Genomic DNA, 144179 nt, shown 5'->3' on the forward strand with positions numbered 1-144179 from the left:
CAGAGGGAGGTAAACACCGGTTATAGGGTTTTCCCCAGAGCCAGGCTCTGCTTCCAAATTGAGGCTTCTAGTGTGGAAAGGGCTCTCCTTCCCTTGTCGGAGGCAGAAACTGGGGATTTTTCTTCTTCTTTTCCTCCTCTCCCCCCTCCTTTTTTTTTTTGGCTTCCTGCCAAATTTCGCCCCAGGGTTAATGACTAATCCAAATCGAGCGTTAGGTCATTTTGAAAATATGAATATTACATTATGGCAAAACACAGCTCGAAGAACTGCCATTCTGCTGTTATTACACTGAGAAGTCGATATACTGCAGCAACCCGGAGAGCAGTGGTACATCGCCACCTTTTTGCCCAAAGCACACGATTATGACTTAGTGTAGGAAATGTAAAATGAACTGGGCAAGATCTTCATTCGAAGCTTCTAAAACAAGAACATACACGTCTTACTTAAACAAACAACAAAGAACAGTTCATAGGATTCGGACTGTTCGGCTCCCACTAGGCTGGAACCTCTTCGGAGCTAACCGGCTAGACAGGGACTCGGGTAGCGACGACAGCCCGCCTTCTGAAAAGGAAAAGTAGAGCCCTGGAGAGCAGAGCTGAGCTTGCCGGAGAGAAAGTAACTACTAGAGACCGCGTCATCGCGACCCCGCCCCCTCCCACGTGTTGCTCCCACTCGGCCCCGCCCCCTCCCACGTGTTGCTCCCGCTCAGCCCCGCCCCTTCTTTTATTCCCCGGAGCTCGGCGCAGAGCTGAAACTTTGCAACTCGAGCGCGCACGCTCTGCGTTCTTCCCTGCCCGGGCGGCCTGCGACGGTGGCTCAGGAGGTGGGACCGGCTGGCGGGAAGGCTCGGGGCGCCGGCGCACGCGGAGTGGGGACCTCGGCGGGGACGGACGCCGCTCGCAGGAACCGCGGAGTGCCAGCCGACCTCGAAGTTCCTGACCAGCAGAGTTCCATGCCTGGACAGCCCCGGCCTGGAGTCTGAGGTCCCAGCGGTGCTCCCGCTGCTGCGGAGGTCTCCGAGGAGCAACTGTATCACTGAACGGCGTGTGGGAACTGCAGCTGGACGAGCAGCCGACACCGGACACAGCCGTCCAGTGAGCCGGGGCCCAGGACCGCGCTTTCCTGGCTGAGTCGCAGCGGGATGGCCCGCTAACCGCGGCCATGCAGGCTTGAGCGGACGTCCAGGGCGCGCAGGGGACAACCGCAGGCGCGGGCTGCTGCACTCCGCCGCTGACTTCCTAGCCCAGGGGGCAGTGAAGTCGCTTACCATGGAGCCCGTGACCAAGTGGAGCCCCAAACAAGTGGTGGACTGGACTAGAGGTGAGCGGGTCGTGGAGGACCCCCCCCCCCCCGCGTTCTGCAGCCCGGGAGATGGGGCGGCCAGGAGTCGGGCATTGGGGTTCTTGGCCCCTCCTGCGGGCGACAAAGCAAACTTCTGCCGAGCGGCCTGTGCGCCCCTATCTGGTGCGCCTGCTCCGAGCGGTTCATTTCGGTGGGGGTGCGCGTTGTGTGCCGCGGACGGGATACCCATATTTAAGCCAGGGAACAGTGGAATAGCCTTTCCGTGAAAGATGGGCTGGGTATGCGGGACCAGGGGATTTGGCGCCAGGGCACACTCTCTTTGCTCTGCTCGGGTACCGTGCCCGCGACTTGCTGCCTGTCGCCAAGCGCAGAGACACAGGCGTCTTTGTGTGGGTGATTGCCGATGGATCTAGTAAAGGCTGCGGGCCCGGAGCAGACCGCGGGCGTGACCAGGCGAGCAGTAGGGCAGGTAGACGGAGACTCCTGCGGCCAGTCTAGCCTGTCTGTTTGGGTTGGAGAGGGTGAACTGGCTTTCGTGCCTGAGAGAATCCCAGCGCCAGGACTCCCGCAGAGGCAGCGACTCAGCTCTGGAGGCGCCAAGACCCCCGGGGGCGCAGCATTTTGAGGCCAGTTAAACCCTGAGAGCAGAGCGTCTGGAACTACAGTTCTGTTCTGTACAGTGCTCGGAAAGAGGAAATCCAGTGGGTGCTGGGTGGGGCAGCAGCAGTGGAAGGGTCTCTGTTACTTTATCGTTTCTCTCATGACAGTTGCCAGAGGGGTTCGACTCTCCTTGGCCTCTTCCGGTAGAACAGAGTTCACTGAAATCCATAGTGTGTTCTCAGGGATGCCACCTCCTCACTTCAACATTCGTTTCAAGTTACTTTTCTTGCCGCCTTCTAGTTGGTCTTCCAGATGAGTGGCACCCTTTTTCAGTAGTAGTTACAGAGCTGTAGAGTTGTGCACACTCGGCTGAGTGCTCTGCCTTTGCTTTTGTTCATCCCGGTGGACATGAGTAGATGATGCGGATGTGTTCAGGTCATCTTTCAAATTCCCCTGCCCATGGCTGTGGTACAGTGGAAACTCCTCCTGCCGTTTCTCAAGCCAGTGTCTCAGAGAGGCCCCTGGAAGGGGATGTCCCGGTAGGGAAGTGTATGCAGTCCATGTGGTCACTCCTGTCTTCTCTGGGGAAGGTACCGTCTACTTTCTTAGGAAGTTGTTTTCCCAGTGGCCAGAATTTCCAGGACTCTCAAGTAAAGCTACTATGAGGAGAATGGATACACGGGCCTTGGCGACTGTGCCAGGGTGAACAGTAAACCACAGCAGTAACAGCAGTAGACTTAAAAGTTATTTTAAGCCCATTCCCTTAACACGAAGTGTAACTTGTGCTGAAGACAGTACCAGGCGCCTCAGCTAGCTTGCTGAGATGGAGCAGATGGCCTGCTCCACAGTACCGACTGATCTCAACTGCTGTGTGCTACGTATGCAACGCACCCGTGTTTGAAGACTTAGTGTGAAGAAGGAATAGAAATATTAACAACTTTCATGTTTATTACGTATCAACACGGTATTTTGAATAAAATTTGCTACTAAAATGGACTCCAGTCGTTTACTTTTTTTCTTAATTACAGCCTCTGTGATTTTGCAGTGACATGGCTCATGCCTGTGGCTCACAGTTGTTTTTGTTCTATGGTACTGTTCTAGTCTCATGAAGGGTAGATTTTCTGTGCCGCTGCCAGTCTACTTAATAATATACAACCAGAAAAATGGTATCAGGCAGACAGGAGGGTGATGAAGTGAGATCTTCACACCCTCAATATAGACAGATGATAGATAGATATATAGATGACAGGTAGATAGGTGATAGGTAGATAAATGATAGATATATAGGTAGATGATAGGTAGAAGATAGATAGATGATAGATATAGATAGATTCTAGATAAATAGATAGATGATAGATGATGGATAGATAGATGGATGATAGATGATAGACCTCTTTTTGTCCTTTTGTCCTTTCTTAGCATGGGGAGAAAATGTTAATTTGCATATGATTATTATTATCATTATTGATTTAAAAGGAAGGAAGTTTAAAGCATATTTTGGGGACTTTGGCCTTTGGCCTTACAGCTTGGTTGGGGTTACTTCCGTTTAGAGAAAGTTTTGAGCTGCCCTGAATGAGCAGCTGTGTTTAGGACCCTTGGTGCTCACTTCTCAGGTTACGGATCTGCGCTGGCACTTGGGAAGCGTCCTACAAATTCTGTGCCCTTTTGACCTCATAGAAAGACCTAGATACTTTCTGTGTTAGAATCTTAAACAACGATAAAAAGTGGAAATACTTTGCCTAACTCTTGTATGGCAAGAGGCCATTTCTCGCAGAGTGCATGGCGTGTTGAGGGAGGATTTCGCACTATAATGGCTCACAGGTATGACTTTTTCCCAAACAACTGACATAAGCCATTTGTTTTCTTGGGGCTGTTGTTAGCTGTCTTTGCTTGTCTCTCTGCCCAGCTCCCGCTTTATAAATACATCCTTGTGACAAGCAGCGTGTCGCGAAGATGTTCCCACTCTTGGTGTTGTGACTTTGAGTGTGGGAGTTACAGGGGCTGTGAAAAGCTCCATCTACACTCAGCCACATCTACCGCTTGGGCTTATGTCTATATCACAGACCCACGCTAAGAAAGAATGCAGTGTGCTGGGTAAACACGCCCATCTGGCTTTCATTATTAACTTTTGCCTTCACCATTAGCAGTTTCACCATGATATGAATAGATGCCTGGTAAATATTAACAGTCTCAGGCGCAGGGATAGATAGGTGTCGTACAAGTATCAACTTATTTTAACAAGCACAGCCGCCTTTGAGGCAGGAACTTTTATTCCGTTTTGCTCTTGAGGAAACCGAGGCACAGAGAAGCTAAATGTCTTTTTTTTTTTTTTTTTTTTTTTTGGTTTTTCGAGACAGGGTTTCTCTGTAGCTTTTTGATGCCTATCCTGGAACCAGCTCTTGTAGACCAGGCTGGCCTGGAACTCCCAGAGATCTGCCTGCCTCTGCCTCCTGAGTGCTGGGATTAAAGGCGTGCGCCACCACCGCCGGGCTTGAAGCTAAATATCTTGACTGGTGTCACCCACTGGTTGGTGCATAGTATTTGACCCAAGTGCCTAAATGCTGCCTGGTTCCCTTTTCTCAGGATTGTGCTCCCAGGGCAATGCAGAGAAAGCACCGAGACTCTAAGCATGCCTAGGAGTAGGCCCACTGCATTTTCATGACACAATGTATTAGTAGTGTGTGTCAGTGGCTGAGAGCCATCCAGCATGTATGTATTTTATCCTACATGGTCTCTCTGTGACAGAAAGTTGTGTATACATGAGATGGATTCTTAGTTCATGGCACCTGTCCAACCAAACAACATGGTTAAAGGCTTTTTGCAGAGTTTTACAGTGTGTCGAGGCAGCCACACAAAAGAAGAACCAATGCCCTAAGCAACCGTGAGTTCCAGTTTTCTCTCGTAGGAGAGTCTGAGGTTGGGCAGCCCAGAGGCTGCTGTCATCCTGGTCTCATGCAGGTGACTGGTCTGTCTCAGGTTCTGTTCCTATGGCCGGCAGGAAAAGGGAAACTTAGTATCAATGCCCACTGACAGTCAAGATTCCCCTTTAAAAAGTTCATATGGGCTCCACCTCAGTTGTCAGAGAGGCTGCACGACCACTTTAGACCGGAGAGAGCCCGTCACTGTAGATTTTTGTGTATGTCCGGTGCTGGGAATTGAACTGAGGGCCTCACACGTGATAGGCAAGCACTCTATCACTGTACTGCACTTTCAGCACCGAGTTGGGCACATTGTGACCTTAACACAGTTGGAATGAGTTAGGAAGGAAGAAAGCCTAGGTATTGCTAGGCAGCCCGAGTGTCTACCACATGGCATTGAACATAGAATGTAGGTCATACATGTACTTCAAGAGGGACCCAAACCCAGTTTCTTACTTACAGACCGCAGGCCTGCTCTGCTGTAGAAATACTGTCATTTTCATTTCTCTTGCGTAACCTCAGGTCAAAACCTTAAAATAGACGGGGTTTTTGTCCTTCAGCTTTCTTTAAATACTAGTTCTGGAATATGTCTCTGCTCCCAGTTGAGTTTCTGCTTTCACACTGTTGAGCCCTGTATTCAAGAAGGAAGACACTGCTTTGTCCAGTGTCCCTGTCCTTCTCTTGGCCATGATTGGTTAGAACTGGCAGCTCTCAGTCACTGTGATACTGAGCGAGCACATCTGGATAGCTCAGCTTTCCTGCCAGAAGCCTCTTGCTGGCCAGCGGACTGTCAGTCACTGTCTCCACCTCTGTCAGACAGTGGCAGGGACTTTCCCCTCCCAAGGCTGAGCAGGTGGCATTGGAAGCATCTGCCTGTCCTTCATTCTTTTCCCGAGTATATAATGTATCAGCTTCCTTCAAAGAGGTGCTCCCTGTGTGCTCGTGGAGGGGCTGGTGGGTTTCACAGTGTAGGTCAGCTGCCGTGTGCTCCCCTCACTGTTGAGCGCTGTCTTTCTTCCCTGCAGTATCTGGGGGTCAGGTTTGTGCAGTTCTGGGTCCGGTTCAGGATGTAACTTTCCTTTTGGCCTCTGTGGTCCCTGGAAACGGGGGGTCTCAGGAGCCATAGCCGTTTTACCGTAGTTCCAGAAACTCCTTCCCGCCGACTCCTTCTCTGGCTCTGTTCTGTTTCCTGGGCTTTAGCAATTAAGTTTTCTTAATCACTGTACTGGAAAAAACACAAAATGAAGCATTTATTATGTGGTAAATGCTGTTTCAAGAGCTTGCTTTAGACACAGTAACCTTTGAGTCCTCAGAAAAGTCCAAGCAGAGACGTAGGTACCATTGTTAGCCCATATTAAAGGGACGGAGGCAGGAAGGAGGGTTTGCTCAGGGTCATGGATTTACAAGCAGTGTGCGCTTTGAAGCTCTCCTGCATCTCTTCATCTCTGATGCCTCATGCCAGACAGGGGAGCTGAGTGGCTGGGAGCGTGGGCACCGCAGTCAGATCAGTTGGCATCCCGGTTTGCCTCTGACTGTGATCTTATATAAGTGCTCCATAAATTGCTATGCTGTGTTTTTTATTGCTTCCTTCCCTTTATCCTATAGCTTCAGGTCATGAACTGTTCTCCGAGCAGCGAGGTCTCCTAAGGTGGATTCTGACCATATGACCACCGATTGCCAACCAGCCAGAGAACTAGAGTGGCACATGTAGCCCATCAGGAAGGTTCTAGGTTGGCTGATGATGCGTACCTCTTGTTCATATGGGGCAAACAATGCACATTTCTCGTTTCCTCTGTGTGTATGTGTGTGCATGTTCATGTGTGTATCATCGGAAGTCAACCTCAGATGCCATTCCTCAGGTGCTGCCTATCTTGTGTTTTGAGACAAGTCTCTTGCTAGTGCTCGGGGCTCACATTAGCTCAGCTGGCGGGCCAGCAAGCTGTAGAGACCCTCCGGTCTCAGTTTCCCTACTTTAGCTTTACAAGTGCATGCTACTGTGCCTGACTTTTTAACTTGGGTTCTGGGGCTCAAGCTTAGATCATCACATTTGATTGGCAAGCACTTTCACCCACTGAGCCATGCCCCCAGGCCCCTTAGCTTCTGCTTTAAGAGGAATTCCACTTCCAGCTAACATGGCATTAAAATGACCCCTCCCGCCACCACCCATACCTACCTGGTCCATGACCTCCTCTGGCATTTTCAGGCCTGTCATGTCAGAATCTATTTTAACATGATCCCCTGGTCACCACACACCTTTTACGGTTGGAGAAGCCCTCTTGCAGCACACAGTCAAAACATATGTTTTCAAAGTTAGCTGGTAGGCCCTGCCACTCCCCTGTCACCGGGGCCGCTGATCTCCACACAGAGCTCAGTGCTTGAGTCCTGGAGTACTTGTCCTTAGGTTGAGGGTATTTGACTTGGCCACTCATTAAGACAGAAAAGGCGATCTTAAGGCTCGTGCTTCTGTTTATAGGCATCACCTAGCAACAATGCATGTAGTTCTTAGCAAAGTAAATGAGACATTGCCCATGTGAGTCTTTATCTGTCCTCTGGGATGTTTGGAAAGCTCATAACAAGTTTGGGTTTTATTATTTATTTATTTATTTATTTATTGTTTTACTCTTTAAGGTGAGCGATGGAGAGGTGTTGCAGGTCAGTGCTCACTGTGGCTGAAGCTTGCTTGTTTCACGTGTCTCAGCTGTACTTAGGATGACATGATGGGCCATTGGCCTGTAATGTCTTCTGGGCTGGGGTCATGTGGGGCTTACCACTCGTAGCTGATTTTGAGATTCCTGTGTGTATATTTCGCTTTTGGCGGACAGAGACAGTAGATGCCACCTCAGGAATAGATAGCCACAGCAGTTTTCAAAATTCAGAAGTTCGTGTCATTGCCAAACTTGGCCGTCCTGGGTCCTGTATCCTCGGAGATGGGAGGGCACCTCTTCCTGTCCAGCCTTGGCCATCAGAGGCTCAGTGTGCCGCTGCCTCTTCCTGTGGCCGTCGCAGCTAGCCATGCTTGGGAACATCTGTGGAATGATCTCACTTTCCTTTCTCTGTTTGGCTCCCATTTCTGCTTTCTCTGGAGTTTTATCCCTGGCTTAGCCATTTTCTGGGCTTGACATGAGCAAGTGAGGCTTTGCGAGTTAGATGAGTTGTCCCAGATCGGGAGGCCAGGAGCTGAGGCTGGCTTTGATTCACTTCCTCTAGTCCAGGTGGGTGGGGTATGAATGTTTGGTTCCTTCTAACCTACGCTTGTGGGAAGGTGTGATTTCAGAGGGCTGCCAATGTTGTTCTTGCTCTGGTTTCAGTTCCTGCAGAATTCTTGATATTAGGAACTTCTCTTTCTAGTTGGGATGTTAGCTCAGCAATGGAATAAAACATTTCTCCTCTGACTTTCTTAACCGTGTGTGTGTGTATGTGTGTGTGTGTATATACACACACTAATACTATTTTATTTTCTAGTGATGTGATCCAATCCTGAGCCTTGGGCATGCTGGACACTGAACCCCCAACCCAATTTTATTTTTACGTTGAGTGCAATGTTTTTTGTCTAAGTGGTCCAGTTAGCACATCTGGCTTGTAGACTCACACACGTATGTACACATGTGTCTGACTTTCTTAAACAACACTTGTAGTTGTTAAGGTCCTATGTGGTGCTCTTGAGATTCATCGGAGTGTACCCATTTAGTTATTTTTGACCAGAAGGCTGGGCAGGTTGAAGGACTGAAAACACCAGGACTTTGGAGGGAGACAGAACCTGACTCAAATCATGTGTCTGACACGCAGAGGTTGGAAAACTTTGCCATGTGACTTTGTCAAGCTCATCTTCACACGCATCTTATCATGGAAGAGGGACCCATGATAACGAACATAGAGGATTTTAGTTAGAGGGAGAACACTCGGTACAGTATATGGTGTATAAATATCCATACACTTAATTATTTGTTATTAGTTCATAACACTTCCAAGTGAACAAATGGGATATAATTGGATGATCTTTATTTAAATATTCGGCACCCTTGTGACTGGCTGTCACCTTTCTCATGTCACATAGTCATTTGTGACAGCAGGACCTCCTTTTTTTATTGGTAGACAGGCAAGTAAAGTGGGTTTATCAGCTGTTTTCTGCCCTGTGGATTTCCTGGCCACTTCCTTTCCTTTCTTGAGAGGACCCCCCCCATGTCTTCTGGGAAGATGGGGGTATCAAAAAGTTGGGTGGCTTCTCTTTTGAGAACCATTTAGTGTTGCTATGATGACACTGTGCTGTGGTAGGAAAGAGTGCTTCAGGTTAGGTTAACAAGCAGGATCCCTCTCTGTCTGCAGAGGTTTGACTTAGGACTCCTGGATATTAACGTGCTTGGATGTTAATTCCCTTATGGAAAAAAGCACAGTGTTTGCGTGGAGCCTACATATGTTCTCTCTTACGCTTCCAGTCTTGTTAGGTTATTTCTAATATAAAATGTAGGGGGATATACTAACCACTGTGAAACTATATTGCTTAGGCAATGAGAATAAGAATAATAGGTGTATACGTATTTGGCACAGACAAACTTTTCCTCCCTGATGTTTCATCTGTGGTTCCTTCAGTTTGCTGAGGGGAAGCCAGAAGGGAGCCCATGGCTCTGGAGGCTGATGGTGTTTCATGAGTGAGTGAGTACCTTGTTCAGGGTGATGCTCTAGGGACAGGCTTTCGGCTGCTCTTAGCCGGATAGATGTGGTGGGTATCAGTGAGCTGGGTGATGGACCAGCCCCTCTACATGGGCGAATGAGAAGATAACCTGTGTTCTTAAGTGTAAAGACGAAAACAGCAGAAATGTGGAGGAGAGCAAACTGGGCAACTGGCGAAGGGCTCCTTTGGATGGTGTGACCGGGGAAACCTTTCTGAGAAGATGGCGTATAGGTGTGAACACAGGAAGGAATTGGCTGTGGAAAATTAGGGCGAGGACCACCATGTGAGAGAGTGGTTGGTGCCAAGGCCCTGCGGAGTGCGTGAGGAAAGGAAGATGGTGGAGTGGAGAGCAAGGCTGGTGGGGTGGCAGCTGGAGCGGGAAAGGGGGCGGTTGGGCATGAGGGCTTGTGCGCCCGTGGACGAAAAGCAGGGCATGGCCTTGTCTGATCTGGCTTCTGTTTTCTCGTTTTGGTTTTTGGTACAGGGTTTCTCTGTGAAGCAGCTCTGACTGTTCTGGAACTTACTTTGTGGAACAGGCTGGCCTTGAACTCACAGCAATCCTCCTGCCTCTGCCTCCCAAGTTCTGGGATTAAAGGCGTGCGCCACCACCACCCAGCTCTGATCTGGCTTCTGTGGTAGCCCTGAATGTAGGGAATAGAGCTGCGGATGTTGCCTTATTCTGGAGATGATGCTTTAGACTGTGACGTTGCTCATGTTGGACTCTGAAGTCAAGTTTAGGACAATTCATCCATCTCTTTAAACCTCAGTACTTTGAACACAGCAGTTGAAATTGGGATGTCTGTCTGTCCCTTTTCTTCCTACCTGGGTTAGGTAAGTTCTCTGGCCTCCCCGCGTCCTAGATCCTGCCTTACCACGTGTGCTGGGCATCCAGCCTTTCTCTTGTTGCCTTCATGCATTCTGCTCACAGCAATGTTCTTTCCTGGCGTGTTCTGCTGGAGCTCCCGTGTCTGAAGTTGCTTATTCCTCTGTGAATAGGGTTTCTGTGAAAGCCGTCCTGGCCCAGTTTGTTTTCTCTGACATCAAATGGCCAATTGAACAGTTTTTAACCTGTGCCCAGGAGGTTCAGATGCAGATGTGTTTACTGGGACAGACAAAGCAGCTCTTTAAGTCACAGGCTTAAAATAGGTGGGAGACATTAGAATGCTTTGTGTTTGAAAACTTTGAAAGTGTTTGAGTACGGGAACTGGCAGATCTGACTGAAAATATTTTGCTCCGCCGATGGTCTGTCCTAATTTTTATTTTAGAAATCAGAGCCATTTTAGTTGAATAGATGGTATTCTGGGACATTCTCAGCAAGCAAGAGTTGAACACATTTTTGAAAACGCTCAGTGTCTCACTTCTCAATAGGAAGGGCAAGGAGGGAGGGAATGGAAGTGGGGGAATAATCGGCAAGTTCTGTCTTACTTACAGGCCCAGTTTCTTGACCGCCTGGAGGCAAGAAGACTGTCACTCTCCAGGAGGAAAACCCCTGCGCTATCTATCGGGAGGCAGCAGTCATCTGAGTCATGTTTTCCTGAGGGAAAGAGAAGTGAAAGGGAGAGATCCAGGGAGGGGAAAGGGGGAAAGTTAGTGCTTCCGAGAGAGAGAGAGAGAGAGAGAGAGAGAGAGAGAGAGAGATTCCAATATCTCTAATTGAACAATTTTACATGTTCTCAGAGGTGTGTGGGGGTGTGGGTTTGTGTGTTCAAGTATGCTCATGCACATGCGTGCTCCTGAGTGTGTGTGTGTATATAAGCCAGAAGAAAAGGGCAGGTGCTATTCCTCAGGTATTATCTACTTGTTGCTTCTTTCTTTCTTTGTTTGTTTATTTTAAGATAGAGTGTCCATGCTGACTGGCCAGGGAATCTGTGGATCTGCCTATCTCCCCAGTGCTGGAATTACACCCGCATGCCACTATGCCTTACTGTTTTTGTTTTTACTGTAGGTTGCAGGTCCTTTGCTTGCAAGGCAAGCGTCTTACTGACTGAGCCATCGCCCTAGCCCCTAGAAGTAACTCCAAACCACAGTGTCCGCAGGAAGGTCTAGTGAGACGCCTGTGGGAGCATGGTGTATGTGGCAGAGGAGCCCGCACATGCGAACGTGGTGTGCTGGGAGGGCCTGGCTCCCTAGCACCTGTTGTGGCTGTCAGCACCATCTTAACATGGATTCTGACAGGAGCCGTCACTAACTGGGAACAGATGACGCATCTGTGAGCAGCATTTGTGGAAGTTTCTCTGTCTACCCTGCAGCTTAGAAAATGCTTAATAAGGAGCATCAAAAAGATACCGACTCTCCACTAGTGAGGTGCCTGGTGACCGGGATAATGAGGCTCACCTGTGAGCACCTCAGCCAGCTTAATGCACCTTACACAAAGCCAGACCTCTCTGGGGAGAAAAAAGCCTCTGTGCTGGTTTGGATTCCGACAGGAACGGACTGGGTCCTGGGAACAGGGAAACCTGCTGGGTGCCAGAAATAGGCGATCATTGTCTTTGACCCCTGGTGCTTCTGATCGGGGTTTGAAGAGACCATTTTCCAGATGGGTGCCAGTGCTGCCTCCTGCTAACACAACATGGCTGCCCTGGAACTGGCTTGTTCAGTCTCAGCATACCTGGGAGCATCATCAGCACCACCTGGGGACATGGCTGTAGCGCATACAGGCTTCTGACACTCAGCATCTTCAGGTGATTCTGGTGCAGCCTGTAAATCCAGAAGCATTAGTCTGTCTCCTTTCAGAGGGACCAAACAGAAATCAGTGACAGCAGTCAGACCCACCCTACTGATAAGGTGGCTTTAGGTTGAAGCATGTTGAGTGGTTAAGAAGGGGAACTCTGATCGCAGGGATGGTTTTTGACATGATTAAGTATTTGGGTCACCGGACCTGGGTTCCTAAGTGCTCTTCTTACAGCGTGAATAGGGGCCAGTTAAGTTTGTTGTCTCAGTGGACTCCCAACTGGCAGCTCAGTCCCTCGTATGGTACATCCCTTGGTTGTGGTCTTCTGTGTTGCCACACCTGCAGAAACCTAGGACAAGTGGGTATTTCATGGGTCTGTTTCTTCCTTCACCAGGCTTAAGTTATTTGCTTATTTAGATTTGTTTTTAAATGGTGCTGGGGATGAAAGTGAGGACCTTGTGTATTCTAGGCAAGTACACTGCCTCTGATCTACAGCTCCAGCCTTGTTTAAAGTCACAGTATTGCATGTTGCTTGGACTGGCACTGAGCACTGATCTTCCAGTGAGTGTGCCACAGTGCTTGACCTGAGAAGTTCTTTTGTCTCAGTATGTGGACCCAGAATCAGTCAGATGCTATGGGAGTCAAGAGGGCCACCAGAAGCGAACACTGGAGATCAGAAAGGGTCATGAGCTTTGAACCATACAAAAGTCTCAAACTCAAATGTTGGAGGGCCAACTGCAGTGCTAGAAATGGAAGCTGAGGTCACACAGAAACTGTATTAATCAAAACACTGCTTGGCCCATTAGCTCTAGTTTCTTATTGGCTAACTCTTACATATTAATTTAACCCATTTCTGTTAACCTGTATATTGTCACATGGCAGTGGCTTACAGGCAAAGATTCGGCATGCCTGACCCTGGCAGCTCCATGGCGTCTCTCTGACTCTGCCCTTCTTTCTCCCAGAATACAATCCAGTCCTCCCTTCCTCCTTAAGTTCTGCCATATCAACAGGCCAAGGCAGTTTCTTTATTCCTTAGTGGTAATCACAGCACACAGAGGGGACTCCGCATCACTCCCACCCCACTCTCACACACTCCTTCTGTGTCTGCCAACTGTGGACCTGAACTTTCCAAGTCTTTGGACTTTTGCTTTATATTGTTTCAAAAGAAGCTGCATGTCTGTTTGTAGTTGATATTTCCCAATTTTAAGAAAACTGTTACACTGTTTGAAGGTCTTGCAGGCACCAAACAAAAACCTCCCTATGGGACAGTTTCTGATATGCCCTGTAGCCAACTTTTCCAGGTTTGTTGTTCTCATGAAAATGTACCTACAAGATGTGAGGGAATTGACTTCCTACATAGTAATTCTTCAGTTAAGTAGTGCCCCTCCTTTAAGCCTACAATTTTATCTTAGTTTACTTATTTTCATTACTTCTAAGATTACAACATTGTGTGCCAGTATTGTTAAGATGGATTACCCTTGCCTGGATGGACCTAGAAGACTCTGGGTGGCTATTTTTCAGTAAAGACACAGACTTTTGGGTCCTCCTGCCTCAGTTTACAGAGTACTGGCTGTGTAGTCTTGGCCCCCAGCTGGAGCTGTTTCTATCTGTATTATCAAATTTTACGTGCCACTTAAATTGTATTATGTTTCCAAATTTGAGGACAACTTAGTGGGGTCCTTATTAAATTATTAAATTACCAATTGTCTTAAAGTCCTTTTTATCCTCAGAATGCTCTGAATTGGCAATCAGAACTAAGATATACTGTTTATAGTACTTAAAAAAATTGGAGTATTACCTCCCCATGATAAAAATTGTGAAGTTTCTCTCTTAAAAATTATGGGTCATTTTAATCTTTCAGTTTGATCTGCAAGTATATAGATAATGCATAGACTTTAAGTATATGTGTGAATACAGGTGTATGCACACATTTATCTTTATGCACACATGCATGGATGGTTATAATAGATGACAGTTTGTTAAGTTTTCATTAGGTCTTAGCCAACTGTTAATTCCTTCCTAAAAGCTCAAAATAAAGAAAGATGTGTAGATGATCACTTTGTACCTGCAGCTCTGCCTCATGCCAGGCGCAGGATTGTAATGGAATAGAAGCCTGTCTGCAGGTTGCCTGCAGCTTCTCAGGGATATGGTGCTTATGGAGGCTTCCTGGAGCATGCCAGCCTCTTGTTAGGGTGTTCAGGCTTTGTCTCATTCTGTCTAGAGGGCTGCAGGTGGAGCATGTGGTGGGGTAAGCGCTTTTCAGTCTTTTGTGAACCCCTCGTGATCCACTATTGTTGAAGTTTGCTCTTGGGTCTTGGATAATGAGCCAGTAGCTCCGAGGTTGGGAAAGGTGTACTGACAAGGGCTGTGAAAGTAAGGAGGCCTCTGTGGAGAGGTAAAGGCTGAGAGACCCTCTGTGAACAGCGCAGAGTTGATTCTTGAGGAGATGCCACATCCCAGAGCACTCCATCACCTCTGTAGGTCTGGGTTTTGTGACCCAGCGTGGTTGTATCATTAAAGTGGTGTTTAGGGCAGTGGTTCTCAGCCTGTGGGTCTCGACCCTTGTAGTGGGTCAAACGACCCTTTCACAGGGTTGCCTAAGACCACCAGAAAACACAGAAATTTATATCACAATTCATAACCATAGCAAAATTACAGTTGTGAAGAAGCAGCGAGAATTATGATTGGGTGTCAACACAATATGAGGAACTATTTAAAGGGCATTAGCCTTAGGAAGGAGAACCACTGTATGAGAGTGACTAGGGGAGATAGGTCCGTCAAGTTTGCCCTACAAAAGATGAGGACCTGAGTTCAGATCCTCAACTCAAGGAAAAAGCTGGGATGGCGATTCTGTGCTTATAATCCTAGAGTTGGGGACACAGGGCCAGATGGTCAGACTTGTTGGCCAGCTGGTCTAGCCCTGGATCCCAGTTGAGAGACCTTATCTCAAAAATAACAAGACAAACAAAAATCCCGAGGGGGATTGCTTCTAAAGAATGACACCTAGTTTGACCTCTACTTTGCACACTCATGTGTGTTCACATTCACATGCACCCCCACCCCCATTACCAAAGATTCAGTTCTGGGGGCGTGCCCACCTGGGGCGCATTTTGTACGATGAAGCCATCCTGCAGGGTTCTGCGCTTTAGGATGATAGAATTCCTCCTCTCTTTGCAGTGGGCTGATTGTCTCATGTCTTAATGAATGCAAATCTCATGCTGCTTGGCACATGAGACGTGTTAAGACAGAGGAGTGTCAGCCGGAATTCAGGCCCTCGAAGTTGAGTGTGAAATGATGCAAATATACATGAACCTGACACCCCAGATTATTCCCATAGGTGCACCCTAAATTGTTAGCCGCAGACTGGAAGAACGCAGAACATCTCGGCTGGCCCCCGGCTGGCCCCCGGCTGGCATCTAAACAGGCACAAATGCGGTGCTGACTGATGAGCAGTGCCTCTTGTAAGAGTGAAGTCTTGCCCTTTGCTTGTGAGATAGTGACTCTGGCCGACACAGCCGGCTGCAGAGGCTCTGTGGACAGGAGAGCCGGTTCTCTGAGCTTCTAGGTTCTACCTGCTTAGGTTTGCCAGTGCAAGCCGTGAGTAGGAGAGCAGTGAGGATGGCCAAGGGTGAGGCTCTGGATGGTGTAGTATGCTGCAGGCATGACCTGGCTTGTCTTCTTACCACTAGCCTGTCCAGCTTTTCGAAACAGGTGCGGTTTTTCTCAAGTTAAAGTTAAAATCCCTTATCATTTAAGAGTATCTACTTTAAAATGAAAGTTTTTCTTTTTATTTATTTATTTGCATGTGACTGGTTTAATATCTATTAGAGCTTTCTGGTTTCTCAGCTCTGATAGGCTGGAAAATGAAGCTTTCACTTGAGTGCAGGACCTGTCGGGAGCTGTGCTTCTCTCTCCTACTCGCTGTCTGTGGGCTGAGCGTATTCCATTATTTCACCTATCAAGTCTGGCAATGGGCAGCGTCTGTTGTTAATGTTAGGGAGTCCTGCCTGCACACCAGGCAACATCCTAAGAGCTGAGGATACAGCAGGGAGTACAAAGTTACAACTCCTTTCTTTCTTTCTAGTGGGGGCCGGTAGCTGCTTGGTATAGTTAATTACGTACAGATGTGATACATGCTACATGGAAGGACCACAGATGGGGAATGAGGAGCAGGAGGGAATACAGTCTAACCAGGGTAACTGAGGACAGATCTCAGTGAGCATTGTGACCAACAGATGGGAGGGTATTCTTGGCAGAAGGATGAGCAAATACCAATGCCCTTAAATGGGCTGTGGCTGGTGTGTTGAAGAGGCTGCAGCAGAGAAGAGGATGGGAGAAGCTGTGTTGGAAGAGGAGAGGGGAGGCCAGATAGTGAGGTGCCTCTGAGATCACGAATTCTACTCAGCTTTACCTGAGTGCTTCAGGGAGCCCTTGTAGGGTTTTGAGCCAAGGGACAATATCAGATTTATGTTTTAAGGGTATAATGATGGCTATGCAAGGTGGAATTAGACTGAAGTTCAAACATTGTATTCATAGTCACGTGAAAGAGGATGCTTAATTTAGGTGGTAGCTGTGACCACACTGAGAGGGGTTTGTGTGTTGCGTGTGCTGGAAAGCCAGTAGGAGTTACTGAAGGGCTAGACCTAAAATGTTCACACACACACACACACACGCACACACGCATGCACCACCTCCAACATGCACACACACACACATAAACACATGAGATAATATCAAAGGAAGAAGTCCTAGACATGAAGAACTGAGCAAACAGCACACGTGCTCCCAGGATGTAGGAGGCCAGTGAGGAGCCTTTGCATCCCTAAAGGGGTTCCCTGGAAAGAGGGAGTGAGCAACTGCCCTAGCACTGCTGCTGGGATGAGACCTGATCATTGCTTTTGGCTCTGGGCATGATGGACTTGATAGGGTCGTTGGTGGGAGCTGCAGTTATCTCATTACATTGAAGTACAGATGGAGCTGGATGGAACCAGATGTGGCACTGCATGATTCTAAGTCTAGCTTTCAGAAGGCTGATCTAGCACGATTGCCTTGAATCACTACCAGCCAGGGCTGTGTAGAGAGATCCTATCTAAGAAACAAAAAAGCTAAACAAACAAACAAACAAACCAAAAGCACCTTCCTAAATAAAAACGACTCTGATGAATTCTCAACTTGTGTAATAGGTAGCTGGTTGAGAGAGAGCTGATGAAGTGGGAAGGATCTCAAACTCCCTGCACTGTGGACACCATAGTCCGACAAAGCCGTTCATCCAGTGAGCAATTCTGTACAAACCTCCTTAATGTCAGATCCAAAGCCTTGCAGGGAGTCCTCATTGCTGTTGATTGCCATTAATAATTTCTTATATGATTTATCTGGGGCATCCAGAATGCTATGAGATGATATGTAAATGTTTCTACACCTTGGGCTGGAAACTCTGTTAGAGGGAAACTGGTACAACTAAAGAGAACCAATCACTTTTGAATATAATCTGTGAAGTATTTATTTATTGAACATCTATCATTGGCAATGTCCGTGTTTGGGCACAAGGGACAGAAAGGGTTGCTGTTTCTTTGATACTTTCAGTCAAGCAGTGTGGAGCACAGATCACTCGCTCCACAAACAGTCAAGAGGAGAGAAGTGGCATCTCATTCAGGTGTGAGCAAGTGCTTCAGGGGATCTCTCCTGTAGGAAGAGACGTCCAGGTCAAAACCCCGGATGAGCAAGAGGCAGCGGGCTTACTGGAGGGGAATGCATGTTCTTGGCAGAAAACCAGAAGCGAAAAGACTGTAACATTGTGCAGGTTCTGTGGTGAGGTGCAGAGTGGAAAGAGGGGAGGCTAGAGAGGTGGGAAGGAGTGTGCTAGATCACCAGGGTCTTTTTTGTGCCGCTGAGGGGCTGGACCAGTGAAAGTCTTTGTATCTTGTGGTGATCCTCCTTTGTGAAGGATGTGTGTGTGTGTGTGTGTGTGTGTGTGTGTGTATGTGTGTGTGCATTGCACAAGTAATGAATATATATAACAGTATGTATATCTATAACTGCATATCTGTCACTGCATATACACACACAGAGTTGGATTTTTCAGACCCTTGTAAGTTACTCTCTGATTCAGAGTTTCATCAGGCAAGCCCTGGTTTATTGTTCATGTAGTGTATGATTATACTGACCTTTCAGACCCCCTACTGAACTTGTCACCCTGAATCTTGGGGAAATGTCACTTGAGGGCTCTGTGAGGATGGAACGTGACTCTATGTGTGTGTTATTTCCTTTGATCTGTGAAATGTAAAAGTGATCCTACGTGTAAAGACATAAAATCTTTGTCTAAAAGAAGGAGCTAGAAAGACTAATTGGAGCTGGAAAAAGAGAGAGGGGTGGGGTTGGACAAGGGCTGGGGAGAAAAGGGAAGCCAGCAGGATGCAGAGGGGAGTAAGGCCAGCTGGGGGTAGGAGAAAAACCTTGTTGTGGGGTGTGACCCGTGGACACACCTGAAGTCTAGGATGCTTGGATTCCATCACACGAGATCAGCTGTAGGTCTCAGATTCATGATCAATAATAATTTGGAGCTCAGAGTGTAGTTTTGTGTGTTCAGAGACGACTCCATGACATCAGCCAGAGCTTCACATTTATATGCTGCAGAAGTGAACAGCAATATGGAGGACCCTTGTCCCTGACCCCAAGGGCAAGGTGCTTGATTCAGATGAGCAGTAAAGTCTGGCATTTCCAGCTCTCCCTCCCTCCCCGCTTTGCCCTTGCTGTACCTTGTACCTGGTCTTCATGCTTACATACCTACGCACAGCTGGGTGACTTTAACCCGAGCGCCGAGGAGAGAGAATAGCTGCTGTGACCCTCTCACACCCTGACTCTGATGAGTCACCCAGTTGCCCCCAGCCACGTGGGTGTCCATGTCAGGGTTTCTGGACTCCTTAGGGCACACAGTTTGCACCTTACACTGTCGGATCCTGATTAAGGCTGGATATAAAGACAACTTGGGCGCTACCTCTGAGGGGTGTGGCTGCCTGCCTCTCACTGTGCTGTTTCCCAGCACATCTGACTTCTCTCCCAGGGCTAAGCACATCTCAGCTCTGGGAAAACATCCGTTCTCAACAGCCCAGAGTTATAATTCAGTGGAATGTGGTTTTGAAACAATTTCACAGAGTAGACTTTTAGTTTTTAGCAATTATTGTATTTTTAAAAAGTTCCCAAATTTCTGTTCCTGCCCACTCCTCCCCAACATGATTTCTGGCCACCCTTGGAGGACATGGATAGCTGCTTTAAATGTCAGTTTAATGCTTTTTTTTATCTGTTTGTTTTAGCAACATTTGATTCTGTTTTGTAAGTTCTTTTTGTATCAGTTTGCTCATGTTTACACTGAGAGTATTTTTTATTTCTCCCTTATGTTAAAAAAGTAAAATTCTTGCGAAAATATTTTAATTGTTTATCAAGTACAGGGACCTGAGTTCTGTTCCTAACATGTACACATACCTCATGCATCATGCACACACATGCACGTGTTTACATACATACACACACACCGCATGCGCACATGTATGGGAGGGGGCATGCCTATTGGTATTTTGAAATATTTTAAAAGTTTTCCTATTTTGAAATTAGGTTGAGATGATAGATAACATTCGGTCCTGTTGCCAGAAATTCTATTCTGTCTCTGAGAATTACCGTCATGTGAATCAAAGAAGAGAGGAACATTTTCTAAGCATCATAGCAGAGGAAGGAAACATGGAACCATGTCTAAGCAGCCTCAGGAAGTCACGGGGACTGTTCCGACTCGGCTGCTGTCTGAAAGCTGTAGTGGTAGATTTGTGGAAGTGGGAAGGGGTGGGATCAGACCTTCCTAATGACCTAATTGCCTTCAGAAGCTCTGCAGACGGTTTTGTGGCTGAGCTCAGATAATTAGCATCCTTGGTGGTAACTGTGTAGCTACAATGTTTTAGAAGCCCATAAGCCTATCTCAATTTCTTGTAACAACAGATTGCATTGTTTAGGGTTCCATCCTGGTCCTTCCTCAGACTGCTGAAGTTACAAAGTGGCACAGTGTAGCAGGGTCTCAGCTAGGCAGGTCCATATTCTACTTGATTAACGTTGTTGTTGTTGCTGTTACTGTTGTCCAGTGGAGATCACCATCACCTTTAATGCAATAGTATTGTCTTTGATTCTTGAGATGGTCAAGGACGGTCTCTGGTTATCAGATGAAGACCTGCCAGGTGAAGAAAGTCTTTGACCTACATGTGATCCAGGCTAAGGTAAACCCTCAAAGTTCCTGACAAAGTAGGTTTTAGCTTCTAAAGATCATGCTTGTCACAAGAATGTATCTGGGGTGCAGGAGCAGAGGCCTCTGGTTAATTACCTGCTAGAGCGGCATAGAGAACTCTCTTCTGGAGAGAAAATACATTACCTCATTCATCTGTGTCTCTACACCTGTCTGTCTCCTTCTCTCTTCCCCCAGTCTCTCTCCTCTTTCTCCCTCTTCCCCTCCCCTTCCCCCTTCTCTGTGGCTGCTACAGTATTACACAGTGGTTATGGACCAGTGGTAGGGTGACTCCAGACATCCATGTCCCTTACTGTCCCCACCCACATGTGCCATGCCATCACTGAACTTCCATGGCTCATGCTGGGAGTTGAGCGAGCTTTGATCCCAACATGCACAGTGCAGATGGCTTCTTAAAGGGAACGTAGGGCGTGCTTTTTAAGGTCTGCACATTGGCCCTGGCAGAGACAGTTCACGTCTCAGCAAGACAGTCTTGATGTCACAATTTAACACTGAACAAGGATGTAAGTTACATCTCAGAGAGCAATGGGGAGGAGAAAACCAGAGCGTATTGACCTTGTACACGCTGCTGAGGCACAGGGAGGCCAAGTCTGCCTCTTTGCTTCCTCGAAGTGGAGGCTATCTGTGAACGTCCCCTTAGTTCTTCCACTTCTGTCCCGAGACTTGACATCAGCAAGGGCCGAGGGAAAGGAAACATCCACAGCAGGTGCCCCGCAAGGCCGCATTTCTGGTTCTGTCAGGTCTGTACCAGAGCCTCACGCAGTTCCTGCTTCGCCAAGACTCTTGATGACTAGAGGGTGTGATAGTGACATTCGAGCGTGTTCACGGTGTAGTGTGCACACCACTGAGTAACCGCCCTGGCAGAGCAGCGCCACATGGAAGGTGCTCCGTCTCGCCAAGCTCAATTAAGGAAGCCAGCCAAGAAATCATTTCGTAAGATCAGCGCCGGTAAGCACTGTGGGAATCGCTGTCAGAAGGGAAAGGCAATGACAGCTGCACCTTAGGTACCTGTCCCAGCCCTCCATGTCTAAGCCACAGAGCGTTGCTAGCTTTGCAAAGGACTTAGGTGACTTGTGGACTTAGGTGACTTGTGCAAGGGGGGGGGGAGTGCTTTGTTCTTATGAACTATCCCTCGTGCTCTCAGAGAGCCACCTGGGCTGGGAACCCTGGTCAAGCGGAAAGTTGCTAGGCTAGGCTAGTGTTAAGAGCGATTGGGCACAGAACTGACAGAAAATAACCCGAGCTTGCAATAAGCAAAGCTCGGGCCTAATGTTTGCTTTGGGGGTCAGGAAGTTACATGAAAAGCTTATACGTTGACCTGGTTTGCCTGTCCACAGCTGAAGTGGGGGTTTTGGGAGGCATCTTTGATTGAAGTGGTTGCCTCCAGAACAGGACTTCAGCCATGATTCCTGTAGAATGGGAATAATCTCAACAGGCAAAGAAAAGGCTTTCTAGTCCTTGAGAGAGAGTCAGTATTAGGCAATGCTAGGATTTGAGTTTTTTGTAAGTCTGAACTGTAAGTCAGCCCACCTGTTAGGAAAACGGGGATTTTCCTTGACATTGGGGAATGTAAGAGAGGGCCCTTTTTCTATAGCTGGGAGTCCATCTCTGAAACTACCTCCCCACTATACTTTTGAGAGGTGATGAAGGTCTTAGACCATCCACCCCAAATGCTATTTTTCAGAGTTGAATACAGTGTGTCATTTTACAGTTTCATGGCAAGGTAGAGTGGCAAAACTGAGATTAGAGCGGAAAGTTCTAGACTCTACGTTGAAGATATTTCATCGGGCCATTTCCCCATACCCCGGTTGTGCTAGTTGCTCCCCGCTCCCTTGGCCTCAGCTCCTCTAACGTTCTCCCACCAGCAGTAATGTATAGTACTCACTCTCTTTCTCATCAGTGGCGCAGTGTCTGGTTTTGTGGGGTTCAGTGCCAAGGAGCATTCAGTTCTGTGGGGGAAGAGACTGCTGGTTATTATTACATTGTGTGCTGGTGACTCTGTAATGCAGTGAGCATGTGCACAGGGCAGGGACCGGTTTAGAGGAACACGCAGTGGAGGTGTTTGAGGAGGTAGAAGCAGGCCACAGAGCCTCCTTGGCAAAGAACCTTACAGTCTTAAGAGTCAGCAGGTCTGGGGGTGTTGCTGGGTAGTTGAGTACTTGCCTGGCATGCACAAGGCTCTGTCTGGTACTAGTCTTAAGCTCTGAAAAAAATGACACCAACAACCAACCAACCAACCAATTAGTCATCCAGCCAGGCAGCCAAATCAACCAACCAGCCTAACAGTAGGCAGCAGAAATCAGTAGTCTGTGGTCACATTGTTCACTGCTCCTGCGTGTTTTAGAGCAGATACAGAAGTTGAAGTTCGGAATAAGCCTTTGCCTAGAACTACAGGAGGCTCCATCCACTAAAGGTGATGACTGAACATGGTGGCTAGTGTCAACTGTGTTCATAGTCATATGTCAGCAGCTTGGTGGTGTGGGTGTGACCAGGGAGAAGGGTCGGGATGTTTTGATTTAGAAGCTGACCACAGTATTTATGTGGGAGGGACTTCCTGTCCCTCGGCCAAGAAGCCTAGGCAGTGAAGGTGTGGATGCAGCTTTGCATGTTTAGCTCCTGGAAGCAGAGGGAACCACCTCGAAGTTTCCATGGCCGTGGAGGAAACAGGATGGAGGATAGGAAACAGCTGCCAGGAGCAGGGTGGCAGAAATGCAGACTCACACAGTGTTCAGCAGCCACAGGGATGTCAACGGGAAAGCCTCTGATTATACATTGGGGAGCTGTGGAATGCGATTTGTTTTCAGACGTTGGCTCCTCCCCGCCTTTGTCCTTCAGTTGCCTGGAGATTTTATTTTTACTTATCAAATTATCAGAAGTGCTTTCTCTAAAAAATAAAAAAAAATGTGCGTGCATGTGTGCTTGTATGCACGTGCATGAGTTCATGCATACCATTGCATACATGTGGGGTCAGATGGTAGTTTTTCAGCATGAGTTGTTTGCTTTCATTGTGTGGGACCTGGGGATTAAATTCAAGTCCTCAAGTTTGGCAGGAACTGCTTTTGCCTGCTGAGCCATCTTGTACACCCAGGAGTGCTTTCTTGTAAGAAGTTAAACAACATTAACTCCAGATAGTTGGAAAAGACAGCCCATATCCCTCCCTGCTAATCCCTGTCTCAGAATAGGTGCCAGCATCCTCCAGAAGCCTGCTTAGACATTCCTGTACATGTTTATACTTACTGATGTATCATTGTTTTCTGTTGTAGAAATAGGCTGATACATTGTTTGAATTTGACCCTGTGATACTTTTATGGTGAGTTTTGTCTTAAAGCTTCCCCATCACTACATTTAAACAAACCCAAACCATTTTAGAAGTAATTTTTATGTCACCAAACCTAATTAACTTCATTTATAATTTGGATATCTGTGTGATCTCCATATCTCTTAGGAACAGGTGGGTCCTGAGGCCATGCGCTTTTTCTGGACAGGGGACTCTAGATGTTTGGTGACAGACAGGCATACTGACACCTGGTAGAATATCTTGGGTCCATTTGGCAAGGGGGAATTGATTATCTGCAAGAAGTTGTGACTCAGAGCAGTTCTGCTCAGAACAGCAAGTCATTCTTTATGCCAGGCTATTATGTGAGAGGTGACTTGATGGTCATCTTTGCGATCTCTGAGAGGAGGAATGAAGCATGCGGGGAACATTTTCCCAAAGATTGCATCATACTTTTGCAAAGCCTCCTTAAGGGAGATTGCTCAAGGGGCTTGCGAGATGGCTCAGTGGTGAAGAGCTTGTCTGGCAGGATTCAGCGCTGCTCCCCGGCACCCACATGCAAAACCGGCATGGCAGTGGATTCTTCTGAGCCCAGTACTAGGGAGGCAGAGACAAGAGGATCCCTGGGCCTTGGTGGACAGTCTAGCCAGTCGGTTAGCTACAGGTTCATTGACAGACCTTGTCTCAAAAGGTTAGGGTGAGAGTGCTGAGCGGGATCTCGACATGTACACACACACACACACACACACACACACACGTGTGTGGAGTGGAGGGCAAGGCAAACTTCTGTTTTGTTGTTGAGAAGGATCGGAAGGAGAAACAGTGTTGAGTATTGTGTCATTGCTGTCCTGGGCTAAGACGTTGTGGGAAGCCTCTGATGACGAATTGTTAAAACTGTCTTGTGTATTTAAGTTTGCCAAGCTCCAGCAGACCTGGACTTGACATTTCTGCCTGTGCCCTGACGTGCAACAGCAATTGTCCCTAGAGTAGCAGTTGCTGCTGGAATGCTGTCGTGACCTCGGTCCACGTCACGGAGACACAGAGGCGGCATGCCTTCTCGGCTTTATAGTTTGCAGGCCACCTGCCATCGCTCTTTTCCTTCCGTGCTCTGAAGGCACACAGAACCGTGGCCCTAGCCCCTTTCAGAATAGCAAAACGCAGACATGCGTGAAACCATCGAGTAACGATGATGTCATTATGAAGGAGATGCGGCAACCTGTGCCTAGTGGCCTAACCTTCTCTGCTCTTAAAGGCACAGGCCTTTCCATTGCCTTATTTCAGAATTACTGTTTCCATAAAGAGGGACATTTTGCAGGGAAGAAAGGCTTGCTTTTTGCTTTGCTTTTCTTCCTTCACGTGTTTTTTCACATAATATAGTTTATCATGTTTTTCCCCTCCCTCAACTCCTCCCAGTTTCTCCTTACCTCTAGCCACCTAACTTCACATTCTTTCTTTTTCAAGCAAAGTAAAACAAAACAAAAAAGAAAATAAAAACAAAAAAAAAAATAAGTAAAACCCCAAAAGTATGCCCAAACAAAACAAAAGGAAAAAAAAAGCCCACCAAAACAAACAAAAGAAAACATGAGTCTGTTTTGTGTTGGTGAACTACTCCTAGGCACCGGGCCTGCCCTGGGGTGTGGTTGATAAACCCGTGACACTCCTTTGGTTTTCCCTTTTCAGCAGGTATCAGTCTGGAATGGCTTCCTGGTTAAGTGAGACCTGGTGTTCACTTTCCCTTCTCAGATCTGGGATTTCGTCTGGTTTGAGCTCCTAGAGGTCTTGTTTGTGCTGCCACAGTCTCTGAGTTTGTGTGATGATGCTGTTTCCTTGGAGTCCTCCATGACCTCTGGCTCTTACGCTCTTTCTGACTCCTCTTCCGCAAAGATCCCTGAGCCCCGAGGGGAGGGGATTGATGAGAACATCCTCTGTAGGGCTGAGAGCTCCCCAGGTGAGGAAGAAAGACTTGTCATGAGTTACCGGGATGCTTTATTGGAGCGGCTTCTGTCAAGTGAGTTCAGAAATCCTTCAGAGTTCTTGGCTATGTCACTTTATAAAGTGGTTCTCATCACTGAATATGGTGACCCCTTACCATATTGACTCTTTCTATCAGGCATTCAAGGAAACTGGGGCTCATGGGAAAGGAGGAGGTTAAGAACGTGGAGCGTGATCATAGCGCAGTAATGCTAACTCCTCTGGCCGGACAGAGTGAGTGCTTTCACAGTGATTTCTTCAGATGCAGGTTTAAAGTCTACATCTGCTCACATGGAGAACAAACTGGAACGATAACTCTGTCTCCTCAGTGGGTAGTTACACTCTGAGACAGGAGCCGTGCACATGGAGAACAAACCGGAAGGATAACTCTGTCTCCTCAGTGGGTAGTTACACTCTGAGACAGGAGTTCCTGCCAAGTTGTCAGTGTTCTGCACTATAAAAAATGCTTGAGGTAAATAATGTTAAAAGGGGGAAGTGTTTACTCACATTCACCATTTTAGATGTTCCAGCCCATACTTGGTTGGCCCTGTTGGTTTGGGGCTGGGTGGTAACTCACTGGGAAGCATTGTGGTATTAGTGTGTCAGGAGTGCAGGGTACCATGGCGGAACCACTCGTGGGTGGTTGAGAGACAAGAGAGTGAAACAGGAGCTGGAATCTCATAGTCTTTTCCAAAGTCATGACCCCAGTGACCAAAACATCCCCCACTAGGCTCCAGTTCTTAAAGGAGCCACCATCTCCCAGCAGTGCCAATTGGAGTCTGGTTTGTGACAGCATTCACTAACAGAACTGTGATATCTGCTGTAAGGAGAAGGCAGACCTGGCCTGGGCAGATTGGACAGCCCCATCTAGAATCCTAACCCTCGTTAGCACCTTGGCTGCGAGCCTGCTTTCATGCCTGTAGGATGGGGGCAGTAATGCATATATGGAATGGGTGTCCAGAGTACATTTCAGAACATGAGTTCTGCTTCCACTCGTTCTAGTTTAGACCTGTCTTATGTATGTATGTATGTATGTATGTATGTATGTATGTATGTATGTATGTTTGTATGTATGTATGCATGCATGTATGTATTTATTTAATCTTTGGGGCATGGAATGGGATGACCTGCTGCTTAATTCTCAACTCTGCTCGCCACGGAGAACTCCCCGTTTCTGATCCACAACAGAGAGGAAACGTGTTTCCCTTTAGCTCACCCTTCTCGAATCACAGCCATCCTGCGATTTCTTCCTGTTCTCCCCCAACACAGAAACTGAGCTTCAGTAAATGCAGAATCTGTCCAGTCTCAGCATTACTCTCTCCCACAGTGAGGTGTCCGGGGAGCCGACAACACAGGTATAGTAAATTGCCAGTTCGAAATCTCACGTTACTTTGGCACAAGTTTTTAATTAGAAAGCCTCTTCCAGGTGCCTCCTCTTTAACAGCAGTGAAAAAAAAATTCCACGTGAAAACACGTTTTATGATTGTTAAAGAATCTGTTTTGAAATAAGTAAACAGAAGTGCTTCCTGGTTAGGACATCCATAGCCTTGGGTTCTTGTTGCATGCGCCTTCATTTTAAGAGGGGCCGGTAGTAATCATTGTCAGCCCTGGGTGACTCATGCATTCCGCTGCTCTGTGTTTATGTGGGATATGGAAACGATTGCCCCCTCTTTCTGCAGTGCTTGACTGAGTTAGCATTGAGCAGTTGAGTTCCTCACTTCGTTATTTTTAAGGGGCCCCTACTTTTGGGGCTCCAGCTGGGGCTTGAGGAGGGGCAGCTGGCAGTGTGGCTCAGGCTGTCTCTCTTGTGAGGTCAGGCTGACATTCCTGAAGTTATAGCCTTACTTGGGAACTGAACCCTATACCTCCCACAGAAATGTGAGCCCTGCATGTGTAGGTTCATCTGCCCAGTATGGACAGCCGGGCAACTGAGGGGACAGTAGAAGATCGGGAATGGAGGGGAAATTAATGTTTGTCGCCTTTATTGGGAGCCACATGTTTTATGTCCTGATATGTTTTCTTTCCCTCACTCCAGTTGTCCATCTGTTTGGGAGGTGTAGGGCTGGGTAAGGGTAGCTGAGTTTTGATAGCCTGCAGAGAAAGAAAAAAAAAGGGCAACCGCCCTTCTTTTATTATTTAATTTATTATTATTTTTGTGTGTGTGTGTGTTTAATGTGCACCTCTTGTGTGTAGGTGCAGAAAGCAGAGGGAGTTACAGGCAGTTGTGAGCTGCCTGATATGGGCACTGGAAACCCAAGCTGGTCCCTCTGAGGAGCAGCAAGCTTAACTGCTGAGCCACCTCTTCAGCCCCCTCCTGTAGAAACAGTGTGCTCTCTCTTGAAAAAGAAAGTTTTAACCTACAGGGCTGAGGAGTTGAGCTTGGCAAATGATCATAGGCTCAGAAGGTGAGGGGGAAGCTGCTTTCCCAATGTTCATGCGACATTCCCCTTCGGCCGGCCTTCCTGTGTCTTGGCAGATGGAATTTCTTCCTCTGGAGCCGAATGTTTTTCCAACTGCACAGTTATAGCTGCCTCATGCACCATGATGCATGGCTAGCTGTCAGGATCATTTATAGGGGGAGGAACCCTACATGACTCAAAACATCCAACTTCTAGCAGGAGAAAGAGCAAGTTATTTTTGCAGAAGTTTTCTGTAAAAGACTACTTGGAAGTTTCGGCTTTTTTCCCAGGCAGGTGTTTTTTTCTTAATTTTTTTTTTAATATTTGAGTCTGTGTTTTCCTGCCTGTAGTTCTGATGATTGAACCTAGGGCCTTGTGCGTTCTAGGGAAGCATTCTACCACCACACTCTTTCTTCAGCTCCGGTCTTAACTTTATAAAACAGGAAGCAGATGTTCCGTGCATTTGTGAGCTGAGCCGCAGCCACCTGAAGCACCTAGTGCTCTGGACACAGATGTGTGTCATGGCGCCAGCCCTGAAGCCGTTGACTTTATGAGGGAGCCGGGCAGATGAGTATACGATGCCAGGTCCCGGATGGCAGAGGACAGAGGCTGCTGGAGAGGGAGGGGGCAGATGTGGTGATGCGAAGAGAGGCCTCTGGAAACTCTGTGGAATGAGGAGGAGTTCTCGAGGTTCATGAGACCTGGCGGTGCGGCAGTGCAGTTCACGCCACTGGCAAACAGTAAGGTATTCTGGGAGAAAACTGGCATGCGGGATGGGGGAGGGGGAGAAGAGTTTGGCTGTCACCACGGGCCAGCTTTTTAAAGCCTGTGTGACTTGTTTAGTGCAGTTTCAACTTGTCGTTTGTATGGGAGCCTCAGGAGAGAGTGGGGCCCATCTCCAGTTATGGCTACCAGTATTTGCTGTTGGCTGTTAGGAGTTTGAACCCCACCCTTTGGGTGGTGGCGACCTACTGGAAGGAAGTGGAGGGAGGCACACTGGCATATCGGGGTCCTGCTAAGACCTAGAAATGCAGAGAGCTGGTCCTTCCATGGGACACTAGGTCTGTGCACATTGAGGGGAAGGAACCATGATGGCCTCCAGTCCTGTGCCCTGGGCTGCGTTTGGTGGTCCCAGGCTCGATGACCTGGTGAGTTGTCAGTAGCTGGTCTCACAGTCCTACCACTGAAGATGTTCTGAAGCCGTACTGAAAAATACAGAGGAATTTGCGTTATATATCTATATCTATGTAATTTTGCAAAGCCAATGATCACCGGTCAATATAACCCCAGTGGGAATCATGTTGTTTTAAAACTGCACTCACTCTTGATTGGTTAGTGATGGAAAAGTTTATTTATTTATTTATTTATTTGTTATGTATACAATATTCTGTCTGTGTGTATCTCTGCTGGCCAGAAGAGGGCACCAGACCTTATTACAGATGGTTGTGAGCCACCATGTGGTTGCTGGGAATTGAACTCAGGACCTTTTGAAGAGCAGACAATACTCTTAACCGCTGAGCCATCTCTCCAGCCCCTGGAAAAGTTTTAAGGGTGAATTTTTTTCCTTAGAATGCAGTGGATGTTTGGAAATAAAGTGGGTTCTTTATGTAAAATCAAGTTTTGCATCATTGTCAAGACGCTGGCCCTGTAGCTGCCAGAGGCTTGTGGCTGGGCTGTCTGCAGAGTTACAGTGGATAAGGGAGGGGTCTGTAGATCTTCAGGACTGTGAGGTGTGCCCGCCCCATTTGCCAGACTCTAGTGAAGGGGCTGTCCTTTTTATGTTTCCTATATGTGGATTTTCTGATACCAGAACCTCATCCTATTAAGACTGGTTATATTGTTGCTTTCCCCTCTGACTTTGGGTGGATGTCTTTCTGAGTGAGGCATTTCTTTTCTTATTTTGTGCTCCAGGCAGGTATTCAGATTATTCACGGGTTAATGATTTCTCCATTCCTTTCTTACGAAAGAAGAAAATATTCTCAGTGATTGTGGCAGGCATCCTGCTAACGACAGGGCCTGTTGAGACCTGTGTGTCTGTCATGCTGAGTGACCTCAGAATGCCATGATTGTGAAGTTGTCATCCTTAGTTTTTAAGGTGACTGATGGTCCTCTTCGTTTCGTTCTACTTAATCCTCGTGCAGGCAGAGGGTGTCAGCCAGTCTTGCAAAGGTTTCTGGGAAGTTACATTTGAAGACTCATGGATGCACTTTACGTGCCGATGAAGCATGCCACGCTTTTCAGGTTTATGTAACAGTGGCTACCCAGGTGGAGAAAGGAGTCTAATTGTCTGACTTCTGCAAAGGTAGTGGGGTTTGCCAAGCTCTACTACTGCAAGCCCAGACGTCTTCTGGCTCACCTTCTGAGTCCAGTGAGAGTGCTGGAAATATCTCTGATCATATTTTTTCTCCTGTTATCTACTGTTATATCATTGATGACTATATATATAATACACACACACATATATAATATTATTATATTTTTTGTTGGATATCCATTTTGTGTAAGGCACAATGTCATGAGGAAATATTTTCTTTCTAAAAAGTGCGGTTTGTGTCCGGAGGAGGAGGTGGCCGTAGGGATGACTGCAGAACACGGGTGCTGAAGAGTTGCTCAGCTGCAGTGACACTGTGCTGCCGAACGAGTGTCCTGTACTTTCAAGGTTGACGTTTGTTAGAGATGAGACTTCTGAGGTGACCTACATGGAGTACAGAGGACGGCAGATTAAGGGCACACTGCTCAGCGCTGTCTGTTGGGGGTGGTGTCCTAGTTCACTGCTCTGCTGCTGTAATGAAACCCGAGCCCAAACAAACGTGGGGAGGAAAGGGTTTCTTCTGTCTTTTAAATGACAGTCCTTCACTGAGGGAAACCAAGTCAGGAGACAGGGACAGCAGCAGAGACCACAGAGGAATGGTTCCTACTGGCTTGCTCCTTCTGGCTTGCTCAGTCACTCATAGCCCAGGCCCGCTTACCTAGGAAGGCAGCCACTCACAGTGGGCTGGACCCTTCTACATCAGTTAGCAATTTTTAAAAATACCCTTCAGACATGCTCAAAACCTAATCAGATGGAGGTAACTCTTCAGTCGAGGGTCCCTCTTCCCAGGTGTCTGGTTTGTGTCTCTGCAGGTCAGGACCAGCTCCACCACTTTCTGGCTAAGTCATATCAGCAGTTTTCTCAGTCCCTCTGCCTGCCTCAGTTTCCCCACAAGTCGAAGGGAGACACAGAACAATAGCTGGACTTCTGTTTCACCTTATTTTGTGAGCGCAGAGTGGCTCAGGCAGTGGTGACTTCCCAGGTCAGCTTTCCTTCAGTGCCCTGTCCCGGAGCTCCCACAGGCTCCCCCTGCTCTCTTACTGACAGCCACTGTGACCTCGGCAAGTGCAGGAGGCAACATCGCCTCATCTCTCCCCCCACTTCTCTCTCTCGTTCACGTCATCATTTTCTGTCTGGCGTAGACTCTGAACCTGGTCTGAACTCTTGGTATGGTATTTGATCCATTTCGCCTGTTGTTGCTGGTTCTAGTCTGTCATCTCGTCCTCCCTCCTCTTTCTATCATGAGATCACCATCTCCGCTGAGCTCACGTGCCTTCAAATACAGGTCACTGTGCAGCTTTCTGAGGCCATCTCTGATTGGACCAGCTCCTCTCATCGCATACATCCCTCATGAACCCCCAAACTCTGTCCTTTGTCTTTGGACACATCTTTCCTATTTAGCTTTTTTCCCCCCTCATTCGCTTCAAACACATTGCTTTTATGTCTTTGCGTTTGGTTTTGTGCCTAGGAATGTTTTAAGTTGTTACTGTGAGCCATTTCATTCATAATAGTACCAAGAAACGAGGTGGCACCACCACCACCATTGTTTGGAGGTGGAAACTGAGGCACAAAAATGCTTAGGGTTGTAGAGTTTGTCAGTGTCCAGGTGACCTGGCACCTCAGCTACCCTCTGGGGACCGGTTCTGTGTCACTGCTGTCTTCCCTACTGTATAGGTGTGAGGGAGCAGGGGCTGTGCCGCTGGTCTCTGCTCACATGGTCTGTGCTATCCTGGTGTATGATAGACGCTAACTGCCTCTTTCCTCCTCACCCTGATGTTCTCTCTCAGGTGGGAGGTGGCGGGAGGGAATGGGTACTTTGGATGTGAGCATGTATGATTAACTTTCTCATCTCTGTCACCAAATGCCTAATGAGAAGAATCACGGTGGCAGGCACGGTGGCAGGCGGCTTCATGCTGGCAGGAGCTTGGGGCTGAGAGCCTCCCCTCTCACATCTATGGAACAGAAATGAGGGCAGGGGAAGGAGAGGGGGGAGGAAGCTTGAGAACAAGAGCTGGCTGTCACCCCCAGAGCTTGCTTCTAGTGGCCCACATCCTCTGGCTGGTCTCCATATCCTGAGGTTCCCTAACCTCCCCAAACAGCACTGCCAGCTGGGGGACCAAGTGATCAGACATACAGGCATGTGGGGGCATCTCACATTGAAACTGTAGCGAGTTCTCTCACAAGCTACCACTTCCCATTCTGGACCACTGTTCTACCTCAGGAAGTGGCGATTTGATAGTGTCTACCTCATGCAGTCCAGGAAAACTAAAGGCATGAGTTGGATGCTTCTTTCTTATGCTTGGGGTGTGGAACCTGGTTAGTAAACACCAGCCCCTCTGAGTAGCTTTATTTTCCTGTCCATTCTTTCCAGTCTGCTTGTCTAGGGCGTGTGCTTGACTCACTTTCCCAGCCACATGGAGCTGGAGACCTGCTCTGTCCACCCGGGTATCAGGTCCATGTCTTGGTGCTGTAGACTAAATTTAACAGGTGTTGTCTGTACCCTGATGAGAACGCAGGGTTCTTGGTGGTTTAGATAAGGAATATATGGGGGTCATGGTTAGCTGTCAGTCAAGCTTGGTTTCCTTGCCTCTTCTTGTATTGCATCATCATCTTTGGCCAGCAGGGTCCCCCAGAAGAAAGCTTACTGAAAGACGCCGGCCTCTCATTTAGTTACTTGGAAGTTATACAGAATGAAGAGGAGGGACTCCCAGTCAGTTATTTGGAAGCTCTAGATTCATAACAGTAGCAAAAGAACAGTTATGGAGTAGTAAAGAAATAATTTTATGGTTGGTGGTTAGCACAACGTGATGAATTGTGTTACAGGGTCGCAGCATTAGGAAGGTTGAGATCCCTGACAGAAGGTTGTAGAATCTGAACTTCTTGTTGCAGTTCCGAATGTGACCAAGCTCCATACTGCCCCTTCTGTTGCTATAGGAGAGTGGTCCAGAGAGTGTTATTTATTTTCTTGTGTGTGTGTGTGTGTGTGTGTGTGTGTGTGTGAGCGCATGCGTCTGTGCTTTAACAGAGAAGGAAGTCAGGGGTCCTGGTATGTCATTCTCCATCTTGAGATGTTGTCTCAGTGACCCAGGAGGTAGGTTGGCAGTCGCAGTCCCAGGATCCTTTTGTCTTCTCCCCTCACAGCCGTGGGGTCACAGTTGTTGTGTTTGTGGATTTATGTGGCTTCTTATGGGTGCTGGGGACTTTATACTCAGTTTCTTGTACTCGCTCAGAAACTGGCTTATCCACTGAGCCATCTCCCCAGCCTCAAGACTTGGCAGTCCATAAAGCAAAGACGTTTATTTAGGTCATAGCTCTGTAGGCTGGAAATCTACAGCTGGGTGATCACTTCTGGTAAAGTCCTCAGCCTGTATCGCATGGGGGTGGAAAACAAAAGATCTACTGGGTGTGTGTAGAGGAGACAAAACCAGGGTGCTCCCGATGTCTAATAACATGCTCTCTCGGTAACTAATCCGGTCCCATGAGAACTGCATTATCGCTCTTAAAGGCATAATCCCCTCCTGGAAGCCCCACCTCCCAGCAGCACCAGGACGGCAGCTCCATTGCAACCTGAGTTTCAGACAAAGCATAGTCAAGTCACGGCGCCAGCCAGGTCTTGCACAACACCAAGCAAAAGCCAGGACATTTGAACTCAGTAATTCCACAAACAAAATCCTACCCTGTGTTTGACTGTCCTCACTGCTGGGGGCCAAGCGCCCCCGGTTCTTGTCTTCATGAGTTTGTGGTATTGTGGAGCCTTAACCACAGGGCCACTGGACCGGTCCTTTCCATAATGAGATGGGCTGTGAAGACCCACAGGAGGGAGCATGTGGTGTGGAGGGTGGGGCAGTTAGCCCCGGTGGAGGGGATTGAACTGGGTCTGAAGGTTGAATGGGAATGCCCAGGTGCAGAGGCAGTGGGAGCCTTCTCATTTAGCGGTCACTGTGTTCTTCTCATATAGCATGTTCTTCCGTTTCACTGAGCTTGGCTGGTGACAGATGAAAGTGCACCTTGAAATAGCGAGGTAACCAAATGTGCTATTACAGGTGGTGTGTGTGTGTGTGTGTGTGTGTATGTATGTGTGTATATGTGTGTATGTGTGTGTCTGTCTGAGTGAGAGCTACTGTGTTTCACATCAGGACAGCCAACACACACAGTGTGTGTGTGTGTGTGTGTGTGTGTGTGTGTATTTTAATTGTACTTAAGACCAGTTCTGTCAGTGAGGCCCATCCAGGCAGTTTGTCACCTCATGGGTAGTGTTGTCTGGACTTGCCTTCCCCGGGCAGGCGCTCTTCACTTTAATTCGCATTCCGTGTATTTGCTCTTCAGGTTGTTTCTGTTGGAACCTGAAGAACCAGGTGTGCTTGCAGCCAGGGCGTGGGCAGAGAGATGTAGTAGAGATTTTCAGAGTAGAGCAGGTTCACACTGCAAGTGGACACACCTCGGCCACGGGCAGCGGGCTTCCCTAACACGAAACTAGTGCAGAACATGAAATGTCTCTTGCTATACACCAGTGTGGCGGCTGCAGTTCCCGCTGGTTCTACTCAGGAGTGATGAGGGCTAAGTGTGGGAGACAGGTGACAGGAAGGGCAGATTGTGGCGGTGTATCGCTGCCTCATTGATGCTGTTACCACCTGCCTGTCTGGTCCGGCCAGGGCAGAGGAGGAACAGTCACATCACTGCTTTCTTCACTTCTTAGCTTTACACATGGAAGCCCAGGAGACAATGACTTCTACCTATCCCTGCTTCATTCCACAGTGTTTGTGTATCATGACACATTATACCATGACTTAAGGAAGTTTATAAAATGGCATTAAAATGAATAAATTTTAAAAGAGGTTTATTTTCATTATTTTTGATTATGTGTGTGTGTCCATGTGTGGATGGTTTGTGCATGTGTGAGTGCGGGTGCCTGTAGAGGCCAGAAGAGGGTGTTGAGTCCCTTGGAGCTGGGATTGCAGGCGCAGGCAGTTGTGAGCCATGGTGCTGGGAACTGAACTCTGGTCATTTGCAAATGGCTGAGCCATCTCTCCAGCTCCCAAATAAACCAATTTTTAATAACTCAGTAGATTATAGAGTGACACAAATTTGGCAGACTTGTAAAGGGGATACTCAGATGATCGAAGTTTGAAAATACTACCTTGGTTCAGTCTGTATTTGTTTCCCTATCCTTTGGTATTTGGTTTTGTTTATGTGCTAACATCTGGTAACATAGTTAGGATACGGCTGCATGTAGCTCTAAAAAACAATGGATGATGAATGTTGGTGAAGAATTGGAGACTTAGGGAGCTTTATAAAGCTCTGATAGCAAAGGAAATTGAAACAGCTCTTTTGAAACAGTCTGGCAGTTTCTTAAAAAGTTAAATGTATCATTACCATAGTTACCATATGTCTCATTAGGTACCCATGCCTAGAGCAACATGGATGAACCTTGAAAGCAGAAAGCACGCTTTGTGAAATGAGCCAGGTGCAAAAGTGTAGCTTATGCTGTTTATTCTCCCCCGTTATGTTTATTTAAGGTTTTGCTTTTATGGTGCCAAGGATCATGCCCAGACAGTTCCATGTGTATGGAAGTTCAGAATGGACCAATCTATAGAGGCAGTGAGCAGATTAGTCATGACAGGGACTGTGGAGAAGTGGGGCTGAGGAGGGACAGCCAGTGGTGATAGTATTTCTTTAGGGGGGTAATGGAAATGTTCTTAACTTGAACGGTGGGCATGGTTGTACAACCCTATGAATAAACTAACAACCACTGGGTTAAACGCAGGATAAGGTTAAATCAAAGGCATATGAATTTTATTTTATTGGGAAGTATCTGATCACAAGAAAGCTTGTGGCTGGTCATAGGAGGCTGTTCCTGAAGCCGTACCTTTGCAGATGACATCTGTGTAAGCTGACTCAGACAGAGTCTCCCGTGCATGTGGAGGGAGATGTCAGCCTCTCCCAGAAAGCTTTTTTTTTTTTTTTTTTTTTTTTTTTTGTGGGAAGAGCTATGCCTCTTATCAGACAGAAAGGGATGGGGACGCTTAAAGTCACATAGCTGTGACGTCTTCAAGTAGAGGATGGGAAGGACAGGAGGTTCCCGAGGAAGGTCTTTGGTAGCTTACAGACTGTATTTGAGGATGCAGGTCAGGGTCTTCTGAGGCTCTCCAGGAAACAGAAAAGCCATCAGCCTTAAGTTTTCCCTTCTCTGCTACCTCCCATGTTCCTACTCACTCCTTACCCTATTCCCACCCCAAGCTCTTCCCTCTGGAGAGTAACTCTGCCCTCATTCTCTCTTGTCTTCTCCATCACAGACATTCTGGTCTGTAGCTTCCTTGAGCCACAAATCATGATCCCATGGACCCCAAGTCATTAATATTCCAGGCTCCCCAGTACCGGGGCCCGTGCTGCTATTTTTCCAGGCCTGATGATTCTTTTGTGTAGTGAGGCACAAGCCAGTACATGACCTGGGGAGCTGGAGCCACTTGAGAGCTGCCCAGTCCAGCATCTGTCTCTGCTGCTGCCTTAGGCTACAGACACACACAGCCCCTGAGCTGCCTTGACAGCTGCTTATCACTTCCTCTGGCTTTCGCCACACCTCCCTGCCTTTGCTTTGACCTGAGATGGTAATGGCACACAGAGGATGTCAAGTGCACAGCCTGGCCTGTCATCTATTTATTTGATCTCAGAAAAGCCTTCCTCCCCCTCTTTTTGGGTGTGGAAGTTTGGAAGCTGTTGGCAGAGAGGTGAGCACTCCTCCAGTGGTTTTAAACCTTTGAAAGCAAGCCATTTAATGTGGGTGTCCCTTCCCTTCCCACAGATCTCCCCTGCTCTGAAGGGCCTCTTCTTAGAGGTAGTTCACAAGTGAAAGGCTGAGAAAGGTTTTTACCCCTAGTTCCTGGAAACAATATGGAGCCTGTCTCTCTTTGTTCTAGAGTCCTGATTCTCAACCTTTCTAACGCTGCGAACCTTTAGTACAATTCCTCATGGTGTGGTGATTTCCCCAACCATAAAACTATTCTGTTGCTACTTCAGAGCTATAATTTTGCTATTGTTGTGAATTGTAACGTACATATTTTTGGAGATAGAGTTTTACCAAGGGGTTGCGACCCACAGGTTGAGAACCACAGTCTTAGCGTGTCTTAAGGAAACTTCAGGCGTCTATGCTGTGGCAGACAGGTTCTGAATCATGACTTTGCGCTGCAGGTGTGCTCTCTGACCCACATGTGGGAGAGCCATGTCTGTGTACATGGCTGTTAAGACTCCCCATGGCCCACAAGGACAGCAAACAATGTCTGTTTAAATGATGTGTGCCACTTCCTGCTACATAAAACTGTCTTTTCCGTCGCAGCGACAGGGCTACCTGTATGCATTCTGCATGGGCCAGAGGGTGACATCTGGCCCAGAAGGCAGCAGGCCCTGGCTGTGAGCCCTGGCTGTGCAGGCCTCTGTGCATTGCTTGCCTCCTGTGGTTCAGCTCTCGTCTCCAAAGGGAGCAGTGATGGTCCGTAGCTCTGAGCAGCATTAGGCATCACGGTTTTATGTCTGTGAGGTCTCAGAAAGCCCGTCAGGTGACTGAGCTGCAACCCGTGAATGGGATTTTGTGTGTTGGTGATTCTCATATCGGCTTTATTCTTTTGAATTTTCTTTCTCTGCTTTGCTGTTTTTCTTTCTCTTTTTCTGTTTTGGTTTCTCAAGACAGGGTTTCTCTGTGTAGCTCTGACTGTTCTGGAACTCACTCTACAGACCAGGCTGGCCTCCAGCTCACAGGGATCCCTCTGCTTCGACCTTCCGAGTGCTGGTATCAAAATTGTGTGCTGTCACTCGTGACTTTTTTTTTTAGATTTTCTGTCAGAGGAAAATTGAGTCTTGTTAACTAACCAGTCTGATGAGATTCTGGGACCCCATTGTACTTACATAAGGGACATAGGGATTTGATGTAGGTAAGCAGTTGCACACGTGGACCGGTGGAGACTGTAGTTGTTGGCAGACTCGGAGCCCTCTGAGAGCTGTACCTGAACACTGGCTCCTGCAGGGTTCTCTTTCCTTTCTGGTATGGGATACAGGCTGTGCACATTCGTGGGATGCAGTCCGTGTGTCCTGGGCCAGATGCATGTCTCTTTTGTGATGCTCAGAAAGCCTGGGTCTCTCTCTAGGCTCGGTCTCTTTCACTCAGTCCTCCTGTAGCTCTAGAAGGATCCTGATGGGTAGGGCTACCCTCCATGACCTCTCCAGCCAGCTCTTCAATCTCAGCTAGGTTTTTCCTTTTCTTTGCCATTCATTGAACCCTGTGAAAGTATGTTCCTTAATGGCCGACAGTACACAGATATAAGTGTGAACAAGGGAGCAGGAGCCGACTTGGCTCTGTCTCAGGGAAGGAGGCCAGCATGGACTAGTGAGTGCATCACAACTCACTGGTCTGAGGAATGGAGCATCAGAGCATGGAGACTTACCATGACCGGCTGACCACTCCTCACTGCTGTGAAATCAGAACTGAGGCTGAAGGATGGATGTTGTAGGTGGATAGTATCACTGGAGAGTCAAGGTGCTGGGGAGAATCAGGTGCTGGGGGTTGACATAGTGGTTAGGGCACAGGGGATGGGGAATGTCAGGGAGGCAGCAACAGCAGGGAGGCAGCAACAGCTGGGTCATCATAGGTTTTGTAAGCTGTAGATTTCATTCCAAGGGCAGGGGGAAGCCAGCAGGGCTGGGAGCAAGGGAGTGACATTCAAACTGTGTTGAGAAGTCGGTCAATAGTGAACTCGAGGTATCCCATGGTCTTTTTAAAAGATGATTTTATTTCTCTTTTTGTGTTTCTGTGTATGTGCACGTTAGTGTCGTTAGTGGCTGTGGAGGCCAGAAGAAGTTGTCAGATCCCCTGGAGCTGGAGTTACAGGTGGTTGAGTCTCCTGACATGAGTGCTGGGAACCAAACTGGTCTTCTGGAAGAGCAGTCTCTCCATGCCCCTGTTCTGTGGTCTCGTATGTCAAGTGTGTAGAAACCAAATATGTGTGAAAGACGCCGGCAGATCCAGAGATGAGAGGCGGACATCCAGTGGTTGCGTGGAGGCTGAGGGGAGTGAGAGTGGAAGGTTCAGTGTTTCCTCATAGGAGGTTGCTAAGAGTTTGATTTGTGGCATAATCCGAGTACATGAAAACTCAACCTTTGCATGCCATAGAACTCACCATGCTATTAAAAGCTCACCCTAGAGGTCAGCAGGGCCTGCTGAGCCGCTCTGCAGTCCGTGGCATCTGTCTCTGGTGCCACAGCTGTTTTGACTTCCTCTGCCATGTGTGCACCTGAGCATCCTCTTCCCTGACTCCTGTCACCTCATATCATAAGTAGCAGCTGTCCCCAGACCCCCAGACGTCCCTGAGGGCACACTGGTGGGCTTGGAGAAGTTCAGCAGCTCTAACGTGGCCTGTCAGCGGTTGGGCCACCTGAACCCCTGCTTCTTCTCCCTTTGTCCTTCCCTGCCTCCTCCAAACTCTCATCTCCCCTTCTTCCCTTCCCTTTCTCTTCTCATCTGTTTTTGTTTCCCAAACATTTAAATTATGCATCACCATGCAGCTGGCCCTATTTCTGAGTGCTTTGAGAATAATAACCGCTTTATATACTGTAATACATTTAATCACCCAGCTAACCCCAAAAGGAATAGACTGTAAACCATTCTTCTTACCCAAGAAAAGGCACAGGGAGGTTAAGTAAGTTACAGTAAGTCACAGAGCTGGGAAACCTGGCTCCCGCTGCCTCCCTGTCTGCGGTTACTTGACAGGTGACTTGTGGCTTAAACCATTTTTATCACATATGCCGGGTTCAGCGTGAACCCTGAAGAAGTAAGTGCTCATCACAGAAGGTCTCTGCATTCCTGCACTTGCCCAACTCCCCATCTTGTATTCATTTCTTCTTTGAGCTCCACAGGTGGTGATCTGGTGCCTAGAGGTCACCATGTCCTGCCTTAGCTTTGCATCTGAATTGGTATTGACTTCACTGTCAGTGAACTGTCCAGCATCCCCGGGCCCGCTGCAAGGCTCCATGGGAGAGCCTGTGGGCAGATGCCTCGGTAACACCGTAGCCTGTATTCAGCAGGTTAATTGAGCCCTCAGCCTGGGTATTTGGACCATGCAGTTTGATATGATGATTGGGTTGGAAGAAGCTTATCCGGTGGCAGTTTTTCCATGGAATTCCTCATGGCAAGCAATAGATCTGCCCTGTGTGGAACTTTCCACTGGATAGGATTGACAGCAAGCAAGAAGTGAAGTTGAGGCCCAGCTTGCAGGTTTGCTGCTGGGGCCACTAAGTCAGTCCGCAGGGCTGTTTGTCCCCGATGTTGTGAGCTTAAATTTGCTGTGTGGGGATTGGTAAAGCTTTTGATTCAGTCGAAGATGGCCAGTGGCTATAGCTGTAGTCAGTGTTGAGGCTTTAATTTGTTATTGTTCTTACTTTTTAAACTTGTGTGTATGTGTACTCCATAGCTCATGTGCAGGTCAGAGGACAATTCTGTGGAGTTGGCTCTCTCCTTCCACCTTTATGTGGGTTCCAAGGATTAAACTTGGGTCATCTGCATGTGTGGCAAGTGCTATTACCCACTGAGCTAACGTGTTGACCTTGTTCTTTAGATCTAACATAATCTGTAATTTGGGCACAGGGAGAACAACTGGATGCTTGACGTCTTTACTCTTCCTGTCTCTTCCCTGCTGCTCCTTCCTCCCTCCTGTCCCTTACTGTGGTCCAGACACTGCAGTGGCTTGTTCTGACTGACAGCAGGTAACCTCGAGTGCGCCTGTTTCTTCATCTGAGCATCCTGTTGTGCCTCATGCATCTCCACGATTCTGACTTTGTTTCTGGAAATCTGAAATTCATGTGCCTTTTCCTGACTTGACATTAGCCATGAGATACATGTTCACAGAGGCATCCACACACATGTCCATGCACATGCCTGCAGAGGTACTGGTCAGTGCTATATTTTTGGAGTTCATTACACATCTTGTGATGACGGGCTGAAGGAAGAGGGCTCATGGCTGCACACTGAGCGTTGCTTATGGAGTCTGAATTCTCATTCACTCTTTAGACCATTGGCACTGTAGTTGACTGATTTGCATGTTAGTAGTTCTCTTTAGTCACTTAGATAAAGAGGAGATGCTGGGGGAGAGGAGGGTACTGAGATAGAGGAGGACTCTGGAGGAGAGGAGGGCGCTGGGGGAGAGGAGGACGCTGGGGGAGAGGAGGGTACTGAGATAGAGGAGGACTCTGGAGGAGAGGAGGGCGCTCGGGGAGAGGAGGACGCTGGGGGAGAGGAGGGTGCTGGGATAGAGGAGGACTCTGGAGGAGAGGAGGGCGCTGAGATAGAGGAGGATGGACACTGGGGGAGAGGAGGATGCTGGGGGAGAGGAGGACGCTGGGGGAGAGGAGGATGCTGGGAGATTGAGGGTGTTGGAGAATTGGGGGTGCTGGGAGGTGGAGGACAGGCCATTCCCTGGTGTACCAGGCTGTGCTGAATCTACTTGGGTTGGGTAGGCTGGGTGTGAGAAGCTTCACCTTTGCAGCTGTTTCTCCGTGATAATGTTCAGGAGAATCATTAACCAGGAGGTCAGAAACCTCAGTGCCGGCAGATCCTTGAGTATCTGTTCTGGATGATGATGGGAATGCTGAGCTAAGGCTTTTGTCCTCTCAATTATCCTGTGTGGAAGGATGTGTTTGCCAGTGTTGTATTTTCAAGTATGTATTGTCTTACGTAGTGAATCCCCAAGGGTGGTTGCCTCTGCTGATGTCTCCAGAGTGACATTAGCCTTGGAGAATGTGGGTTACCAGTGTGAATCCGACTTTGCTTTGGGGACAGACTGTCTCGACTCTTGCTCTCCCTGCACTTGACCTTGTAAATTCAAGTGGTGGACCTTATACTGTGGCTTTAGTAATTCTTCCATGATGCACGAGCCAGCTTTTCCTAAATGGCTGTGGCTCCAAACATTTATCTCATTGTTAACATTATCTTTTTTCTCCCCATCCCAACTTGGTATCCTAAAAATGACTTGCACTGTTCCTCTGCTTCAGGAACCAGTTGCTCCTTCTGTGGACAAAAGAAAAAGCTTTGGTGACTCTCCATTGAGCTTCCAGGGCTACATCTCCAGCATGTGTGTGGTAGCCTCTGCTTGGGGAGGGAAGGACAGATGGATGCAGTCTCTGCTTCAGCAGGGAGGGCATGGCAGCCAGCCTCCAGCTCACATGGGTGTGACTTGGTAGAAAGCCTGGCTCCTTTAAACAGTTTAGGTGTTTTTTCTGAAGACTAAGTTCATTCAGTTGCTAATTATTTTATTAGCTCTGAGAATATTTGGAATTTAGGTTTTGGGTGATTGCTTTCCCCATAGAAGTAAAGGTAATCTGTCCATAAGGCTCCCCACGGTTCCCATCTTGTAGAACTGTTCATTCTTAGACTTGAGTGCTCGGAGGTTCCAACACATTGCTCAGACCTGGTCTCCTTTCTTCAGAGTAGCTTCAGTCAGCAACCTCTCAGGGGACTGGTCAGACCAGAGCTGCAACTGTTGCGTGTGAGGCTTAATGCATGCTTGCGGACCTGCAGCTGAGGTGCCAGGAACTGGGACGCCCTTGTCACTTAGGTAATGTGGCATTCAGTCTGGGTGGCAAGTTGGGTTAGTTTTGTGAGCTAGCCAAGGGCACAGGGGCACTGTTATTAGGGAAGTGGAAAATGCATAGGAGAACACGAAGGCTATGTGGATTATTCACTGTACACACCAGTCAAAACCCACTAACCTGCATATTGAATATTGGCAAATTTTATTGTGTACAAATTATGTTTCGGTAGATAACGTTAGGTACATGACAAGTAAGTTAAAGGGAATCTTCTGGAACATGTTCAGATCTTTAAAAATTCATTGTAGTAGTCATAGATAAGTGTTTTTCTCAGATGTAGTAAAAGGAATGAAATTGGGTTCACTGAATTTCAGACAGACTGACTGGGTCTGTTTTTCTGCCTGTCACTGCTGGGAGCTGCAGTGAAGGCCTGCGGACTCTCTCTACAAAGGGCCAGACAGTGTGGAGTTCAGGCTCCCAGACTCTCCGCCCTTGGCCCACACACTCAGTGCTGCTGCTGTGCAGAAACCGCCAGAGTCAACATGCAAAGGGAAGCATGGCCGTGCTCCAGTGGCACATTACTTAGGAGACAGGCTCACACTGGACTTGGCCTTGGGGTGTATTTGCTGGGCTGTGAGTGATGCCATTGGTACTGTTGGGGAATTCATCAAAACGAGTATTCTTGAGAGAACACTTGTCAGGTGTATACATGAATGTGTTTGTGTGTGTGGGTATTCACATGCCATGGAAATCAGAAGATAACCTGTTATGTAATCAGTCCTCCTCTGCCACTGTTTGGATCCCTGGGATTGAACTCATATCATAAGGCTTTGATGACAAATGCCTTTATCCTTTGAGCAGCCTGCCAGCCCAATTTTGATACTTTTTTATTAGCTTGCTTCATATTAACTTTGATATATAACCACAACTGTAAGAATCTCTTTAGGATTTGGTGTGACAAAATCTAGCTGTGTTAATAAGCAAGCCACAAACATTATAATGGGCTGGAAGGAAGCCAGGCAGTTTAGCCTGCCTCTTTCTCAGTGTAGGGGAACTCTTTGGTCCCTATGTTCCCAAGCACATACGAACCTTACACACCAAGTGTGCGTGTCATAGTTCGGTCCGCTTGGTAAAGCTGAAATTCTTTTTTTTTTTTAATTTTATTTTATTTTAATATTTATTTATTATATATACAGTGTTCTGCTTGCATGTATGCCTGCAGACCAGAAGAGGACACCAAATCTCATTATAGGTGGTTGTGAGCCACCATGTGGTTGCTGGGAATTGAACTCAGAACCTCTGGAAGAGCAGCCAGTGTTCTTAACCTCTGAGCCATTTCTCTAGCCCTAAAGCTGAAATTCTTTCTGGTGTTTTTGGGCCATGAAATATAGGTAACATTCCTGTGTTTTCTTAATCTGCCACTTGGAAAACTTAGTCTTCCTCCAGAGCAGGAGACAGAGCTTAAGTTCTTTCTGGTTGATAAGGGTCTGTGTCTCCCCGCTCCACCCCATCCGCTCTCTTACACATCACCACTAAGAAGAGTCTGGATGGGCTGAGCTTGAAACATGTAGTAAGGTTTAGTAAATGGTAGGGAGGTCTGTATGGACACAGGTCATCAGGGTACCAGGCAGGGAGGGGGCAGAGGAGGATTGTCATAGAGGTCAAGAAGGTCAGGGAGAGGACAGAACGTGGGGACAGACAGGTGACTGATGGGGACAGGAGAGATGAGTTGTTTTTGTTATGACAAAGGCTACAGGTTATTCATGGCATTTGACAGTTGTTGGGTCCTTGCAAATGGCCATTTTGTGTGTGTGTGTGTGTGTGTGACTTTAGCCAGCAGAAGGCTGGGGCGGAGCCTAAGTGGGAGGTACTAGCTGGTTATTCTTGAGACATGTAGTGTTCATGGATGACTGCTTTATTTCTTTGTTTCGAAGTTGTTCATTTTTGAAAGAGAGACGAAAGATTAAAATACTGGGATTGGTGAGCATCGCTGTAGGTTCTGGAGGAAGTGCAAAGGAAGCGTTTTACCCTTAGGAGTCCAGCGTGAGAAGATGGAAGAATATAAGCTTTGGATGGAACTAATACATGAATTATAACGTTTATTTAACAAAAGTTCCTAATCAAATGGGGGGCACACTCAGTTTTTCATTCACGGGTAAGTGGGATGTATCGGACGAGATGCCATTCAGCCACAAGACAGGTGGAATGCTACTCCTCCAGACCCCACCGGATGCTCTGTGCCTCTGGAGCAAGCTTCCAACAAAGTGAAGCCTCTTTTTGTGCTGTCCATGTACTGATATAAATCGCAGAGTATTTTTACACAATACCAACTATAAGCTTCCAAATTTGGGGATACCTTCTGGTCATCACACGTGCTGTTAAGTTGTCCCGCCCCACATTGACTTTATTCTAGAGGGGACCACCTAAGCATTTGACTGTGTCTGTGTCTGCCAGCAACTTCATTCACACCTTAGAAAGTTGGAGACTCAAACAAATCATTTTTTTTCCAATTTAATAAAATTTACAGAGTATCTGTTATGTGTTCTGTTGTGTGTTAAGCTCTTTATAAACACTGGCATCTAGTTTTCATTATAGTTATGTAGGGCGGGTGTTAGCTCCTTAGAAACGAGGTTTCAAGTCACTTGGAGACAGGCTAGTTAGAAGGGAGCTGGGGTCAGACCACTGCCCCCCCCCTTCCCCACTTTCTTCACATTTCATTGTGTGCTTAATTGGATTTGGATAAATGGCATGTGCTTAACTTAATTTTACTTAATTACATATCCCTTATAAATCCTTCAAAGATGGGATTGATCACTTGAGCGAAGCAGAAGCGCGGCTTACAGCGAGCTCCAAAGCTGTCGAATCGGTTCATGCATGTCCGAGCCCCCTCCTGTGGGCTACGTAATAGTTTAAATTAGCTGTTCGTGAATGTGTAATTGTATTCCAAACAATAGGATAAATGAACAATAGGCCATGGTGTGCTGGGATAATACAGCCCTGTGGCAGTGCTATTTAAGACACGGCTATTCAGTGTACCGCCTGACAGGAAAACGTGTAAGCCATGATAGGTTCTGTCCTTACGATGCCTGCGCTTGATAATCCTGCCTCTCCGCACTCCTGATGGCTTGAGCTCAGACTGCTCATATTCCTTTAGAAGCCTCAAGGCCATGTTCCTTGTTCTGTCTCCTTCAGCTGACGACTTCTGGGTTTTGCAGCCTGGGCTCTAGAATGTGCGTTATGATTCGTCTATTGTAACCCAACCCCCTCTGTGCCCCGATACACTTTCTTAGGGTTGCAGTTCTGCTTTTGAAGTTCTGTTTCCTCCATGGTTTTTGGAAATTCAAGTTGGACTCTAGTCTTATCCTCGCTTCTTTCCTTTCAGGGGTTACTACCTATCCAGTAGCCATGGTACATGGTTTCTTCATTGTGAATCTCCATTAGGGAGGGTCTCATGTATTCCATCTGGCTTCAGACTTACTCTACAGCTGAGTCTGGATTGGACATCTTCCTTCTTGTTCCCACCTGTTGAATGCTGTGGTTTACAGGTGTGTTTTTTCTTTCTGGTTTTATGTGGTGCTAGAGATTGAACCTAGCCCTTCATTACAATTTTGATGATCAGACTCATTTGTTCTTACAAACTAATGCAGTCTGTCAGCATTGTTCCTGAGATCTGAGTAATAATCTTTCCTGGTAGCCCCACTGGCCTATGGATCATTCTTATTTTGTTCAGGGAGAAAGATTATGCATATGCTGAGTATGAAATAAGACAGCTTTGTGTGCATTGCCTGGGCTGTCGAGTCAGAGAACCCGTGGCCATTAGCCTCCACACAGTTTAACTGTAACATGATAGTTTTGAATCTTTATGACTAATGAAGCATCCTTTTAAAGTTTACGAGTGGGCCAGAGAAGGCACCTTGGAAGAGAGGAGAGTGTTGGGATTGCCCATGAAAAGCCTTAGAGATGATGAAATGCTACAGTTGCTTGTCCTCGATTCCTCCATTCTTGTCCATTGAGGCCTGAAGAACTTTCTATGGCTGTTCCATGTCTGTGATTGGACTGCTCTAATGGCTTTGTAATTAGACTCCACCGCTTATTTAGGAAGGTGTCCAGAGAAGAATTTTTATAATCTCGTGTCATAATGCCTCGCTTACCAGGCAAAGCGTGAAGGAGCAAGGCTTGTGGCCTGAAGACCTTCGTTTAATTCTAACTTCTGTTTGTAGTCTCCGCTGAAGTGGTACAAAGGCAGCTGCATTCCCGTGGCATTTCCCCCACGCGTGATGGTGGCTGCTTACAGGCCTGCTAGGAGTCTTCATTTCTTCATCTGTAAAGCAAGACAGGGTGACTAGGAGGCTGTCTCTGGTCTTGGCCTTTGTCACAGTTTCCTGCTACAGGTAGATCCATTGGTAGACAGCAGACACTTGGTGCCCCAGTGCTGGGATGGCCTTTGACCCCAGGTGGGGCATCTGTCTCAGTACCTGCTGGTGCTCCTAATCTCCACTGCCTCTAACAGACATGCTAGACAGCACTCACGGATGTTGGAGTGGCAGGGTTTACACCAATGTCCCCACCATTCCTGCGGGCACACAGCCTATCTGATGTAGCTGTCTGCTTAGGAACATAGATGGTTTCGCTGTCTTCCCTTCCTGTATTTCATGGCTCCTAATGAGCCTCAGAGCCCCCGTCTCTCTCTGTGTCTTACCAGGAAGACGGCGGTGGGAGTTTGTGGGACAGAGATAGAGTTTAGTCTCACAGTCAGATGTTAGGACCTAGGGACTTGAGCATTGCTGAAAAATGAATGAAGGATGTTGTGTATACTTTTTCCACCGTAGAGAAACACCCACCTATGTGACACCGTTTTTAAAAAATGTCGACCTGGATGAGTGCACGTCTGCAAGTCTGTACACACGTGTCCATCCACATGTGTCTGTGTTGGGCTCAGGGATGACATTTTATACATACTGTTGCTTTTCATCTTCTCCTAATGCCGCCTTTTGAAATACTAACGTGACTTCCTACTAAGCCGAACCTTATTGAGGTTCATTGCTTTGGAGTAAGTTTTTTTTTTTTTTTTGATAAAACCATGATAAGAAGTTGACCTGGGAGTTCTGTGTATAGAAATACAGATTCCCAAGCTTGTTTGTCTTTCTCTCTTTAGCTGCTTTTTAAGAGCTTTAAGACGAGACACAACCTGCCGTCATATTGGACCCGGAGAAATGCCCTGGTCCTGGGGCTGATACCTTGTCCTTATTCTGTATTCCATATTCACCAGAATATCCTGGATTCCCCACAAAACCCTCAGTTACAAAGGACAGAAACTCAACACGAACAAGCTTAAGCTAGACAGGGAATTCATTTCCGTTCTAGTGGAAAAGTCTTGAGTCAGATCAGGACACCATGACAGGTCACTACCAGAATGTTTTCTCTTGCTCTCTCTAATGGATTTAGTCTCAGATAACTGACCAGAAGTGCCTGCCCCACTACCAGGGTTGTGTCCTGTGACTTGTAACTGGGCTTTGTTTTCTTATGTCCTCATCTCACATATCAAGGAAGATAATGTTTGGCTCCACTTAAGTCACTCGGTTGTCCCTGAATCTATCACTGGAGTATTGTTGCCTAACTGGCCATGTCTCAACCACAGTGGCCAGCATCTTGATTGGCAAGCCTACTGGGGGAAGGATGCTGTCCCTGGAGAAGAGTTGCTTAGCCAACAGATAGCAAACGGCTCGTACAGACATATTTCAAATCAGCATGGGTTGGTGTTTATCCCTTGAGTGTACAGGATATGGGAAGTACCTGTCACACAGTGCTGCTGTGCTGGGTCCATTCAAGAGTCTGCTGCGCCAGGTCCAACCTGTTTGAGATAAGAAGGTGCCCAGGAAAGGTGCTCATTCAGGGGAGTGCATCCAGGGAGTGCATCCAGGGGAGTGTGCGCGAGATGATCCAATATTGACAGCCACCATATTGATGGTGGTTATGATGGATTAATACTGATAGCCACCGTATTTGATGGTGGTTATGATGTATTGAAACACGGGCAACGTTTGGGGTACTCATGACAATAACAGGCTCTCCACACTTGATTTTTGTAGGGTTGGATGACTGCCTGCAGCCGTATGTCCACAAGTTTGAGCGGGAGAAGATCGACGGGGAGCAGCTGCTGAAGATCTCCCACCAGGATCTCGAGGAACTGGGGGTCACACGGATTGGCCACCAGGAGCTGGTGTTGGAGGCGGTCGACCTTCTTTGTGCACTGGTTAGTCTGGGAGAAGGGGCCCTGTTCTGTGGTGACTTTGTTTAGGCCCTCAGCCTCTCCACTCCTCATGGGGCTCAGCCTGTCCTCACACTTTTAACACGTGGAGTAGAATCTGCCTCAGTGGAAAGTTAGAGGAACAAGCAAGGCACCTACTAGAGGAGAAGCTGGCAGATAATAAGTCATGAGCTCAGGCTGGCTGAGTTCAGCCTAACTCACTTCTTTCTGTGTGTATGTGTATATGTGTGAGGGTGCACAGACGTGTTAAGTGCACACACCTGTGTGTGCTTGTATGTGGAGGCTGAAAGACAACTTTGTCATCCGTGGAAACACTGTCCACATTCAAGACAGGGTCTTTCACTGGCCTGGAGTTCTTCATTCAGAGTAGGTGATCTGTCCAGTGGGTCCCGGGGATGCTTCTGTCCCCACCTCCCCACTCCTGGAACTGCAGTGTGTGACATGACGCCTGTCAATCTTACCTGTGTGGGGGCTTCGAACTCAGGGCCTCATACTTACAAGGCAAGTACTTTACCAACTGAGCTGTCTTCCCATGCCCTTCCCCCAATGAATGAATGAATGAATGCATGCATTAAAGATTAGCATACAAGGTGTTAGATAGCATGATGTTTTTAAACTAAGTGTGTTTTAGTTGATTCTCCTCCCCTATGTCTCACCCACCCCTTGTCTCCCTTCCCCCTTTACTCCTCCCCAGTCTCTTTTCCTCTTCGATGGCCTATGAATCCTTTTGTTCTTCCTCATCCTTTTCCCGTACCCACATAGCAGGTATACATCGCACCCCTGTCTGTTAGATAAAGTTTTATTAGAACTCAAGTCACTGATGCATTTATTATCTGAGGCTGGTGTTGTGCCTCAGGGACAGAATAGAATCTCTGTCACAGAGACCACATGTCCCTCCAAAGCCTGAAGCATTTACTGTCTCATCATGTACAGGGAAGAGTTGTCTATTAAAAAAAGTCTTATTCTTATTTTCAAATCTTTTATAAAGCACAGAATGATGGAGACAGCCGTGAATGAAGATGCCATGTTCTAAATTGAAATGAGAAATGCTTAACGTTCAAGTCTGCCTCTGTTACTATAAAAAGCACTGTGAGTTTCACAGATACTCACTCTGTTTAAATAACTGATGTTTGTTCTTGGAATAATCAACCAAAAAAAGAAAAAAAAAAGGCAGCTAGATGGATAGGACTGTGAACTTTGTTCGGATGGCAGGTGTTTGAACTGGGCCCAAGTCCTGATAATTGCATCGTACCTATGTCTCTGAAGTAATTTATTTGGATGTGGCCTAAAACCCCTGTAAGGACATTTGTTTACAGACTGACTGGCACGGGTGGGACTCAGGTCTCTCATCATGGTGCCACGATTGGGAAGATGTTCACTTATCTGTCAGGGTTGGATACTCTCCCCAGCATTCAGGCTGGGTTAATAATACTCTGAACCTGAGCCAAGGGGATATACAATTACATCAGCCGGGATGGTGGGAACGAATGTGTGTGGTGACGTTGCCATCGCCGGTCTGCATTCCATCGATTATATAACACTCGCCACACTGTGAGTATTCTTTTCCTTTAAATGGGCAGCACCTTGTCTTCTGCGCCGAGATGCTCCGCTCTTGTTTAGGAAAGTAATGGGGAAATTATTTGTGGTTGATAAATGAGCTGCCACAAGGGAGACACTGTGGCCAAGTGGTCTGAGTGCTGGCCTGGGAGGCAGGATTTTTGTATCCTAATCCTGGCTCTGCTCCAGGCTACTCCTTCTGTGACCCCTGGGGGAATGTGGTGTTGGTTCCCCCTGTCTGTGCAGTAGCTCTCACCTTAGATGTGGGCTGTGGATGTACATGGGTGTTCTGCGTTGCTGAGGGTGTGTGCCCAAGGATTAAAACTGTCTGCTCTTCAGAGCCAACCTCGCTCGAGTTTACTTCTGTTAAACTTCGTGGGAGGCACAGCTTTGCAGTTGTCTCTGTGAGGATGTTCTGCGCTATTGTGTGGTCTCTTCCACGGCGCAGTATTCTTTGAGGGCTAGCGAATTGCTTTGACACCCACAGTGTGGTGGCAAGGAGGGCGGCAAGGAGGACGGGACGGTTGCAGGCACACTGTGAGAGTCAGGGAGAGGAGAAACAGCTGCCGCCCCTGCATGGACTCTTCGTTCTTTCCCCTTCGCTACTTCTTAAAGCGTTGCACCAAAAACGAACAAAGCTGGACCAATGCCAGAACCTGAAGCTGTGTTTTATCTCCTACAATTTCCTACTAATTTCCTCTGTAGACCCCGCTCTGACCTCAGTCTCACTGGAGACCTACTCTGCATAGTAGTGGACCCTGACTGCCTTGCAGGGGAATGCGGGGTGACTGCCCCCAGAGTCTGCAGTGAAAGTGTGTGTGTGTGTGTGTGCTTTTTCTGGGTGGGAGAAAGACTAAATATCTTTAGTCTTCATACAATCTTCCATAAAATTCTATTATAACACAGCATAGTTACACTGTTTATTTAATCTGATGCCATAATGATCTTTGGATGGCAACGTGAGTGAGAATGTTTTGCTTTGAATAATTCATTTGCTGGGCAGCAGTGTGGAGCTGTGGTTGGCTCTGGTGCTAGAACAAGGTTTCTAGGCAACCTTGCTGAAGTGGATGTTAATTTTCTTCTTCTTCTTTTTTTTTTAATGGGCAGGAAATGAACAGAAGGGGGATTAAGAAAGGACAGTGGGGTGGGGGGTTCCGCTGGGATCCCTGGCAGGTTTTGGAGCAACGATAAGGATGGATAGAATGGAGAGAAGAATTCTCTAAGCTGGTGAATCATGTTGCTGGAGGGTTAGGAGGGGATAGCATCCCAAGTTCAAGGCCCCCTCCCTCTGTACCTAATCCTGTTCTCACGAGGGAGCTATTGCCACATTTGGCTGCTTATATGAGGGTTGATTAAAATTAAATAAAGGTCATCTCTTTCTTGTGCTGTCTCAAGTCAGAAGTACTCAGTAGCCGTGAGTAGCAGTGGCCACCATATTGGAGCAGAGAGCTGCATATGGTTGGTTGGTTGGGTTGGACCATCTTGGCCAGAAGCATGCAGTAAGAAACATAATGAAGACCTCCACTCCCTGCCAAGTTGGTGAAGTTCTGGTTTCCTGAGGATGGAAGATGGTGTTTTTAAGGTTAAAGGAGGATGGGGTGTGAGCAGGGTTGGAGCCAGCACCAGTACTGAGTGTTGCCACCCCAAGTCTGTGGCTCAGGGGCATCGTTGTGTGACTCACCATAGCACATGTCGGTGTTGTGTCCCCTCAGGCCATTCATTGGTCACCATTTATCAGACACATCGTTCAAGAAGGCTTTCTCTCTCTGTGGAATAGGGGCAGAGGGGAGGGGCCTTCTCCCCATCTTTGCCTCTTTATAAACTATGCTCACTCTCGGCTGTGGGGGCACACACCTTTATTTCCAGCACTCAGGAGGCAAAAGCAGGTGGATCTCTGTGAGTTTGAGGTCAGCTTGGTCTACAGAGCAAGTTCTAGGACAGCCAGGACTGTTACATAGAGAAACCCTGTCTCTAAAACCACCCCCAAAATTATGCTCAAGTGCCCATGCATTTCCTCATTTTTTTAGTTTTATGATTTATTTTGGAGGAAGGAGACCAATCAGAACCAACCCAGCAGAAAATGGAAAGAAGCAGTCATAAGAAACACCCACCTCTCATTTTTTATTATTTTATTTTATTTTTAATGTTTGTCAAGAGAAGGGAGTTCAAAGTCTTCGGCAACAATAAAATGTGTTTTAATCTTCATTGAGTTCCAGAAGGAAGTGTCATATAGGAGTAAAAATTCCAAGACGTTTGCGGCTATGTTGGCTGCAGAACACCGGCCACTCCTGCTTTTAGTGAACAGTCTTGATAGAAGTTGTCAGGCTAATTGACAGAATGAGAGAGCCTTCCCTGACATCCCAGAGACAAGCCTCCGAAACAAGCTGTGTCTTGTAGGTTCTTTGTCCGTCCATTTGTGAGGCTTTGAAACTAAAAACCATGCTGGAAGCCTGTCCTTGCTTCCTCTCCCCCCTGAATGAGGATATTTTATTGTAGACTTTAGGAAAAGCCAGTGATAGGAAAAAAATAAGTGAATATAAGATTTAGGTAGAATTTTGATATTAAGATGGGAAAGATTTCGAAATTTGTATTCTTTCAAAGTCTGTACAAAAGCTTTTAAAATTTGGCTTAATAACTTCTAAAATTTTTAAGTTACAAAAGATTTCATTTTTTAAAAATTTGTTTGTGTTCCTGTGTGGAGCCCGTGCACATGGGTGCAGGTGCCTGTGGAGTCCAGAGGTGTCAGATCTCCTGTAGCTGGAGTTACAGATAGTTGTGAGCCACTTGGTGTGGGTGCTGGGAACCAAATTCCGCCCCTCCCCAAGAGTGGTGTATACTCTCAACTGCGGATCCAGCTTTCCACCCCTTCTAAGTTTTTAAAATTAATTCTTTTAAAAAATGTATTTTCGTTCTGTGTGTATGGGTGTTTTGTCTGCCTGTGTGCCCAGTGCCCACAGGGCACAGAAGAGGGTGCTGGATCCCTGGAACTGGAGTCACAGAAGTTGTGAACTGCCATGTGGGTGTGGGGACTAGAACATGGGTCCTCTGAAGAGCAGCCATTAGCCTTAACCACCAAGTCGATTTTCTAGCTCCTGAGACTTTTTTAGAAAGTAGAAGCAGTGCAAATTTAAACTTCCAGTAGAGTTCATTTAAAGTCCTTTTCACTTAAGCTGAAACCTCTCCTTATTAAATCATCCTTTCTTGCTGAAAAAGGGAGTTTTTGCAAACTTCTAAATGATGGGCTAGTGTGGGATTACTTTATTTGCCTTCCCCTTCATATGGTGCGTTCCCCTTCATCTAAATATGTGTGTGCTTAGATGTATAGATTGTGTATAATCATCCCCTCTTTGTCCCCAAGAACAGGTGGCTGGAGCCAGTTCCAAAGTGTCCCGATACTTTAGATCAGGCGAACATAAACATTTCCTGAAGTAGGCATCTTTGGTTGGTTTGTACTAGGTCTGGAGTTACTAGGTTTTCCTCATTTTTTCCTTCCCTCTCTCCTCCCTCCTTTTGTCATGCAGTTCATCTTGGCTTCAAACTGTCCATGCTCCTGCCTCAGCTTCCTGATTTCTGGATGATGTGTACATACCCAGTCTGTTTGTCTTACTCTTGTCTGTTGTCCATCCTGTGCAGATCTCATGTATCTTGACTTTCCCTCGGGCAGGGTGATAGGAAGCGGAGGTCCACAGCACACTGAGCCAAGGCCTGGGCTCATGTGCTGTCTTTTGATTGGAATCCCAGCCTTGTCCTTGGTCGCCTGTGTCATCTGGTGATGCACCGTTCTTGGGTCTTGGTGTTTTCAGCTTTAAAGTGGTAATGCAGGTCACGTGTCTGTGATCTGACGGTCTGAGATCTGGGAAACTTTCAGAGAAGTGAAAATTGTTCATCTTACCTCCAGTCGGGGTCATAGTCAAGACATGGGCAGTCTAAATATACCGTATGCGATTGCTTTCAGGCTATGGCATAGAAATTAAAAATTAATTATTTATGTTTATAATTGAGTCCCATCCACAAGATATGTCATGTGCATGCAGATATTCCAAAATCCTAAACCCCACCTAAAATCTAAAACGTGGCTGGTCCCAAGCGTTTCAGATAAGGGACACTCAGTGTGCTGTCCAGTTTTCCCAAGCGTTTCAGATAAGGGACACTCAGTGTTCTGTCCAGTTTTGTGTAAGCCCGACACCAGCCAGAGTCATTTGGGAACAGGGACCCTCAGTTGAAAATATCCCTACCAGACTGACCTGTGAAGAAGCCTGTGGGGCGTTTCCTTGGTTCATGATTGATGTGGGATGACCTAGCTTACTGTGGCCGGTACCACCCTGGACTGGTGGTCTTGGGTTCTTTGAGAAAGCAGGCTGAGTGAGCCATGAGGAGCAAGCCAGTAAGCAGCTCCCTTCCATGGCCTCTGCATCAGCTCCCGCCTCCAGGTTCCTGCCCTGATTGAGTTCCTGTCCTGACGTCCCTGGATGATGGACTATAAGTTCTGAGATGCTCTTGTCCATGGTGTTTCATCACAGCCTTAGAAACCCTTACAGAGACACTGAACTCGCCAGCCGCAGGGGGCCGCAGGGGGTTGGAGGGGACATGAGTCAGGTAGTTCTAGGCATACAGCAAGTGTCAAATATATTATGCCTAGATTCCAAATGGCACCAGGTCATGTCTTTGAAACTCTATGGAAACAGTAACATATACCTCCAGGAATATCTTTCTTTGCTAAAATGATCAGACATTGATTTGGCACATGTATTTACAGCAAAATACAGTATTCTTCCCCGTTTCCCAAATTACCTCAGATTTGGTTATTATTATTATTATTTTATCTGAAAGGGGCCCTAAGACAACATTGCTACACAAAATTAATTAATTGCGGTGCTTGAGATAGCCCAGAGTATGTTACACAATGTTCTATCACTGAGCTGTACCCCTAGCCTGAAATTAATGTTTCTAAAGCAGGCAGATAAGTTAACAGGGCTCCAAAGCACAGATTAAATTTCCTGTGAACTGATAGTGTGGCCTTTTCTCAGTCCCCTCTGTTGGGAATCCATCTCTTCCTTACCTGTGGTGCTGTGGAGAGGGGCATGCAGAGTCCTGGCCTGGCTCGTGGTCCAGATGGGACAGAAGTCAGTGGCAGGTAACTGGAAGGCATTATTCTACTCCTAGAGAACACATGCAATGACATTTTCGGCAGAGATTCCTGGTTGTCACATCTGGGGAGTGAGCATCTGATCTGGGGTGTGTGTGCGTGCGTGCGTGTGTGTGCGTGTGTGTGTGTGTGTGTGTGGTTGCTAGCATCCACATGGGATGCTCTCTAGAGTTGTCCCAGTACACATCAGTTATCTGAAATCTGCTCTGAACTAAGTGCTCAGGAGTGCTGGAGGGGGCAGATGCCCTTATCCAGGCCCTGAGTGAGAGAACTGGCCTCTCCTTGCTTCTAGCCACACCAAGAGCATTTTGTGATAAGGGTCTAGGGAGGGTAAATACCCTTGGGGCGAGAGGAGGCTGTGGGAAGAACAGAGTCAAGGCTAGCTTGTGGGAAGGTGGGTGGAGTGGGCAGGATTTTGTGGGCACGGGGTAAGTTACTCCTGCTACTCAGTCATTTGAGAGTTCAGACATTGCTGATAGTTTTAGACTTTTCCTTTGATTTTATTTCCCACAGAATTATGGCCTTGAAACCGACAATATGAAGAACTTGGTTCTGAAATTGCGAGCATCTTCCCACAACTTGCAGAATTATATAAGTAGCCGGCGGAAGAGTCCAGCCTATGATGGAAACACGTCCCGCAAGCCCCCCAACGAGTTCCTGACTTCTGTAGTGGAGCTCATTGGCGCTGCCAAGGCCTTACTGGCTTGGCTGGACCGGTGAGCTGTGGTGCAAAGCTTCCTGGGGCTTGTGGAGGGCCTGAGATGCTCAGAAGCCTCAACTCTGCCTCAGGAAGAGAAACCATTGTTCCTTGGGTCCCCTCGCCCTGGAATTCAGGGGTCATGGATCAGAGGTAGATCTTAGGGCTCCTTTGGAAGTTACTCTGAAGGTCAACAACAGGAATGAATGAACCCGAGTTCAGAGGGAGGGGAACTGCTAGAGGTTTTTTACTGAGATTAAACATTAGCACTGGAGTATGTGGTTGGTATGAAGCCATCCGTGGACTTGGCTTGGCTCATTTCGGTTGTATTTTTTGTCTTTTTTTTTTTTTCCTATTCAGATTTTTGATTTTTTTTAAAGTAATGCAATATTTTTATTAATTCTTTGTGATTTTCAGACAGTGTGTCTTGTTCGTATTCAACCCCCATTCCTCCCTCCAGCTTCTCCTAGATCCACCCTCCCTTCCATACCCCTCCCCTTGTGTACTCTTCCAGTTTTCCCTGAGCCTCAGCTGTAGGTGCTGTGTTGACAGCATGTCACTTGGGGGCAGGTACCCCACGGTCAGTTGATCTCTGCATTTTGACCAGTTACAGTTTTCTATAATGATTCCTGTCTTCTGTAAAAGAAGCTTATTTGATGAGGGTTGAGAGCTGCTCTTATCTGAGGGTTTAAGGACATGCACTTTGAATGCTGGCTTGTAAGAGATTATATCGGCTTAGGAGACTGCAGTAGTGGGTTCTCCTCTGGCTTCCATGGCCTCACCAGTCACAGGTAGTTGGCTAAATTTACAATGTCAGGCATGACATCATTTCTGTTGAGCAGGCTTTGCATCCAACTGGACAGCTGCTAGTTACTTCCAGGGTCTTTCAGAATATTTTACCGTGGGGTGATTGTTGTGGGTCATAGGTGATCTAACTGGATCGTACTATTGATTGCTCTTCTCTCTTGGCAATGTGTATGGCCCCTTATGATAGATGAGCTGGTTCTCAGGGTCAGATCTCTCTATATTATGTGTTGAGAAGAAATAGCATCATGAAAGATAAGCCAGCCCGTAGTGTAGCCATGCGTCCAGCGTCTAAGGTGGGACGCTCAGGGATTTCTTTCTCTGTCATCGTCCCCTCAGTAAATAGAGTTCTGTTCCTTCCTAGGGCTCCATTCACAGGGATCACGGATTTCTCTGTGACAAAGAACAAAATCATTCAGCTGTGCCTGGACCTGACCACGACAGTCCAGAAGGTCAGTAATGCATCATCATCGATTTCTAGAACTTTCTCCTCTTCTTCATTTTTTCCCCCAAAGGTTCGTGTGTGGGTACAAAGTGTCTCATCCTCCCCCTCATCAGGATTTGGTGGAGATGAAAGGCTGGAAATTTGAGCAGATGGCTCCTGTGAAAAACGACCAGCAGCCTCGGGCTCAGAAATGACTTTGTTTGTCTTATAATCATGAATACCTGTGTATTTCTTCAAATACGTTAAGGTGCTTTTCACTGTTGTCTTTGTTCTGAGCTCTTTGCTGTGCCCAATGATTCTGACTTTTCATTCCATCTCCGTTGTTGGGATTAAAGGTCAGGATGGGACAGGTTGTGAGGCTGTAACAAACAACCCCAAACCTCAGCGGTTTATTCCTTAGATATTTATAGTGAGTGGATCCCACTGGGAGATGTACTCTGGCTCTTTTTACTGCAAACAATCAGCATCTCACTTTGATTGTCCCATGGCAGAGAGGCAGCTAGCCTTGGTGGGGCTAATGTTCTGGTGTGGGATTGACGTGTCAGTTTCCCTCATGGTTCTTCAGTCGGCCTAGATGTTTTAGCAGGAGCCTGTAAGGTTTCAGATTGGCCTATAATTTGTCTAGCTTCTGTGATATTAACTGAAACCAGAAAAGTATGAATGCTATCATGTTACTTGGCATTAAGAAGATTCTTATAATTGTTTTTCATTGAATTTTTTTTATAAATATAAGGAAGGGGTTTCCCTCTTCATATCTATTTGGTTTTAAAGATTTTAATTTTTTATTTTTAATAGGGGTATCTTCCCCTCCTCTGTGTATATGTATATTTCTGGGTACATGTGTTTCTGTACACATATGCCCAGAGTCTAGAAGAGGGCATTGGATCCCTTGAAGCTGGAGTTCCAGGTGGTTGTGAATCTCCCAGTTTGATTATGGGAATAGAACTTGGGTTCTCTGTGATATTAGCAAGTGCTTCTAACTAGCAACCCATCCCTCAGTCTCTCCACTTCATTTTAAACTTTGTGATTTGATATCTATTTCTATGGATGATCTGATAAAAACAAAGATATCCTTCCCTTATTTCTGACCATGTAGTAACAGATGCAGGTGTGTATGTGTATGTGTGTTTTCCTCTGTAACAGAGTGAAATATGGCTTTGTTTATGGAGTTATTTGAATTTGAAACACGTGCTTTGGACCTGGGGTCTGACAGGTACACAAAGACACTCTATGGTCTGTGCTTTTGCGTATGTTTATGATGTATAATGTAATTTTGATGGGAAGAGTGTGGTACCAGCTATAGTACAGGAGTGCCGTGATGTCTGAGACCAGGCTTGGGTGGCAGACTGTGTTTCTCCAATGCCTACCTCAGGGTTCTTTTCCTTTCCTGCTTCCCTCCCTTACTGTTCTGATTCCTTCTTTGATTTATAATGGAGTTTAATTGCAATCCATTGCATCAGAGTGTAAGAGCCAAACAATGAGATTAGCAAGTGGGCCACATTAGCTCATAGGTGCACAAGTCCTAGGTGGTGAGCCTGACATGGACTGCCACTGTAGAGCATGGGAAAGCAGAGGGAAAGTGAGGAGGCAGGGGGCAGATGCAGTGGTGTTTGTTTTTACAGGCTCAGCAGGCTCTGCCTGAGCAGGTTAATGTTGGCTTTGCAGGCATTGGGACAGTTCCTTTGATAAATATTTGCTTGGCATCTGTGATTGCCACTGTTCTAGGCACCGGGGTGCTGGAGCGAATAAATGGACGAGATGTATGTGTCTCAATGAACTTAGTGTCTGGGGCACGGAGAAGCCAGAATCGAGGTCAGTGAGTAAAGTTATGCATGTATGAGGTTACATAAAGTTAGCAAGCTGGGGAGGGAGGGGCGCAGGATGGAGAGGCAAGATGGCTGGCGTTCGTGGAATGACTGGCATCCGTGGCTGCAGCAAGCCACGTTGAGAAGATGACATTGGAATAATTGATCCGTGGAGGTGTGCTCGCCTGGCAGGGGGGGCCTTTAGGACCCCAGTTCGGATCTTTTTGTAGAGAGAGCTATTGATCACTCTGCACTGATGACAGGAAAAATGTAGTTCCCTTCCAACTGCGAGGTCCAGGTCCAGTGTGGTTGTGCCTTCTGCGGAGTGTCCTTCTGCGCTTGTTCCTGCCCACTGAGACCTCATGGCACGTGGCACACGACGGAGGGTGATTTCCCACGTGCATTCAGTGGGGAGAAGGGCAGCTGTTACTCGAGAAGCTGATGGAGTCGGTCTTTCGTCAGCAGAGATTGAACCCTGAACTCAGGGTCATGAGAGGCCCCATGCTTGATAGTGTGTGTGCATCATTTGATTTTACTTCCCTGTGGTGCTCACTGGAAGAGTTAGTCTCATGGCTGAGAGCATATTCTTCATGGGTTCAAATTCCACCCCTACCACGGATTAGCCCTGAGCTCCGGACAAGTCATTTAAGATTCATAAGACTTCACTGTCTTAGCTGTAAGATGAGAACTCTGACGTAGTCCTCCTTATCAGATGGCCTGGTGGAATTCCTCTAAGTTCTCCTTTCCTGCCCCATTTGTGAGTCTTAAAGAAAAAGGCAATATAAAAATGAGATGTGAAAAGCCAGGAGTGATGGCACATGCCGTTAATTCCAGGACTTGGGAGGCAGAGGCAGGTGGATCTCTGTGAGTTAGAGGCCAGCCTGCTCTACTTTGTGAATTTCAGGACAGCCAGGGCTACATTTTTTTTAAGATGTGAAGAAAAATGATGCTTAAAAAATTTTAAAGGCCAATATGTACATATGTATATACACATGTATACAAATATAGTCAGATGTTCATAAACTAGGTAAAAGAAGACGTAAATATAGCTGCTAGTTAGAGAGAGAAATTGTTTTTTTCCTGGCAGGGAAAGGGGTAGACAGAGAGTGTAGGGAACCAAGCAAAGAAAGAAAGGGAGGGAGGGAAAGAGAATGCGTGGGTTTATTTGCAGAGGTCATATGTATGACTGCACACGTGTAAAAATTAGATAGAGAACAATTTGAATGAATGTGGGTTTTCTGTATGTGGTGTTAGGAGTAGAAGGTACGGCATTTTCTGCACACTCGGCTACTGTACTGAGCTAGACTCTCAAACAGAATATGAGGTATTTTAAAAATGACGTCTGCCTGTATGATACAGAAAGCACTGCACTGCCTCAGAGAGTATACTCAGGCGGGAATATAAATATCTTGAATTTTGGATATTTTTGGGAAATATTGTGTCCCAGTATCAGACTTGATAATTTAAGGAGAACTAGGGAAATACATATGTCGCCTTCATTTTCTAGAACTTAAATTTTTTTTTTAATTTGAACACATTTTCCTAAGTTTGAGTTTGGTTTTTGACAATTCATTCATATGTGTATATAAAGGAATGAATATATATACACACACACATAAGAATATGTTTATACATGTGAATATGTATATGTATATATATATATATATAAGATGTATATATGCACAAATATGTATATATTTATATGAATGAACACCACACACACACACCCCAGAGCAACCGGCTTGGTGAGTGTGTTTGGTGTCATTTCCAGTGCAGTGTAATGGCAGCTACAAGATGAACCATTTCAGAAGCTGCACCCTCTCTCTCCTTTGCTCCTCTCTTTTTCTTTGACGTGGGGACTTGAAGGACTAGGGCTGTAGCTTCCTCCTCAGAGACAGGAGGAGCATGCCTCGCTGGAGTCTCCATCCCTGCCTCATCTACCGAGACACAGCTGCTCTCCCTTGCCCTCCCTTGCATCTCCTGTGAGCTGGCGTCCTCTCTGCTTTTTCTCAGCGTGCACATCCCACCTTGCAGTGCATTTCTGCTGTGGCCCACGCCAAGCACAGGGACCAGCCCTCCTGTCCAGTGTTGGGGGGATAGGATGGGATGAAGGAAGCAGAGGCAGGAAGGGGTTGGGATCTGCATTTTCAGCTGGGCGAGCCCTTTGAACCACTTGAAGACTTAGAACGTTAGTGGTGCAAGAATGAAGAGGCAGTGCCGGGAAACAGAGCAGCGGAACGGAACTTGAGCCCAAGGGAGTAGGATGGAGAAGACAGAGACACCCTTATTGAGTGGGAATTGTGTTTCAGGTGTGTCCTCATGCTTGAGTCCTGTGGTTACACTGAGTTCCAACAGTTGTCCGGGTGTGGCCTTGCTATCTTATTTTACTGAGCAGGAAAGAGAGGCTGAGAGGTTTAGCAGGCTGTCCAAGGCTGCATCGTTCCTCAGGAGGTAGAATGAGGACAGGAGGCAGAGGAGACCCACCCGGGGACAAGCTGCTGGCTGCCCTGGGTGGTCCTGACTGCTGACCCAGGTGACCAGGGGTTGTCATCTAGCTCAGCTTCTGTGTGTGACTCATGAGGGGGTGACTTGTTCAGTAACGTTTTCTTCCTTCCCCTTGCTACCAGGCCAAATAATATGACGTCCTGCCTGCAGCTGTTTCCTTTCGGGGTAGGGAGGAATGGGTGTGGGGAGCCACCTTGCACTGGGCGGAAGGTGACACACAGGCCTGGATGGCTTGGGATTCTCACTCTTACCCGTTAGTCAGTCTCCATGACAGGAATCCCGTTTATGTCGATGGATTCCAAAGAATCAAATATCAGGAACCAATAGGTCACACCTCATCCTGGTGTAGTAGGAGTGGTCTTCTGACAAGGAGACGGTCTTCAGGGAAGACAGACCATCTTTCTTAGACGGTTAGTTATATTCCATCCTAAGACCATGGGAGCGGACAGTTTCCAGAGTTGCTGTCTGTAGCAGTTCTCTGTAGCAATAGTCGATGACCTGTTGTGGAAATAGATGGTTTAGTTCCTATGCATGAAGCGCAGGTAGAAAAACACACCTCTAAGCTGTAGTTACTCACGGTTACACAGTTGCTCATGTAGCTTAGGTTTGTATTAGAGTCATACTTCGGGGGAAATGTATTTCTAAGTTTCTTAATTTTTTCCCCCAGTTTTTTTTTTTTTGAGATTCAGCATCAATTTTGGGAGCAGTAAAATAGCTGTTATTGGATCTTCTATTTTTATCTGGTAGAGAAAAAATTTTAGTTTTAAGAAGACAGGAAAATCCTGATTCTGAAATCATATAGGATAAGAACCGGTAGCCGTCCTCACTCTAGTAGTCGAGAAAACTGACCTAGTAAACGTGACATTTCAGCCTAACTGAAAACCGCTACTTGTAAATTCAGATCTGATTGATATATTTTTTTTTTTACACACCTGAAACTTTAACCATTTTTTCAAGATTGGCTCAGTGTGGGTGTGTACTCAGTAGCACAAAATAAGTAGGTCTCTGGGCCAAGAGGTGACTTAACATTTAAGAGCGCCTGTTTGATTCCCAGCATCCTCTTGGTTCACAAGCATCCACTACTCCAGTTCCAGGGGATTTAGCGCCCTCTTCTGGTCCCCAAGGGCACCAAGCAAAACCCCTCACACATATAATAAAATGAATATATCTAATTTTAAAAATTAACAAAGAAGAAACTTTTTTTCTGATTTCCTCTCCTTCACCTTGTGGTGTGGGTTGAAATCCCCCAGTGCAGATGGTTCTAGAAGGCCACCTGTGAGAGTCTCATGCTGTTAGTTTCACTCTTGTGGCTTCTGGAGAAAGAGGACAATGGTGACTCCTAATCTGCTAACCCTGCTGGCACAGTGTTCCAGGTCTTTGTTCTTTGGCTGAGAAAATAATGCCTCGCATTCCAGCCCTTTATTTAATGCCATCAATAGCATACCTCAAGACCACTTTTTTGGCAGTGTGTTAATGAATGTTTTGTTAAACTTTTTTCATCTTCTAAGGTCTGAAGTATGTGATTTAATCTCACTGGCGCTTAAAATAAACTTTTGTGGCTGAGTTTACCCAAGGCCTTATTTGAAAGTTATTCTTATAGGCAGGGCTTGGGTTAAGGGTTGCTGGCTTGTTGGCCCACAGCTAGCTGAGCCTGGGGTCGCATTGGGAACCATAGCTAGGATTGCCATGTTTGTCGTTACTCTTCAGACTGGACAGAAGGTAGATTTTTTTTCTTTTTTAATTGATTTTTATTGAGCTCTACATTTTTCTCTGCTCCCCTCCCTGCCTCTACCCTCCTCCCTTAACCCTCCCCCAAGGTCTCCATGCTCTCAATTTACTCAGGAGATCTTGTCTTTTTCTACTTCCTATGTAGATTAGATCCATGTAAGTCTCTCTTAGTGTCCTCATTGTTGTCAAAGTTCTCTGGGATTGTGAATTATAGACTGGTTTTCTTTGCGTTATGTTTAAAAACCACCTATGAGTGAGTACATGTGATAATTGTCTTTCTGTGTCTGGGTTACCTCACTCAAAATAATGTTTTCTAGCTCCATCCATTTTCCTGCAAAGTTCAAGATGTCATTATTTAGTACTCCATTGTGTAAATGTACCACATTTTCCTTATCCATTCCTCAGTCACGGGGCATTTAGGTTGTTTCCAGGTTCTGGCTATGACAAACAATGTTGCTATGAACATTTTGAGCACTTGTCCTTGTGGCATGATTGAGCATCCTTTGGATATATACCCAAAAGTGGTATTTCTGGGTCTTGAGGAAGGTTGTTTCCTAATTTTCTGAGAAATCACCACACTGACATCCAAAGGGGTTGTACCAGCTTGCATTCCCAGAGTAGGTAGATTTTAATATGTAGTTTGGTAACAGGACTAGAACCCTGGGCCTTGTGACTTCTAGAAAGATCTAAGCCAATCTTTTTCTTTTAAAAAGGATTTATTTTTAATTTGATTTAAACATCTTCTTGTAATTTCTTACTTGAATACTGTATTGACATTGATTTTCATCTCTTTTTCTACCCCCTCCAGCCCCTCCCATGTCTCTCCTACTTTATCCCAAATAAATGAGACAAAGTTGTTGTTACATACCACACACAGACACAACACACACACAGGTACACATCCCCCCCCACACCACTGTACCCCTTTAGCACTGTACATGTGCACATGTTTCTAGGGGAGGCCCCTGGGATTGGCTCATCCCTGGAGGAAATGGGTCTTCCCTCCATTGCTGATCTCCCATGGCTCTCCTTCTAGGCCAGTGTGACATTTCCTCTCTCCTCCATGATGTCCTGTCAGTTGGTGCTGTCGTGATATCGGTCTTGTTTAGACAGCCATACTATGAAGATTCACGGGTGCTCCTTTCCTGTCATAACTAGGAGACACTATTCAGCTGCAAGCATCCTGGTCATGACAGTGGCTTAAGATCTTTCTGCCCCCTCGTCCTGGTTTTCCCTTGAGCCCTAGATGTAGGGGTTGTGTTATAGATACATCAGTGAGGCTGAGTACCCCACCTCCCTATTCTCTGTATTGTGACATTGGGACCAGTCGTGTTAAACCAATTTCTTTTTAAAGTTTTTCATTCTTACACCTATTTTTCTTATTCCCTTCTTTAGGATTGCCTCGTAGCAGAAATGGAGGATAAAGTTTTAAATGTGGTAAGTGTATTTTTCTAAACATTACTGTACAATTCATTTTCCAAAGGCAACAGGAATCATATTAATTACATGCACTGGCTAATTATGTCAAGATGAACTTTGAAATACTGGCTCTGGGGATTTGAATCTGTTAGTTTAGATGGAAGAGTCAAGGTTGTTTAATGAGACCACTGCTTAAGAAAATTCCTGTGCCTATTGGCTATACTGGGGTCTCTGTTTCTGTTTGATTTTGCTGTTCTTTTTTCTTCTGGACAGTTCATTGGGGTACAGGTGTGCAGCAACTCCTTAGGGTGAGAGCCATGTGCATAGTTCATGAACGAACTATTTCTATTTAGGAAACTACCTTGGCAGAAACTTTACGATGCAGGCGGGATATGTTCTGTGACTGTGTAAAGAGCATTCTGGAAGGATTCAGCATCGCTTCCTCCTTTTGACACAAGCAGCCTGTGCCCTTTTGATAAAAACTCTACTCCTGTTGGGTTGAGGAATTTGGCAATGAAACTGCTATAAATATATTTTCCATAAATAGGGAAGCTAAACAAAGCTAAAGGAATGTGCAGAAGTACCACCTCATGGATTCTCCACCTTGGAAAGAGAAGTCACCCTTCGGAATTTCCGGATGCCTTTGCTCATTTGATTTTGGAAGGGTAGATGGCTCTGATTATAAGAATTATGTGCATAACCCATGGCCTCTGCAGGAAGACCACTCCCTGGGGGTACTCTCCTGCATCTGAGGACAGGAGGGGTCATTGAGACCATGGGACAAACAATGCAAAATATGGAATTATAGAACTGAGATGATATGGGGAAATCTAGGCGATCTGGGGTTCAGAGGAGTTCTTAGATAGAAAACCAAAAGAAGAGTCTGTCAGAGAAAAAGTAATAGTAAATTTTATTAAAATCAGAAACTTGCCTCTGTGAAATTCACTAGGAAGACAGTGAGGTGCCAAGCCACATTTAGAGGGAGAATATTTTAAAAACGTTTTAGAGGACATAGAATCAAAATATTCAAACCAAGTCTTAAAACTTGGTAATAAGAAAATGATCCAGCTAAAAACAGGTCTGAAGAAACACTTTACCCAAAGGAGACACGGAGAGGACAGATAAGCACATGAAACATGGTCGTCTGTGATTAAGGGATTACAGAGTGCAACCAGGGCACACCGCTACATGCTTACTAGAGTTGGCTAAAATCCAGAACTGACAACAGCAAATGTTGACAAGTATATGGAACATGGTCATTTATTGCTCAGAGGGATGAAGAATTGGAAAAATTTGGAGGACGATTTGGCAGTTACAAAACTAAGTATAATCTAACTGTATGATCTACCAGCTGCACTGCTGGGTGTTTACCCTAAGGAACCGTAAACTTAATGTCAACAAAAATCTGCCCTGAATTGCACGTAATGTTTATAACAGCTTCATTCCTAATTGCCCCAAAATGGAAGGCAACAAGCTGTCTTTTTATAGGTGGATGGATAAACAAATACGCAGTATTCATAGCATAGGATATTACCTAACAGTAAAAGAAATGAGCTATCAAACTGAGAAAAGAAATAGAGAAAATTTAAATGTATATTGTTAATAACAAGCCAGTAATAAAGGACTTGAGTGTTGTAATTTCAGCTGGTTGCTCTTCTAGAGAAAGCAAGGCCATGGAGACAGTGAAAAGTTCGTGCTGGCCAGGAGTCCAGGGCGAGGAAGGGTAGAATGGATTGTGTTGAGCGTGCGGACACTGATAGCAATGGAATCCCTAATCGAATGCTTTAATAATGGATACGAAACATTAAATGTTTGTCAAAGCCTTTAGGACATAGGCCGAAAAAGTGAATACTACTTAAAATTATGGATTTAAATCTTAGTTCATCAGCTTTAAAAATAAACAACACTATATATAGGATGTTGTTGTAATATGAGCGGCAGGGCTGCGTCCCCGGCACCCAGCCGCCCGCATGGCTAGCTTATGCCCCGAAATAATTACACGGAAACTGTATTCTTTTGAACACTGCTTGGCCCATTAGCTCCAGCCTCTTATTGTCTAGCTCTTACATATTGATCTAACCCATTTCTAATATTCTGTGTAGCACCACGAGCTGGCTTACCAGGAAAGATCTTGCGTCTGTCTGGAGTGGGAGAATCGTGGCGACTCACTGACTCGGCTTCTTTCTCCCAGCATTCTGTTCTGTCTACTCCACCCACCTAAGGGTTGGCCCATCAAATGGGCCTAGGCAGTTTCTTTATTAATTAACCAATGAAAACAACAGATTAATACAAGACCCATCTCCATCAGGATGTTAATACTGGGGAGAGCTGGCACAGAGAGAGGAAGTCTGTGGGAAATTCAATGCGTTTGTTGCTTGATTTCCCTCCTGGAATCTTGGAAAACTGAAGTTTATTAAAAATAAAGCAAATAACAATTACAACAACAAAAACCAGTTGATTTAGAGTGAGATTACCATGTTCTCCCTTGTCAATATTTAGTATATAAGAGAGCGTGTGTGGCCCTACGCTAATGAGCTCTTAGGTGTCTGAGGACTTCTCCTTGGCTGCCAAAGGGGTTTCTTCCTGCCTTGTGTTTTACAGTGGCCATAAAGGAATGATTATAAAGCGATGCATTTTAGAAACCGGGAACAGTAGCAGCATTCCCACAGACTATACACATGGAGTCCAAATGCCAGGCGTTCACTGAGCGGGATTATCATAGCGGGGCTGACCGGAGCCAGAGATTATGCATGAGGTGTGTTTCTGTAAAAATCAGCTCGAGATAAACCTGGTTAATGATTGACCTCTCTCAATTCCAGGTCAAGGTTTTAAATGGCATCTGTGAGAAAATAATGCGCTCTACCACGGATCCTGTTATGAGCCAGTGTGCGTGCTTGGAGGAAGTTCACTTACCGAACGTTAGACCTGGGGAAGGCCTGGTAAAAAGTCTCTTGGTTTTTAAGCATTAAACTGTTCTCACTATAATGCTGAATAGTGGAGATATATTATAACATTATTATATTATATTACTATATTTTATATTAGGGACTTGCTGTCTTAAACTCTGTTAAGATAATTAATCTTTCAAGCATAAAAAATAAATACAATTAAATAACAGACTTATTTTTAGGACTTAGCAATGCAAGGAAATATGAAACATTTTCACAAAGGAGAGATGGTCTCTGGGAACAAAATGGCATCTATTCTGGAAGTCTCTGTTAGCACTTGCGGTGGTGTGAGGAGGCTGGTGGAAGGAAATGACTCCTAAGAGTTTCTTTCATCCCGGGTGAGATGTATGGTAGCAAGCTCTCACGTTACCTGCAGGTGACTTCTCTCGCGGGATTAATTTGCAGAGCTGCAGAAGCCCGTGAGGCTCATTGGCTAGCGTGGGGCCTTCGAGTCAGAACTTCCACGTGGGCTTCCTCATAGGCCTGCTGAGCCGATGACCCCAGTCAATGATGCCAGTGCCCAGTGCTGAGAGCACAGAACTTATGCAGCAGGAGGCTCTAGCTACAGATGCTAGTGACCCTGATGGTGATGGACATAAAGGAGAAGGTTGGAGTCATTGATGTATACATTGTTGTGAGGGATATTAAGACAGTCTCTTAAAATAGGAAAGAAAAAAAAAAAGACTCTCAACAAGCCCCCAGTTCTCAGTGGTTAGAAGTACACTCTTGCTTGGTTCTAAAGTAAAGGGTGGATTAGCTCAAGTCTAAAGTAGGAGATATTCCTGGGTTGAGTTGCTTGTAGACAGGTTGAATCAGATCCTTGCCCTGAGTGGGTTGAGATACCCACAGAGTTACCATCGTGCTGGCTGGGGGAGGGACAGACAGTCCTGTGGGACAGAGGCACAGTGACTGTGGTTTGAAGCCCTTGAGAGTATGCTAGGAACCACAAGGGTTTTAGGATTTGTTGAGATTGTTCTTGCAGAGTGGTATCGGTTACAGAGCAGGACAAGTTCAGTGTAGATAATCAAGTAAAACTACTCTTTGATTCTCTCTGCCCCCCTTTTTTTCTGTCTCCCCTCATCTTTTAATAGTTTAATAAGAACATTGATTTTTGGCCTATCAAGCTGTAGATATATTTATCTAGCAATGTGGTATTTTGCCCAAGTGTGCCTAAAGGTGTCCTTTTGGAGAACGTATTTATTCGCCCATCCTTTGGCTTTCTCTAAGACAGCGATGGCAGGTACTGATTTGCTGTCTGTGGTGTTCACATGCTTCCTCTGCAAGCCCGTTCTGCATTACAATAGGCTCCCATAAGTTATCCCGTATGTACAACTGGTACCCGATGGCGCCAACTGCATTGTTTCCCTGGGAAAATGCAATGGTCAGAAGAGGAGCCCTTATTTGAAATGCTTGGCTCGCTGAGCAGGCCTGAGAAAATTCCTCCACCCTAGAATCGTGGCAGAATCCTGTGTGCCCAGTATTCACATTATAATATCAAAGAGATGGCCTGTCTGATCTCTTCTGCTGCTGTTCAGTAGTTCACTTCTCCCTCTTGATGCCCTTTGGATTGAGTTTCGTGGTGTTTTGAAAGCCTAAAAAAGCACCCAATGTTCCAAAGCGACTGCTTTCAAAGTCTGTGTGTCACTGCAGCTCTCTGTGAATGCTGGAATAATGAGTTGATATGTTGGTGACTCCCTCCAGGGCATGTACATCAAATCGACCTATGACGGATTGCATGTGATTACTGGAACCACAGAAAACGTAAGTGTGCATCTGTGAGGCATCAAAGTCCTTGTGTGCTCTGATGCGTTTGTCACAGCTCTGTGCTTTGGAGTTAAGTGTGGTCATGATGTTATCTGTGTGAGATGCATGAGAGCTGGTGCGATGGTCTGTTGTGTTGTCAAGTTGCCTTTTATTGCTCTGCTTCTTGTACCATGTCATCTTTTTTTTTGTTTGTTTGTGCTAATTATTCCTTTTGCACCATAGAGGTGTAAACCCAAAAGTACAAAAATAACGATCTCTTTGTTGTTGTTGTGAGTCACTCACAGTAGAATTGGAGTTGGTGGCTATATGTATAGTGTGTGTGCGTTTGTGTGTTTGTATACATCTTTGTGTGTGTGTGTACACTCATATATGGGTGTGCATTTGTGTGGAGGACAGAAGTCAATGTTGAGTACTTTTCTCAATTGCCTTCTACTTTATTTTTTGTGGTAGGTTGTCACTGATTGGCTAGATTGGCTGGCCAGCAAGACCCAGGAATTTTTGCATGTCTGCGTCCTTTGACTCTAGGATTATAGGAGTGTACTTCCGTGCCTAGCTTTTTACCTGGATGCAGGAGATCTGAACTCAGGTCCCAGGTGTGCATGGCAAACACTTTACCTACTGAGTCATCTCCCCAACCCTGAGATTGCTCATTATCTTCTCTAACATTATGAATTTGAAAAAGCAGAGCTAGGTAAATGTGTTTTCTTTGCAACCTTAACTATGGCTAGCTTTTGAATGACATTGGCATGAAGTAGGAATGTTTCACCAATTTCACCAGCTACCCTGTGCCATCAGTCTGTGTAATCAACCAATGGAGGGGAAAATAATTCCAAATAATAGGGAGAAATTTGGCAGTTTTTCCCCCTTCCAGTGTGGTGAAAATGTGTGTCTTATTTAAGTTTCATATTAGCCCCTTTGGTAAAATGTGGCATGAGCTTTGATGAATGTTTGCTACAGCTCTTGAGTGTTATAGTAAGAAAATAACATTGCTGGAGGTAGTGAGTAAATTCTAAATCAATCATGTAGCTCTGATAGACAAATGGGTGTAAGATGGTGTGCTTTAAGTATTCCCTGTTGGAAATAAAAAAGATCCTGAGAATCAAGAGGAATTTTCAAGTTAATTAAACTTGGTGTCTGTGTGTGTGTGCGCGTGCGCATGCATGCGCATGCCTGCATGAGTTTATATGCATCATAAGAATGCGGGTGCCTATAGAGGCCAGAGGGAGTCAAATCCCCAGGAACTGGAGTTATATATCATTTGGTGATTGTGAACCTACCTTATGTGGGTGCTGGGAACCAAAGCCGAGTCCACTGTAAGAATAGTAAGTGTTCTTAACTACTGAGCTATCTCTCTAGCCCCCACAAAGAATTTCTCTCTTACCTGATAGGTAATAACGGCACTGGAAGTTTTCATTTTCATCCGAACATGCTTCCAAAGGAAACAAACATAATCCTTTATATAATTTGCCTCCACTGTTGGAGAATTGGTGGAGACCCCACCACCACCACAAGAACAGACTCAGGTGCTACTTTGTACAGTGTTTTCGGGTTGGAGGGACACAGAAGGATGGTGACCACCTACGTCTTAAAGACTGAAGCTATAAAGTCTTGTCATGTGACGGTTATGCTGTTTGGCTTGGCCAAACTTGGACAGTTCCAGACTCACTCTGGTCTTGAAGCCGTGTTACTCTACGGTAAATGTGTGATTTGTTCGTGTGGTGCCACCGGAAGGCTCAGGTCCTGCTGCTCTCCTCCTCCACCCCCTTTCATTTAAAGATGTATGGGAGACTATAAACAATGCTGCCTTAGAATCTGATGAAATGTCAGGTATGAATAACTGTATATCTTCCCCAGATTCCTACTGGAATCACAAACTGGGGCAGCAGACCTAGGATTTCCCTGCATATAGTCTGTTCTAGGATGGAGTGGAAGCTGTTCTAGAGGGGGTTACTTTTACAATACTTAGAATCTTGTTAACGGTTAAGAAAAACCAAAAGCTCATTTAATTCCTATGTGGTAATCCATCAAAATTTAATCCATTAAAATATTAAAAATATTGTCCATTAAAAAATAAAAAAAATATTGTCTATTACTTTAGTCTTTCAACATGCATTTATTGAGGGCCTGGCATGTGGTAGACCCTGAACTCAGCCTTGTAGCTGTGGCTGGGAAATAATCATGCTCTCACCTCTCAGGGTCTGGGCGCTGTCTCCGGATTCATAGATATTTTATACTTGGTTGGCAGTAGAAAATACCAGCTCCAGATCAGCTTTTCAACCGCCAACAGGTAACCATAACTTCACTTAGGGTGTTTGGCTAAAGGGGAGCAGTGGTGGGCGGAGGTCACCCCCTGCTTTGCCAGTTCATGTGCTTCCATCCCGGGCTCCGGACTGACACAAAGCCAGCAGGCCATTCTTAGCAAGGCAGTGCGTGTTTTGGGGGTGACCTCAGCAGTCAGGGTTGGGCAGATCATTCCATGGCATTCTCTGTCTTACTTCTTTCTGGATATTGCGATCTTACTCAAGAGCTTGAACAGCCTGTGAGAGATGAAGTAGGAGTGGGGATGTGCTTCAGAAGAAAGGGGCATTGTTCTTCAGGTCATCACCTCTCTGAGAGCACACCGCAACAGGCTTCATCTTTCTGCAGTCTGACTCATGGGGGAGATAGGCAAGAGCTCCTGACTTGGGGAAAAGTTTGGTATCAGGCTCTCTGTTATCAGTTTTCTGCTAATCAGCCCTGAATCCCTTGATGGGACATTGAGAAATGAAGACGTGGCATGCTTCGGAAGGGAAGTCAGTTCGGGACAGTAGTTCATGCGTTTTAAAATCGTGTCCCCATAAACAGGGACTTCCTGGCCTTGGGGCTGTGTCTTAGAAAATGAAGCATACCTCAAATGAGTTCCCAGCTCATGGAGGTTAAGATGGTGTTTGATGGGGGTCAGACTGAAGTTTAGCAGTTGACACACTGGTGCAGAAAGGAGCATTCGTATTTAAGAAGCAACTGAGGAGGAGGAGGCACCATGCTGGTGTCTTCTCCCAGTGTCAAGCTGGTTGCTAGTCTCAATTGAGGCACCGCTGTTGTTATGGCAACAGATGAGCTATTTTGAAAATAACCAGCATAGTTACCTGCACCTTCAAGCAGAGGCAGTGTTTCTACAGTTTAATGCTGCCGGCTGATTTCTTGTTGAGCCTGTCACCGCAGTGGAGTGCGAAGAATCCAGCAAGTGTGTTTTGAGTTTGCTTGCCCGTCCCCATGCTCAGAGGTGCTATTTTGGCTTCCGATAGCTGTAAATTGGAGTTTCACCCACTCATATATGTTACAGAATTAAATACGCTGACCTAGATAGTGTTTAATTAGAAACCCAAGGCTTATCTTTCCCTCCTCCTCATGTGATAGGTCTTAAACAGAAAGAGTTTTTGTTCACTTAATGAGCAAGAATATTCTAGGCATCACATTTGACAGGTGGCTTACATCCTTTTATGGATTTCTTTGTTGTAAAGTTAAAGCAGTGCATAATTAAGGAGGGATAAAGCATTCATTTTTTCTTTCTTTCCTTTCTAAAAAGAGATTTATTTGTATTTTGTGGGCATTGGTGTTTTGCCTACCTGTGTGTGTATGAGGATGTCAGATTCCCTGGAACTGGAGTTACAGACAGTTGTGAGCTGCCTTCTGGATGCTAGAAATTGAATCTGGGTCCTCTGGAAGAGCAGCCAATGTTCTTAACAGCTGGGCCATGTCTCCAGCCCCTCATTTTTTTTCTTTTTAGAAAGTTTTCTGCATGCATTATGTGTATATGTGGTATATACATGTGTGTATGTATGTATGTATGTTTGTATGTGTGCATGCATGTGCATGCTCTTTTGTGTGTATATACCAGTGTGCTTCAGGATGTGTGTGTGTGTGTGTGTGTGTATTCCTATGAGTGTGGGTGTGCACATACCACACTGCATGTGTATGTATGTGGTGGTCACAGGACAACCACCGGTGTCAATTCTTGCCTTTGACCTTGAGACAGGGTCTCCTGTTGTTTGCCACTTGTACCCCAGGCAGCCTGACCTGGGAGCTTCCAGGTTCCTGTCTTTGCCATTTGTCTTACTATGGACACAGAATAGTGACACCCTTCCCACATCCAGTCTTACTGAGGCCCTGGGCGCCTGACTTTCTGCAGCAGGTTGAGCCGTCTTCCCGCCCTAGATTCTTTTTCTTAGTAAAGCTGCACTTATAACCTGAGGATGAAAACCTTTTCCTTTATAGAAATAAAATTTTTGTTTACATTAGGTTCTTATTTTCATGGCATTGTGGTCATTTGTGTAATGAGACAGAAAGCAGATTTATGTCTATTAATAATTACAGTGATCCTTACACGTTAAATGTTCCATCTTCTTCTGAAAGGTGAGTGGTAATGGAGACATGTGCCAAGTTCTCTACTTATTTATTTTTAGTAGAACTTAGTGCTTTTATCAGCTAGCCATTTCAACAACATACTCTCATATTTCATCACTTAGATGAACTCAGGTGTTAATGCAGAAGTCATCCGGTACAACCAACCTCATAGCAGATCACACGAGACTCATATGCCAAGACCCACGAACCACTTTCATATTGTTTTTATTTTTTCTTGAGAAAGTTTTATTCTTTTGGCATTGTCTACAGAAGAAAGAGAGTGCTAAACACCTAAGCCAGTTCTCTTTGTTTCTATGTAGTCTCCTGCAGACAGATCTCAGAAGATTCATGCTGGTGATGAAGTCATTCAAGTTAATCGGCAGACGGTGGTGAGTTCATTTATTGGGGTGCAATTTTCCCTCCGTAGCTTTATATTTAAAACCCTGTGTGTGTGTGTGTGTGTGCGTGTACGTGTACACACACACAAATGTTCATGGAGGCCAGAATTAGGTATCAGGTCTCCTAGAGTGGTACTTACAGGGAATTGTGAACTACCCTATAAGGGTGCTAGAGATTGAACTTTAGTCCTCTGCAAGAGCAGCTAGTGCTCTTAATGTCAGCCATCTCTACAGCCTCTATATTAAAAAAAAAAAATCAATACCTTGTACCCATTTTTTTCAGTGTCTGAAGTATATGAATATATTTGTACTGATGTATTTGCTCATAACTTGACTTTCTTTAAGTTCAGGCATTGGGTTTTCATGGCTCACAAGCAGGTCTTTTCCCCTCATTCAAGGTCGGGTGGCAGTTGAAAAACCTGGTGAGAAAGCTGAGAGAGAATCCCACGGGTGTGGTGCTCCTGCTGAAGAAGAGGCCCACAGGCTCTTTCAACTTTACTCCGGCCCCCCTGAAGAACCTGCGGTGGAAGCCGCCCCTCGTGCAGGTATCTGTGGCCATTCGTCTAGAATGACCTTCATCTTGAATGGACTTTGTCTGAGGCCTCTCTCCTCTCAGGAAAAGGGTTAAAATTGAGGGTGATCAGCTTTAGGAGCTGGCTTGCCTGCCATTATTCCCTAATCCTGCTTGCATGAAAACGTAAACTCTAGGCCTTTGGAGAGCAGTGTGCTTGCCACTTGCCATATGCGGCTGTTTAAATAATTGAAAGGCCAGTTCCTCCTCCTCACTGGCCTCATTCCAGGTCCCGAATAGCCATCTATAGGCACTGCCACAGTGGACCACAGAGGCAGAAGGCTCGCTTTGGATCACCTCACTTGTTTTCAGCATGTTCTGTGGCTTCTGGGGAGACACGAACAAGTGCCCATTTACCCCAGGTAGGGCATTGGCGGCCAACCACAGAAATCATTCCACCCCCGTCTAGCTGAGGGAGACAGTCAGTTTATTGCGGTCACTTACAGGAGCTGGTGGTGACTCAGAGGCACCTTTGCCATTGAAGAGCCCACCCTAACATGAGTGACAGCTCACTAAAAACATATCCATAGAATTCCCTGCATGGCTGGCAGACAGCTTTGTCAGTCTTCAGAGTGTTTCTTCTCTTGATCAACTGTTGCTGCCTGTGCAGAACCCACACAGCAGCTCATACTGTCTGTAACTCTAGTCCAGTGCATCCGTACCTTCATCTGGCCTCTGGATACTGCATGCGTGTGGTGCACTGGCTTGCATGCCAAAAAAACACTCATGTACATAAAATCAAAAATGAGAGAAATGAATCGACACACATTAACCACATACACATTTACTACACGGTGCAGCATTCTGAAATTTGTATTGTTGTTAATATACATATGACCTCACATACCATTGTTTGTGGTGGAAATATTTTCGTCTCTTCTCTCAGCTGTTTTCAGGAATGCACTTGGTGTTAACTGTTGTCATCATGTCTTACACTAGAGAGTTGTGTGTATGTGTGTGTGTGTGTGTGTGTGAGAGAGAGAGAGAGAGAGAGAGCGAGAGAGAGAGAGAGAGCGACTGCATTTGTGAGGTGCCTCTGACTCATGAGAAGGAAGGCGGGTGGGATATGAACTGACAGGTGAGGGTGCATCTTAGTCTTTAAACCCACGCACCCCACCCCCCAACAGGGACGTGTGGCCACCAGGCAGAGGCTGGCTTAGGTTAGCTTCTTAGAGGCGGAGTTGTGATTCCTGTCAGAGTGATGTTTAAGGGCAGGTGCTGCAAGGGAAGATGAAGGCAGATGAAGAGGAACAAGTCCAGGCATGGCCCCCTCTCCAGGACAGAGGATCATGTGTAATCAGGCAACTGCAGGCCTGCTGACCCTTCTTGGGAGAAGTACCTTTGTGTGCTGAGAGCCATTCTCCAGAGAAGGGCTGGCTGTGAGCTTTCAGCAGTTACTGTGCCCAGAAGCTGGGGACTGAGATCTCAGGCTGGGGGCTCTGAGTGTCACTCACAGCCCCTGCTGCAAAGAACACCTCAAACTCTCTAAGTTGGCTTGGTCATTTGGGCTAATGTAATAGCAGAGATAGGGTACCAGGCTAGAGGGCGTGGACTTTACCCCACAGGCCAGGTTGACGCCTAGTTTTATATTCTTATCTGTGTTACTTTGCTAGCGTTGCCATAACAAAGTTGTACAGGCTGAGTGGTTGGGGTTTAAGGTCAAGGTATGTAGGGTTGGTCTCTTGTGAGGCCTTTCTCTCTGGCTTGGAAACAGGCCCACTTGCTCTGTGTCTTCACATCCTCTCTGCCTGTCTTCATCTTGTATGGACACAGTTGGATTGAGCGTATCCTGATGTCCTCACTTTAACTTGGTCACCTCTTTAAAGATGTGTTATCCAAATACAGTTACGTTCGAAAGTACTGGAGCAGGGGTCATAAGACCCCAACATGGGAATTTTGAGGGTGAATAGTTCAGCTCATGACATTATCTAGACACAAGAAGACCATGTAGGAAGCTCTGTGGATGCCCGCTGTAAAGTGGTGAGGTTCTGAGCAGGGCTAGTGATGAGGTGGTTCAGATGAGTGACTAATGAATTGAGAGACCTTGGAGGTGACGCCCTGCTTGAGTCCCCAAGCAACACTGCATGGGTTAACATCCCAGCTCTGCCAGACATCGTTTCGGAACTTTGAGTGAGATACTCTGTCTCCTAAGCCGTACTTTCCTAACTATTGCTGTTGAGTATTAGAGAAGGCTTTGAGGGTAAGCATGAGGGAGTCTTTGCTAGGGGAGAAGCAGGTGTCAAACGTGGTGGGAAACTTGACCGAAATTAGAAAGCTGAGAAGAAACCTTTACGAAGGGAGAGACAGATGGCAGGCGCGGTGAGCGTGGCAGTTCGAGGTGGCAGAGGAAATCCGCATGGACGTGTTCCGATCAGAGGGAGAATTAGGTATAATAGAGGCTAGTTCATTCCTTGACTTCTAAAAGTGGGCTTTGGAAGGGCACACACTTCATTTTCTCTCCAGTCTGTTTGCAGATTATTAGCACTGGGAGACCAACTGTAGGCTTGCCCAGCTCCTGAACCTGGGGGAGTTTCTCCAGTTCAGTCTTCAGTGGTCACTATGCCTCGGTGCCCAGCATGATGGCATCCCTAGGAGTCTTCCCAGTACCTTTAGTGTTGGCCTTCACACGAAAGATGTCACCATTTTGTTTGCATCCTGACAAATGAGGCTTTCCCTAAATAGAAGTCATCATTCACGTTGGAATTTTGGGGGAGAAAACATCTTACAGGAGGGCTCCAGAATACTTGTGGCTCACAGGATTTTGAGAATATGGATTTTGGCTCTGTGTTTCAGATATGAGGATTCATTGATTATTGGATATCAATGAACTGGGTTGGAGAGATGGTTCAGTGGTTAAGAGCACTGCCTGCTCTTCCAAAGGTCCTGAGTTCAATTCCCAGCAACCACATGGTGGCTCACAACCATCTGTAATGAGGTCTGGTGCCCTCTTGAAGACTTATCTGGTCAGTAGTCCTCATCAACTTAAACCATGAAACCCAATATGGACAAGTTCAGCAGAACCGCCATATACGGGCTGCCCATGCGTGCTTCAGCATTGCCAGGGCATAAGTTTCAAATTTCATTCATTCTGTATTGAACTGGATTGAGGGCTCAGGTTGGGAGATTATGTTAGAAGAATGGACAGGGCCCATGCCTCTGTGCCTTTGTATCCCTTCTGAATGTCTGCTTTGAATCTCCTGGTGGACATAGTTCTTGAGGACATGGTCCATACTATTGAGTCTTTCTATGATGTGGGAGAATTGTCTGTATTCTGTCAATCATGTTATAAATAAACGCTGATTAGTCAGGCATGAAATATAGGCGGGAAAACCAGACAGGAAGTAGAAATGATGTAATGAGAACAGGAGAATTCTGGGAAGGATGAACTTGATTCCTCCCACTCCTGCCCAGACCACCGAAGCAGCAGGATGTGATCTGCTCCACTGGAAAGGGTACTGAGCCACATGGCAAACATAGATCAGAAAAATGGGTTAATCAAGATGTGAGAGTTAGCCAATGAGAGGCTAGAGCTAATGGGCCAATCAGCTTATAATTTATGGAGACCTAAATTTCTTTGGGGCTAAACAGTTGTGGGGTAAAGGGAAGGACAGAAACCCCAACAAGCAGGCCTGGCCCCCTTCATGTTACACTTCTAGACTCTAGAACCCATTGCATCTCTCAAAATCTGAGGTCAAAAAGGAGTGCTTCCTTTCCTCCAAGTGTCTACCATAGACTTGCTGGCCTTCGCCAGTGGTTCCCATAGCAACTGTGAGGGTCTTGCTGGTCGAACTGGTTGGTTGGTGCCATTGTTAGATTGTAGAAGAAATAAGGTAGAAGGTCTCATAGGAGATTTTAGAATGCAAGTCCTTTCCGCTGGTGCAAGAGTTGCCCAAGATCGAACCAGCTAGAGTCCCAGCATGGATCTCCCTGCACGTGAAGTCTTACCTCTGAGGAGCCACTGCAATTGATGGTTGCTGGGAGGAGAGTCAGTTTTCCTCAGGGATGTGGTCCTGGATAGTCTACCCAGCTCTGGTAGACAGTCTTACAGCTATACACATACAGGCAACACTAAATGACCAGGAAGTTAGAGGTAGGGGAGAGAGGAAGAATGAGAGAACGAGAAGGTGGGAGGGAAAAGAGGGGAAAGGATAAGGGAGGGAATGGGGATGGATTGGATCCAAACATGTATATGTATGAATATTAAATATGTAATAAAATTGTAAGTCCTTTGAGATCAGTAACATAATTAAAGCAAACTTTAATTTTTTTTTTTAATTTAAAATGTGTTTGTACTGTGGGTATGCATTGCTAAATTCAGCGGAGTGAGTCGTGCATTTACTGTATGGAAAGCATGTCCTATGCCCTCCATGTGTGTTATCTTAGTGTCCACAGCTGCCCAGCTGGACACTGCCCCTGTTTGCATCAGTCCCCCTTTTATAGCTGAGACACAGAGAAGTTGAGTGACTGCCTCAGCAATGCACAGCTCATCAGACGGGTAGCCGGGTTGCACCCGGAGCCCCAAGGCTTAATCTGCCAGATGCTGCTGTGTGCTTTTCTCAACCAGCAAGAATATTAGTGCCAGTTTTACAGAGGAGGAAACTGAGGCATGGATTTTAAGTGGTTTTCTTCAAACTAGAGTTAAACTCCCACATCTTCTACAAGTCCTCTGTGAGCTGATTGCCTCATGGAAGCGTGGATGTTGAGCCCTGTTAGTAGCAGCCATGAGTGTGCGAGTGAGCTCTGTCTCTGCTTGTACTCAGGCCTGGCTTGGTTTGGGGTGGGGGAAGTTTTACCAAGAATAATCTCCAAGTTGATCTTTTCACTTCTTGTGTGACTCTCATTGCAGACCTCACCCCCACCCACCACCACGCAGTCCCCAGAGAGCACCATGGATGCCTCCCTGAAGAAGGAGAAGCCAGCCATTCTTGACCTCTACATTCCTCCCCCTCCTGCTGTCCCCTACTATCCCCGGTATGTTGGCCCCCATTTCATATCCTGCTGACCCCTACTATCCCTGGTATGTTCGCCCCCATTTCATATCCTGCTGTCCCCTACTGTCCCCGGTATGTTGGCCCCCATTTCATAGGGTGGACTGGCTATCTCTACATGGTTGATGCTGGGCCAGGAAACCACTTTATTTAACAAGATCTGACTCACTGTGTGGGACGGCAGAAAAGAGTGCCAACATACCTTTCTTGTGAAAACTTTACAGAAGTCTATGCTTTGGGGGCCTTGGAAGGGGATGTTTGGGGATCCCTGTAGCTTAAGCTGTGTCAACTCCATGATAAAATGATTTGTAGGGAAGAAGCTAAAAGTATTTGTGTGAGAATCACTAAAATTGTTGCCTGGTTTTGCCAAGAAAGATGTATACACTTGTGCGTGCAAGCACACACACACACAAACACAGGTACACACACAGGCTCACACACAAATACAAAAAACACATACATGGGCCCACACAGACACACATATATACACAAACACACACATACGTACGTATACAGACATACAAACATACATTATACATACATGTATATGCACATATACATACAATACACACACATACATAAACACATACCTACCTACATACACCCAGACACACGAACATATACCTACATATACATACACACGCATACACACACACACCCTGGCACTCTGAAAAATTGTGAGGTAATATGAGTTGAGAAATCTGTGAGCGAGGTGAGTGTGTTCTTGAGCTATCAATTCTTGAGTAGTGTCTTAACTGTGGGGTGGTGTACTAGAGTGGCCACAGAAGGGACAGTGGTGATTGAGGTGTTTGCTCCAGGCTTACTCATGGGACGCACATACTGACTTGTGCCAATGACACTAGAGGATGTTGCTTTTGTTGAGAATACAGTGAGTGAGGGGCCAGGCTGTCCCTTGGCACAAAGCGGACTTGGCTCTGCCTCTGATCCTGCCAATGTCTCAAACACAAACTGGGACCAGTGTCTCCTGTGTCATAAGGCAGAGCTGGAGCAGCATTGCTGCAGTGGGGGTATTGGGCCTTGCTCATTTGTCTTTGTTTCTGCTACATTTGTGTCTCTTGCCTGGGGACAGAGCTGAGTTGCCCTGAGTCTCCCTTGGCTTACCCAGAGTGGATGGAAACGTCGTGATTTCCCTCAAGGGCGCTGATCAGAGACATCTGGTGGCAGTGGGCAGGGTCCTGGGGCACAGACTTGGAGTGGGTTAAAACTGCAGGGGGCATTGTCTCTACCCATGGAAACCCCAGAACTTCACAGGCCAAAGTGTGGGTCATTGTGCCAGGAACTGTAGGGAGATAGATTCTCCGCCTTCCGACCCTCAGTGTTCTCCGGGCTTCAGTGAGAATGTCACAGGCAGAGTTGCAAGAAAGGGGCTGAGTGCATAGGAAGGCAGGATGCTGGGATTTTCAGATCTAATAACTTCCATATATGTCAAGAGTCTTCTTTGCTGGATCCAGGCGGTGGTTCCACTCGGCGTGAGGAAGATGGTGTAGCAGCTCACGTCTCTGCTGCTGGCTCCTGTTGTGAACAGGACATTTACCCAGAGAACAGAATTGTGGGAAAGCAAGAGCTGTGTTTTCAGGGTATACTTGTTCTGTGTAGACATACATGGACAGAAGGCCATGTTTGCTCGGACTTAACAAGTTCATGGTTTTTGTTCTGCAGGCGGGGGAGGGGGTCTGTATGTATTTAAAAGGGTAACTTCAGTTGAGTAAAGTAACACTTTCTCCAGTGGGAAGGAGCTGAAAGTCACGTGTGCCCATAGTTGCTGGGCTTCTGTTGTTCATTCTTTGGTAAGAGCTGTTGTGAGCTCCCTAGTCACCGCACGCTGTCTTCCAGGAACGAGAATGTGAGTTTTGCCCTTGGAGGACCCAATAAGAGTAAGCAGCCATTGCCTGCGCGGAAGGGTGCAGAGTCCCCTAACTCCTTCCTGGACCAGGAGAGCCAGAGACGCAGGTTCACCATCGCTGATTCCGATCAGTTGCCAGCTTATTCCGTGGGAACCAATATCCCCCCCACAAAAATGAGGGGGAAGACACCATCCTATGGTGAGTTCTCCAGGGCGCGTCTTGCCCTGCTGTTTCTTCGTACTTCTCTTCCCCACCCCTTCCTTATTTGGGGCTCTGGCATGACTTGGCAGACTCTGGAGGTGAACTGAGGAAAACATAAACCTCAATGAAATTCTAGGTATGAGCTCTTTATTCATCTGGCTAAGGCAAAGCCTCGTTGAGTCATTGCTCTGCCTGCCATCAAAGCCCAGCTGGGTGAGCTCACGTTACAGTGTGGACTCTAGAGCTGGAGACCCAAAGGCTTCAGTCTGTATCCTGAATGCTTTCAGAGTCGACGCGGGGCTTTAAAAATAGCTTTGTGTTGAAATTGGCTTCTATTTAAGTGGGCATGGTTGGGAGGGCTTGTCTTGAAGTTGATAAATGTCCCTAACCTCACCTCACCCTCTGGTCTCTGAAGGCAAACCCCGGCCGTTGTCCATGCCTGCGGATGGGAACTGGATGGGGATTGTGGATCCATTTGCTCGACCTCGAGGTCATGGGAGGAAAGGTATGTTCCATCTGAGCGAACCAGAAGCACTGAATGGTGTCAAAAGACCCAGGCTGCCCCATGCTCTATTCACGAGGGTGATAGCTTTTCTCAAGGCCCAGCCTGTCCTCAGTAAATCAGGCTGCTGAAGGTTGCTACAGTATGCTTCTTTCCAGAAAAATTTAATCTTCTAACAATCTAGTCAGCATTGTGGCATTTAAAAAGGCTCTAGACACATATGGTCTACTTTTAAACAAATTATTCATTAAACATCCCTAATTGCATGATTTTTTAAACTTGATTTTTGACAAATTCTCTTTAAATTATTAAAGCATAATTACTGTCTGAAAAAATTGTTTTTAATTCACCCTGTGATTGGTTACTTGTTATTGCATCAATCTTTAGGAAACAAATAAAAATATTTTTATATGATGGGCACAGTTGTTTGTGCCTTTAATCCCAGCACTTGGGAGGCAAGGATAAACAGATCTCTGAGTTTGAGACCAGCCTGGTCTACAGAGTGAATTTCAGGCTGGCCAGGGCTACCTAGTGAGACCTTGTCTCAAAAGCAAAATAAAACTTTTACCTATTTTTGCTAGCTAGGCTCTGCTTACCAATGTTGGATGGAAATTATAACATCACCTTTGTAATATTGAAACAGAGAGCAAGTGAGGCAATGTAAGGCATCTAAGTGAGCGACTCCTGGCATCTCCAAGGTAAATCCTGTCACCTGTGTGCCTGCATCATGTGGATTTACTTCTCACAACAAAGGGACAGGATGCCAGCCTCTGGCTTCAGATGCTCTTGTTCTACAGAGCAAAGTCTGTGTAGCCGTCAGCAGGTGGCAGGGCTGGCTTCCGTTTAGATTTTAAATGCTAGCATCTCCATCGCCATTCCCTGAGCATGGATCCAGCCTGTTTGCTTTCACATATAGAGAGGTGTAGTGCAGAGATTGGGGCTTAGAAGAACTTCCTGATGACTGCGTTAGAAGTGATGATGTCTCTCTGCACATGGCCACTTAAGAAATAAAAGAGCACTGCTCCAGGGATGGAGCCCTCCTCCCTGGGAGTGAGCGGTGCTCCTGGGATGGAGCCCTCCTCCCTGGGGGTTAGCGGTGCTCCAGGGATGGAGCCCTCCTCTCTGGGGGTGAGTGGTGCTCCTGGGATGGAGCCCTCCTCCCTGGGAGTGAGCAGTGTTCCTGGGATGGAGCCCTCTTCTCTGGGAGTGAGTGCTCCTGGGATGGAGCCCTCCTCCCTGGGAGTGAGCGGTGCTCCTGGGATGGAGCCCTCCTCTCTGGTAGTGAGTGCTCCTGGGATGGAGCCCCCCTCTCTGGGGGTGAGCGGTGCTCCTGGGATGGAGCCCTCCTCTCTGGTAGTGAGTGCTCCTGGGATGGAGCCCCCCTCTCTGGGGGTGAGCGGTGCTCCTGGGATGGAGCCCTCCTCTCTGGGCGTGGATAAGTTGGTGGCTTTAACATACTCAGAATCACATATCAGCCACCACCATCCACTTCCAGAGCCTTCCCGTCACCCTGTAGAACATTCTGTACCTGGCGGTGCTCATGCCAATTCCACCTTCCTCAGCTCCTGCTCCCAACGGTCACTGGGCCACGAATTTGCCAATTTTGTAAATGGACGTATAGAGTACATGACGTCTTTTCTTTTGACGGTTTTTGAAGATGGGAGCGGCAGGGCTGCGTCCCCGGCACCCAGCCGCCCACATGGCTAGCTTATGCCCTGAAATAATTACACGGAAACTGTATTCTTTTAATCACCGCCTGGCCCATTAGTTCCAGCCTCTTATTGGCTAGCTCTTACATATTGATCTAACCCATTTCTAATATTCTGTGTAGCACCATGAGCTGGCTTACCAGGAAAGATCTTACCCTGCGGCTGTCTGGAGTGGGAGAATCATGGTGACTCCCTGACTCGGCTTCTTTCTCCCAGCATCCTGTTCTGTTTACTCCACCCCCCTAAGGGCTGGCCTATAAATGGGCCAAGGCAGTTTCTTTATTAAATGAAAGTAACTCCTCCATCATTTCCCCTTTTTTGTTTAAACAAAAAAGAAAGGCTTTAACTTTAACGTGGTAAAATTACATATAACAAAATGGTTATCAAGCAAGAATTAGTTACAATATTTATATCTATTTTATCTCTTATCATAACTAAGGAAAACTATAACTATCTATCCATTCTTCAACTCCATCAAAGACTCCAGAAGGATATAATATTACCTAAGTAAACAAGAAATCCAAAACTCTAGAAATGACAGAGACATTTCGCTGCCTGGACAGTCACCCAAAGTTCTTTCGTACCGTTGGGGCATCCATCTTCAGCCTTCAGGCCCATAGTATTCAGCAGACATTTTCATCAAGCAGGAAATTCCAAAGACAGTTTAGTCACTTTTTGCTGTGTCCTGCAGAATGTTTTGCAGACTCTTTTATGAGTCAGGAACCCCGAAAATCCATCTCACCTTTAGGCAAGTTCAGTAGTCCTCTCTCTGTAGGTTCTTTGTGTCCAGTTTATGCAACAGTCCAGGCAAGAACAGTTTCTTGCCCAAATGGCTATCAAACTCCATAAGGAGCCTCTTCGATGCCCATCATCCTCTTGAAGTAGATTGGTGCTGCCAGGAGCAGATGTGTCTCATTGTCATGAAAAGCCCTAAGTTATTAAAACATTAAATGCCATATTCTGCAGTCTTTGAAAGATATGAAGAATGTCTATCTAACTGAAATATATATCTCTATATATCTAGAAAATCTAACATGACTACAAGCTTGACTATTGATGATTATCCATTAACCTATATTTCTTAATTATACATTATATTTTTAAATGAACTACACAATCACAATACCTTAATCAAGATCAGAAATACATATACACATAACAAAATTGACCTTATAATCCATACCAATGCAAATTATTTATATCTATATCCTATCCCCCTTTAAATGTAAAAGAACATTTATAAACCATATTTGGGAACATGGGCGCAGTTTTTTCTCTCCAAACTGCTTCCTGCTGAATGGGGGCGTCGTTAATTAGGTCTTTCATGGTATAACCTGTGTGCCAGGGTCATCTCAGTTGGCAGTTGAGTAAAGTAATTTTTTGAGGGTGTTCACAGCAACCTTTCAGGAGGGCGTGGTCTATCATACCATATTGGTATAGACGCAATCCATAGAGTCTCATCCTCTGTGAAAACAGAAGACCCTCTCCAAAGCATCATATCCTTAGACCCATATTCTGAAATCATAATACCCTTGTATCCATTTTGGTTTAGCTTGGCAGCCCATATAATGAAATGTCTCTCTGTAGTTAGCTCCTTCACAGTGAAAAATTTTAAAGAAAACACAATAATACAAAGAATCCAGACTCTCTGTGAATTTTCCATTTTTATGTGGCTTATTTTTCTTTATTTCTTTTAATCTATAAGTATCTGTACTCTGTCTCTTTAAAGACTTTATCCTTTTTTAAGACATTAACTTTATTATTTATATATATATTTTTCTCTCTCTCAAGCCTACGTACATTCATCCAACAGTGTCTGAATCAGTTCTATTGTGAATCTAATTTTTTTTACTATCCAGGAGCACTTTGTTTTGTGCTTTTAAATCGCTAAGCACTTAATCTAAGCTGTGACATTCCTAGGTCAAAAACAGGTACTGCCTGCTTGCCCCGCCCAGTCCAACATGGCGGAGCCGCTAGTGCCTCTGATCCTTGCACATTGCACCAGTAGCAGGGTGGAGCTGTTTGTGCCTCTGAGCCGCAGCACAAAATGACTTCCTTTTAGGCACACAGTGAGTCTAGTTGCCATCAAACAAATCGTAGCACTTTACTCCAAATGCTCCATTCAAAAGCTCTGTCTCCCGCAGGAGCCAGACAGAGATTGCAATGGCGGCACAGCCCAGAAAGCCGGCATTTTAAAATAGCCAGTTTTTTCCTGTTGCTGAGTCAGGACAATTTCTTTGCCACACGCAACCCACAAACAGCAAAAAACTGTCTTGAATTCTCTCTCTCTCCTGTTTAAGCCCTCTCAGGTTTTACGTGGAGTTCATTAGCACGTTGGGTGCCACTCTGTTGTAATATGAGCGGCAGGGCTGCGTCCCCAGCACCCGGCCGCCGGCATGGCTTATGCCCCAAAATAATTACACAGAAACTGTATTCTTTTGAACACTGCCTGGCCCATTAGTTCCAGCCTCTTATTGGCTAGCTCTTACGTATTGATCTAACCCATTTCTAATATTCTGTGTAGTACCACGAGCTGGCTTACCAGGAAAGATCTTAACCTGCGTCTGTCTGGAGTGGGAGAATCATGGTGACTCCCTGACTCGGCTTCTTTCTCCCAGCATCCTGTTCTGTTTACTCCACCCACCTAAGGGCTGGCCTATAAATGGGCCAAGATAGTTTCTTTATTAAATGAAAGTAACTCTCCATCAGACGGTAGCAGAGGATATTTCTCCTGCTTGAGCAAGAGACAGACTGGCGGTGAGAGCACAAAGGGAAAAGATTTTGGCAGAAGAGCTAGGAGACAGGAGGCTTTCGTTAGGAGTTTCCCACTGGATGGTAGCGATTTCAGTCAATGTTTGCTGACCAGGGACACACTGAAGAGTTCTCTTGTGTGGATCTGTCTTCTCAATCTGAAGCACTTGACTTCCAAAGGTCCTTACTCCTAGAAAAGAAACTTTGATAGTTAGAGTCATTATATATTGGTTTTCCCCTTTAAATGGGGTTTTTATTTGTTTTTATTCTACTTTTTATTATTTGTTTTTATTACTTAAAACAAATTTTAAATTTAAATATATTTTGACCATATCCTTTTCTCCCCAAGTCCTTCCAGATCCTCTCCCCTTCCTACCTACCCAAATTTAAGTTCTTTCACAAAAAAACAAAAACCCAAACAACAAACCCCTCTAAAACCAAGGAAACAAAATAAAACCACACTCAAAAAGGAAAAACAAAACAACACCAAACTGTAACCAAATAAAAATGCACCAAAAATGAAACAAAAACCCAACCAAACAAAAAACTGTGGAGTGCCTTTTGTGTTGGCCAGCTGTGGAGGCCTGTCCAGGGGTGGCTGATGGACTCAGAGACAGTCCGTTGAGAAAACCGCTCTTCCCTCTCTTGGCAGGTATGAATGATAGTTCAGTTGTTAACCTTTACCCTAGTGGCAAGGCTTCATTCATTCAATCAAAAAATATAACAAAGTTGAATGTAAGATCAAAAGAAAAGCCTCTCACATTGGAGTTTACAAGACAAACCAGTAGAAGGAAAAGAGCCCAAGAGAAGGCACAAGAATCAGAGCACACTAATAATGCACACTCAGGAATCCCATAGAAACACTAAACTGGAAGGCATGATATATTCTCAGAGGACCTGGTGCAACCCTGTGCAGATCCGTGCAGACCTATGCAGACGGTGCATGCTACCTCAGTCTCTGTGGGTTCATGCGAGCTTTGCTCGTGCTGTTTTTGAGGGCCTTGTTCTCCTAGTGTCCTCCATCCTCTCCGGTTCTTACAGTCTCTCTGCTTCCTCTTCCACAGGGTTCTCTGAGTCCTGAGGGGGGAGGGGTTTGATGGAGACACCCCATTTAGGGATGGATGTCCCGAGGTCTCTCACTCCCTGTGTAGTGTCTGGCTGTGGGTCTGTATGAGGTCCCATCTGCTGCAGGAGGAAGCATCTCTGGTGATGGCTGAGCAAGGTACTGACCCATGAGTATAGCAGAATGTTCATTAGGGGTCATTTTACCATTATTTAGTTTTCTTTTTTTAGATGAATAGTATTTAGTTTTCCTTTTACGTTCTGCAGGTCTCCCCCACAGCTGGGGAGCTGGGAAGTGGGGGATAGAAGCACATTTTGTCTGTCTGTCTGTCTCTTTCTTTCTTTCTTTCTTTCTTTCTTTCTTTCTTTCTTTCTTTCTTTCTTTCTTTCTTTCTTTCTTTGTGAAGTTATGAAAATATGTAGTGAAAGAGTTCTGGTTCTACTGGGTCATTGTGTCACCTCTCGGGGGCTAAAGCAGCCGGAATATATTAGCCACTTTGTGTCATGTGACTGAAAAACCTGACAGAAACGACTTTAGAGAGAAACATGTACATGGGTCACAGTTTCATCGTGGTGGGGGAGGCATGTCAGGAGGAGCACAAGGAGGAAGCTGTTTCCGTGGTGATATACATGGGAGCAGAAAGCAGTGGGAACCAGGAATTTGACTGTAGCCTTCTAAAGCTCACCCCTAATGCCCTTCTGCCCAACCTCCTAAAGCTTCCCCAGGCTCTCTAAGTGATGCCATAAGCCAGGGCACCAGTACCAAGAACACAAGCCCCTGGGGAACATTTCACAACGACATCACGGCTTTCCTTCCCTGTCTTCTTGAGGCTCACTTCTGTCTTAGAACATACAAGGCATCCATGGCAACCCATCATCTTAGTAGTTTGATACTGTTCAGAAGTTGAAAGATCAGAGTCTTCTGAGACTCAAGGATAACAGTCTTAACTGTGAGTTAACATTCTAGGACCAGCACAAGACTACGGCTCAGCCAGGCAAACACATCTAACTCCATGTCCAGCATCTCAAGAGCATGATAACATGGTATATGGTTCAGTGGGCTTGGGTACTGTGCTCTGTGGCCATGCTGACTACAGGAACGTGGTGTCTCCTAGCATGGTTCTGTTTGATGCCTGCAGCTTTCCTTGGCAGATGTCTTCAGCATTCTGGGGTCTCCATACGACTTAGGTTCCACACTCATAGCTTCACATGTTGGCATCTTGGGGGTTCCCGGCAGGGAATTCAGCTGTATTATATACTGGCTAGCCGCACAGATTTTCCTTAAAAAAAAAATATGTGTATAAACCCTCATGGCCCCATAATTCATATCTGCTGTGTGCTTGAAAAACAAGTGCAATTTGGCAATACTGAGAATTGTGCTGCAGCTTAGAGGCAGACCTTGAGCTCCCCGGACTTCAGTTGTAGCAGTCTCTGTACCCACGTGGCTGGTCCGAGGCAAACATTCTAGGCAGCCCCTTTCCTGCAGGGTGCTTTGTTTTTCTTAAAAATCATGTGTGTGTATGCATGCGTGTGAGCATCTGTGTGAGCCTGTGTGTAAGAACATAGATGTCAGAGTACATGTTGAGATCAGAGGGCAATTTGCAGGAGTTGGTTTTCTCTTTCTACTATGTGAGTTTCAAGAACTGAACTGGGTCATCAGGCTTGGAGGCAGACATCCTTACCTGACTGGGCCATTTCACCAGCCCTGAGCCCGCCTACCTTCCCTCCCTCCCTTCCTCCTTCCCTCCCTCTCCCCTCTCTCTTTTTAAAGGAAAGTTTTTTAAATGGGTTGTCAACTTGATACCCCAAAGCCTTTGATGGGGAGGTCAGTGTACCTTGAGATGTTCTCAAGGCTTCGCGTTACCCCGGTGCACAGAGCATGGCTTCTTTTCGCAGTATCGTCTAACAACCAGGGAGGTTTTGTCTGCAGCTGTGACCATGTTTCTTCACTGATAGATGCTCATCGTTTTCAGCTCTTTGTTCTCGCTCTCACTGTAAACGTGGCTCAAAGCAGCAAGCAAGAGCTGCTCCACAGCCCGAGTGCTGTGCTGTCTTGACACCTCCTCTGCCAGTTTAATCTCTCACGTGTGAGTTCAGCGTCAGGACACAGGCAGAGCATGGACAGCCTAAGTGACCTGTGGTCCAAGTCCTTACAGCCCACGTTCTCATCTAAAACGCCACCAGTTTGAATGCTGCTAACCTTCCTGTCCCCATTCTGCTCCCTAAACTCCCACCCAAATCACATATTAAGCCACTTTGCTGGCCCACGTTTCCAAACTCTTCCCCTGTTCTTCTTGCAAACCAGTTCCGAACACCTAAGAAATACATTGTGTCAAGTTTTAGTTGGAAATGACACCATGTCTTCTGGTGTTGCTTTCCGTATTAGTTACTTCTTCCTCTTGTTGTAACAAAAGACCTGCCAGAAGCAGCTAAGGGAGATAGAATGTATTTTGGTTCATGGTTTCAGGGGATTTCAGCCCATCATGGTACTATACTTTTTCTTTTGGGCCATCAGCCAGCTCCTAAATTGTGACATGGAGACTTAATATTAGTTATGAACACCTAGCCTTAGTTTAGCTCTTATTTTAATTCGTTTCTTTTTATTTTATCTACATTTTGCTTTGGGGCTTTTTACCTCCCTCCCTCGCTCCCTCCCTCCCTCACTCCCTACCCCCTCCCCTGTATATCTTACATTCTTGCTTCTCGTGTCTGGCTCTGGCTGGCAGCTGCCTGGCTTCTAGCGCCATGCATGTACCTCTCTTTCTCCCTCCTTTTCTTCTTCCTCCTCTTGAGCCTAGGCTTTTCCTCCTACTTATTCTCTCTCGGTCCCACCTATTCTTTTCCTGTCTACTGACGATTCAGCTTTTTATTAGATCAGTCGAGTGCCTTAGGCAGGCAAGGTGAAACAAGTGGAACACATCTTTACTTAAAGGAATGCAGCACAAACAAAAGTAACACATGTTTACATCACGAACAAAGGCAGCAGAAACAAATGTAACACATCTTTGCCTGGTTAACGTAATATTCCATAACGCATCATAGCTGGGAAGGCATGACAGAGAGACTCTGGCTGTGGCAGTGGGACTATGAGAGGGTAGAGAGGGCTTGGTAGGTCAGTAGCATCAGGAACTAAGAGTAGGTGCTACCTCCAAAGGACCACCCACTGTGAAGGCCCTATCTCCCAAAGGCTCCACAGCCTCCCAACACCGTGCCAGCCACTGAGGAGCACACAGTCCGGATTTGAGTTGGTGGTGAGGAGGTGGAGAAGTGTTGACATTTATGATTTAACCAGAAGGCTGATGACAAACCTCTTGTGGTTCTCTTTGCAAACACCCTGGGGTAAGGCAAGCCATTCGCAGGGCCTTGCAGGGAAGAGCTGGGTGTGTGTTTACTGACTGAGTGGCATTAGATCTGGGGGTTCTTGTTCTCATTGGCTTGTGGGCTTTGTTTGAAAACAGGAGAAGATGCCCTCTGCCGGTACTTCAGTAATGAACGGATCACACCCATCATCGAAGAAAGTGCCTCTCCCGTATACCGGTTTTCCCGACCCACTGCTGAGCGGCACCTGGTGCGGGGTGCGGACTACATCCGAGGGAGCAGGTGCTATCTCAACTCTGATCTACACAGCAGTGCCACCATTCCCTTCCAGGAGGAAGGGCCCAAGAAGAAAGCAGCCTCCTCTGCCAAGGCGTCTTCTGGGGAACCTTCGCTGCTGGTCAGCTGGCTGACTCGCCTCAAGCTGTTGACTCACTGAGGCTGCTCCACCAGCCTCCTGCCTGTCTCCTGCTAGCAAGTGCCTTCTTCCTCAGTGGACAGCTCCTTCCGACTCCGTCGGCAGTGCTCTACGGCGACCTTACTTTGTTCCATTCTATTTTATTTTTTTAAGGTTGTATATTGCCGTTCCTGGAATTTTCAAGTCTTCAGAGGGCATCCAGAGGATCTTAAGTGCTGTTTGTGGAGGCGGAAGGAAGGACAGACGTGACACAGCCTGCTTATTTTTGCCTCCCCATTGTGGGAACATGGAGACATACTCTGTAAATTGCGTGTTGGCCAGACAACTTAATGTCAGGGATCAGCAGCATTGTACATTCTTGTTTTCTTGGGCAGTGGGGACTAAGGCCGATGCCTTTTGTCACACAGATGTGTTGGTTTGTGGTCCAACGTCTGTATCTGAAAAAGCCGAAGGAGAAAACTTTTGTTGACTTTTAAAGCTGTAGACCCTATTTATAAGTGTGGCCACATCCACTGCAGAGTGGTGTGGTAGGTGTGTGAGGCTCTTTGAGCAGGGCTTTACCTGTAGGTCAGCTGTTACACATCCTTAGCCCCCGTTTCTATAACCTCCATTTAGGTGAGCCAGTGTAGACTCTCATGCACACTTTGGGGTGTGCTACACTCAAAGAAGTGCGTGTTTTTATGAGGGCTGTTGCAGTTGTTATATATGTATTGTTCCGTGAGGGAGAGAAGCTATAAGATTTGCTGAGAGCCAAAGTATCATTCAGGAAATGAAGCAGGCATGTTTAGAGTTAGGAGACATGGGGTCAGTTTACGTTATTGACCCGTGTGATGTCTGTCTGCTGGAGAAAAGCCAATAGTCCTTCCCAGTTGTACACATTTTGCTAATTAGACATATCTCGGAAAGCCTCATGGTCACTGAGTTTTCAACTAGCATCAGGTGTTTAAAAAATGTGTGTCTGGCTATTAACTTTTGTTTAAACCGAATGTACAATATTTTGCTAGCATGGAAAAGTCCTATCTTGTTAATTTAAGTGTTTTAAATAGAGTTGTATATTTTTCTTACTCTCAGTCCCATGTAATTGAAGTATTTGTTTTGTGTTGTACGTGAAACCCAAGAAAAAGAACATTCAGATTGTCCTCAGATTTACACGTGACCGTTCTGGCCATCGCCGGCATGGGCACTAATATTAAAAACTGAAATAAATCCTCCCAAGCATTTTGGGGATTGTATGAATTTGTGGTAGTGGAGTTAAAGAAATAGCTGTAAATGGAACTGTGAAAAAGGAATTTCTAAGGTATTCTTGGGCAGAGCTGTCGTGGGACCTCATAAACCCTACACCATTGGCATTGCCCACTGACCTGCCTCAAATGCAGTTCCCACAAGGACCACTGGCGTTAGTGAACCCTCCCCCATCTTAAATGCCTCTGGCGGGGTTAAGAGACCCTGCATCCCCTTCTTTTAGTGTGATCTGGTTCATGTGACATTTTTCTGTGTGTGTCTGGGTAAGCTTTGAGAAGCTGGTATATTGGGGGAGGGGGTCTCAGACGACGCCACAAACAGGGATGTTAAGGATTGTGTGGGTGATTCATCTTGGTCGTTAAGCCACAGCATGTGGGCAGAGTAAAGGGAAAGGGCCTCCTGAAGCAAGGAAGGAGCTACGATGATAAGAACTGGCCCCTGCCAGTTTCCTGTTGGCCTGAGTTGGCTCTGTGCCCAGACACAGTCCTTGCTTTCGCTCCCTGGTCTAGGAGAGGGTCCTTCATATTATAGTCCCAACTGCTTAATGTGTAGAAAATGTCTCCTAAATGGAATGATCGTCCTAAGAATGGATTCTCAGAACCCCAACTTAAACCTCTGCAGTGCTCAACTCGAATTATTGCAGCAGATGGTACCTCCCAGGCTCTTCCTGGAAGCGCTGTAGGAAGCGCTGGGAGACTTCTGGCTTCCTCTGCAGTCTCCACAACTTGTTTTTTTCCTTTGTATTTTTATCTTTTTTTTTTTTAACCTGAATTATGTTTGAGAACTCTATTGCTGCTAAAATACTTCATAAACCTTTACTTTTGAAATACGTGAACAACAGCTGATGATAGTTCCTCCAGATGGGGCTGGGGAGGGATAGGGTGAGTCAAGAACTTGCTGCACAAGGTAAGCCTCGGGGTTTGGATCCCTGCAGCTGTGCTGACTGCCTGTTGTTCCAGACCTCCGAGGCAGTCCAGATAAAGGCATCTAGGAGCAGGCTGGTGAGCTAGACTAGCTGGAGTCTGCGAGTTCTGGGTTCAGTGAGAGATCACTTCTCAACATGTAAGAAGGAGGGCAATCAAGAAAGACACCCAATGCCAGCCTCTGAGCTCCATGTGCATGCATGTGGACGCACACATGCACATATAAAAAATTCTTCAAGATGAATGAAGAATTCCCCTTTCAACAGTTTCCCTCTTTCAGTGGTGGGACTGGTTTAACATAGACAGTGAAGCATGAAGGGTGACATAGCAGCTCAAGCTGGTGACATTCCAGTTCTGTCACACCCAACCCAGCAGCATCCCCTTTATTAAGAAATGGTTTTTGTTTTAAACTATGTTTTTAAAATAATTTTTAAATTTAAATATATTGGTTCATATTCTCCTCCTCCTCCGAGTTCTTCCAGATCCTACCCCTCTCCCACCCAACTTTGTTTTCTCAGAAAACAAAAACCCAATACAAAAACAAAAGCTCCCAAAACAAGAAAGCAAACTAAAACCACACTCAAAAAGACAAAACAAAACAAAACCCTCACCAGACTGTAACCAAGTAAAAGCACAAATACAGACGCCCAAATGCAGACATATATACACAAGCAGAGCACACATAGACACCACAGACACACACCACACACGCACACAACCTATGAGTTCTCTGTATGTTGGTCTCCTGCTTCTGAACATGAGGCCTGTCCTGGAGTGGTGGCTATACCTAGTATCACTATTGGAGAAAACCGTTTCCCTCTCTCCCAGCAGGGGAGTGTCAGTGGCTATATTTTTCATTCATTCATTTAGCCGTTCATTCATTCATTTGCAATAAAACTATCACATCAAAGTTGGACAAGACAAACCAACAGAGAAGTGCCAGAGTCCAGCTCCAGCAGGGTTCTGAGCTGCAGGTTGGAGGTGCGAAGTCAGGCCTGGCTTCTGCCAGAAAAGAGCTCAGAAGGTACAAGGATCAGAGGGTCACTCCTTTGCACACTCAGGAATCCCATAAAAGCACTAAACTGAAGCCATTTTACATTTGCAGAAGTCCTGGTGCACACGTATGCTGGCGCTGTGCCTGCTGCTTCAGTCTCGGTTCCTGTGAGCGTTGCTGTGTTGATTCAGAGGTGGTTTTCTCGGCAGCTTTGCTGTGTTGATTCGGAGGTGGTTTTCTCGGTGTCCTGCTTGTATAATGGCATCATTGCAACCACCAAATGAAAATCATGGATGATAAAAAGATACACATGTAAAAGCATTTGGCTGGTACATTTGATAAGATGAAAGAGTTGGATCTTTATGTAAATAAGATGCAAATGAAATTTCAATATGTAAAGGCTCTACCATGACTATATTATAATCAAATAGCACATGGTATACACACATACATCATACATACATACATACATACATAGTATAAAGGCATGATCATGGGACCTGGAGAGATGGCTCAACATTTAAGAGTATTGACTGCTCCCTTAGAGGACCTGGGTCCCAATCCCAGTTTATTAAACCAATATGAGTGGCTAATTTTTACAAAATTTTAAAAAAAGCATTATCCCATAGCCTTTCCCCTTTTGTCTTTTCAAAACAAGAACCCTGAATCTAATCTCCTTTGTTTAGCTTTTTTTCCCCTGACCATTATCTATAACAACTTGTATCCAACACGTTAAACAAAGACAAACATCCATAATCCATTTTTTTGGGAATGTGGGTGTAGCTTTCTAGGCTACTTCCTGCTGATTGGGGGCGCCGGTAATCTTATGGGGACCAAAAAAAAAAAATAATAATTAGGATTATGCTCCAGTCCTGACTGGAGTATTCTGTGAAGTTAGATCATCTCAGCCAGCAGCCTTGAAGCTGTTCTGGATGGGAACTCAGAAGAATCTGCAACAGAAGTGCTCTGAAATGTTGGATCATCTGTACCATCCATTCCCATTGGAGATTTTTTAGGGTATCTTCCTTGATCAAATCTTATTTTTCTTAACCGAGAATGAATTCACACCCTCTCGTTTCCTGTAGAAACAAAAGCAAAATCCAAACGTACTTCAATTTATAGAGTGATTTCCTGAAAAACCCCAAACACGTTAAGCCTGAGCTAAAAGTCCTCTGTGTGTTGGCAAAGACAATTGAAGTTACGGACTCAGTTGATTGTGAACCGGATTTGCAATGAAATGAGTAGAAGGCAACTAAAAGTTGTGCTGTGGGGCTAAGTCTTTATTGTGGCAGACCCGATCTGCTGAGTGCTTGCATGCAGCATTCAGGATCCCACCTGGTAAACACAAATAGACACACATTAACACGTCTGCTTAGAAAGACTGCCCCTAGGGGGCAGCACCACCCATTTCAGAGCAAAGGCTTCAAAGGAAGTCCTGTGTTGGTAGTTAGTGTTTCAGTTGATGACTTTGTCCATTTTCTTTCTGCTGTTTTCTGTTCACTTTCTCAATCCAAACTATCATCTATTTTGTGTGCTTTTGGTTTGTTTTTATTTCACTCCCTAAAATAATGTGTTTTAACACCCCCAATTTTTATTTCCATTATCTTCCACAATCCCTCTGATGTTTATATAGACACACTCTTTCACCCCAAGAGTCTGAGGGAGTAAATATCTTTGTTTAAAGTTCTAATATTGCCAGCAATGGAGAAACCTCTTGCTGCCTTTTTCCGGCCCAGGGTGCACTTGGTGGAGATGTGGACCTAGCTTAGATGTTTTCTCCTGTTGTATATACATTTCATTAGCACAGATAACTGGTTCATATTCTCTTGTAGCCCTTAATAAACTGCCCCATCCCTTTGGGGTGAGGTGAACCAAGCCATTTCCTTGGAGATTACATGGGAGTGACCACCTTCAAAGGAATTCATATGCTTTGGGTACAGCCACTCTCTAGCTTGGCCAATGGTTTTGATATTCACTTTGGGAGTTGTTCTATGTCTTTGGTTGAACTTTGCCATAACCAAGTATGGAATCAGATGTCAAGGCCAAGGTGCTGCCTGGTTCGGTTCTGGTTTGCACACAGCCTTTTTGGGGATGGGTGGGTGAAAAGGGAATGAGAGGAAAGAGAAAGCAAGAAGTGGGGAGGAGAAGAAAGAAGGGGAGGGGAAAGGAGACAGAAAAGGAGTGGAGAGAGAGAGCAAGAGGAGGGAGGGAGGAGGAGAGAAGAGGAAAGAGCGTACGTACACCAAGCTTCTTACAAGGGCAGTTTTAAGGGCTGACCTCAAAGCCTCATCTCCTAGCATGTTCCTAATGGAGTGTAAGGCTTCAGCGTAGGAAGTTTGGGATGGGATGTGGGGACATTCTACCTGTGTGTTGCATACTTAGCAGCTAGAAGAGGAACATTTTAAAATCTTTTGATTAAAGATTAACTTGAATACTACCCTAAGCGTGACCTTTCCAATGTGTCTTCAAGGACGTGTAAGGCCTTGTGTGATGAACCAGGCCTAGAAGAACCCAGCACAGTTTGGTGACCTATAGGGGCTTACAAAAAGGACTCTGTAGCTTGTATTATAGACTATAGAATTTGTCCATCTTCTTCCTTAGAAATTACCATCACAATAGCTGGACAGATCTCGATTTCTATTGCAAAGGGCTTCTGCTTATTTGGGATTTGAAGTATTTTTAGAAGTGGGCTGACGTCACAAAAGAACGCTTAATGTGAAATTAGAGGGAGAAAAGGGAAGGATGAAGTCACGCTGAGGTTTGCCAAAGAGCCGTGTTTTTCTCCAATTCTCGGCAGTGTGATGTACCCTGATTTCTATCGCTCTGCATTTCTCCATCCCTATAGAGGAAATGCTTTCTGCTACATTCTTTCTCAAATAATGACCCAAGGCCCACCTATTTGGAGGACAGAGATTAAATTCTGTTTGGAAATTAGCTAAATAATGCTATATATGCAAGAGGCTGCATATGATGTAGTCCTCGAAAACCCTTGGGGCTCTCTTTAGGAATGCATGCATATGGTGTAGGTCTCCTGAGGTCTGGGTGCAGGCTGTACCCTGACCTGCCTGAGCATATTCTAAAAGGTCACAGCTCTGTTTTGGAAGCTCATCGTTTGAATGGATCCTGTGTGCTCTTTGATGACTGACCTCATGGATGAGAGCATGAGAGGTGATGCATTATGGGAAGTGAGTGTCAATCATGCATTCTTGTTGAATGTGTTGGCCCTACTTGCTTTGAGGAAGACAGCATCCAAGCCAGCACTTCAGGCTTGTTTTTGAGGGGGCCCTCTCTTCCCAAGTGTCATGTTTCTTTGAATGATTGTGCAACTGAAGTCATGGGAAAAGACTGAGAAGGAAACTTTAAGGGATTTTACAAAGTTAAAAAAGACAGTAAGCCCTGACACATTGAGGTGGTGAGAACCTCACCCCTCCTGAGTGTTCTCTCTCCCCCTCTCTCTGCCTGCAGCATTGTAAGTATGGATGTTTTTGTGAAGGATTGATATAAAGGAGAAAAGATATCATGAGAAAAATACTTAAAAGGAGAGGAATGTCATTCTATTGAGTAGATATGTTAAATGGGTTTATAATTTTAACTTTGCTATTCGCCATTTTGAAATATCTTGGTTGGAACATTTTGATGATTTAAATAGCATCAAAGCTTTAAAATTAAGTTTAATATAAAGCAATATCATCTGTGAAGTAAGAAATTATTCTTTTAATTTTGTGAATGTCAGGCTCTTTTTAAGAGTTGCAATTCCATTTCCCCAAGTGAAGCTATGCCTGGATGAAAGAGGAGGGGCTTAGGGAATTAGCATGGATGCTGGAAGCTCTGACCTTTGGAAATTGGCATCGAGAAACCAGAAATAGTTGAGGAATTGGCTTTTGTCAGACTATCTCATGCTACTTACAGACCTTGGGCTTGAACCAAGTTGTTTATCTCCATCCTGCAGTTACCTCCAATGTGGAAGTGAGACTAGAGTCTATTGCCTGAGCTTCCTCTGGTCACGTGACTGCCTGTAAGGCCCTTTCAGGAGCATCTCGATGCTGACTCTTGCCTTGCGGTAACAACAGTGCTTTTTCATCTCAGCCTCTAGTAAATGGAGCATTCAAGGCCAGCCAACAGGGAATTACTCACCGTTTTGTCTATAACCCACAAAATAATACCCTTGTCCACTGTCAGAGGCTGCCGTGGAGTCTGTGGCTTGGCTGGTGGTTGTCATTGGTGCAGATCTTTGTCACTCGGATGCTTGGCTGAATCAGAACCCACGGAAGTATGACAGTCTATGACTGGACACACTCTGAACACTGGAGTTCTGTTTGCTCTGTGGACTTGGCTTTTCCTCAGTTTCTCTCCTCCACCCACCAAATTCCTGCATGAGTTATAGATGAACCAAAGCAAATCAGAGCCTGTTTCTCAGTTCTGGAGACGGTTATCACTTTACTACCCATCTCTGTCTCACAGTGGTACCCCAAACTTGTCTTCGTGGTTTGTTTTTGATTTTTTTTAAAGGAATAATGTGGAAAGGCAAAGGGGGGAAGAAACCACAAGAACAATACAGGAAGTGAAGGATGACTGTCAATCTGTGTTCTTTGGTTTGGTTTGCTGAGCACTGGGATGTGCAAGAATCTGGGCATGTGCAGTTGTAACCACACCGATAGAACAGTCGGAAACTTAGTGCATATGCCGGGGCCCTTCTGTTGACTCTGGAAGGACTTGTGCAAATGGCGACTGCCTATACATCAGTTTAATTACCTGTACCACTGGACTGGGGCAGGGATATGGCTGTTTTTTTTTTTTTAATGGTAACTTTTTCTGTCCCTTCCTTGCTAGAGGGCGTCATTTGTGCCCCCTTATGTTAGGCAGAACTAGATGACCTGCTGGGTATTTGATCCTATTTCATAGGTACTCTCCACAGTTTATACAATGCAGCCCAAGAAATTACAAATGCCTGATATGGGATTCCCCTGTGTAAGCTGTGAATATCATTGGTTAATAAAGAAACTGTCTTGGGTCTGTGCAGGGAATAGAGGTAGGCAGGGAAAACTAAATAGAATGCTGGGAGAAAGGAGGAAGAGTGAGAGAGAAGCCATGTAGCCTGCTGGAGCCCCACGAACTTTACATGGTAAACCACTGCCACGTGGTGATGCACAGATTAATGGAGATTGGTTAAATTTATATGTAAGAGTTAACCAATAAGAAGCTAGAGCTAATGGGCCAAGCAGTGATTTAATTAATACAGTTTCTGTGTGATTATTTTGGAGATGAGCAGCCGGGAACCAACAAGTGGCTTCCTTGTAACAAATGCCCCAAGCCACAAATAATATTTTCTATTTTATTTTATTTTTTCTCCCCAGAAGAACTCAAGCCTGTTCTTGGCTCTGTATTCCAGGTGCACTTTGTACCGATCATTTCCACAGACCTTCACTCCACTTGACCCCTGGCGAGGACTCCCCTGCCCCAGGTCTGATCTTACTCATTTCCAGTCCAGATCTGCCACTGTCAGTCTCTACTAACCGGGGAAGGTAAGGGTGACATTGTGACACAGCTTGCTTTTATGTGCTCCTGCTTATGGACATATCAAAGATCAGCAAGAGTCAGCCGACATTTAGATCAGACATTAGGACTTTCAAGAAGGAATTAAAGCCAAGGCTTAATGTTCCCTTTTGCTCCTCAGGGACTGAAGTGAGGGGAGAAGATTAAGGCTAATGGCCTTCCTAGTACCACATTTCACTTCAGAGCGTGACTCCACCACGTTCAGATTTCCCTTACTAAAGGAATGCCGAGGATGCGGCCCTGGAGGGAGCCTTCAGTGGTTTGAATTGACAACATGAATGCAAATGCCAGGGTGTGAGATTTGCTGTGTGCATTAGTTCTGATTTAACTAGTTAAATTTAGCTGATGTGTTTTTTTGAAATCCTTAGTCTAACACTTGCAGATTCACCCTTAATCTGAACCTTGAAGTAGGGTCATTTGGACCCAACAAATACAAGTATACACACACACACACACACACACACACACACACACACACACACACACACGAGGCCTTAGAGCTGGTAGGTGAAGGCGTGTGCTACACAAACCCGACAACCTGGGTCTGAGCCCCAGAACCCAATAAAGGTGGAAGGAGAGCACCAACTCCAAAAGGTTACCCTCTGACCTCCATATGTCCCCTCTGTCTCACCCCCAAGTGCTTGTGTGCACACGTGTTACACACACACAATTTACAAAAACCCTCAAGGCTTGTTGACTTTATATGAAGCATTCCTGGGAGCACCAAACTACAGCGTTAAAGTTGTCTGAGACTGAAGGTTTAGTTTTGACAGAACGGCCTCTGCTCTTAGCTGCACTGGACTCTAAATAGTGTTAACGTACTTCTGGTTATAAGCAATTGAAACTATACCCGTGAGCTCTACACTCTAGAAAAGGCGGCAAACAGCAGAAGAGGTTAAGCTGTGATGCAATCCAATGAAGGAAAAGAAAATGAGAAGGAAGACAATTAGATAGATGTGTGCTTGCAAATCGTGTTTAACGATGTTGATTGTCGCCAGGTCTCCTCCTAGTTGTTTTTCCCCCAGTTAATGCTCTGGAGTGTTGTTACCAGAAGCTGCTCTTGTAGAATTAGCTGAGAATGGAGATGGCTCCTCGCTCATTTCATGTGGACTGAGATTGAATTCTATTCTTGGCAGTGAAGAAACGTGCATGCTCTTTGGAACTCTGTGCTGCTCTTTTCTCTGCGTGGAGAAGTTTCTCCCAGAGCTTTGCTGGAAGCTTTGCTCTCACCCTGGGAGTCTTCCTTCCCCTGAACTTTGCGCCTGTGGTTCTAGGCTTCTGGCCTCCTTCTCTGTTCTTTAAGCTTGGTGGATTTGTGAGGCAGCTAAGGAAATCTTAGGATTTCTCCAATTTGAGACTTCCAGGTTACCCTGGTGGTGCCCATGCCATCCCCTGGGAGGTGTTTCTAGGGTGGGGGAAGATTTGCTAGGCCACTGTAGGAATAAGCAAGCAATGCATCCCATAGAGCTTGCTATTTGCAGGCTCTTGATAGGTTTGAACCACAGGGGGAGAGGACTTGGGACAGGATAGGCAATGCCTTTTAGGTTTCCTAAAGGTCAGGGAAGAGCCCCTTTTTCTGGGCCTTTCTATTGTTTTGTGTTTCACTAATTTTTACTTTTTATTTTCTCCTTTTTTCTACTTCCTTTGGTGACAGTAGTCACCCTCGTTTCCTCTTCCTTCTTTTTCCCTCATGTTTGGCTCATGCTATAACAAATAGTTTCAAAATGTCAACCCCCCCCCCCCCCCCCGCCAACACACACACATCGGAAGTTTTTATATTCCTCATTCAGAGTCAACATGGATGTTTAAAGCTGGGTGACACTTCACAGTGGCCTTTTTCTAACATGAAGGCAGGGTTTGGGTTGCTCCTGTCTTATAGTTTGTCTGATTTGGAGCATGTGGGAGGGGGTGTGGGAAAAGTCATGCAATCCCCCTGCCTCAGCAATGAGTGTTTGTATCTGCACAGAAGTATGAGAAAGGGATGTTGGTATGATCAATGATGTCTTCTGTGTTTCTCTACTTGAATACTTACTTCATATTATGTGTTTTTAAAAATAATGGTCAAGACTATACATTTTCCTTGAACTGTTAACTTTTGCCCTATTTCCCAAGGCAATATTTTCATTATCATTCCAATCTAGCTAATCTTTTTTTGGTGGAGGGATTGTGACAGGGTTTCTCTGTGTAACAGCCCTGACTGTCCTGGAACTCACTCTGTAGATCAAGCTGGCCTCAAACTCAGAGATCTGCCTGCCTCTGTCTCCCAAATGCTGACATTAAAGGTGAGCACCACCACTGTCTAGCTCAATCTAACTAATCTTAAATTCCTATTATTATTTGTTCTTAGATTCACATGCCATTTCAAAGTTGATGTATTCTTTATTACCCTCATACAGGGAAGGATTTTTAATTTATACATATAGATATGTATTACTATAAAAATGGATCACTGTAACAGAAAATGTTCTTCATTCAATTACCCTAAAGTGAGGATGCAACTACCTCTTTGCATCAAGAGCTATTTTAAGAAAATGAGATGAAGCCAGGCAGTGGTAGCACACACCTTTAATGCCACTTTAATGCCAACCCTCAGTGGGCAGAGACAGGTGGATCTCTGTGAGTTCAAGGCTAGCTTGGGCTACAGAATGAGTTAAGTCTTTCACCTTTAAGCCTTTAAGTCGAGACCAGCCTGGTCTACAAGAGCTAGTTCCAGGACAGGCTCCAAAACCACAGAGAAACCCTGTCTCAAATAAACCAAAAAAAAAAAAAAAAAAAAAAAAAAGCCTTTAAGTCTGTTCACTGTATGTGTGCAGTACCTGTGGAAGCCAGAAGAGGGCATCAAATCCCCGGAACTGGAATGACAGATGGTTTTGAGCTGTCATAGATGCTGAGAACTGAACCTAGGTCCTCTGTAAGAGCAGCCAGTACTCTTTACCATTCACACCTCTCCAACCCCAAATGATCTGCAAACTGGTCTCCTAAAAATAAAATGGAGCTCTTGCAATGCCTTTTGGGTACTGGTAAAACCCTGTTTCCTAGGACAATTCAGTCCAACCAAGCATAAAGCTTAGACCCCATTTTGCTGCTGCCAGGGGTGAGAAAAGATGAGGCTTCCCCACCATGGATGCTGATGTATCAGTCTGCTCCATCCCCAGCTGAGAGTGCACCCTCTAATCACCCTGGGAGAGAGGCAGGTGCTCCTAAGTTACCCTGCTTAAGGTCTCTTTGGGGTTTAAATGACCCTTGGGGGCTGGGGTCAGGCTTCCATCTGCTCTCCATTTAGTGCTGTCAATGAGTCTGACACCAGGGACCTTCACTGTTTCTGCTGCTTCTTCTACTCAGGCTGTCAGAGAGGTTCATTTCTTCTGAGGTCTGCCTTCTTAGCACGCAGTGTCTATAACATACAGTCCCCAGGAACTCTGAATTCTTTGGCCATTTGACTTAGCTTGTACAGCACAAACCAGTGTCCATCAACAAAGGACGGTTTACCTTGTGGCATATCCTTAATGAAATAGTCTACAGGAGAGGGAAAGGAATGCTGTCATACACCAAAGAGATGGATTGTGTCAACAGTACAAGGAATGGAAAAGTAAGCCCCAGCACCAGAAGGTGATAAACTACAATGTCCTCTAAACCTTCAAAACTGACAAGTAGATTATTTATATATGGCATATTAATGAAAAGCTACCCTTAGTAGGAAGGTTATGTTTGCTGAGAATGCAGCAAAGGAAGGGGTCCACAGGTATGGAACAAGCAATTGCATCACACACACACCAGCTTCTGAAAGACAAACCAGCATCGGGGACAGAACCATTGATGTTTTCTTCATTTTGAAGATTCAACCCCAGGGCACCTCGGCTGAGAGATGAAGAGAAGCCAAAGAACAGACTCAGTGAGACAGCATGTTGTGGGCTGAATCGAAGGCTGATGTCTTACCCAGTCACCCTGGGTGAATCTGTGTTTGGAAGTTGGGTCTTTAAAGAGGTGCTTAAGTCGAAATCAAGTCATTATTGTCAGCTCAATCCAACAAAACTATTGCTCTAGTAAGAAGAATTCATTTGAGCACAGCTGTGAGCCTCCACAGAGTAAAGACCACATAAAGACAAATAGGGGAACCTAACCAAATACAAGAGGAGATGAGAGACCCCAGAAATTGGAACCCCACAGATACCTGGATTCACTTCTAGCCTTAGAATCGTCAGCAAATCAATTTCTTCAGTTAAGGTACCCTGTTTGTGGTACTACGTGATGGTAGCCCTAACACGTTAATACATAAGGTAATACTGTCAGCTCTGTTGGCTACTACTTCAAAACAGACCTCATAGAGACTGAACTGTGTCCTATGGAGTGGGACTTCTGTGGGAAGCTACAGAGTGGTCCATGTGATTGATATCAGAAGAGGAAGTGTTGTGTTCTCTGGAGGTTTCCCATGTTTGGCCTCCCACTGGCGAGTTTTCTCAAGGGAACTTAACATCCGTGTACTTATACATGTGTCTTAGCTGCTGTAATGGCTTTTCAATGCCCATGGCTATGCCCAGTAATGTAGCCTTTTATCCAAACAATAGAAGAAGCTAGAAACTAGAGATCACAGTTGACTGACTTGGCTTTATAGTTGACAGTCAAGGGAATGGTCCATCCTAATGAGTCCTGGACAGGGCACCTGGGTAGCCTGTCCAGTGTGATGGTCAGATGTGGGGTGGGGGCGGGGCTGTGACATTGCAGGATGAATGAAGAGATGAGACATGGGTGAAGCCAAAGGAATGGGAGGAAGCACAGGAGATGTGTGACTGATCTGTTGTGTTCTAGATCTAGGTTAAGATCTGTGTGTGTGTGTGTGTGTGCGCACATGGATATTTGTTCATCTACTGTGAGACAATGGTCTTGTACCCTGTAAAGATTTGTCACTTGTATTGGTTTAATGATTGGCCAGTAGCCAGGCAGGAAGTATAGATGGAGTGACCAGAATAGGAAAATTCTGGGAAGAGGAAAGGCTCAGTCTGCATTCATCACCCAGACACAGAGAAAGCAATATGAGAATGCATCACTGATAAAAGGTACCAAACCACATGGCTAACACAGACAAAATTATGGGTTAATTTAAGATCTAAGAGTTATCTTTTTAAAAAATAAATCATGTCAGGAAAACAGGATAACCACATAGAAAAATAAGTACTGAACCCTTGTCTATACCAACAAAAAAATCAATTGAAAATGGATTGAAGACTTAAATGTGAGACATTAAACTCCAGAACTTCCAGGAGAAAATACAGAGGAAAGACTTCTTGACATTGTTCTTGGCGGTGATTTCGTGGATATGACAGCAAAGACAAGACACCAAAAGTAAGTGGAATTCCACCAACTAAGATGCCTGTGAACATCAATGCAAATAACAGGTAACTTATACAACAGGAGAAGCAATATTCCTGAATGTATAGGAAACTGTAGTAACTCAATAACAAACAACCTGGCTTAAAAATGGGCTAAGGACATGAATAGACATTTCTCCACTACCAGTAGTTCCACGGAGAGGTCAAAACTCAGAGAGAGAGAGAGAGAGAGAGAGAGAGAGACAGAGAGAGAGACTCACACTTGCCAGGATGGTTTTTTTTTCAGAGACAGATGACATCAGCTGTAGATGAGGATGTGGAGAAATTGGAATGCCTGCATGCTACTGATGAGAAAGCAAATTAGGCAGGCTCTATGGAAAACAGTGTAGAAGGCCTTCAGATTTTACAAGTGGAGGAGCTTCTGTTGGACCCAGGAAATACCAGCATGGGAATTTATTGAGATTTAATCCTGAAGAGATGTTAGCATTCTCTTGTTCACTGCCACACAATTCACAGTAGCCCAGCTACAGACAAAGCGTGGAAGTCTGTCAACAACAAATGGATAAAGAAAATGTATGTATAACAAAAGAGATATTCTAGTTGAAAATACTACAAAAACAAAAAAAAAACAAAACAAAAACAAAAAACAACAACCAACCAACAAAACCACAACAAAATCAAAAAGAAAAAACAACCCAAGAAACTGTGGTATACAAGAGTATGAATGAACCTTGGGCTCATTGTGCTAAGTGAGGTAAGTCACAGCCATTTAGGATTTCTGTGATGGTTCCTTTTGTGAACTACACACAAGCTAGTGTCACTCGGGACAGAAGAACCCCAACTAGGAATTTCTTCAGTTGTCTTGTTGGCACGTATGTGGGACATATTCCTGACTGATGACTGATGGGGGAGGTACCATCCCTGGACTGGGGGTCCTGGGTACTGTAAGAAAGCAGGCTGAACAAGCCATGGGAGGCAAGCCAGGAAGCAGCTCCCCTCCACAGTTCCCACCTCTGTTCCTGACTCTCTTGACGATGGAGTGTGGTTGGACATGTAAGCCAAATGAGCTCTTTTCTCCTCAAGTTGCTTTGGGTTGTAGTGTTTAACACAGTCATAGAAAGAAAACTAATCCAGCAACAGTATTCGAGGTGCCTACATTTGTCATAGTCAGAGGATCAAGGGAGAGAGGGAGGCTGCCAAAGACAGAGGGAAGGGACACATGGGAGTCACACTAGGTAGATTAGGCAAGTTCTGGAGGTCTGTGGTATTGTACCACACTTACAGCCAATGGTAGTGTCATGTATCACAACGGCATAAGCTAACAGAACTGCAAAAAAGAACACTTGCTTTACCTCTTTGGGAGCTTCTCAGTCTCCTTTGCTGCCAGGAAAGCTAATTTAGAATTCTTTAAAGGACAGCAAAGATGGGGCTATCCTATAACAATTAAATTGTATACTCTCTTGAGCAGTTTTATTAATGACTACTTATCTCAGATCTTAATGCAGAAAATATCTCATTATAGAAAACTGTTTTCTTAAAAAAAAAAAAAGAAAACTGTTTTCTTTAAGTAAGGCCTAATTATTAAAAACAAAACCGTGCACGTATGTGATGTGTTTGTGATGTGTATGTGTGTGATGTGTGTGTGATGTGTATGTGTGTGATGTGTGTGTGATGTGTATGTGTGTGATGTGTGTGTGAGATGTGTGTGTATGAGATGCATGTTTGTGATGTGTATGTGTGATGTGTGTAATGTGTTTGTGATGTGTATGTGTGTGATGTGTGTGTTATGTGTATGTGTGTGATGTGTATGTGTGTGATGTGTGTGTGATGTGTATGTGTGTGATGTGTATGTGTGTGATGTGTGTGATGTGTATGTGTGTGATGTGTGTGATGTGTATATGTGTGATGTGTGTGATGTGTATGTGTGTGATTTGTGTGATGTGTATGTGTGTGATGTTTATGTGTGTGATGTGTGTGAAATGTGTGATGTGTATGTGTGTGATGTGTGTGATGTGTATGTATGATGTGTGTGATGTGTATGTGTGTGAAATGTGTGATGTGTATGTGTGTGATGTGTGTGATGTGTATGTGTGTGATGTGTATGTGTGTGATGTGTATGTGTGTGATGTGTCTGTGTGATGTGTGTGATGTGTATGTGTGTGATGTGTCTGTGTGATGTGTGTGATGTGTATGTGTGTGATGTGTGATGTGTATGTGTGTGATGTGTATGTGTGTGATGTGTATGTGTGTGATGTGTATGTGTGTGATGTGTGTGATGTGTATGTGTGTGATGTGTGTGATGTGTATGTGTGTGATGTGTATGTGTGTGATGTGTATGTGTGTGATGTGTGTGATGTGTATGTGTGTGATGTGTGTGATGTGTATGTGTGTGATGTGTGTGATGTGTATGTGTGTGATGTGTATGTGTGTGATGTGTATGTGTGTGATGTGTATGTGTGTGATGTGTATGTGTGTGATGTGTATATGTGATTTTTGTGATGTGTATGTGTGACGTGTGTGTAGGTGTGTATAAGTGTGTGTTTCTACTTTACAAGACTTTGTCTTAAGATCTATTAAAAGCAAACTTGTTCCATGCACACATTCCTATGAGTTGTGGGTTGTTCCCCTGCCAGGACATGTAGCAATCTGAGATTATCATGGATCATGGACTTGACTTTTGTTCCTGTTTTTCTTAACATTCCTTTCCCATTGCCTCATTTAAATAATGTAATAATCTAAATAACTAAACACCTTTCTTCAGTTCTCATTTGTAGCAAAATGCCTGTTATTTTATTACTTTTATGAGGTTGTAGACCCTGGGGTTAACTTACTCTCTTGTGGTTTCTTTCTCACTTATTAAAAAGAGGTGTTGCTCCACTGAAGTGAAGGCTTAAAAAAGGGAGGGGGTCACACGTCACAAGTCACAACTCCTGTGTGAGACAGTACTGTTAAAGAGTCAGCAATTGACCTTGCGGGTGAGTTATTTTCAACCATGTAGGTGGACACGGAGGTTTCATAGGGTGTGGAAGTCCCGACAAAGGCTGCCTGTAGGACTGAAGAGGTGCAGTGGGAGGAGGAGATCTCTGGAACCCAAAGAACACACAGTAATAGAAGCACAGGCACCCTGCTGGGAGGTGTGGTCTTGAGTGGACATCACTGTCAGCGAGCGGGGACTGCCACACATTATCAGGACCCAGGCTCAGAGAACGGGGGAGCCCTGTTGATGACAGAACCCAGGAAGGGCCTAAGCTGGTGTCTGAAGCAACTGGGTGTGAGGGGAGCAGGGAGTGCAGAGTGAATGTGAAGAGACAAATGGAAAGATCCAGTGTACACACGGGGCAGCTGCTCCCATGACAAACACACATCTAAGCATTCTTTTCTGAGCAAGCTGAATTTACCTTCAGTGGTTTGATAATTATCATCGCATTTATTTAGGGGAATTTTTTTGTCCTTAGCAGACTTAGTCCTTGATACCTCGATACCTCACTGCTACCTAAAAAGGGACATTTCCTAGGGAGAGTCTTGCCTTGGGTCTTCCAGGGATGTTCGTTGCCACTTGGTTCTCAGAATGTGATGTGGTCAAGGTAAGGTGGAGGAAACCATGTGCCTTGTTTGAGACCTGGGGTCAAGGAGGGCAAAAAACTGACAATCTGTGGTGTGGCTCTGTGTTCTGATGTAATCAGGAAGAGGGTTGAAGCCGCTCCACAGGGAGCTTTTGGGATTGTTAGCAGAGAGATCCATTTAGGAGATTTAGATGTTTCTTTCTTAAAAAACAGACTAGAGACTCTAATTTGGAATTTGAAGCCATGTATTGCGCCTTGTTTTCCAGAGAACTCTGAGTGAATTGAAAGACTGGCGTCAGAGGGGAGCTGACACACCCAGGCGCTGTACAAGGATCTGGTGAATTGTGGCTGAATGGGGGGAGGATTGTGTTTTCTTCTCCAAGTGAAGCAGAGGAAAGTCCTTAGATGGAGGAAGACCTATATGGGAACCATGAATACTGTCGATCTTTCCAGAGAGGAGTTTGTCTCTTGTCCCCAGGACAGATCCCCAGACTGTACACAACCCTGACAAACTCCCCAGGCCTTCTTCCTAACATACTCCTTCTGCACAAATGTCCAGAAACTGAGACCTGTTTTTGAAAACTGGACCATGCTAAGGATGAAGGTTTCGCATGGGGAGCCATATCCGAGAAGGTTTGCCATTTGTGCGCATCAGAGTCTAGGAAAACAGACAGACTGGAGCTCTGAGTGGGGCAGATTAGGAGGCAGGTAGATCCTGGAGCCAGTGGGGTAGGTCGGGGAGTCAGGAAGGGGCTCTCCTTGTGAGTTTTATATCATTACAGATTCTAAGGGGAGGCACGAAGCAAACGGGCAGTTGGCTGAAAGGCTTTTCAGTGTTGAGAGACCGGCTAGCTCCTGACGGGGGGCTCTGGCTTTCTTCATACCTCCTGGAGCCTACAAGAAGAACGTCTGGCATATTCTAACAGGAGATTCTCTCACGTATTTCTCTTGAATTAGAAAATACTACTTGGTGATTCTTTGTACCGTGTTGAAAAAACACTGGTTCTTCAGGACTTGGCAATTAAACTAAGGTTTATTATGGATATTTTTGGATCACCGCTTTGTTGAACTTAGCCAGGGTTCTGCTTTGCTATCTTTATCCTTAGACTTAGGGCTTTTGCCTCCATAGAAGGCCTTAAGGAAATTCCAGAAATTCTGTGGGTGCTCTCATTTCAGGCATTCCAAAAAGCAAAGCAAACGAAATAAAATGCAGCCTGGCATTAAGCCACAGTGACAGTTACTGTTAAAAGTAGAAGGGCAAGATGATTTTGTTATCCTGTGCAAATACCAGCCAGAAGCCCTGAAGAACCCTCCACAGGGGTTTCTGCCTCTCCCTGCCTCTGTGTCTCCATGTATCCATATTTTTGTCACAGAGTGCAAATGTAGTTTGGGAACCTACAACAAAAGACAGGATGAGCCTCAAAACTGTGAGATGTTTTACAAGACTGTGTCTTAGTCAGGGTTCTCTAGAAAAACAGAACTTATAGGATGAATCTCTCTATATGTACCGACAGGGATTTATTAGAATGACTTACAGGCTGCAGTCCAGCAATGCCAACAATGGCTTGTTGTCAATGGAAAGTTCAAGAATCCAGTTCTTTTTTTATTAATTTATTTATTTATTAAAGATTTCTGTCTCTTCCCCGCCACCGCCTCCCATATGCCTCCCCGTCCCCCAATCAACTCCCCCTCTCTCATCAGCCCTAAGAGCAGTCAGGGTTCCCTGCCCTGTGGGGAGTCCAAGGACCTCCCACCTCCTTCCAGCTCTATTAAGGTGAACATCCAAACAGCCTAGGCTCCCACAAAGCCAGTATGTGCAGTAGGATCAAAACCCAGTACCAAGAATCCAGTTCTTGTTCAGCCCATGAGGCTGAATGTTCCCGGTGGTCTTCAGTATGTGCTAGAATACTCGAGAACTAGACTGTAATGTCAGCGAAGGAATGGATGGGCTAGCAAGGTGAGGGCAGGCAGGCAAAAAGCAAAAGCTTTCTTCTTCCATGTCCTTTTATAGGTGGTCAGAAGAAGGTGTGGCCCAGATTAAAGGTGTGTCTTCCTGCCTACAGACCAGGTTTAAAGGCATGTGTCTTTCCTTTCCAAGACCAGGATTAAAAGTGTGTCTTTTCCCAGCCTCAAAGGTCTGGATTAAATGTGTGCTTTCCTACATCAAAGATCCAGAGTAGGAGTAGATAGTCTTCTTTCAAATTAAGAAAAAAAAATCACCCACAGGTGTGCAATCCATTTTAAATGAGAAATACTCATCCAGTAGGCCACCAGTGTCCAGAGAATACCACCCTGTGCCTCACTAACAATGATCTCCATCATCTGCTTCTCAAGCTCTCAGTTTGGATAGACATGACCTGTGATCCTAATGGGGATATTCTGACAAGGAAAGAATGGCCTGTGGTTGTCAAGGTGGACCTTGGATTATTGGGGGTTAGGCACACTAACATATTGTGAGGACATTCAGCAATCATATGTAGGGGAAATCATATGTGTCAAGAAACCATAGTGAGTAATCACTTTCAGCCCTGACTGGCCTGTCACGTGACCGCATCATGTGGGAAGTGATTTTCCATCCTTCCACTGTCATGACTGGCAGCCTCCATGGACAAGGTCCCTGGTTACTCTACTCATCCAACCTGGGGTTTCTTCCTTTAAAAACAATTATTAATCAATGTGTGTTTTCTGTGAGGGCATGTGTATGACAGCAGTGCCTCCAGAGACCAGAACGGGCATCAGATACTCTGGGCTGGAGTTACGGGCTATCATGGGCTATGTGATGTGGATGGTGGGTACTCTGCATGCAGTATGTGCTTTTAACTGCTGAGCCATCTTGTTAGCCCCAATCCTAAATTTCTTACCTCCAGAAACTCAGTGAGAAAGTAAATATTTCTGGTTTTCCAATGGTTAAAATTTTGGAAAATCTGTTGCTCAGCAATTGCTAGGTAATATATAAGGCAGTGATTATTAATTAGAATTTAAAATTAGTCATTGCAGACAATGATATTAGGAGCTGATGTTGGGCACAGATTCAGTTAATAAAGTATTCCTTCATTACATAATTTTGGGGGCTGGAAATGTAGTACAGTTGATAAAATATTTGCCCAGGAAACAAAGTCCTGGATTCAGTTCCCAGCACTATGAAACCCAGGCATGGTGTCCTACTACATTCCTATAATACCAGTACTCTGGAAGTAGAAACAGAAGATTCAGGGGTTCAAGGTAATCCCTGGATATTTAGGAGGTATTATATAAGCTCTGTCTACAGATCCTGTAACAAATACAAAATATCTTGTACAGCTAGGAGATCCTGATGTGGGATTCCCCTCCATATGCTGTGAATAATAAAGAATTAATAAAGAAAATGTTTTGGCCTATGACAGGGTAGAATAAAGGCAGACAGGAAGTCTGAACAGAGAGATATATAGAGAGAGTAGGCAGAGCCAAAGAGATGCCATGTAGCTGCCTAAGGAGAAAGATGCTAAAACTTTACTGGTAGGCCACAGCCTCATGGTGATACATAGATTAATAGAAATAGGTTAATTTAAGATTTAAGAGCTATCTAGGAATACGCCTAAGCCATTGGCCAAACCGTGTTGTAATTAATATAGTTTCATGTGATTATTTGGGGCTGGGCAGCTAGGAAACCAAAACACAGTCTCCATTTTCAAGTTCCTATCTCACAAACCAACCAAATGACCGAAGAATGACTTTTGGTACTGGATTTGCAAGCAGAAAATGAGACACGATAGGTTAGGGTGTAATTTTTAGATTTCTGTAGGCATCCTTCTTAATAACTAGGACTCAAAAGGTAGATCTGGGTAGCCATGGGCATTTCTTGAAGACTAGGCTAGGGACCACCTATGTTCAGTTGAAAAAGCCAGAGGCTAGACTTCAAGATGTAGGGGTAAGACACAGCCTCTCCCAGTTGCTCACATTGGTAGAAATAGCCAGTGGGTCAGAGCACACATCTCTTCAAAGAACCAAGAGGCCATCTTGCTTTCTCTAAGGCATAATAACAGGTAGCTGCCAACTGGTATTTGAAGCTTTCCAAGACCATAGCTCTGACAGGTTAGGAGCACATGAAATGGAGTGTTGGTGAGCCTTCCTTAGAAGACGGCAAGAGGGGCTGGAGAGATGGCTCAGAGGTTAAGAGCATTGCCTGTTCTTCCAAAGGTCCTGAGTTCAATTCCCAGCAACCACATGGTGGCTCACAACCATCTGTAATAAGGTCTGGTGCCCTCTTCTGGCTTGCAGACATACACACAGACAGAATATTGTATACATAATAAATAAATATTTAAAAAATATTAGCATAAGACCAGAGGCAAGAATTAGAAAAACACAGACTTCCATTCATATCCATAGGAGCTCCTAGGCGCTGTAGAAGCCCCTGCTACAGTCCAGCCAAATCTGTGGTGAGCTTTCATGAAGGTATATGCTAATGTGCTTCTAGGTTCAAGGACCAAGGGCCGTGAGTTGTGATGTTTCCTGGCTGGAGAGGAGAGCTGTTTCACAGTGCACAAGTTCTTATAGGAGCTCTGTACTTCAGAGACTGAGCATTGATTAGGGACCATGGGATCACATGTGAAGACAAGCGGTCCCACTTGTCACCTAGATCAACCAATTGAAGCACATGCACTGTTTGGTTGTGGGAGAAAGGAGATAGTATGAACAAGATGTCCTGAGAGTTGAAGTCTTACATCCAGGGGAGGATTGTGCTTGTGTTTATCACTACTAAAACATTTTACATATGTATGTAACATTTTTATTTATGTTTATCAATGATGGGAAAATAAATCAATAAAATAAAATATTCTGTTCCCTTCACCAGTTCTCCTCCAATACCTCAGAGAAAAAGTTTGAGTTCAGGCAAGTACAACCAGGTGGAATTGGGACTTGAGTGAAGTAAACCCTTAAAGCAACTTACTTTGTTTGCAACATTATTTCATCTCAGGGAAAACTGGAGTTTGAAGGTTGAGGGAGAAGGAGGGATGAGTGAGATTAGGCCTCTTTGTTGAAATATCTGTGGCGGGGCTGCGTCTCCGGCACCCGGCCGCCCACATGGCTAGCTTATGCCCCGAAATAATTACACGGAAACTGTATTCTTTTAATCACTGCCTGGCCCATTAGCTCCAGCCTCTTATTGGCTAGCTCTTACATATTGATCTAACCCATTTCTAATATTCTGTGTAGTACCACGAGCTGGCTTACCAGGAAAGATCTTAACCTGCGTCTGTCTGGAGAGAGAGAATCATGGCGACTCCCGACTCGGCTTCTTTCTCCCAGCATTCTGTCTGTTTACTCCACCCACCTAAGGGCTGGCCTATAAATGGGCCAAGGCAGTTTCTTTATTAAATGAAAGTAATTCCTCCATCATTTCCCCTTTTTTTGTTTAAACAAAAAGAAAGGCTTTAACTTTAACGTGGTAAAATTACATATAACAAAATGGTTATCAAGCAAGAATTACAGTTACAATATTTATATCTATTTTATCATAACTAAGGAAAACTATAACTATCTATCCATTCTTCAACTCCATCAAAGACTCCAGAAGGATATAATATTACCTAAGTAAACAAGAAATCCAAGAAATCCAAAACTCTAGAAGTGACAGAGACATCACATTGCCTGGACAGTCACCCAAAATTCTCTTGTACCGTTGGGGCATCTGTCTTCGGCCTTCAGGCCCATAGTGTTCAGCAGACATTTTCATGAAGCAGGAAATTTCAAAGACAGTTCAGTCACTATCTGCTGTGTCCTGCAGAATGTCTCGCAGACTCTTTCATGAGTCAGGAACCCCGAAAGACCATCTCACCTTTAGGCAAGTTCAGCAGTCCTCTTTCTGCGGGTTCTCTGTGTCCAGTTTATGCAACAGTCCAGGCAAGAGCAGTTTCTTGCTCAAATGGCTATCAAACTCCATAAGGAGCCTCTTCAATGCCCATCTTCCTCTTGAAGTAGCTGGTGCTGCCAGAAGCAGATGTGTCTCATTGTCATGAAAAGCCCTAAGTTATTAAAACATTTAAATGCCATATTCTGCAGTCTTTGAAAGATATGAAGAATGCCTATCTAGCTGAAATATATCTCTATATATCTAGAAAATCTAACTAACATGACTACAAGCTTGACTATTGATGATTATCCATTAATCTATATTTCTTAATTATACATTACATTTTTAAATGAACTACACAATCACAATACCTTAATAAAGATCAGAAATATGCATATACATATAACAAAATTGACCTTAAAATCCACACCAATGCAAATTATTCATATCTATATCATATCCCCCTTTAAATGTAAAAGAACATTTATAAACCATATTTGGGAACATGGGCGCAGTTTTTTTCTCTCCAAACTGCTTCCTGCTGAATGGGGGCACTGTATTCAGATCTTTCATGGTGTAACCTGTGTGTCAGGGTCATCTCAGTCGGCAGTTGAATGAAGTAATTTTCTGAAGGTGTTCACAGCAACCTTTCAGGAGGGCGTGGTCTATCATACCATATCGGGATAGAAGCAATTAACAGGGTCTCGTCCTCTGTGAAAACAAAAGAAGACCCTCTCCAAAGCATCATATCCTTAGACTCATATTCTGAATCATAATACCCTTATATCCATTCTGGTTTAGCTTGGCAGCCCATATAATGAAATGTCTCTCTGCACCTAGCTCCTTTACAGTCAAAAATTTTAAAGAAAACACAATAATACAAAGAATCCAGACTCTCTGTGAATTTTCCATTTTTACGTGGCTTATTTTTCTTTATTTCTTTTAATCTATAACTATCTGTACTCTGTCTCTTTAAAGACTTTACCCTTTTTTTTAAGACATTAACTTTATTCTTTATATATATATTTTTTCTCTCTCTCAAGCCTACGTACATTTATCCAACAGTGTCTGAATCAGTTCTATTGTGAATCTGTAATTTTTTTACTATCCAGGAGCATTTCTTAAAATGTTAAGCACTTCTTAAAAACTTAAGTTGCACCATGTACAGATAATACGGTACCGCCTGTGTCCTGCCCAGTCCGCTATTATTATGGTAATTACGGTAGTTCCTGCCTGAGACCAGCATAGTTCAGCATGGCGGAGTTGAGCCGCTCCTGCCTCAGAGCCATTTGGTGCCCCTGAGCCAAACACAGTTCCAGGCACACAGCAGTCCACATTGCCATCAAGCAAGCCGTAGCACTTTACTCCAAATGCTCCATTCAAAAGCTCTGTCTCCCGCAGGAGCCAGACAGAGATCGCGATGGTGGCACAGCCCAGAAAGCCGGCATTTTAAAACAGCCAGTTTTTTCCTGTTGCTGAGTCAGGACAATTTCTTTGCCGCGCGTAACCCATAAACAGCAAAAAGCTGTCTTAAATTCTCTCTGTGTCCTTTTTAAGCCCTCTCAGGTTTTATGTGGAGTTCATTAGCACGTTGGGTGCCACTCTGTTGTAATAAGAGCGGCTGGCTGCGTCCCGCCACCCGGCTAGCTTTATACCCGAAATAATTACACAGAAACTGTATTCTTTTAATCACTGCCTGGCCCATTAGCTCCAGCCTCTTATTGGCTAGCTCTTACATATTGATCTAACCCATTTCTAATATTCTGTGTAGTACCACGAGCTGGCTTACCAGGAAAGATCTTAACCTGCATCTGTCTGGAGAGAGAGAATCATGGCGACTCCCGACTCGGCTTCTTTCTCCCAGCATCCTGTCTGTTTACTCCACCCACCTAAGGGCTGGCCTATAAATGGGCCAAGGCAGTTTCTTTATTAAATGAAAGTAATTCCTCCATCACCTCTTAACTGTTTGATGATCTTCAAGACTCCTGGGGCAGAGGAGTTTAGTCGTGAGATCTGCTGGAAAGGGAAACTGGAGTTGGAGGCGAAGGGACCTTGAATGAGTGACAGGCTAATGGGGAATGCGCCTTTGATTCCAGTAACTGTCCTGATTGTGCATCAAACGCCCCAGCCCTGACTCCCTCGGCAGTTAATGTTTCTTTCTTCTCCCCACCTCTCACCTTTGCTCTTTCTCAGATTCCGTCATTGAATCAAACTTTCTCCAAGAGGATTTTCCTCCCTCTCGTTGTTATTTAAAGAAAAATAAATGGAACTGAAACTTAACAAATGTAACATATTGAACTCTCCATTTCAGCTTTACGGTAGTTTATGCCTGATGCATTGTCCAGACTGTGGCCCTATTCATATCATCTTGTTTGAGCTCATACTTTCATAATACCCTTTATTTTCCTTTCTGTGAAGGCAGTGGGCCTCTTTGTAAATTCCTCTGGAGGAGACTGATGCCTTGTGAATTTTAGACAAGCTGCTTAGACCACCCTCCCCCAGGGCCATCTGCTGTTGACTGGGTGCATTAGCTGGGCTCCTCCACCCTTGGGTGGAGACAGAAGTTTGGCCTCTCCCTTGGTGGTGGTGCTTTGGCTGTGTTTTGTGAGTTTAGCCATATGGCGGTTGGCTTCTTTCTCTTTTTCCCTTTTGCTGTCAGGGTGCCAGAGTAGAGTAGCTTCCATGGATGAAAGCAGGGAGCCTTCCGGAAGGGCTGGGTATCTTTTTTTTATTTCTTCTTAAAATTCAGATGTTAGAGCAGCTGCCAAGTCTGTAGAAAATCAGACATTGGTTGGCCCTTAGCTGGGATGTTGATAACTGGGAAAGAGAAACTTTCTCTAAGATTTCTGGAATTTGCTAGCAATTAACCCGAGTGGAATGACTTTGAGTCTGAGCATCCATTTCCATCTTTCTGGATGTCTGGTCCTCCCTGTTTCCCAGGCTCTGGGGCTATAGTCAATATGTTTATTTGATTTCCAACTAAGGCTAAAATTGTGCTTTTGTTGTTGTTGTTGTTGAGACGGGGCTTCTCTCTGTGTCCCAGAACTCACTTTGTAGACCAGGCTGGCCTCAAACTCAGAGATCCACCTGCCTCTGCCTCCCGCGTGCTGGCATTAAAGGCGTGCGCCACCACCGCCTGACTTATTGTGATTCTTAAAACTGGGTATCAGGGATGTGCTGGATAATTTTCTGATATCTTGACTGAAACTAGAGTCATCTGAAAGGAGGTAACTTCAGCTGAGAAAATGCCTCCATAACACCTTGCTGTAAAGCATTTTCTTAGTCAGTGATTTATGGAGGGCCCAGCCCATTGTGGGTGGAGCCATCTCTGAGATGGTGGTCCAGGGTTCTAAAAGAAAGCCTCCTGAGCAAACCAGTAAGCAGTACCTCTCCGTGGCCTCTGCATCAGCTCCTGCCTCCAGGTCCCTGTCCTGACTTCCTTCAATGATAGACTACAATGCGGAAATGTAAAACCAAACTCTTTCAGAGCTTGCTTTTGTCATGATGTTCTGTCACAGCAATAAAAACCCCAACTAGGACATGGGTTGTCCTTGTCATTCCAGTGCTGGAAAGGAGGAGGCAAGTTGATCCCTGAGCCCTGAGGCTTACGGGCCAGCGACCCTAACCTGATCCATAAGTCTTGGGTTCCAGTGAGAAACTGTCTCAAAAACAGGATATCACACAGACATACTGACACACCCACACACACACAGAGGGAGAGGGAGAGGGAGAGGGAGAGGGAGGGAGGGAGAGAGAGAGAGAGAGAGAGAGAGAGAGAGAGAGAGAATGTGTATGTCTCAGGTACATTCTTGATGTGGGATTCTCCTCTGTATGCTGTGAATACCATTGGTAAATAAAGAAACTGCCTTAGCCTGTTTATAGGGAAGAACTTAGGTAGGAAGGGAAAACTAAACTGAATGCTGGGAGAAAGGAAGCAGAGTCAGGGAGAAGCCATGTAGCCCTGCCAGAGACAGATGCCAGATGGAACTTTACCCGGTAAGTCACAGCCACGTGGTAATATACATATTACTAGAAATGGGTTAAATTAAGATATAAATGTTAGCCAATAAGAAGCTAGAGCTAATGGGCCAAGCAGTGTTTTAAATAATATAGTTTCTGTGTTATTATTTTGGGTCTGAGCTTCTGGGCGGCTGGGAAACAAACAAGCAACCTCTAACAACACATTCTAATGCCTGGCCTGTTATTAGTTGGATTTTCTGGCTTGTTAGGAACATATTATTTGTACATATTTGTGGGAATTATTGTCTAATCATCTAATTATAGTCAATCCCAACTCTTGAGTGACTAATTAATATGTAATTACTTCACAAAGTATGGCAGTTCTGCCTTACCTTTTTGTATGTGAGAATCATTGTCTGCTATAAATTAGGAATGAAGATGCAGCAATCAGATTCATTTGGTCTTCTAAACAGTTTCCTATGTGTTAAGGATTTGCTCGGACAAGAATTAGATCATTAGTGTCAAGAGAAAACACGAAAAGAGCAATCTGTTTATAGATGACATAATTAGAGATAATTTAGCTCTATAGTCTGCAATTTATATTTGACCCCATTGGATATAAACATGGAAGAACAGAAAAAAGAAGTGATTAGAAATGCACACACCACACACTTATTTTTCAATTTCTGTTTATTGCCTCGTTGGCAAATTTCTGAGCATCTCAGCTCCTACATTCAGAACACAGGAATAGATGCCCATGTGACCTGGTTGATAGTTCTGCCATTGCCACTAATTCTATGCAGTTAGCCAAGATGTTGATCTTGGATTGCATTTACTATCCCTTCATAATGTACTCTCATGGCCAACTCCTTTGCTGTACTTGCTAAGTGATGGGAGTCGCAGTCACTGTACTGGACAGGACAAGTGATGAAGCCTACCTATCATTGGAAGAAGCTCTGTTGAGCAATGTTAGTCTAGAGGCAGATGTATCTCGGATTTCAGCTGAATTGTGTAGATATTCACAAGGCCTATGGGACTTTGGTTCCTCTTTACCTCACAACTATTTTTTTCCTTATGTTTGGCTCTACTGCTGGAGCAGGGAGGTGGCCACAGATGCACTAAATTGATGTCTTGCCAAGTCCAGCAGGGATAACACTCTTTCTATAAAAAGTTCCAGTGTAAATGCTACCATTCACCCCTCTGGCTCTAGCTCAGATCACACAGACTTCACTGGTTCAGTTTTGAATAAGAAAGAGCTGAAAGTATGAAATACTGCACAGAAGAAAAGCACTATGACTGTGGCAAACAAGAACAGACACGTGTCCCAAAGTGCACTTCTATAAGAGCATCAAACTCTATACTATAAGCAACAAAAACACCCAGAACTAATTAATTAGAAGCGGTAAATAAAAAAGATGGGAGACGATTGGTTATACAATCAGGAAGAAGAAAGGAAGTGGCTATACTTATTTCGAGCGATGTAAGTTTTAAAGCAATAGTACTAAGACAGCGGTGTAGGCTACACTGGAGATATAACAGTGTAGAGAAACTGTAAACTCAACCTATGTGTGGAAAACATTCAAAACATCCTACATTGGGTATAAGAAGGGAAACTGTTAGTACTCAAAGGTCATAGAATGCAACATACTTTCCTCAGCATTCAAAAGATTAAGTAGACAAATATAAATATCCAGGAGCAGGTGAGATGGCTCAATGGTTAAGAGCACTAGCTGCTCTTGTAGAGGACCTGGACTCTGTTTCCAGCACCAACACGGTAGCTAAGAACTGCCTGTAATTCCAGCTCCAGGAGATCTGAAGACTTATTCTGGCCTTTGTGGATTCTGGCATGCATGTGGTGCATGCAAATTCACACAGGCACACACATGTACAGACAAAAATAACATATAAATAGATCTTTAAAAATAAGGATCTTGTTAAGAGGAATGGTAACAAATAAAAAGATTAAATTATACATGTAAGTTGTTTACAACACAGAAACTAACCTTCTAAAAATATTGGTGAAATATTTAAAAATTATGAATAGGGTGTTTGGGCAATAGGAATGTGTAGAGAGGGCTGGAGAGAGGGCTCAGTGGTCAAAAACACTTGCTACTCTTCCAGAGGACCTGAATTTTCTTTTTAGCAACCTGTGTTAGCTCACAACTGTCTGGGAAGGGACCTGATACTTTCTTCTGACCTCCATGAGCTCCTGCATGCTCATGATGCATATGCTGTACATCAGGTACACACACATACACATAAACATGTAAATACTTGAAAAATAACACGCCAATCTCTTTTGCCAAACATAAATTATATAGGCTGCATTGTCCAGCTATGTTGTAAGGCAGCTGGAAACGAATGGCAGGTATGTGAATAATAGTAATAGAGACATTCAAATGCTCTAAAACGAATAAAACATTAAATAAAAATTAACCAAATAAAACAGCATCTTAATTTTTTTTTAACAGCATTTTTATCTTATCCTTTGGTTTGCAAGGATGTGAGACGGGTGTGAATTTCGTCAGGTGAAGGAGGCATATGGCCACACTGTGAGAGCTGGAACATTAACAGAAACACCGTCGGAGTGGGTGGGGGTGCCTCGCTCTTTGGGTTTCTGTCAGAGACATCCATTTCTCCCATCTTCTCTCTTCTGCCCCCCATTTCAGACTCCTCCGAAAACGACACAGAAAATATATGATGTGTTGTATTTCTTATCTCAAAGGAAGACATTTGTCTTCTGGCTTCTCATGAGTCTTGCTGAGGAGAAGTTCACATCCCTGCAGCTAGGAACCCCAGTGCTGAGGCAAAATGGAACGTTTGTACTCACCAGTGTGGGCTTGACTTTGGACTGCAGAGAACTGCATCCTGAGTCAGCAACCACTTATGCTGGACCATAAGGATGGAGCACACTTATTCAAACCTCCGTGGCAGAGAGGTGTTATAAATGACTGCTCTGTATGGTTAAAATAGAAAAGTAAGTTTTAGTTCCTAAAGACACAATTTTAAGTTACCTTGATATTAACTTTATATGTTATCATATCTCCTTTGAGGTCCAGTAAACAAGGCATTGTGTTGAAATTTTAAGTTGGAAAAGGAGGGAAATTATTTCTATGGTGTCACTCCCAAGTAGTTTGATATCCTTTTCCCCCTCAGCTCCTGCTTTGGTACGACAGTCATGCTAATCATGTGCAGAATCCCATCGCTGGGATGATGCAGGACTGGGATGTACTTCTTAACCTTCCTTGGGCACCGCATCCTCTGCTCTCTGGAGCCAATGTCAGTATTTGCCACTTGGTGGCAGTGATGAATTCAGACCAGGCTGAGGAGACACGAGTCACTTTCCTGATTTACCTTCTGCAGCTCAGGACTCTGTGATTGCAAATACAATTTGTGTAATATTTTGTACAATTTACTTTAGACTAGTAGAATTCGCTTAAAAACTGGTGCAAGTAACATGTGATAATCACTCAAAACCACCCCTCTTGTTAAGCACCGTGGCTGAGAATCTCTGCTGATAGGTTTTTGTTTTTTCAAATCAATATCTCATATCACCAAATGTTTCAGCAAATATTACTTGGGGCCCTATAATCATCTTTTTGGGACCAATAAATCTGTAGTTTAAAAGATCACAGAGAATTATAAGGGGCTGGAGAATTCAAAGAGATGTAGGCGAGCCTTTGGGGACTGGATGCAGTTCTGCCAATACCAGGTTCCAGAGGTGATGTGACGTGACAGAAGGGTGGAGTCTGAGAAATGCTGCAGGGCCAAGATGATAGATAAAGCATGGTGACTTACCTGTGAGGCAGTGGGGATGGCGGTGGGGGGGGGCAGGGAATCTAGGGCAGGCTGTATTTCAGTTCTGTTAATACCATTAATGGAATGGACTACTGGAGGAAATGCCTCTGTCTCACATTCTGAGGTCTGATGGGATCCAGGGACTCACACTATGCTATGCACAAACACGTGTGTGTTACAAACTATTAGAATTGGGGTGGGGAGGAGTCTACAGCAGACAGTAGGTAGGCTGAAAACAAATAGCATCCTACCCTGTGGCTGTGTGACTTTACACAGAAGCAGAGAGGTCACAGCCGTGATGTACTGAAGGATGCTGAAATGGTTTGGAATTATTCAAGTGCATTCAGGGTGACCATGAGGACCTTCATAAGACAGGAGTCAGAGGGAGAGATCAAGTGACTGTGAAGAGGATGAGGACCTTCGTAAGATGGGAGTCAGAGGGAGAGGTCACATGATAGAGAAGAGAGAAAGAAGGTGGTACAGCGAGAGGAAACGAGGTAAGAGAGATACAGAACAATGCGCAGAAACTGGACAAGTAAGATCACGGCTGCCCCTAGTGTCTCCACACAGTGTGTGTGCCTGCTAATTCATCAGGCACTTTGGTTCTTAGCACTGTAAGATAGTAGGTTGATGTCTTGAATCACCAAGGTTGTGTCAATGGGGAACTCTAGGCACCCACTTACGTTAGTCACACATCACTTCTTCCATCTTTCCTTTGTGTTTCCCAGTCTTTGTAGACTGCAGCTGTAAGCTCTCCCGTGAACCAGACACTAACCCTGGCTTCTCGTACTTCAGAGTGAGGTAGAGCTAGCGTCAGGAAAGTGCTTCAGGCTTCAGTGCAGTGAATTGCTAGACCTGTGGAGACTGAAGCAGCTCCAAACCATGCAGTCAACTGGTACGCTGACTGCAGTTGCTAGTAGCATCTTGAGAATTCAGCAGTTCCTTTACGCTGGAAACATCACTGTGAATCTATGTTTTAAGACATTTCTGGTACCCACTCCAGTACTTTCTTTCCCCGCAGTTATTTGATGGCTTAGCAGTTCCTGCTTGCATCTTCATACCTTGTCTGCATTGTAATCTGTCTTTATAGATTCTGGAATGCTTCTAGTGCTTGATAGTGTGGGAGCTGCAGGAGTCTAGAACTCATTCTAGGCTAGATCAGTGACCAAACTCACCTGATGGTGGCCTAGGCAGCTAATCCACTAGGGTTACAGTTGTGACTGGCAATCACAAGACCAGAGGACCACAACGTCCTTGTGCATTTGTGTCCTGTTTCAATTTTGGCTTTTGACCCAAGCTAGAGTCATTTGGGAAGAGGAACCTCAATTGAGAAAATACCTATGCCTGTAGACAAGTGCATTTTTTGATTAATGATTGATGTGGGAGGCCTGGGCCTATGGGGGTGGTTCAACCCCTGGACAGGTAGGTGGTCCTGAGTTATATAAGACAATAGGCTGGGCAAGCCATAGGAGCAAGATGGTAGGCAGCATTTCTTTGTGGTCTCTGTTTTAGTTCCTGCCTCTAGGTTCATGCCCTGACTTGATGAAATAAACCCTTTCATCCCAAGTCACTTTTGTTCATGGTGTTTTACCACAGCACTGGGAAACATAAGAGAGTGTGGAAATAGGACTTGGGTGGAAGTCTTTATGCATAAGAGACCAGACCCCTACTTTGCAAAAGCCTGAATCACTTACAAGATCTTGCTTTAGTGGAGCTCATGTTTCTTGGCTGAACTCTGGCTACATCTATGGAGTCTTGACTCAGTTTTGTTCTCAAAACCAAGAGAGGCAAACATGGCTAAGATGCTGCTTCCTGAGTGTCTCCATCATCGCTGAGTAAAGTTTGGCACTGAGATGGGGTTGAAGGTCCTTAGCCAATAGTCTTACATTCTCTCTGTGATTTCTTACACAATTAGGGGCTGTTAAGAGATAATTCTGGAGGTTAGATGATTCAGTGGCTAAGAACACTTGCTGCTCTTCCAGAGGACCCAAGTTCAGTTCCCAGCACCCATGTTCAGCAGCTCACAATTGCACCTGCACACATATGGCAAATACATGCACTGGAATAAAAACAAGTCTTGGTTTTATTTATTTTTTTTAGGAGATGATCCTGGCTCAAACTGCCCCAATTGCCATCTCATTTATGAGATCAGAGAATGGCTATTTTAAGGCTTGGAATTCTTACAAGCAGAAGTATATTAAGCTGCTAAAATAACCCTTTGGTGAGACTAATAGGCAAGTCAGATGTCCCTGAAGCTACCGGAATGGAGCTGTTGGGTTTCCTAATCAAGAGTATGCCTGAGGGGGAGAACAGGACAGGCAGATGGGAGGAAACCGCACTTAGGGTTCTGTGGTTTAACTTTGGAAAATGTACTTAATTTATATAACAGTACATGGCCACATGTGCCCTACATTACATGCAGGTTGTGGTTTAGAGCTTTGAAAATTATTGGGGGTGGGGGAATGGGAAGAAGGAAGAAATAGAAAGTCTTTGTTTTTGAGCATCTCACTTATTTGACAAAATTTTTGCATTAAAACAGTGGAATGCTGGGGAAGCACATTCCAATCAGACGAATTTTCTTTAAGGTGGCATTCTCCTGGCCACCTCATGTCCACTTCTCTGGCATTTGCAAACTATAGGACCCTTGGCACATTTTGTGGTTTCTCTGCCTTTACTTTCCTCATCTCTGAAGTGGGGGAGGCAGAAGAGTTACTATGAGCTGGTAAGTCTCTTTCTCTCTCTCTCTTTCTCTCTCACACACACTCACACACTCTCACACACACTCACTCACACACACATACACACTCTCACACACACTCACATACGCACACACATGCTCACACACTGACACACAAGCACACTCACACACATTCATACTCACACACACTCACATACACACTCACACACACGCACACACACACACTCACATACACCTACACACACACTCACTCAGACACACACACACCTCCACACAGGAAGCATTTCTTTGTTTTCTTTTTTCTTTTTTTAAGATGGTATCTCCTGTATCTCAGGTTGGTCTTGAACTTGCTATTTAGCCAGAGGATAACTTTGATCTTCTTGTTTTCCCATTCCCGAGACCTGGGATTACTGCCTGGTGGTTCCCAGGTAGGTTTGATAAACTTCTGTACCCCCTTTTTTTCTAGTATCAGCCCCTAGGTTCTGGACATTCCACAAATACAGAAAAGCATAGATGAACCACATAAGGGGGTTTATATCTGATTAGTAAAAAGGTCAAACAATGCTTCGTGCATATATCCGAATGGTGCTGAACACCCTGGAGATAATGTGTATTTTCCCATCCATTTAAGAATTGACATATTTTCATGTAGACTGCTGTTTGGACTTAAATAGTCCAGGGCTTAGAAAGCAGCTGGATTTATTGGTAATATATGTATTGCCAATATTTTTCCTCAAATAATGAATTACTGTGTGTTGTATGTTCCGAGTCATCTTAGAATGATTTTGCTTGTTTTGGGGAAGGGTTGGTTCTGTATGTCCCAAAAAGATTTGACAAATTCACATTTATTAAAGTTTAATAGGGACTGTTAGAAGTCTATCTTTCCCAGAAGGTTTGGCAGTACAAGAGAAGGAAATACAGAAAAAAAGGGGAAATAGAACTGTAATTATGGAATTTCTGGCATCAGAGAGAGTTGGGATGTTTTATAGATGCTGCTAGAATGGCCCCAGGCAGCCCTACAAATCATAGCTTTTAGGTTCTAGGACCCTAGTACTAGATTATAACCCTTGTGGGTAAAATGTGTGTATGTATCAGCTGGGCAGACAGTCATTTACTTAGCGCCCTCGGCAAGCACACAGAGGTATCAATGTAAGCAATGATCCATCCTGGCTTTCAGAGAGCCGCCAGTCCAGTTAGGAAGCCAAACTTAAAACAGGCCAGCTACATAATTTGCTGGATGGACCTGGATGCCCACGAGAAACACTTGTTCCCAAAGCGATTAAGAGTTTCAGTGTGAAAAGCCGGGCTGTGGTGGTGCACGCCTTTAATCCCAGCACTCGGTAGGCAGAGGCAGGCGGATCTCTGTGAGTTCAAGGCCAGCCTGGTCTACAAGGGCTAGTTCCAGGACAGGAACCAAAAGCTACGGAGAAATCCTGTCTCGAAAAATCCAAAAAGGAAAAAAAAAAAAAAAAAAAAAAAAAAGAGTTTCAGTGTGGTGTCGGCAGAGCAAGCGAGAGAGCACACGCTCTGCTTAAACATTTTAACAACACAAATATTTGCCGAGAGACACGGAGAGGACACTGTAAGTTAAGACAGATGGAGCCGCTGAGGCTGAAGAACGGAGTTTGGCCTTGGAAATCAAGTCCTGTTCCTCAGACAATTGGGGTTCTGGGGTGCTCTACATGGGGAGTTTATTAGGTTGATTCTGAACTGTTTCCCATGGGATCGATTTGTTCCCAGCTGGCAGTGCTGAATTTGGGGGAGCCTGTAGAATCCCTAGGAAGTAGGCCCTGGCAGACAGAACTGGGTCGATAGGAATGGGTCTCTGCTGGGTGTACCCAGCTGCTGCTTCAAGCCTCTGCCTGCCGGTCTGCTCCGCAGTGAACACCCTAGGCTGATCTGAGCCACTTAACCATTCATTCCCCTCCATGATGAACTGTTACCATTGAATCCATGAGCCAAAATAAACCCTCTTTCCTTTAATCTCTCTCTCTCTCTCTCTCTCTCTCTCTCTCTCTCTCTCTCTCTCTCTCTCTCTCTCTCTCTCTCTCTCTCTCTCTCTCTCTCCCTTTGTGCCTAGTGACATGAAAAGTAACTGGTACAGGAGATGCCGGGAGAATTCTCTCCTGCAACCTCTTCATTAAGCCTGGTTCAGAACTCTTCAGATCACTGCATCCCAGGCCATGCTCTCAAATGCCTGTCAACATCAGGTTAGAGAAGACAAGGGTTGAGAGATGTGAGTGAGAATGCTCTCAGCTCCCTTATAACTAAATCCCACTGTGATTCCTTCTCTATGACTGTTTCTGTAAGTTGTGGGGTAGCATTATTTTTACAGCGTGCGTATACTTTTGCTTCTTGCTTGTGAAGTGTTCTTGACTTCCCACATTGGAAGTTGGCACCTCAAGCTTTATTTGCCACCTTCTAAATTCCCCATTGTTTCCCACCAGAACCTTCTGTGTTGAAGGAAATGTTCTATATCTGGACCATCCATTATGGCAGGCTCTGGATACAGGTGCTCATTCTAGTAATTATTAGAAACAGAAACTTTACTTTCATTTACTTATCCATTTTTAAATATTTATTTATTTTATTTTACATATATAGTGTTTTGCCTGCATGTATGTACGAATACCATGTGCATGCCTGGAGCCTTTGGAGATCAGAAGAGGGTGTCAGATCCTCTCCCAAGGGAGTTAAAGTTGATTGTGAGCCACCATGTTGGTGCTGGGAGTTGAACTTTGGTTTTTGGCAAGAACAGCAAACGATTTTACCCACTGAGCCATCTTTGCACCACAAACTGATTAAATTGGATCTTTCAGTAAATTGCTGCTATGGTATGGATATTCATTGTTACCTAAATGGCTCATCTACTGTTGTGGGAGCTGCGGGCCTCTTCCCACAGCCCGGCTCATGGCTGCCTGGCTAGCTTATGCCCCGAAATAACAACGCACAAACTATATTCTTTTAAACACTGCCTGGCCCATTTCTATTCATGTGTGTAGCACCTTGAGGTGCGCTTACCGGGAAGATTCTAGCCTATGTCCATCCTGGGTCGGAGCTTCATCACATCTGCCCCTGAGAGGAGCTGCCCTGCATCTGAGTTCACTTCCTCTTCCTCCCAGCATTCTGTTCTGTTTACTCCACCCTCCTAAAGGCTGGCCAATAAAATGGGCCAAGGCAGTTTCTTTATTAGCCAATGACCTCCCCCCATCATTTCCCCTTTTTCTGTTTAAACAAAAAAAAAAAAGGAAGGCTTTAACTTTAACAGCAAAATTACATATAACAAAACAGTTATCAAGTAAGAATTACAATATTTACATTTACTTTATCTTTATCATAACAAAGGAAAAATATAACTAACCATTATTCAACTCCATCAAAGACTCCAGAAGGATACAATATTACCCAAGCAAACAAAAAATAAGCAACTTCCAAACTCTAGAAATGACAGAGACATCTCACTGCCTGGACAGTCACCCAAAGTTTCTCTGTATCATTGGGACATCCATCTTCGGCCTACAGGCCCATAGTATCCAGAGACATTTCCATGAAGCAGGAAATTTCAAAGTCAGTTCAGTCACTATCTGCTGTGTCCTGCAGAATGTCTCGCAGACTCTTTCATGAATCAGGAACCCCGAAAGATCATCTCACCTTTAGGCGAGTTCAGTAGTCCTCTCTTTGCGGGTTCTCTGTGTCCAGTTTATACAATAGTCCAGGCAAGAACAGTTTCTTGCCCAAATGGCTATCAAACTCTATAAGGATACTCTTCGATGCCCATCTTCCTCTTGAAGTAGATTGGTGCTGCCAGGAGCAGAGTGTCTCATTGTCATGAAAAGTCCTAAGTTATTAAAACATTAAGTAGCATATTCCGTAGTCTTTGAAAGATATGAAGAATGTCTATCTAAAATATATCTATGTACATCTAGAAAATCTAACATGACTACAAACTTGACTATTATAGATAACTATTCATTAACAACTTATATACATAACATTTTTACATGAGCTACACAATCACAATACCTTAATCAATATCAGAACTACATATACATATAACAAAATTGACCTTAAATTTGAATCACTAAAGCAAAATCCATATCAATGCAAATTATTCATACCTATATCATATCCCCCTTTAAATGTAAAAGAACATTTATAAACAATATTTGGGAATATGTACGTAGTTATTTCTCTCCAAACTGCTTCCTGCTGAATGGGGGCACTGTTAATCAGATATTTCAGGGTATAACCTGTGTGCTAGGTTCATCTCAGTCGTCAATTGAGTGAAGTAATTTTTTGAGGGTGTTCACAGCAACCTTTCAGGAGGGCGTGGTCTATCATACCATATTGGAATAGAAACAATCCACATGGTCTTATCTTATGTGAAAACAAAAGAAGAAACTCCTTTCCAAAGTATCATATCCTTAGATCCAAATTCTAAAGTCAAGGTATTTTCAAAATCTCTACGTTGGATTAGTTCAGCAGCATTTATAAACAAATACCTTTTAGCAGATGTTGCTCCTTCCGCACCATTAAAACAATTCAAAGAGAGCATAATAGCATACAGTATCAAGATTTTCTGTGTATTTTCCATCTTTGTGCGGCTTTATTTTAACCTCTATTTCGTTTATTTTTACTTTTATTTTATATTCTCTGTGTATCTTTGTCCTGGAATAACTCTGTAGACCAGGCTGTCCTTGAACTCTCAGAGATCCATCTGTCTCTGCCTCCCAGGCATTGGGATTAAAGGTGTGTACTGCCACACCTTGAAGTCACAGAGGTCAATCTCCCTCTGCCTCCCAAGTGTTGGGATTAAAGGTGTGTACTACCACACCCAACTACTTCCTTATTTTTGTTTTTTACTTTTAAGAACTTTAACTTTTAGCCTGCATATATTTTTAAACACATTGTAAATCATTTAAAAGTTTTCTTTTTTCTTTGAATCTTTCTTTTACTGTATATGTCTCTTTTCTGACCACATGAGTCTTTAATTTACCAAGCAATATCAGTAGGACTAAAGTCGTGGCTTTGACGGCTGGATCCAGCCCATTCCTTAGCTTTCTAGCCTCATGGCTGAGGTACCGGCTGTAGCCATGTTTATTGCCACAAGTCTAAGTCTATTTCAAAGTCCCTGCCAGCAAGCAAGCTGCAATAGACAACACTCAAGTCCTCTCTCTGTAGTAGGCCCTCCTGCCTCAGTCAGTTTGCTCTGGCCGGAAGGCCCAGAAAGCCGGCATTTTAAAACAACACAGGTTTTTCCTGCTACTGCTGAGAACAAACAAGCATGTAGTCAGCTTTTATCCATACCATTTAAGTGTTTCGTGGCAAGACCTCTTAATGAGCTTCAGGGTTTTGCAGCTAAAGCTGAGTCAGGAAGCCTCTCTTAGGTGAGAGAGCTTGCTTGCCTCTAGCAAGCAGAGCAGACCTGAGAAATTGCTGCTACCAAGAAGCCATGCTGTACTCTATTCTTTCCCAAGCTTTCTCAGGCTTTCTGTGGATGCAGTTGTCCACATGGGCGCCATTCTGTTGGGCGGAGCTGCGGACTGTGTTCCTGCCGCCCCAGCTCCTGGTCGCCTAGCTAGCTTATGTCCCGAAATAACAACACACAAACTATATTCTTTTAAACACTGCCTGGCCCATTTCTATTCATGTGTGTAGCACCTTGAGGTGCGCTTACCGGGAAGATTCTAGCCTACGTCCATCCTGGGTCGGAGCTTCATCACATCTGCCCCTGAGAGGAGCTGCCCTGCATCTGAGTTCACTTCCTCTTCCTCCCAGCATTCTGTTCTGTTTACTCCACCCTCCTAAAGGCTGGCCAATAAAATGGGCCAAGGCAGTTTCTTTATTAGCCAATGACCTTCCTCCATCTATCTATTCAAAGTTTGGTTCCTGACGCAAGTGGAGATCAGAGGCAAGTATCCATCAAGTTCCTAAGATCATGGGGGTTCTGTCTTCATCAGATTACCCCATGGATGGATTCAAAAGCGAACAGACCACAGGGAGGTGGTGGAACCATGCACGTCGAAGCCTGGTTGGAGGAAGAAGGTCCTGAATGAGTGTGTTCTTGGAGGATACAGCTTGTCCTGGCTCCTTCTTCTTGTTCCTTTCTCTGCTTCCTTCCTTATCATTGTGAGGGACAGCTCTGCTTCACCGTGCCCTCACCACCATGTTGCTCTGCCTCCCCGCAAGCCCACAGTGACGGAACTGAGTGCCCCCCTCAGGTTTATAACTATGAAGTCACAAGTTAAAACAAGCCCTTGAGCTGCCACCCCAGGTATTTGTCACCGGGATATGCTAGTTATATTATCTGTAGCCCAGCAGTCTTCACTTTTGCTGAAGTTTATTCACAGTCTTTTCTGATCTCCCACCCTCCCCATATCTTAATCCTCAGATTTTATTTTTGATTGTCATCTGGTTTTTGTTTTATATTATTCCTGCCTTGACTTTACTACCCTTTTTACTTTGCTAAATAATTTCAAAGGCAGCACCAGACCCAGCGACTCACTTTTACTCAGGACACCTTACTTTCAGAACTTTCTCTTGTTGTCCAGTCTCTTGGTTTGGTGTTCAGGTCAGCGGCTCACCCCCATCAGAGCACTTCCCCTCACAATTCTCCTTTGAAGAGTGAGTGCTTCCCCAACCCCTCACTTCCATTTTTTTTTGGTTACTCCTTTGTTTTGTTAGATTTTTTTTTTAAGTCATAAAATGACTGCTTAAGAAGATCACTTAGGAGGTCATCTTTCTGAGTCACCTCTCACCTGTCTCAGAATAGTCCTGGTCCCCTTTCCTGCTTGGTTTATGGTTCAGTTCAGGCATTGGTAGCTATGCCTAGAGTCCAAGAGTGGTTTGTAAGTGATGGCAGATTTTTTAATATTTTACAAGTAGATAGAATTTTGCGTATCCTTTGAGAAGGTCATGTCCGAATGCAGTGTTCCCAATCATTGCATCCTACACTCTCCCACAGCTCCTCCTAAGTATCCCCCAATCTCTCTTCCAACTTCACTTCACTCCAACTTCGCTTGTCTTAAACATAACAGGGGAAGTCCAATTAGTGCTGCCAGCCTGTGCATGGATGCGGGGCCATCTAGTGGAGCATAGGAAACCTACAGGGTCCATATCCCTGATTAAAATGGACTCAACTTCCAAAAGCTTTTCAGCAAGGGGTGGGGCTTTCTGAGCCCCTCCCACATCCATGCTAGGATTTTGACTGGCTTGATCATGTGCAGATCTTGTGCTTATAGTTAAAGCTGTTGTGAGATCATGCTGCTTGGCGATTATTGCTTCTCACTACTCCCCTTCAATCTCTGGTTCTTACAACCTTTCCGCCCCATCTTCTGTGATGATCTCTGAGACTTGGCCATGTGTGTGTGACACAGTTGTCCCATCTGGGGCCACGTGTCCCACACTCACTTATTTTCTGCACTTTGAAATATGCAAAGATGAAGAAGAACATTTTTGTGACACCTGAGGATTATATGCCATTCAAAACCCAGTGCCTATAAAACAAAGTTTGACCAGAATACTGCCTTCTTCACTTGTAATATGTTGCCTAGGGTTACTTTTATACTCAATAGCAGAGCTGAACAATTGGCAGACACCGTCTGACCCATACAGTTCTTACTATTTGAGTTATCATGGAAAAAGTCAGTTCTTGATTTAGTTGGTCGGAGTGAAGGACAAATAACCCAGTTCTCAGTGCGGCCCCACAGAGCTGAGCCATCACTGTGAATACCCACCTCTCCCCCACCTCCTGTCTCCCCCACTTCTCTCCTGTCTCTCTGCTCCTGTCCTCTGTCTTGCTATTCCACATTCCCCTTGTTCTCCTGGCCCTGGAAGGTTCTGGAGGCAATAGGATGTTGGTATCTCTGTCTCTCTCTGACTGCCCCCTACTCTCCCCTCAGCTGTTCACAGGGCTTATGGTCACCTTCCCTTCCTTTAGGTCACTGTTCAGTTGTCATCTTAGTATCCTCTAGGCTATCCATCTCTCTGGACTCCATGTATTTCCTATTTTGCATTATTTTAACTTTTTTTTTTCTGCTTGACAATGATTTCCACCACACACATTTCATTGTGTTCCTGGTCCTAGAAATGCAGCTCAATCCCAGCATAAGAAGAGAAGTTCTCTTCTGTATTTTCAGGTCTAGATGGTACTCAGAAGGATTTGCTGAATGGAAGGAATACAAAATTCTAAGGTGAGATCTATATTCCTTTGGAACTTTGAAGGTTTTACCCACTTGTCCTACAGGAGGCTCAGGAGAACCACATACCTTCAGACCCTTGCTTCTGTGCTGAGATTGTGTTTCTCTATTTGAGAGCACCACGGGCATGCCATTCCTCGCCGCACTGTCTCCCTGCTCTTGGAATGTCATGGTATCCTGCCTGTAGTCTTTTTTCTCTGTAACCCACTAGCCTTTATATATGAGATTGGTTGATATGTCTCAGGCTTGGATGCCCTTCCTAGGAAGAACTGTGCTTGTTATTGGAAAACTTTTAGCTTTTAATATGTCTCCTCCCTTTTATATGAAGCCGTTGCAGAAGCGAGGGAGCAAAATGAACTGAAGTCACACACGGAAGTCCAGCCACTGTGAGGTAATTCTATTCTACAAGTCAGGTGGTATGCTCCAAGAATTTATAGCACTGGTTACATAACTATAAATAATAAAGTAATGCATTAATATAATTAATCTTAATCAATTAAAAACCAGGAGTCAGATATCAAGATAAAAATGTGAAAGATCAGAGAACTGCCAGTTGCTTCCTAACTCTGTCTGTTACCAAAATTCTCTTTTCAGCTTGCCTTATCACTTTCTGTCTCTCTGTCCTCAGTCCTCCAAACTTCTATGGTTAACTTGTGGCTAGCTCCCCCTTGACTCCAAGCAAGCTTTATTTGTCAGAATTTAATGAAAATATCACACGACAATGAAGACTTTGAGGATGGCTTTGAGATGGTCTCTAAGAAATGCTGTGAAGTTAGCTCCTGTTATTTTTATACTATGTAAAGCAGGGAGCTGGAGGATAACCTCACACAGGGAGGAGCTGAGATAGTGCCTCCTAGAAATAGAAATGTACATTCAAATAGAATGCATAATCTCAGTTTTGTTTCTGGTCCAACTGTTCAGTGGCTTTGTTTGTTGTTCTATTGCTGTGAAGAGATGCCATGACCAAGGTGACTCTTAAAACATTCACTTATGCCTTGCTTACAGTTTTAGAGGTTTAGCGCATGAGCATCATGGTGGGGAGCAGATAGGGATGGCCCTGGAGCCGTAGCTAAGAGCTTTATATCTTGATCTGATAGCAGCAGGCAGAGAGACAGAGACACAGAGAGAGACAAAGACAGAGACTGAACCTGGTGTGAACTTTGGAAACCTCAAAGCTCACTCCCCAGTAACACCCCTCCTCCAACAATGCCACACCTATTAATCCTTCCCAATCAGTTCCACTACCTGGGAACCAAGCATCCAAACATATGACCCTATGGGGCCATTCTCAGTTAAACCACCACAGTTAGTATCATCTTTTCTTTACTACCCATTTGAATTTTAGCTCTATCTTGATATTTTTTTCCTGCTATAACAAAACATCCAATTCTAGTGGATTATAAATAACAAATAATTGTTTCTCACAGTTTTAGAGTCTAGGAAGTTCAAGATCAACTGGCTGTCCTGGAGTCTGTTGAAGGCCTGTTGCCTAGTTCATGTATGGTTATCTTCTTGCTGGGCCCTGTCATGGTCAAGGGGAAGGCAGCTCTCTGGGCCTCCTCTACAAGAACATTAATCTCCTTCACATGGGCTCCACCTCATGATTTAATCTCTTCTCACAGGTCCACCTCAGAATATCATCACAGTGAGGTTAGGTTTCCATGTATGGATTTAAGTGACATATTCAACCCATGTGGAGTTCTTATGGAGCCAATCTACTGAGGTAGTTTTTCAAGTTATCATTGACTCTCCAAGTTTTTTTTTTTTAACCAATAACTTTATAAAAATGTTTTATCCTGTTTCTCCAAAACATTATTTTAATACAATATTTATTAACATTTTGATCATTATGTATGGAGTATATTGGCTTATAGACTACTGTTGTGGGATATTTGTATACTGTGTGAAGATACATTGCTGTGATTGGTTTAATAAAGAGCTGAATGGCCAATAGCAAGGCAGAAAGAGGTAGGCAGGATTTCCGGGGACAGAGAGGACTCTGGGAAGAAGAGAGACTCAAGGACACATGGAGGAAGCAGCATGGGTGGTACATAACTTAATACCCTGCTTGCTTCTCACATATGTTGTGATTAGCTAAGAAGTTATGCTTTTCACTGAAATTGCAAGATGTTGAAGCCTCCTTCCAGGCTGTATGCCAACCTCCTTCTTAGAGATGAATTGGTGAGGACTGCCACATTTTCAGGTTCATGATCTGGCAGCAAAGGCTTGCTGTGTGTGCTCAGTGATGCCTATGAAAGGAATGATTCTCTTCCCAGTGTGGGTGTGTTCATGATTTCCCTACTGGCTGATTCTTCCTATGAACTGATATTTGGCTTGGCAGGTGTAGCTTGAGTTTGATTAAAGTTTTACGCATCATGGCAGGAAGCCTTCTAGGAGAGATCCTTTGAATTGTTTCTTCCTGGAATTTACACTTTGTAAACCCCAGCTCTCTAGGGAGGCAGGCTAGACCAGGTGACTCATTTGTAATCCATACAGTATAGGAAATGTAGCGGTTGAGATGACATTGCAGCGGTGACCTCTGTTTCACCCCACTCTGTTGTCCCACGCTTGTTCAATCATTCTGTTGTAGCCAGCTGCCATGTTGCAGCCTGTCCTAAGGAGAGGGCCATGTGAGAGGGAACTGAAGTTGACTTGAAGACAATAGTCATCGAATTGATGCCTCCAGCCCTCCAGCTCATGAGAAACTGAATTCTACCAACAACCACATGAGTGATCTTGGAAGAAGTTACTTTCACCATCAAGACTTGGGATGGCTGCTCTTCCTGGTATCACCTAGCATAAACATCTTTAGCCAAAGAACCTGGCGAAACTAGGCTCTGAGTCCTCAGAAACTCCAAGTCCATAGAAACCATAAGATATTTGATGTTTGTTAGCTGAAGCCATTAAGCAGAGAAGGATAAATGCTGCATTGGACATGGTTTGTGGATCATTCAAAGGTTCACATGCTAGAGGCTTGGTCCCAGTGGTGGGTCCTTATGAAGTGGGGCCTACTAGAAAGTGTGTATGCACACATGTGTGGGGGTGGGGGAGTACGGAAACCAGAGGGTGACAATGGTTGTCTTCCTCTACCACTCTTCACTTTGTTATTATTTTTGAGACAGGGTCTCTTCCTGAACCTGGAACTTACCAATAGTTGGACTGGTTATGCCATGCAGTCAGAGGATCTATTTGTCCCCATATCTCTCCACAGAGTGCTTGGGTGACAGACATGCTTCTGTGGCTTTGTTTTTATATGCATGTTGCAGAACCAAACTCTGGTCCTCATGTTTGCATGGCTGGTACTTCATTGACTGGGCCATCTTTCCAGCCCAAGACTTACCAAGCTGTTTAAAAATAGCTTTTAGCAAGCTCATCTGTACTTTTTCTTCAGTGGATCCCAAGTGGTTGGAAGAGAAGTGATGGAAATATAGAAATGATTGAATCTAAAGATGATAAAATGTGATGTCTGAACCCGACATGCTGTCAGATCAAACAATGTTGGAGTTACAGGTGGTTGCGAGTCACCTGATGTGGGTTCTGGAAATTGAACTGCAGTCCACTGGAAGAGCAGTATTTGCTCTTAGCTGCTGAGTCATCTCTCCAGCCCTTAACCCAGCATGGCAAGAGAATCTTTGCCTGTAATGCCATCCTCATGCTCATGAATTGCCTGCCAAGCAGGAAGGTAAAACCAGGGAGAGTTTCATCCCTTCATCCTGGAAAGGAGCACACTGGGTGGTCTTCCTTGATAAATGAAGTCTGGCAGATAAGACGGGTCTGCTTTGCTGTGCTGTATCCAGGAGGGTTCAAGAAGAACGAGAAGGAAGACAAATAGAATTGAGGAAGTAGAGATGACACTTCCCCTTCTTTTGAAATAACCTTATTTTTCTGGCTAGCTTCTTCTAATGGTAGTCTTGTGTGTGCTGAGCCTCCAGGTCTGTGGATACTTGGAGTGAAATCTTCAGTTTTGCCCTTAGACTATTATGAGCTTCTTGAGTTCAAGGATCAGGGGGCAGCTCTTGGATCAACTCTCTTTAAATTGCAGGTAAGTAAAATCACTCTTTGGCTGTTAAAGAAGCCATTGCTGAGTAGTATGAGGGTACTCTTTAACTGCCTTTAGAACAGCCGGGTCTGAAATAGGGCTCTTGAGATGTGAAGCTGGCTTGACTTTTCCTAAGGACGTGGCTCTGTAGCACCATGCTGCGAGCCTCTGATTCTGCCTGAGCTGTGGTGAGGAGAGTTGTGCCTCTGCTATGTTCTCTTCTTGGTGTGTGAGGCTTGCCCTGAGAGTTGCATGGACCGCAGCCCGTGGTTTGATTTAGAAACACTCACTTCAGCATTTGTTTGAGTCCTGAAAGGCTCGTTTGGGAGAACGCTCTGTGACCCCCCACTTTAGAGAAGGTGTGTTCTTTGTGGAGAATCCTTTGCACACAGGCAACTAAAGGGGATTTTACTTTTAGATGAGGGTCAGAGGCTAGAAGGACATCTCTGGTTTGAAAGCTAGGGCTAGGTGTTGCTGATTTACAGACTTTTACAGGAGGCTTAGGAAGTGCTCAGCTTTCCTTCTTTGGGTATATGTAAAAAATAGAATTTCAGTATAGAGGCAGATTTATAACCCATTGAGGCATCTTTGCCTGTAATAGTGACTTTATTAGACCTTAGGGGCCCATGAGTTCCTAGTCCAAACCTAGGCAGAGCACAGTGACAGAATCCTGTGACAACTTGTTATTATATGGAAAGTAAACACAGAGAGGTCTTTTCTTTTTTTTTTTTTCCCTCTTCTCTTACCATACAAGTGTGGGTATAAATCTTTGGTGGTATGCTTTTTGTTTAATCTACCCTTTATCCCCTTTCTCTACTGTGCTTCTACGTCAGGTGTCTTTCCTGTGGCAGGTCCAGAACACTGCATTTGGTACATGCACATCATTAGACCTTGGAAATAGGAAGTTCTTTCCTGTGGTAGCTTGCTGTGGCAACAAGAGATAAGAAATTACTTCATGGCTATTGCCTGAGACTTTCCTTTTGACTTGTGTATCCTTCTTGAGCAGATCACTTCTCCTTTCCACCCAGCCTGGAGGCCAGGCCGTGTGAGCTGAAGTAAAGGCTGAGAATTTGCTAGTAGGTGTGATATTTAAATAATGGGTGTGTACGTGTGAAGAAAGTTCTGAAAAATAAGATTTGTTTTATGTACTGAAGAAAATACTCCAAACGGGGATTTGCTATACCTTTAAGGCTAAGAAGAATGACTTTCACAACACACGTTTAGTGATATTTGTTGGCTGAATGAATGATTAAGATGGTTCATAAAGGTCTTGGAAAGGTAGCCATTCTTTCTGTTACCCAGACAACTGAGAAAGTAAAAGTTAGAGGAGATTAGGTTGAAGCAGGCCAAGATCTGGAAGTATAAGAGGAGAAAGGATGTGTAGAAAATCAAGGAGAAAAATGTCGGAACAGCGGGAGTGACAATATGGTGGTGGAAATGGAAATGAAAGAGGCGTTAATATAGACGGTGGAGGTGGTGGCAGAGGTGCTGGAGGAGGTGATGTAGATGTGGCAGGACAGTAGACATGACGATGAGAGTAGAGATGGCGGAGGTGATGCAGTAGTCATTAACGACACAGTAAATGACATCTAGATAATTATTACCCAGATTACTCTTCTCGGCAACAGAGGTGATAGTTGAGATGGTGGGGGTCAGTGGAGGAAATGGAAAAGGTGATAACAGAGATGGCAGAGATGACAACAGAAGAAATAGAGTAGGTGAAGTGGGATGTGGAGGTGACTGTAGAGATTTTGGTAGTGACAGTGGAAAAAGCCGAGGACAGATGGTAGAGGTGACAGTGGAGATGAAGAAGGTGGTATAGGGATGGTGAGGCGCTAACGGTGATGATGGAGGCAGTGACTGATGATAGTGGTGGTGACAGAGATGACAGCGGCTGTAGCATTGGTACTGGTGGAGATCATGGGCGTGTTGTTGGAGATGATGGTGGTGAAGGTGATGACATCATGATATAACCAGGACATAGTTTGGAGTCAGGCACATCTGCTCAAAATCTTTATCTGTCACTGACTGTCTCTATGAACCACAAACCACTGATCTTTTTTGAGTTCTAAGAATTAGAAACGGGATAATAGAGTGCTCACCTGTGGCACGGGGTTTCATTAGTGATTCTCTTCAGTGTTCAGGTCACCACACCCATATCTAGAATTTAACCACTTTCTCTCCTTTGGGCTTTCTCCTGTCTTCTGTTCCCTAAGATGGACTTGTGCTTTTAGAGTCATTGCTGTGGTCTGAATATATGTCTATGAACCCTGTATGGTTGCTCATTCCCCATTTGGGACCCCTTGGGAGGTGATGAGGAGTTGGGAGCCAGGGTTGAAGGACAAGTTCTTCTTCCTTTCCCCCATATGAGGACACATGGCCCTATCTGTAAACACTCAGCCTTCATCAGGCACCTGGTGAAACCTGAGGGCTGGTGTCTTGAGCTTGAACTTCTCAGCCTCTAGGACCCTGAGAGGTGGAGTTCTGTGGTTATGAGCCACTTAGTTTATGCATTTCTCTGGCAGGCGGAACAGACCAAAGCAGTCATTTATTAAACACAAACACTATAGCTAAAAGCCTGCTAATCTGTCCAAATGAAGGAATATCACCATTAAAATGACATTTTGGGAATATTATCAATAATGCTTTGAAAAACAGGAGCAGAACTTTTTTAATTAGCTAAAAATACTACAGAGAAGAAAGACTGAGGTGAAATATACTAAACTATATGAGGAGTAGGTTTCTAGCTGATGGTTATTTTTGTTTTGTGGTTTCTATTTTCAATGCTTTTTATTAGCAAAACATACTTGCCATAATAATCTGAAAACAAAATAGGCGTCACATGAAAATAAATGGCCAACATCTTAGCCCTTTGAGTCCATTGTTAAAGCTAAAATCCAGTCAGCTTTCAGGGATGCTGTGGTCATGGTTCACTGCGATCTCAGAAAAGACTCGAAGTCATGGTATTTAGCTTTGTGGGGGATCCCCTTCGAGAATCGGGCTGGTGCAGAATCATGTGTCTGCTCTCAAATGAGAACACCCAAGAACTCCCTGAGGCTGTCTAGGTTGATTAACTTCTAGACTCATATGAAAATAGGTCATTTTCTCTGAATGACTGCAGAGAACGGCTTTCTAGAAAGTCCAATAGTTAGTACGATAGTTTATAGCTCTTGGTTAAGTTTAGATTTTCAAACATGAAGAGTGACTCATTTTCATAGGGAATATTGATGTCCTACCATCTTAGCATAGCTGGGGAGAGGGTAAACACACAGTTTTGAAGAGTCAATATGTTTTTGTTAGAAAGATCTGGTCAGACTGGGGAGATGGTTCAGTGGGTTAAATCCCTGCTTTGAAAGCATGAGTTCAGATCCCCAGAACCTGTGTAAAAGCCAGGCAAGGGAGTGTGAGCCTGTCACTCCTGTGCTGGGTAGAGGAATCAGGTGGATGCTGGGGGTTCAGATGGTCTAGCCGAAATGGTGAGCCTCAGGTCCAGTGGGAGACCCTACCCCAAAAGACAAGGTGGAGAGCGATAGAGGAAGACTCCTGACTTCGACCTCTGGCCTCCACATGTACCTGCATGCACAGGCGAATGCATTGTCAACTCATGGGCATGCACAGATATGCACACACATACATACATGCACACACACAAGTAAAAATAAATTTGCTCCTGTCACCTCATTGTGCCTTTGTGCCACTATGGAGTCTGTTATTAGAGACTTAGCCAAACGAAGTATTTTGACTTGTAGGTATTAAGGAATCTCCTGTATTTGTCTTAGAGACCAGTGAATGAGACAGTTGACAGAGGAAGAGGCGAAGGGCTAAACAAATGTTTTATTGAACGTTCACCTCCTATGTTGACACAAGCATAGAAATAGAAGCCATTAAAAGACAAAACATCCCAAAATAAAAACCTCATGCTAAACTAGAATACAGAAGAGGTTTTTTTGTGTTTTTTTTTTTTTTTTTAAAAAACAAATAGATCTTTACTGAAAATTTAACTAAGGTTAGCATAATGGTTAGCTATAATTGTTAGCCTAGACCTCAGTGAGGAGTCTATACTGGGTTGACCGGTGAGCATGTCTGTAGGACATTATCTCGAGTTAGTGGCTCTTGGGTGACTCAGCCCACTGTGGGTGGAAGCACTCCCCACACAGGGGTCCTGAAGGGTGACAAGTAAAGAGCTCTAGTAGAGCACAGGGAAGCAAATGAGCATGCGCAATCCATTTCCCTCTGCCCTGGACTGTGGGTGTGATTCAAGTGGTTCTCTCAAACTCATGCATCTGTGGTTTTCCTGAAATGATGGATTGAAACCTGGCATTGTTAGCTAACACAAACCTTTTCTTCCGTAAGATGTAGCCCTGAGCTACAAATGGGGCACTGGACTTCACATTTTCTCACTCGTAAAACCCGAGATAAATATCCCTAAACAATTTGTTTTATTATGTGGATCAAATGAGCAATTCACATTGAAGAAATATGTGCTGAAAAAAAGAAAAAAATACTAAAAACTATCTTAATTCATTTTTAAAAGTCATATAGAGACTCAACTGGGATGCCAGAGTTATGTTCGACAAAAAAAAAAGATACATGTGTGTGCATGTGTGTGTGTGTACATGCGGTGGACTGAATGGTACCCTTCTTTCAAAACCATATTCTAGGGCTGGAGATATGGCTCAGTGGTTAAGACCATTGCCTGCTCTTCCAAAGGTCCTGAGTTCAATTCCCAGCAACCACATGGTGGCTCACAACCATCTGTAATGAGGTCTGGTGCCCTCTTCTGGCCTTCAGGCATTCAAGCAGACAGAATATTGTATACATAATAAATAAAAAAAAATATATAAAAAACCCATATGCTAGTGTCTTACCCCAAGTCTCTTAGAATGTGCTCCTACTTGGACGTGTTATAGTTATGGACGCAATTAGCTAAATGAAGATGAGGTCACTCTGCAGCGGTGTGAGTCCCAATCCAACAAGACTGGTGTCCTTATAAGATGATGACCATGTGACAGCAGACACACAGGCTGCCCCCTGAGGCTGAGGCCAGGGAATGGAGGGACTCAGTTGCAAGCTAAGGATGCCAGGCACCCTCAGAGCTGGTGAGAGGTGAGGAGGTATCCCTTCGCAGGTCTCAGAGGATCCACAGCCTGGATGGCACCTTTGCTCCAGGCTCCTGGCCTCTAAAACTGCAAGAGAGTAAGTTTTGGCTGTTTTAGCTGTTTAGTTTGTATCATTTTGTTCACACGGCCTAGGGAAACCCACAGAGGGTGGAGTAAAGAATATCAGTAATTTCAAGCGCTAGTCATAAACCCATCTGTTTGGCTGGCAAGAACTTCCAGGGACTGGATTAAAAAATGACTAATTTCTCTGAGTGTAACCTGCGGCACTGGGCCTTGGGTAGACTCAGTTCAGCACTGAATGGGAATGAAGAAAGACAAAACAACGAAGTACATTTACAGAATGAAAATCAGGCTATTGTGACAATCGTAAAGAGTGCCCTTTCATAAACGGAGCTGCCTCGAAGTCTTGGATTATTACGGCACTGTGGTCATTGGCTAGACAAAGAGCACCAGTCTCTCCTGGGGAGGACATTTATTCTCTTAAGCCGTACACTGTACTTTCAAATATGAATTGAAAATGCGGTAGTATAATGGCACCTGTTTCCAAACAAAAGAAAATTAAAATATTCATTTCTACACTTATTTATTTATGTGTGTAGGTGTGTGTGTGTGTATGCCTGAAAATGCCACTATGGTATGTGCTCGTGTGGTCAGGGAGCAGGAGTCAGGGAATAACTGTTAGGTGTCAATTTTCTCTTCCCATCATGGGAAACTCAGGT

The 144179-nt window shown here is 45.1% G+C and overlaps 1 protein-coding gene across 1 annotated transcript; it reads left to right on the top strand.

Moving 5' to 3' along the window:
* Nucleotides 1–761: 761 nt before the first annotated feature.
* On the top strand, nucleotides 762–93419 carry Cnksr3 (CNKSR family member 3). Its single transcript, XM_057761640.1, has 13 exons — nucleotides 762–1320; nucleotides 49053–49216; nucleotides 56448–56650; nucleotides 57800–57887; nucleotides 65314–65355; nucleotides 68157–68276; nucleotides 69987–70046; nucleotides 74753–74821; nucleotides 75229–75375; nucleotides 80248–80372; nucleotides 82244–82452; nucleotides 82871–82960; nucleotides 91938–93419. Exons 1-13 carry the CDS (start codon nucleotides 1269–1271, stop codon nucleotides 92231–92233), a joined length of 1665 nt encoding a protein of 554 aa, XP_057617623.1. The 5' UTR covers nucleotides 762–1268; the 3' UTR covers nucleotides 92234–93419.
* The last annotated feature ends 50760 nt before the right edge of the window (nucleotides 93420–144179 follow it).

Source organism: Chionomys nivalis, chromosome 2, assembly GCF_950005125.1.
Source record: "Chionomys nivalis chromosome 2, mChiNiv1.1, whole genome shotgun sequence".
Lineage (NCBI taxonomy): Eukaryota > Metazoa > Chordata > Mammalia > Rodentia > Cricetidae > Chionomys > Chionomys nivalis.

Excerpts from the sequence above, each read along its gene's own strand:
- Cnksr3 (XM_057761640.1), top strand. The coding sequence starts at position 1,269 with ATGGAGCCCGTGACCAAGTGGAGCCCCAAACAAGTGGTGGACTGGACT. Across the intron at positions 1,321-49,052 it reads AGTGGTGGACTGGACTAGAG|GGTTGGATGACTGCCTGCAG; the intron begins GTGAGCGGGTCG and ends TGATTTTTGTAG. Across the intron at positions 70,047-74,752 it reads TTACTGGAACCACAGAAAAC|TCTCCTGCAGACAGATCTCA; the intron begins GTAAGTGTGCAT and ends GTTTCTATGTAG.